Source organism: Miniopterus natalensis, chromosome X (assembly GCF_054644295.1).
Source record: "Miniopterus natalensis isolate mMinNat1 chromosome X, mMinNat1.hap1, whole genome shotgun sequence".
In the NCBI taxonomy this organism is placed as follows: domain Eukaryota; kingdom Metazoa; phylum Chordata; class Mammalia; order Chiroptera; family Miniopteridae; genus Miniopterus; species Miniopterus natalensis.
The window spans coordinates 81,540,448-81,682,173 of NC_142103.1; the positions used below are offsets into that span (position 1 = coordinate 81,540,448).

General features: G+C 51.2%; 1 protein-coding gene across 5 annotated transcripts; it reads left to right on the top strand.

The window, feature by feature from the left end:
• The first annotated feature begins 14,410 nt into the window (after positions 1-14,410).
• BCOR (BCL6 corepressor) lies at positions 14,411-98,258 on the top strand. Of its 5 annotated transcripts, none has more exons than XM_087813567.1 (15): positions 14,411-14,468; positions 73,672-73,797; positions 75,130-75,208; positions 76,164-79,007; positions 79,664-79,717; positions 80,187-80,373; positions 86,489-86,749; positions 87,067-87,411; positions 88,076-88,401; positions 88,711-88,965; positions 93,591-93,757; positions 94,868-95,013; positions 95,469-95,546; positions 95,743-95,899; positions 97,091-98,258. In XM_087813567.1, exons 2-15 carry the CDS (start codon positions 73,712-73,714, stop codon positions 97,380-97,382), a joined length of 5,277 nt encoding a protein of 1,758 aa, XP_087669693.1. In that variant the 5' UTR covers positions 14,411-14,468; positions 73,672-73,711; the 3' UTR covers positions 97,383-98,258. The 5 variants fall into 5 exon arrangements, with proteins under 5 accessions (XP_087669693.1, XP_087669692.1, XP_087669695.1 ...); XM_087813566.1 differs by lacking the exon at positions 14,411-14,468 and adding an exon at positions 54,895-55,136; XM_087813569.1 differs by lacking the exon at positions 14,411-14,468 and adding an exon at positions 54,895-55,136 and having other exon boundaries at positions 87,169-87,411.
• Positions 98,259-141,726: the final 43,468 nt, after the last annotated feature.

Sequence of the window (141,726 nt, forward strand, 5' to 3'; positions counted from 1 at the left end):
AGTTAAGGCTGGAATGCAGGCTCCTGGGCACATTTCTCCAATTCTTACCAAGTCACAGAGTAGGTTAGTGGCAGTTCTGTTCTCAGAGCAGAGGAGAAACAGATTCTCTCTCTGATCAAGAAGAAAAGAGATGGTGACACAGGGCAGGATGGGGGTCAAAAGGGCATCTTGGAAGCAGAGTAGGCCAGCCAAAGGCTGCAGCCCAAGCCAGTGTTGACCCAGCAGGTTGGTGCAATAGGCCCATTGACTCGCTCTGTTTTGTCACCTCTCATCTGCAGGGTCCAATGTTCATAAATTACTGGGTCGCTTCTAGGTTTTATTTGGCGTTAAAAAAAAAAGAAAGAAAAAAAAAAGATGGGTGTCACCCTACCTAAGTGTCTTGTTTAGCTAGCAAGGTGGGATTTGGGGGGGGGGGGGTATGTTTTCTTTGGTTTTGAATGTGAAGCCTTTAAGGGGTGTTGTTAACTCGAGGCCTTTAAGTGCTGGGTGTAAGGTGTTTGAGTGTAAGACCCGAACAGGTGGTGTAATAGAGTTTGACATCCTAACAAGTTACCTGTGAACTAAAATTCACACTGATGTGTAATGGATGGAGAGAATTTGCATTTAAAAGTGGAGGATCATCCGGAGAAAGCAATTCCTAATCAAAATTAACTCCAAAGAGGGACTTTTTCTGGTGCCGGGAATAGGCTGGTGTGGGAAGCCTTCAGAAGCCTTGTACATAAGCCCTGTAAAGCTTACTCTCGTTTACTCTATGGAGAACTGTGTTGCTTTTCAGAATTCCATTACCTTGGAAAGTTATTTTCACAGTTAAGCCCATAAATGGGAAGGGCAAATAGAAATGACTTGCTCTTCCCTGGTAACCAGGAATGTATAGGCCAGGGGCCCCAAATCCATTCACCTCACTGTCTGTTTCTTTCCATAGTTTGGGTAATTTGAGTTGGGTATGTTGAAGGAAGAAAGTTTCAAAATACATTAATTACATCATTGTGACTCGAGTTCTCAGAGTTTTAGTCATCTCTATGTGTTTAATTTTTTAAATTAATTTCTATTTTTCACAAAGGAATATTTACCCAAAGTTTATGAAGCCAAATAATATGTAAAGGCTTGGTGCAAAAAAAGCAGTCCCCTGTGGGCACCCCCATCCCTTGTTCTGCCTGTTTCTTCTGGAAAATACCATATTTCTAAGCAATATGTAGGTGTGGCCTTCTTTTAAATAATCCATGGTGACTGTCATCTGTTGACTTCCTTGTATGGTAGAGGAGGATTTTTATTCTCTGCATCATACTTCTCCTCCCCCATTCTCACAATAGAGCTATATCATAATTTGTTCTTAAATTCATTTCCAGTGTTTACTTTGTGACCACGTACATATTGTTTACTGCTGAGGCAAATGAGCTTCAGTGATTGTATTTACTTTTTTGTACGATTTTTTCCCCGTGGAGTCAATAATTGCTTCATTTTTTTTTATTTACTTAATTTTCTTTGACCTGTGACTAATTTTCCCACACTCTCCAACCTCTGTACAAATCATCTTGGGACAGTTTTCTGCATGTTCACATCTTAGAAACCATCTGTAAATAAACTGATCTTTGTGGTTATGTGTATTTCTTTTTTTAATTTCCATTTTCTTTAAGTCTGAAGCCTTTTTAGAAGTTTCTAATCTTCCCTTTAGTTTTATTTTCTAAAACTTTTCTTTTTATGGTATGGTGGGAGTTCTACTGATTTCAAACAGGGATACTGTGTGTTGATGGAAATTTGCATCTCTGCCACCCAGCTAATGTCAGAAGCTGAGAAAGGAATCCAATGTTTCTGATTCTTGGTATTTTGCTTAGTTTAAATAAACTTTCACCATTTTTCCTAAACATCAACCTTTCAGAAGTGCTGACTATTATCCCTTGGAATCCTGGAACTATCCAGTGTTAGTAAATTTTTATCTTCCCCATCCCTCCCAGAACAGATTCTACATTTTTGGAAGTAAAGGTTATTTTTTTAAATAATTAATTGGCCCTTCCCCAGGCCATTTACTGCAGGATTCATGCCTATTGTTTACATTCATTTCACGTTTCTTTTTGTTTGTGCTTCGTTAGTCATTTACAAGTCTGCCTTCCAAGCTAGACTGTAAATTACTTGAGGGCCAGGGGTGTCTTTTTAAAAAATTCACTTTCGTGCTTCTGGATTCCCCTAGAACCGAACACAGCGCCTTGCCCTTAGCATAAACGCGTTCCCAAAGTGGCCAAATAGAGTGGCAGCCTTCTCCCAGCAAGATCCCTTAAAGAGGAGTAGCTTTCTAATTCTCCCTTGCTCTGAAAGCTACCTAGAAACTCCTTGCGCGGTGGGGACAGAACTGCAGGGCTCGCGCCCCCCCCCCCCCCAGCTGCCTCCGCAGGTGGCAGTTGGGGACAGCAGTCCAAGTTCCAGGGTTCGCTGGCCGGCCCGCTGTGCGCGGGAAAGGTGATAACTTGTCAACCAGCGTAGGAGTCCAGGCGCGAGAGGTGGTTTCTCCGCATTGAAATCCGCTCTGGCGTTGCGGCGACTGCAGGCCGCGCTCTAACCAGGAGCAGCCGCCCCGCGTCCGGCCCGCGGTGAACTGCCACGCGAAGGGGGCTTCGCAGGGAGCGGCGGGGCTGCTCAGGTCCCACCGCTGGGGGCAGCGCCGCCCGCGCTGCCTGGGCCAAGATGGCTGCCGGCGTGCAGCTGCACCGGCTGCCTGCTCCGGGACAGCCAGTGCTCGCAGCTGTGTCCCCGGGGAAGGAGGAAGCTGCTCCTCCTTGGCCCACAGGGACCCCCCTCCGCCCCAGGAAGTCTGCTACTTCCTCAGACCCGCGACCTCCCTCGATAGATCCTAAAGGCATATTTATCACCCAACTCCCCCCAGACTCCTGTACTAGGAGGTAGGGACAGGCCTTGGTTGACATAAGAACCTGAGGGGGATGGCTGCGTGACTATACACGGTGGACACAGGACCAGCGAGTACCATGGGGTACAGGCTTCACCCCAAGCCATTTCTTCCTGCCTTGGCAGTCTGGCCAGTAAGCCTTAGGATACCTTTGGTACACAATTCCACAACAGCGGTGAGTGCAGGTGGGGGGGATCATGCCCATTTAAGACACAGGGCTCAGAGCCCTTGAAATCAGGAATGTGTTCGAAAATCTGGTACATCTGGTTGTGAAATCCCTAACGTTATCTAGTAGACGCTACAGAATGAGTGACGCTCATCACATTTGCTGTTACATCGGTATGTGCGCTGTGTAGGCTGCCTTTCTCCTAGGACACACCAAAACGTAAGTCCAATTTACCAGAAATGGCATTGATGAATGCGGTGCATTCTGAGTGATCTCGCCTGGGGCTCAGGTTGGGAGGTCAGAATGGACCCCCTAGGGAGCAGCTGCTGCCGGTAGAATCACAATGGTAAGGAGAGAGAGAAGTACCTGGAAAAGCTTCCCCATTTGGGTAAGCTTCCCATTGCCTTTTGGAAACTGCAGCTGACACCTCCCTCTGGTTCAAGGTCCCATCCAAAGTTTGCATGCTGCTTATCAGCTCAGCGTGAGGTTAAATGTGAACATTTCTGTTTTGTTTTGGTGAAATTAACTCATTTTGCATAAGGTTTTCACAATCTTGTTACTCTAACGGAGAACACTTCCTCCACCCTCGTGGGCTGCAGCAAAGCCAGCCAGTCTTTCCTTTCTTCTGCAGCCCCTCTTTTAATTACCTCTCTGTTGCCCCAGTTTAGGCAGCCCCCAGTGCTTTGTTCAAGTACAGCAATAAACCCAAGACTGGGCCTAATCCTCCCTGGTCCTGACCTTTCCTCCAGCGATTCTGGAGCCTAGCAGGCCCTTCTCGCCCCCAACTGATTAGGGCCAAAAATGTTGCTTGTTACGCTTCCCTCTGCACACTTGTTCGTACTTTTCAGACAGACTGGTTCACCAAAAAATACATCTTATGCAAGAAAAAGTTCAAAGAAGCCCTTTGGAGCCCCCTTTCCGATTCCTAAACGTAGCGAAGCGCCAACGGATTCCCGCTGACTTTGCGCCCACCTAATTCCTCCTGTGGTAGCACGCCAGCTCGAGTGGCCCAAGAGCACCCACCTCCAGCCTTGTTCAGCCCCATACCCCTCCCGGGAGGCGCAGTAATCATAAACGGTACGACAGGCGGCCAGCCGAGCTGGTTCGGTGACGACTCCCAGGAGACCGCCGCCTGGAGCGGCAGGCCCCATCTGCAGTGCAGCTGAACGAGTTAAGCTGCCCCGAGCATGAGCGGCCCGGGGTGCGGCCTGGAGGAGAAAGAACCAGCGGGAGCTTCGGGCAGCCTCAACTTCAGAATACCCCAGTTACAGAACTGAGTGGACCTGACTCGGAAGGGCTGCGTGGGAGGCCTGGAAGACCCCGGTCAGCGGCTGGCTGGGCGGCCTTGGAGCTGAGCCCAACGGAAGGCTGCGCCGGGGACCTTGGAGTTGCGGAGGGGGGTGCGCCCTTAAGGACCCTAGGGGGCAGGGAAGGCGCTTCCATGCCCAACTAGCAGCGAGGAGCTTCAGCACCTGACCCTCAGGCTCCTGGTACCCCATGAGTCCACCATACAGGCGGGCAAGGGAGGCGCGGCTCTCCGCGCAGGCCCAGGTACGCTTAGGTTATTTGCCTCCTTGGGACAGCCTACCCCCGCCGGGCCACCGCCCTGGGACCGCCAGGCTCAACCTCACTGGACCCTGCCTTGGCCTCACAAAGGCCGCGTGCGGCTGGGGCAGATGAGGAGCGGCCACGACTCTCAGATCTTTAATTACGCCCCTACCCTTCCTCCCACCCCGTCGTCGGCTTCCAGCCCTTTAATCAATTTCATGATATTAAATATTAATTTCCCGCCAGCCTGGCTTTCTGAAGCAGGGGGAAGGGACAGGCAGAATAGCTCCGAAGAAGGGACGGCTTTGTAGGGTGTGACCCGGGTAGGGCGCAGAGGACACCGGGCTCCTAAGTGACCTGCACCGGGAACTCGGAGCCACCGGGTCTGCGTTGCGCTGCTGGGGAACTTGGAGAGTTATGAACGCCGGAGTACAGGCCTCCGGGAGGGGCAGCAAGGTACGCCAAGAGTTCTAGTGCGCTAGGCGACCGCCTCCTGCTCCCCGGCCCCCCGCCCCCAGCCCCGAGTCAGCCTCACGCGGGCCCGCGGCGCGCAGCGATGATGGATCGCGCCTGGCGGGGGTGATTTGGTGTTGATCGCACATTATCACTGGCAGGTTGGACTGGTTGCTGATGGACGACTTCTAGCGGCAGCGGCAGCAGCGTCTTCAGACACTGCGCGGGGACTCGCATGCTCTGCCAGGGTCTCCTTTCCCCCCAGCCACTCCTCGCCACACTTCCCAGTGTCAGGAGAACCTGAGTGTCCGAGCGGGGTCTTGCCGCACCCAAGACCGCCTGGCCCTGTTCGTGTCCTATTGTGGGCTGCAGGCCGGGCGGGGAGGTGCACCAGGACGCCTCTCACACTTCCTCCCATTTCTCCTTCCCTTGCCGCCTGCTCCCCGTCTTCCTTCCTGCTTCCCCATCGAAACTGGGAGGGCCTGGGTGACTAGCCGCGTGATTTCCCCGCCGCCAAGGGTGGGGTGGCGAGCTCCCCTGCTCTGCGGCCCCCGCCCCTCTCCCGGGGCTCACAGCACCCCGGCGCTGCGGTGCGCCCCTCCTCGCCTCTTTTTCTAAAGTGCCTGCAGATACAAAAGCGGTTTCGTAATGCCTTCCGTCTGCGAGAGCCGGAGGACCTTGGCTGACCTTTCGGAAACTGATTGCAACTGCCTGTTAACAGCCCTTACTGACCGCACCGAGCGGAGCGGAGGACAATCATTTAAGTGACAGACGGCGAGGTGGCCTCGGCTCAGTCGAGCGGCCTGGTTAAGCCCGCCCCGCCCCTCCCCCCCCCCCCCCGAAACCCCCCTTCAGCTCCGGGCGCACTGCGGGCTGTGGCCGGCGCTCCGGCGGACTGGGAGGGCGCGCGCGAGAGAGAGCGCGCGCACTCGCATGTGTGCCCGCGATCACTGGCCGACGGGTTAACCCTTCCCCGAGCGGCCGTCCCCTTTGAGGCCGGACACTGCTGGCTTAATCTGCCATCTGCAAAAGAGGAATAAAGGGCTTCCTCCGCCGACTTTCCCTAATGGGCAAACTGTCCCTTTTGCGTGACCCGGGCTGCGTCCCTGTTGCTGCTGAGGACAGATCCCGACCCTCAGCTCTTCCGGCACGTCCCCAGTCCCCTCCCTCTTCCACATTGACACACTGACACAAGGGAACACCACGAGGGCTCCAGAGGCTCCCGAGAGACTCGCGGAGCAGTGGACGTGGGTGTTGTGGGTGTTTTCGTGGGGGAGGGGAGGCTGGTGACAGGGCACCTCGGGCTGCGCTCGCTCCCTCTCTCGGGAGAGATCGCCAGCTGCTCTCCAACAGGCAGCGCCCTGAAATCTATTTAAAGAGAGGGAAAGGGGAGGAGAACAAAGGGGGAGGAGGGGGGGTGGCGAGTGGAGCCTGGGCGAGAGCGAGCGAGCAGGGAGGATCCGCGGCTCCGCGGGCACATCAAGCGCTCACATCTGTACACTCCGCGATCGATGGGGAGAATGGATAATATTTGTCAGCTGCAGACCTTTCTCTTCCCGGTTCTTGGGGAGGGGAGGGGGCGAGAGAGGGGGAGGGGCGGGCAGACCAGGCGAGAGAGTCCGCCTCAAGGACAGTTCGCTTCCCGCTGCAGCCACACAGAAACCCAGAGCCATGAAAGCCCGGGGATTTTTCTCTTATTATCATTATTAATTATTTTTTATTATTCCACGGCAGCCAGCGAACGCTCGGCGGTGCCCCTCCCCCGCTCGCCCGCTGCCTCCCTTTGTTGATTCTCAGCTTGCGAGCGCGGCGGGCCCGAGCCGCCACCACCGCCGCCGAGCACGATCTGCTCTTGCGCCCTCGGTGGCAGCTGCGGCCCAGGAAGCCCAGGCTGCGTCCCCGCCCCCCACCCCCCACGGCGTGGCAACCCCCGCACCTCCTCCCCAGCCCCCAACCCCGCCCTGCCGCCCGCCACAAGGCCAGCCCAGCCGCTTAGCCGCTTCTTGCTGCGGCTCCGCGTCCCCAACGCCGAGCAAAGGCGCTGGCTGCTGCCGCCCCGAGCCTTGGGCCGTGCGGGGGCCTTCGCCACCCCCCTCCCATCCCCAGCGGCTGCACTCTGATGCCGCCGTCCCCACACATGGTCTTCATTTCGCACACTAGCGGCGTGCTTCCTCTCGGCTCCTCTCCTCGGGGCTTTTCGGAGCGAGGAGGGAGGTTTAGAGGAAGTTAGAAACACAGCGAGCCCAAGGGAAAGGGGAAAAACCCTTGCTTTCGGTCACAGCTTTGAGGCCGAGGGGAGCGCCCCGCAGGGGTGGGGCAGAACCTGGGTGCCCTCCCCTTCCTTAGGTGCGGGAAGGGCGAGTGAGGGTGGCGGTCGGGGGGAGGACAGGGACCTGGAGAGGGAGCAAGCTCCAGGTTTGCTTTCGCTCACCCCCTTGTCCGATCCTACCGGCCAGTATAGAACTGACTCGCCCCCCTCGGAACTGCATAGCCGGCCTGGGAGCCGATCGGATTAGCTGTCATCAAATGAGACCAAAGACACAAGACTGCCCCCCACCTTCCGCGCGGGGGGCCTGGGCCCTTGCCCTCTCCCCCCCAAGGTTGAAAGCCCAGAACCGACGACCCACAGGCCTGGGGTCTGGGTCCACTCTCGGGGTCGGTGGGGGTGAGGTGCAGAAAGTTCTAGTTGGGGTTTACTTGTGGCTTCGCACCCCCACCCCACCCTCGCTGTCCTGAGATTCCAGGCCAGCCTGCGGCGGCGTCCCCGACTGCTCCGCGGTCCTGGGCAGGGCAGGAAACTGGCACGGCCGCTTGGTTGGGCCGGCGCCACTTGGCCGGACCGGCTGCTCGCTGGAACTCGCGCGGCACCTTCGCGCCGAGTCGGGTTCCCGGGTCTGCCTCTCGGTCACCCTGAGCGGCTTACCCCCCTCCACACTCTGTCCGTCGTCCCCTCTCCGGAGTCTCCCTGTCTCCGCCCGCCCTCTCAGCTTTTCCCCTCCTCGGTCTGTCTCTGGAGCCCCGTAGCGCAATCAACCGCCCTTCCCGAGATTCAAAAAGAAGTTTTGTGTTTCCCCGGGGGCAGCAGCCTAATGCTTCCCTTGTTTTCCGGAACAAAGCAGACATTCAGTGGGGAGGGGGCAGGCGCTGGCTCCTTCCCCTCCCCACAGCACCCCGCACTCCTGCAGGTTCAGAACGCTGGCTCCCAGGCCCCGGTGGCCTGGGGGTGGAGGGGCTCTTTCCCTAGACTCGGCTACAAAAGTCTAGCCCCACCCCCACCCCCAGCTTCGGCCGGGAGCCTGAGAGAAGGCGACATGGTGTTTGGGTGAGGTTCTCAGCCCGGGCAGGGAGGGCGTGCACGCAGCTGTTTACAATGTGCCTGTGCGGCTGGGAGCTCCCCCGCCAACGCCTGACGGCGTGAGGCACCCGCGGGCTATCAGCTCCGCCGAGGCGCGCAGTGGGGAGCCATCCAGCACTCGACCTGCGGCCTCCGCAGCCCTGGGGCCAGGGCGCGGAGGGAAACTGGAGGTCTCGGACTGCGCGTCCCTCCTCCGTCCCACAGACCATCTTCCCCTCCCCAACAATGGCCTGGAACGGGTAGTATATCAAAGGCACTGGGGGGAGGGTGGCAGAGTTTACAAGGGCGCTCTGAGCGGTCCTTCCTCTCCCAGGGGTAAGTTCTCTGGCCGGAGTGAGCAAAAGCACTCTATTCTTGAGACTCGGAAATGCTTTCGCCCCCCGGATTGCGCCCCGCAGCCCCGCCTGACCCCGTTCACCCTGCCTAGTGGGCTTCCCTTTGCCCCACCCCTGGGGAACCCTCTGCACTAGCTGTGCCCACGCGCGCCGGGCCTTCGTGTCCGCGCTACGCAGCCTTAGATCCCGCTCCAGCTCTTCCCCTCTCCCGGGCCTGTGGCTGGCCCCGGCGCCTCCGGCGCGGCCTGAAACTTGATCCCGTGTCGGAAGGACAGTGTGTAAACACCAGGCGCGCTCCGAGAGCCCGCGGGAGGGGCCGGGCGAGGGCCGCCCTTGCAGCTCCGAGGCCCCGCGCCTACGCCTGCCTGCTCGCCCCGGGCAGGATCGGCGGGGCCGCCGCCTCACTCTCTGCCTTCCCAGTTGGCTCAGCTAATTGGAGCCCTGGCGGCAGCCTCTTGTTGAATTTTCTAGATCGCAACCGTTCAGTCGTGGCTGCCTGTGGCTCCCCTCCCCACCCCACCCCACAGCTGTTATCTGGGGTGGCAACTTGTTGGTGGTAGGGACAGTCCCTCCGCTGACCCTGGCCTCAGGCTCCGTGTTCACCCCAGCAGTTCGGGGGGGGGGGGGGCATGGGACGGGAGGTAGTGTCTTATCTGAACTGTGAGGTTTTGCACCAGAATCTGAGGCTCGTTGTTTGGTGAATGCTATCCAGTGTGAATACTATCTAGGGGATCCTCTCGGCAGAAAGCCATCTTCCTCGCTGTCCTGCATCAGGAGGTAGTGGCAGTCCCAGAGAGGCTTCGGGAATAACTCCACTAGCAACTACACTTCGTTCCAGGAATATGTTATAGAAGGGTAGGTTGGTGGGAGGCACAAAGATACCTCTTGTCCTTCTCTGCTCCCAGTTCCAATTGGCATTTGGGACAATGTGTATGTCCTTCATGCAAAAGCAATCACCTATAACTTGGGCCTAGCTCACCCAAATAGGATAAGATGACTTTCCCTCTAGGTTTGAAGTACCAGGTGGGTCTGGGGGGAATGTGTCAGCCTTAGTGGATTTTGGAGGTGCACCTCCCTAAGCTGGGTCAGCTTTAAGCTAGTACCAGGAAGCCCTCCTGGGTCTTGGGTCCACGCAGCTGAGCTTCCCTTCTCTCTTAGTCAGCTGTCTCATACCCTGGCCACATGTCCCTGCTAGGACCTAACTGTGGGTCTGCCTGGCCCCGTGGCCAAGGTGGGAAGAAGTAAGGTAGTTTGGTAGTGCTGAAGGACTCGAGAAGTTGCTAATGGCTGGTGCAGTTGCTCTGTATCCAACATCTACCTTAGAATGTCTTTTCCTTTGAGGAGAACTTTTGCTGATGGGTTTCACAGGCCCAGAGCCTGATGTTGGAAAAGTGGCTGCAATACACACAGGCGTACTCCCAGAGGGCTGGAGCTGTGAACCACCGAGGGGATCTGTAGCAGCCAGGGAGCGTCAGCTTTTCCTGTGATGGTTCTGAGAAGGGTGCCTGTTTCATCTCTTTGATGATTCTCTGACAACGTACTGTTAGGGAACCAAGAGGCAAGACTACTGGCTCATTAACTGTCGTTTCCCAACGCCACTTTCCTTCCCTTCTAATTTTTACCCAAATCGCCACTTTGGGGTTTTCCTGAGATGTCTTTTCAATCTATTCATAAACAGAATAAGATTTCCAACTCAATCCATATTTCAGTTAAGCTGTGATAAAAAGGGACTCTGTAAAGTTAATATACTAACTTGGTGTCTAGAATAGCACCTCCGTAGGTCAAGTTCACCTAGTTCTTTAGCATCTAAAAGCCCCCAGCCCTTTCCAATCAGATAACCTAAATGTGTCTCCCACTGTTAGTTTCTCTTCTCTTTCTGTAGTGGAAAAAAGTGAATCTTCTCAAAGATGTTTATTCTCCTTTACCACTACCCAAGCAGTCTGTGAGAACCTGGTTTCTCTGTGGAGTAAAGTATATTTCTGTGTTTTGATAAAGAGTAATATGTGTTTCCTCTTCGGGCCTGAAAAGATAATTGTGTCCAGGAGCTGGCTCTTTTACACACGATCTGGATTCTCATTCTGGAGCAGGAATGCTTCAATGTCCCAGCCTCCTTCTCGTAGTCATTGTCCCCTTCCTTCTGTCAGCACCCAGCCATCACCAGGCCCTTGGACAGGTCACATGGCCTGAAGGTTTCTGTCTTGAAGGCTGGTGGTGCCTCAGAAGACCCTGCAACTCTGAGCCTGGTATCAGGCATTCACATTTCTTTTACTGTGCAAAGAATATTCTGACCCACTGGAATTCCTTTTCCATCTCCCTGAAAGCTTATGCCAGGAACTCCTTATGGGGCCTATGGTGATGGATGTCTTAAGGCCCCGGGAAGGAGCCATCATGGTGGGAAGAGTTGAGTGCTCACTGCAGGACTCAGACCTGAACCAAAACCAAAGTGTAAACAGCAACAAAAAAGCAGCTCCATCCATCTGGTAGCTTGCTCCCAAACAAACTCTACCCTATTCCACTACCCCCCGCACACACACACAAAAAGCCTGGGGACATATTCTTTTGGCCTCCCTTTAGCTGGACGTAGGAGAATGGTGCAGTTAAGCATATCCGGAAGCTGAGAGGCATCCACTACTCCTCACTTCCCCTGGTGCTGGGCTCAGCTTGGCTGAACTTGCCGTCCTTGTCTTTTTAGAGGAGTTGGTTGTGTTCCTGAAGCAGGATCGCACTGTGCAGCCTCCCTAGGGGTCCTTAGCTATTGATTTTTAATATCCTATTCAATATTGTGTATTAAATATTGAATCCATGCACGAGAGGATGTGATGCAAATCACCAGCCGTGCCTGAGACTTTAATAGTTGTTTTATTGCCCGGAAACCACAGTTGGACGCAAGGCATCCTGCAACCGAGGCTGGGGGCAGGGATGATAGGCGAGAGGGGAGCGGAGCAGACAAGCAGGGGGGGGGGTAGGGGGGAGGGTGATACAAGACCTCCGGAATGGCCACTGCAGAAGGCACCGCCAGGCACTGATAACTCACCCCTGGGCAAGCAGCACCAGCTGCTATGGAAAGAGCAGGGGCTGTTGTGTGAGACCTGGGTAGAGGAAGAGGCGTGGGACTGTGTCCTTCCTTCCTGCACTTCCCTAACTGGACTGTTCATTCCTGTCTGGCCATCCCCTTTCCCTCCACACAGATCTTCTCACACACACACACACACGCACACACAGACACACACACAGAGCTATTGAACAGGAAAGTGAACTTGGGGACAGGAAAGCCCAGGCCTCGGGCCTCCTTCACCACTCTTAGCTCTGCCACTGTGGTACAGACGTCTCTCAACTTCTCTGGGCCCCATTTCCCTCCTCTGCCAGTGTGGGTAATGCTATCTGCCCTACCTCCCTCACAGCCTGGTTGTGAGGCTGGTGCAAATGAGATAATACTCAGGGAAAAGGCTTTTGTAAACTATCAGGCCCCAAGTAGGCAGGCTGAGGGATTAGCGTTGGCTTTCCCTTTATACTCCCCCTCTCGGGCAGTCTGTGTCTCTGGCTGGCCTCTTTCTCTGTCAGGCATGAGCTCCCTCCTTCATTATGGGCCCTCTCCTCTCCCTTGACCACCTTCGCTTGATCTCCCAGGATCCCCACTCTGCCGGGACTGTGCGCTGAGGCTAGGCAGTTTTGAGGACACCCAGCAGGGAGACAGGAAGGGCAGGCGAGGAGGGGAGAGACTGAGAGAGAGAGAGAGAGAGAGAGAGAGAGAGAGGTGGGGGTGGGTGCAGCGAAAGGAAAGCGCTCGGCTACATTCGTGGAGAGGCGCGCTCCACCACGGCTGCCAGGGACTGTGGAGCTGGGGGGTGGGCAGTGAGTGGAGCGCGCTGCTGGCTGGGGGGGGGGGAGGGTTGCTGCTGGGACTATTGTGCGGATGGTGGGAGGGAGCAGTGGAAAACCTGAGGCTTGGGGCCTCTTCCCACATTACATTGTTCTTCGTTGCGGGAAGTCCAGTCTGGATTCCCGATTGTCGTAAAGTCAGGGCGTGGACTGTGCCTTAAGGGTCTTGTGATTGTGAAGCCCAAATGTTAATTCGGTGGAGGGTGGCGGTTCTCCAGTTCCTTCAAATCAGATAAACAGTCGCCCAAAACCTCCACGTCAGAGACTCTCAGCCGTGCTCCTCTAACCCCTATTACCTTTGTTGGAGGTTCCGGGAGGGGCGGAGACCAGAGGGGTCCCTATCGGTTAAGATCACCCCGGGGACCCCGCCATCTGCTGCAAAGGCCCCAAGCTTACTCGCCAAGCCAGCCCAGGCCCAACAGAGACCAGCTGTGGCAGTAGGCCCCGCTGGGAGTCTGAGTTGTCCCTGGGCGCCCAATCCTGGGTATGCCAGGCAGGGCCTGGCTGCACACGCCTCCGCATCGGGCCCGGGCGTCTGCTGCTGCCTGTGTTTCCGGGTCTGCGGCGGAGCCTCCCTGGCTTTCTCCTCCCGCTTTGTCTCGCTGCCAGCTTCTCAAGAGTCTGCCCTCGCCAAGTCTTCTGGGTCGGCAGGTCATGCTCTACCTCTCGGAGTGCGTCTCCGCTTTTACGCTGCCGCGCTCTTTGCGCACGTGTGGCTGCATTCCCTTCACCGGGACTCCGCTCCGTCTCTTCTCTCAGGCGACTTGGCACTGCCTTAGGATTGCTGCCAGTGCCACCTCTTGAGCGCCCCTCCCCCCGCCCCTCCCCAGGCTGACGCACCCGAGGCTCGGAGATCTCTGGGGCTCAAACGTCCCCCAAGTTCTGGTTTAGCTCCACCAAAACAAACCCGGTACGGCTCGGAGCATCCCTCACCATAGTCCCCGTTGCTCCCAGCCCTAGGCAGCAACTGGAGGGGGGCTTTTAGGAGACCCGGTTTGCACAGTTGAGGGGAAACACTTATGCGGCCGACCTCGCACCAGCTGTGGCGTTCTCTGAACTCAATTCTCCGGCTGTAAGTCCCCGAGAATTTGAGTACACGGTTCTGCTGCTGACCCGAAAATTGGCCAGACGGGTGGGTCCGGGTGGGGGTGCCCAGAGTGCGTGTGCCTGTGCCCATCACAGGGACTCAGTGGCTGAGCTCCTACAAAGGGGGGGTGCAGGGAGCGCGGGTCTCGGGCGCTGGGGGCCAGCCAGGAGCCTTCAAACACCCTAGGCCGCAGGGCAGGTGAAGACACCCTTCCGACCCTGCCCCCTCGCTCTAGGTCTGCACAAGGCCGGCCTTTGAGGCGAAACCCGTCCAACTCCTTGAAAGTAAACTTGCCACCAGGGAAGCTAAAGGAGGGAGGGGGCTGGCGATGGTGTTTGTATCGGGAAGGCTTGTGTCAAGTTTCAGCCCCTAATGACACTCGGTGGCAAGGTGCCAAGGCCCTGGTAACAGCAGCAGGGGTCAGGGTGAGAGTGACCGCGCGGCGGGGCCGGACTCGCGAACCCTAAGGCACAAGGCGCACACCTCCGGCGGGTGGCGACGAGGGGGGGTGGAGGCGGAGGCGGCGGGCGGGGAGGGGGCGCTCGGGGAGCCGCGGGAGCCGAGAGGAGCGCAGGCATCTTCCGCAATCCATTCATGCACTGGAGCGCGTGCAGAGCTGCTGATCGCTGCCATTGTTACTCGCGGGCGGTGTGGGAGCCGAGCCTCCACTCTGGCGAGAGATAAATGGCCTCTGACAGCCCCTCCTCGCCAAGAGAGCTCCTCGGATTTCACCGCGCGGCGGCTCTCAGGTCTGTGCCTTGCTCGCTTCCCGGTGAGAACCTTTAAATCAGCCTCCTGGCCCTCCCTCCTCCCGGACGTTACCCGCCCCCCCATGCTCTGGCCCCGGCAGGGCCCCAGGCGAGCTGCGCGCAGTCTCCTGCCCTCTCCCCACCTGGAAGGGACTAGGTGGGGAGCTCTGGGAGGACCCAGGGCGGCGGGGGGGGGGGGGGTGGCGGCGGGGGAGGCCGCTGGCACCCCCCCTCCCCTGTTCCTCACCTCCCCGGGAGCGGAGCCCCGCGCCCCGCCTCCGCGCCCACAAGATGGATCAGGCTACCGTGCGGAGAGCGGGCTGTAAATATTTAAAAAGTCTCTCGCGCGCCGGCGGTAATGGCTTTCGCAGTCGGAATGTGTGCTAGGAGAAGAGAGGAAGGGCGATATGTGCACTGTGTTGCGAGGTGGGGGAATTGCTCCTGTGCCTCCTCCCCCTCCCCGTCCCGGGTGGGCTGCACGGTCAGTCTTCCCAATTTCCCGCCCTCCGCCTCTGCCACTCAGTCCCACCATAGCATCGCGAACGCCAGTCGATAGGGAACTTGAGCATGGCAGGGTGACGGAGACCCGGACGAGGCGACCTGGAGCCACTCTCTCCCCTTCGGGCTCTCCCAAGGTCCTAGGTTGGGACTGGCCCGAGACCTGTGGTCCACGTTCGCTTCTCGCACAGGGGAGGGAGGAGACGCACAGTTTGAAGCCCCCTGAGTTTGGGTGGTCCCTGAAACCTGGGCTAGGGTTTTTGCAGCGGGGGGGGGGGGGGGCTCGGCCCTGTTTGTGCCTTTTCTCCCGTTCCCATTGCCTCTCTTAAGCCTAGATCCACTCTGAAGGAGCGCCCTTCCCCCGCCCCCCCTTTGAATCTGAAAGTAGCTTTGTGGCTGCTGGGACGGAAACCTGGGAGGAAGCAACGCGGAGAGATGGGGGTGCGGAGGGGGGGCAGGCTAGTGCCCAGGCTTAGTGGAGGTCACACGTGGATGTGGCGGGGAATCATTTGCTTCTTTGGCCAGTGTGGGCCTGGGATATTTAAGGCCAAGACCAGCCGGATGGAAGAGGTGGGGGAGGGGGGAATCCAGCCTTCTAGGCTGCGAGAGGCTTAATGGGCCCACAACTGGGTGTGTGCCGGGTGGGGCTGTCGCCTTTGCCAGAGGCCCCTCCCTGGCGGGGTGGGGGCGCCGAGTTGCCCGGAGCTGGGGCGGGCCGTTCGCCGGGTTCGTGCAAGAGGTTGGAGGGGGTGTGGGTCCAGTCCGGGGCTGCTCCCCTGCACCCCTTTGCTCCACCCCCTCAGGGACTGGCCAAAGTGAGGGTGCCGGCGGCGTGTCAGGGCGCGCCAGGGCGGCTGTCCACGTTCGAGCGCGTGGAGCTCCAGACTCCTGGCAGCTCCGCGCACTCCGCTTCCAGGGGCTTGTGCTGCGCCCTACTCGCTTGTTTGTCTCGTGTGAGTCTCGTAAACCGCTCTGATTTATTACCCAGACTAAATGCTTAATTTGTGAATATGAAACAGATTAAAAGGGGCGGGGGGGAGGGGGCTTGAGGTCGGCATATTTTAGCAATCAGACCAAAGCAACCCGGCAGATGTTTCAAATTTGTCGACATTTTCAGGCTCATGTGGAAAGCCAGCCAGAATGGTCAAGAGGTCCTTTCTCCTTCCTTCAACCTGAGAACTTGGCAATGATCAAAAGGAGGTGATTAGTAGCTACAGAGAAAAGACACCAGCAGGCAAGGAGTTAACAGAGGCTGAGCCCTTCAGCTCCTGGAATGGGATGGGAGGTGTGTGTGTGAGAGCTGCTCACAAAGGCAAGAGGGGTCCTGGCTAAAAAGGCCCAAGTCCTAGAAGCCAACTCTGAAGAACAAAGTAGAGGATCCATTAAAAGTTAATTCAGTAAATAAACTTAATTGGTGATAAAACAAACAAGAAAGATGGAAAGGCCAACTTAAAATAGCCGAAGGATAATAAAAATAAATAGTTTTGATGTGGCCTAAACATGTGTGTGTGCCTTTGGGCAGGCAGGTCCCTACAGCGCTTGGCCTGACACAGGCCTCTGGGGAGCACCCCCTCCCTTTGAAAAGCCCCCATGTGTACAAGCAATGTTTTTTGGCATTTGTTGTTTTTTTAAGGCAACTTCACACATCAAAGGTGAGCACCGTGTTCTTTTCAGTTCCCTGGTTCCAGCCGCCCAGTGAAGCAGATACAATTTCTATAAATTGGCCTTCTCCTCTGGGTTTTGATTGATCATCACCATATGAGATTATTGAAAGTCTAATGTCTTATTTCACTTTCTCCAAGGGGTGAGGAGGGGGAACAGTTTATTGGAAGTCAGGCCACGTGAAGACTCTGGTGTTGTGCAATAGTAATTTCCATTAGCCTGGGTAGATCAGCCTCAGGGAAACTCCTATGCATCTCCTGCTGGTCCTTGTACCACCCTCCCCCTCTCCCTCCAGGTCTCAGCTTCAGTCCTTGTTAACAGGTACAGGACAAACTAGAGCTTTCTGGAGCCTTTGTAGTTGGAAGGAGAAAATGGCTGTTGACTAAAAATAAGGCAACAAAAGATTCATTTTCTAACATATTTATTATAACTTAAGAATCCCCTCTTGGGGATTGTTTCCCATTCCAAACTTTTTTGTTCCCCTTCTGCCTCGATACCGACTTTCATTTTATTAAAGTTGATTATGGTTCCTCTGTCTTGTCCTCAGCCAGACAAAGGCTTAGGGAAAGTCAAAGAACGTGTTAATTATATGTTTCTTGTAAACTGACTTTTCATTTCCCCCTAACACATTTAGTTGGCTTGGTGTTTAGTTTAATACTCAATTGCTGCAAATATGCTGCTTTAAAATGCTGTCTTTATTAAAACAAATAAATGAATGCAAAGACCTTTCTAATTTCAACTTGCGTGGGCTAGAAACAGAAGAGAAAAGCGAAAGCGAGAGCAAGAACGAGGAAAAGACAGCGGGGAGGGGAAAGAAGAGACCAGGAAGCGCACGCGCCCATACACACGCGCGCACACGCTCGCTCGCGCATACACACACACACACACACACACACACACCCCATTCCTTCTGCCAACCCTCCCCCAGCCATGTTAAACTGGTCCATACAATTGTCCCTGGCTGCGCCCTGCAGCTCGCCAGCCCGCCTGGATTTTCCATCACTTGGCGCCTAAGGCGATCATTAGCTGAGAATGGACAACCTCCTCTACCTGCTGGCAGCCCATCACTTACCAGCCAGGGGAAGCTGGCTGCAGGCTTCTGCGCTTGGGCTGGGCCCCATTTGCTCAACCCGAGAGGGGTCCTTGCTTCTTGCCCCTGGGTGCATTGGTGCCTAATTAAACTCTATCCAGGGCTACGTGCACTAAATATACGGAGGCTGAGAGGCAGCTGGGAGGAAAAGGCGGTCATTACCTGGGCAGAGAAAGTGACTCTTCTGTGAGAGAGGAAGAAGGGATCCCTCTGATGGCACTTTCTGTTTACCCTCAGCAGAGCCCCGGAGTGCACATTAACTCCCGTGCTGAAATCAAGGAGAAATGGAAATTAGGAGGGAAAAAAATCCATAGCCCACACTTAACTAAACAGGGCCTGTGTCACCACCAAGCAGGAGGGAGGTCTACCAGAGCTCCGAACAGACAATGCTGGCTGCAGAAAAATGACTCAGGTGCCCTTGTGGCATTGGAGTTATTGCTCATGTACCACAGCCCCGTCACACGCAGGAGCTGGAGCTGTATAAATGGCTGTGAGGACGGGAAGGAGTGGATGCGTCAGGAGCCCAAGGACCAGGTGCATGTTGTGAAGCTAAACAGACCGTGGAAAAGCAGGGGGAGAATACTCCGATGAAGGTCAGGGACACCCCACTAAGACCCGGGCCTGGGTGGGATCGAAATGGCCTGGCTTAAGTATAAAGCGACAGCCGGCAAACAGGAGTATGGAGCTCTCATAGAACGGCTGTCAGGGCTTTAATTGGGCCCCCCATTTCACCCAAAGGAAATTGGGTACAGAGGGTAAGAACACTAACTCAACAACTTGACACGTTGGTGGCAAAAGTAAGACCAGAGCCCTGAGCTCCCTGCTTTGGACGAATTGGAGGAGGAAAGCAAGTTCTGGTTAAAGGAAGATCCAGGGCGCTCTTGGTCACTGAAGAGGCCTAGTATTTTAGTCATTGAGCATTTATTAAGCACTCACTGTCTGCAAAGCACTGTGCTGGGCATATGAGACCACAGTGCTATGAGCCCTCAAAGGACTGAGTAAGGCAGACTTTCTGTGCCTGGTAACAAAGGTCATGAAGGACAGTGGGCAAGGGGGCTGGAGAAGGGAAGGAAGCCAACCACTTGGCGGGGTGGATTTTGCTTCTTTACGCAGCCCACTGCGAGGTTTACAGGAGGGCAGCCTGGATATAAGACTGTTCTCCTGGGGGTGGAGGTGCAAGAGAGGTCATCTGGGCCAGGGCCCTTCACACCACCTTCCTTGGAGGGCCTGTTTCCCAAGGCTGGCCAGGAAAATGAGTCTAATGCAAATTGAGGAGGCAGCTTGTCTAGCTCAGGCACTCATTGCAGTCTCTCTCTTGCCCTGGACAAATAGAAGAGTGTAGCTTATCCCCAAAGCTCCTGGACAAATGCAGGCTCCCTGGGGGAGCTGGTAAGGGAATACTGCCTCCCTCGACAAAACAAACCCGAGACTCTCCAAGGTTTAGCACTGGAATTGGAGTCTCCCAACAGAGAAGAGGGGCTGGCTTCAGTGCTTCCCGCTCTGTGCCCCCCAGATTCCACCTGCCCCTTGGGGAGCTCGCAGTGTGATCACAGGTGCCCTCCCTGCAGCCATCTGGCCTCAGCCCAGCCTCTGCTCTTGGTTTCCCTAAGCAGAGGCGAAACATGCTGGAACCTTCAAAGCACATTCCTAAACACTAAGGGAGAGCTGTGGGGAAGTGAAAACAAAGAGGCCAAGGAGTGCCGGAGCAGTTCAGCTTACAGAGTCTGTGGGCCAACAGGGCTGGCCCACGTTCAGTCAGACTTCCTGGCTGTGGGCCAGCCTGAGCTGGCAGCGTGCCCTCTCCAGCCCACCACTCAGGCCTGAGTGGCCCAACAGACCTGGGCACACCCTCGCACCCAGCCAGGCCCCAGGAAGCCCGGCTGCCCCTTAGCCACTCTCTTAGCCTGTCCTCTCCCCATTCAGGTTGCTAGTACTAGGGCCAGAATGGCTTCTGCAGTCCCTTAACCCAGCTCTTCCTAAGAGTGAGTGGGTTGCCAGTTGGCCAACTCTGCCTCAGGGTGGCCTGGTGGGTCTGGGGGTGGCCCAAGTCCCCTGGCTGATAGCTTCAGGCTTTGAGCAGCCGTGTTGGGCAGTTGTGAACACATGGTCACTGTTTATCGCTGTGTGCCATAAAGATATTATCACCTGTGTGTGTCAAGGCTGGGAAGCACTGCTAACTCATGGTAAGTGTGACATCCAGGGCCCAAGAGGTGTTCGCACATATAAGGCGGAGAGCAGCAGGCCACATGGCCCTTTAGGGCTCAGTCATTCATTGAACAAGCATCCGATCCAGCTCCCTTGTCTGTTGGGCACTGTGCTGGGGGAGCCCCTAGGCCCCTCCTTAGAGAACTTACAGTCTCATGGAAAGAGATAAGCCCCACATGGCTGAATACCTCTCTGTGTTCACATTAACTGAAGCCAGGAGAAACAGCTCCCTTGCTTTTCCTCCTCAGGCATATATTTTTCAAACCAAAGAGCGGATGGTGTTTCTGCCCATTTTCCACTTACAGCTGGATAACCAAAGACTCCCCCAAACTCTGAGCGCTGACCTGCTAAATAGGGACTTGGGAACTGGGAATTCTCTGCTTTCTTTCCTGATGTTCCACCCAGACGACGTCAGGTTAATGGCAGATGTTATATGTCGCACCTGCATGTGGCACACAGTTCTAAGGATATCAGAGGGTGTGCCAAGAAGTAAGCCTCTCCCTCTGTCCCCCAGTTTGCCTCTCTGCGGGCAATCACTGCTCCTGGGTTCTGGCTTACCCTCCCCAAGATAGTCTATTAGGCTAATCCTTAAAAAGATTTTGATTTTAGCCCTGGCCGGATGGCTCATGCGGTTGGAGCACCGTCCCATACACCAAAACGGTTGCAGGTTCGATTCCCAGTCAGGGCACATACCTAGGTTTTGGGTTCAATCCTTGGTAGGGGCGGATGGGAGGCAACTGATAGATATTTCTCTCTCACATCTCTCTCTCTCTCTCTCCCCCCCACCTCCACTTCCCTCCCTCCCTCCCTCCCTCCCTCCCTCCCTCCCTCCCTCCCTCCCTCCTTCCCTCCCTCCCTCCCTCCCTCCCTCCCTCCCTCCCTCCCTCCCTTTCTCCCTCCCTTTCTCTCTTTATAAAATCAATAAACATATCCTCGGTAAGGATTGAAAAGATATATTTTTATTTTATTTTGAAAAATCCAAAACCCCCAAAGAAAAATCTAAAGACTGGTACAGTGAGCACCCATATGTGAAGGCCGACTTTCAAAGGTGCTATATTTATTCAACACACCTACCCTTGGAAAGATTTCAATACCCCTTCAGAGATCTGAATTAATTTACCTTTATCTTAAAATGTTACTTAGGAATACTTTGCCCTCGTAGATACATTAAATGCTCATCTTCCCTCTCCGCAGCCCCAGCACCTTATCAGTGTGCCTTGTTCACAGTAGACAGTTAATGAAGCTGTGGATTCGGTAGCAGGGACTGCACAGTAGTTGGTAGGGTGGAGCCAGACTGCCCAGGTTGGAAACCTGACTATGCCACTTGACTAGCTGTGTGGCCTCAGGCATGGACTCTAGGCAGCTCACTTTACCTGTCTATAAAATGGAGGGTAATAATACAACAGATTCCAGAATGTTGGGACAATTAAATTAGTTGATGGACATGAACACTTAAAATCGTGCCTGAGCCCTAACCAGTTTGCTCAGTGATTAGAGTGTCAGCCCACGGACTGAAGGGTCCCGAGTTCGATTCTAGCCAAGGGCACATACCTCGATTGCAGGCTCAATCCCTGGCCCTGGTTGGGGCACGTGCGGGAGGCAACCAGTTGATGTGTACCTCTCACATCAGTGTTTCTCTCTCTCTCTCTCTCTCTCTCCCACTCTCTCTGAAAAGCAATGGAAAAAGTATCCTTGAGTAAGGATAAAAAAAATCGTACCTGGCATATGGAAAGTGCTTAATAGGTACCGGGGAGACTTAAATACATTTGGTATCAACTTTGTTTTGGTGATTGCACATGAATTATTTGGCCCTGAGTTCACGGCTTCCCCTTCGAGAGAGGCCTGAGAAAACCAGGAATGTTGCTTCACAATCCTTCCATGCCTGAGAGAATCGCCTGAGCTCAGCTCTGCTCCCAACTGAGGCAGAGTGGCATTTAAGTGACAGGGCATCCTGCGGACAGTTTCTACACTCATGGAGAGTTTCTGGCCATGCTTATTAAAAAGACATTTGGAGCCTGGCTGGGAGTGGCTCAGTGGTTGAGCATCAACCTAGGATCCAGGAGATCAGGGTTCGATTCCCGGTCAGGGCACATGCCCAGGTTTCGGGCTCGATCCCCGGTGGGGGCATGCAGGAGGCAGCCGATCAATGACTCTTTCATCATTGATGTTTCTATCTCTCTCCCTCTCCTTTCCTCTCTCTGAAATAAAAAAGATTTTTTTTTTTTTTAAGACATTTGGAGGGAAAGTCTTTTTTTTTTCCTTCCTATTTTCTAGCCTGGCTAGTTGCTGCCCTGCTGACAGAACCATCTTCGAAAGAAGAACTAGCTTTTTCTTTAAAGACAGAACCAGGAAGAAATGTCCTTCTCCCTCAGTGAGTTCCGGCCTCACAAATGCCTGTTTCAGGCCCGAGTCGAGGGTCACACAGCAAGTGGGTGCGATCCCAGGAGTCCCCCATCTGACAAGCCAGAGTGGGTCTTATGGACCCTCCAGACAAAGTTGCCTGGGATCCCATAGGAATGGTTGAATGGTGGATGTTTTAAGAGCCAGAGGCAAGAGAGGACATGGGAAAGATAAAGAAATTTGTTTAAAGGTATACTTTGCTGTGCTATAAAATCCTGAGCCTAATGTTAGGCTTTGACGGCTGTAATATCTGACCTTGACATTGTGATGTTTCTGCCATATAATTTAATTAACGTGTGATGCTGGCATGATGCCAGAGAGTCAAATGTTCTGACAGCTCTTGGAAGCCATATAAGTCCCTTTGAAGTTCCCCTCAGTGAACTGACACATGGAGAAACCTCCTAAGGTTGAGGACAGCCCCTGCTATGGGGTACAGAAATGTAGCTGTGTTGTGGTTACACTGGATAACACTGGTAAAGCCACCTGCTGCCTTGTCACAGTTCTGGGGGCCAGCTGTGGTTTCTAAGGGCCCTAACCACCAGGAATGGCTCCTTAAGGGACATGTGGAGGTTTCCTATTGACATATTTTTCTCCATAAAATGTGTTCTTTCCCAACTTCGCTTATCACCATGTCCTTGAGCTACACACAGGAACATAAATGAGATGAGAGAGGACATTTTAACTAAAGACAAAAAGGATTGTATACATCCATTCCACACATAAGTATTTAACACCCACTACGCACACCTACCAGAGCTTTGGAAATTCATTTATGGCAAGGAACAAAACAGTATCTTGGCCATCATAAAACTTCATTTTACTGGAGAGAGAGAAAAAGAATAAATACATGAGTGAAAAAAATATATACTATTTCAGGTTGTGATGCTATGAAGAATTAAGAAGGGTAAGGGGATCGAGAGATGGAATGCAGTATTCTTTTAGAGGGTAGATTGTGCATTATAAGTCTTGGGTTGACCGTGTATCAGTCAGTACTTTGCCACAATAAGACTGTATAACAAACCACTCCCAAACTGAGTAGCTTACATCAATAAGCATTCAATCTTTTTAAATTTTTTTTTAATTGATTTCAGAAAGAGGAAGAGAAACATCAGTGATGAGGATGAGAGAAAATCATTGATCAGCTGCCTCCTGCACACACCCTACTAGGGATCAAGCCCCCAACCTGGGCATGTGCCTTGATCAGGAATCGAACTGTGACCTCCTGGTTCATGGGTCAACAATCAACCACTGAGCCACACCAGCTAGGCAGCATTTATTTATTTTTTTTCATCAATAAGCATTTATTTCTCACATATGTGTCTGTGGATCACCTATGCTTAGCTGATGTAATCTGTGCTCAACTGGGCTTGACTCCAAGTATGGGTTGGATCCAGTCTGTTCCATGTGTCCCTCATCCTCCATGGATGAGTGGGCTACCTGGGACATGTTCTCCTCATGGGTAGTGTGGAAACAACATAACTCTTAAGTCCTAGACTTAGAATGCTCACACGGTTACTTCTGCTTACATTCCATTAGCCAAAAGACATCCTGTGGCCTGAGATCAATGGGATGGGGGAGGTGCACTCTACCTCTAGCAGGATGAATTGCAAAGTCATATGGCAAAGGGCATAGATACAGGGCAAGGTGAAGAATTGGGAACAGTAATGCAATCTGAAACAGATGGTTCAAACAAAAACTATGTATCTCTAGCTATGACATTTATATACACAAATACATATATCAAATGATATAAGTGCCTTTGCTGGAATCTTCTGTTTTAAGTTAAATTTAAATAAATCCATGCAATAATTACACATTAGCGTCCCTGAGGTGGTTTATTATGGGACCAGAGGCTTCTGGGTCATGGCCACCAACCTCAGGAAACCTGGGAAGATGGACCATAGGCCATCCAGTGCTGAGAGAGAAGACCCTGATGGGTACCTTTCTTCCTGCCTGGACTTCCTGAGCAGGGATGGTGCAGGTGGGAAAGACCACAGGAGACCCCAGACCCAGCAAGTGTCTTTGCTGGCCTCTGGGCAGGTCTTGGAGTGACACAGATGTGGAGTAAGACCCAGGAGGTATCATCACTAAGTCTCCGTCTACTACCAACTAGTCTCACTGGCTGTCTAAGACATACCTTCATGTGTTGTATAAGGGCATAGATTGAAGATTCCAACTCTTTCTTGCAGCTCCTTTTCCTCTAGTCTTGCCCTGCCTTTCTCGTGTCATCTTTGAGTAATGTGGGGGCGGGATCCATAAGTGTCTCTTCAGAAAGCAATGATGTTTCAAGTCGGGCCTCCCTTCCATGAATTCCTCCAGAGCTATGCAGTCAGCCAAGCACTGGAACCTGGCCCTACCCTTTAGGAAGGAAAGCTTGCTGTTCAATTGATTCCAATGGCTAATGGAATCTAATCACCTTTGCCCAGAGTGATTCCAATCAAAGGAATCCACTGTATAAAAATTCAAGGTGGCAGCATCAAGATTTACATCTTGTAAATGGGGAGAATGAAGCACGGGGGCAAATGTTTAATGGTGGGGCCCCATGGGGTTCAGACCATCTCTTATTTGGGGGAATTCTGGCTCCTGTCTCCAAAGGTGTTCAAGGTGATCCATCTTCTGTAACTAATCCTAGCCTAGAACTGGAAGGGGGACCAGCTGGATGTAATCGCCTCTTAGACCAGCTGCCATTATGGAGTGCGTCGGGCATTCCTGAAACTACAACTTGGTCTCTGATTTCACTGGCAACTTGGCTTGATTTCACTGGGTCTACCTTGAACTTATCCACGTCTGAACCTCCCTCAGTTTTCTTTTTCAATCTCAATGTAAATCTCTTCACAACTGTCTCCCAGAGGCCCTTCTGTGCTTTCAGCCTTCATTCCCCATTAGATGATGATGAATATGATGATGATTTACTTTTTTTTTAATATAAAAGCTGTACAGAACAGTATGCATATCATAAGTGCAGGGCTCAACGAACACACTCATATAACCTGTACCCAGATCAGGAAACAGCATCACCAGCACTCCAGAAATCAACTCACCCTTCCTTCCTGGTACTATGGCCCCAAAGATAACTGCTGTCCTAACTTCTGATAGCATTGATTAGCATTGCTTGATTTGGTACTTTATAGAAATGGAATCTACAGAATGAACTATTTGTGTGTCTGGCTTCTTTTGTTCCACGTTGTGCTTATAAGATCCATTTATACTGTGTGCCATGTGGTTCATTCATTCTCTGCTGTGTAGTATTCAGCTGTGTGAATACACCACATTTTATTTCTCTGCTATTCTATTGTTGATGGGCATTTGGGCAGATTGGCTTTCGGTCAATTACTAATCTTGCCACTATGAACACTTCTGGTGAAGAGATGGACACATTCCTGCCGGGTGTATGTATACACATGAGTTGAATTGCTGGGCTATAAGTCAGGCCTGTGTTCAGCTTTAATAGATAGTGCCAAAGTAGTCGTGCCAATTTATATTCCCACGAGCATGAGAGTGCTCCTTGTCAGCACTTGGAATTTTCTTTTCTCACTTTTAGGCATTCTGGTGGACCCTATTAGATTTCAAGCTCAGAAACAAGGGCAGAAACAAAATATTTTCCTTCCTTGAAAATCCTCCCAAGTATCTCCTACAAAATCATCATGGGAAAAATGCTAACTGATGCCCTGGGAAATGAAAACCTGTGGTTTTCTTTACATTTCAGGAATATCTGAGATTTTGTCCTTGATCTTTAATGACAGTAGGTTTTGGAAACTGAGAAAATAGAAGTTTGGATCAAGCTTCAAGGCTCCCCTTTCCCCCTCCCCCACCTGGTCTTACTCTGGTTTCCGGTGGCCCAATGCTTCCCCGAAGCCCACGGGTGACCTTCTGCTGGCTCTGTCTCCCAAGGGAGTCTCAGCTCCTAGGCCCCCACCTAGAGTGACCTTCTTGCTCACCACGACACCCAGCTCCAGGCACACTCATTTTCTCTGTACTTATTGTCACGGCCACAAAACGTATCATTTGGTTCCTCTGAAATGAGTGATATCTCCTCTGTTCAGTTGTAAGTTCTTAGAGGGCAGGGACCACAGAGCCTCTTAAGGTGTTAACACATCTTGCCCACAGTGTTGCCCACGATGTACTTGCTGATTAGATACACTACCATTGGTTTCTGTCTCTTAGTTGAGTGGAGCTGGGAAAGACTTCTCAGATGCTAGGGTCAAGAAAGTCTAAATTTAATCAGATGAGCACATATCATGAGTGATTTCTTAACACTGGGTGTATTTTGAAGAAAAGCTTGCTGGTCTCATTTCATTGTCTGTACTAACCTAGCTGAGCAGCAGAGTCCTCTGGCTGGTTCACTCACTGACTATCTCAGTGTCGCTTGGGGTGTCAGTGTAGAATACCTTGGCCCCACGCCTGAAAAGTCTGACTCAATAGGTCTGGGGTAGGGCCTGGCAATCTCTATCTTTAACACTCACCACAGTTGACTCTGACGCACAGCCAGGTTTGGAAACTAGTTGAGTCTGAAAAGAATGTTCTCTTCTAGGAAGTGAGAAAATATCAGGGGGTGCCGTGAGAAGGGACTGTAATATAATGTTTTGGATTTAGAGAAACTGTTTGAGTCTCAGCTCTTCCACTTACCAGGCGTGTGATCATGGGCAAGTTACTCAACCCCTCTGGGCCTCAGTTTTCTCTTCTGTGACGTGAAATCACCATGGATCTGCTTTGGTGCAACAAATTACCCCAGATTTGTTGATTATTTACCAGCCAATTACTTCACCACTTAAAAAAAATTGCTTTATTTTATTCACAATTCTGTGGGTTAGGATTTCTAAGAAGGGCTTAGCTGGGTGGTTCCCTCCTGGGGTTGCAGTTAAATATCAGTGAGGGCTGAAAGATGTTTAAGATGGCACACTCATGTGGCTATCAGTTGATGTTGGCTGTTGTCTGGGAGCTTGGCCGGACTGCCAGCTGGGACATTTACCTGTGAGTCCCCAGCACGGCAGTTGACTTCTTTTTGAATTCTTCCAGAATGGGTGTCCCAAGAAAACCAGAAGGAAGCTGCATGAAGTCTTTCTGACTTAGCCTTAGAAGTCGGAAAGTATCATTTTTGTTGTGTTCAAAGCTGTCACAAGACCACCCAGATTTCTAGGAGTGGGGGCATCAACCCTACCTCTTGGCAGGAAGATTTTCAAATAACCTGCAGACATGTTTAAAACCACCACAGTATCTAGGGTTTTTGAGGATTAAGTGAGATGATCACTGAAGTGTTGAACAAATGTGAATTTCCCTGGGGTAGAGGGACAGTCTTTCTCAGTTCCTAGTCATTTTTAGTCCCTGTGGATAGTTTGTACAGTGAAGCAGTGGGGCAACTTCTCATTCCCGGATGGTGGTTGTTGGGTACACAAGGAGTTGGGTCCACAAGGTATCCCATGATTTTCTGCCACCCATGTCAACCCTGCCACATGCCTGGTTTCAACTGGAAACTCTTTGGGCTCCAAATAGGAACACCAGGCTGAGGACACAGTGTCATCAGGACAAGACACACACTCTGGTGTGAGGCCTTTGGGAGGCCCAACTGTGTTAGAATGGTGAACTGAGTGGCACCCGGAGAGGAGGCAGCCGGAGAGTGGCTTTTGTGGGCATTGTTGTTCCACCTCATGTTCAGGAGTGGATCCCTTCTCTGACCTTGTTTTTTTTCACCCCATGTCTGGAGAGAGCCGAGTAGCTGAGGAAAAGTCAAAGGGAGACCATTCTGGCCAGCTTCCAGGCTCCCAAAGGAAGGTGGAGAATGGGGTGCTTCTGGATGAGGCAGCATTAAAAGGAAGGCTGGGCTCCAGTTGGTGCCAGAGTGCATATGATTTGCCCTGTAGGCTACCCTGAGAAGGCCGGACAGCACAAGGAGGAGCCAATATGTCATCTGCTACAATTTCCTGCCATTTGGGAAGGAGGTGGTTGAGAGTTCTCTCTGAGAAAGGGGTCCATTTACCTCTCTCGTTCAGTCTTATTCTGGAAAAACGTAGTAGGGCCTGTGTTTGGCAGTTTGAAGAAGCTCCTCTCTCTCTGGTCCTCCTGCTTTCCTTCTGGGGTTCCTTTCCCCTTGTCCCCCATCACCACCATTAGTAGTCTCACATTGGGCAACTGTATCATTCAAAGTAGAGTGGGATGAGGCGCGGAGCTGCACAGCAATGCAACAGTTTAGCAGCCAGAGTTCACATTATTAGGTTCCCTCTATGTGTGCCTGACACCGTGCTGAGGGTGAGGAATGGTCCACGGGCCCCCACGGTGCCGGTGGAGGAGCACACACCACATGCCTAGTGAGTGATACACGCGCGTGAGCACCTTCGGAATCCATGGCAGGACAGGTCTCAGAGGACTGTGGAAGCCAAGAGAGGACTCCTGCATGGAGTAGCTAAGCAAGGCCATACTGCAGACTGTCCATTCTCTCACAGCTCTGTGCCTCAGTTTCCCCATTTGGAAAATGGGGGTAATGAGGTGCCCTTCTCAAAGTGTCTCCAAGAGAATGAAATGAAGGGGTGCTGATAAGCACTCAGCAGGGGCCTGGCGCTGTCAGCCCTTAATCAGGTTGGTCTTCACAGGTCAGGGATTGGCATGAGGAGGAGGGACAGAAGCCTAGGGGCCCTGGGGTGTTGCCGGGAGGGTGGATTCATGGAGAAGCCAGGAGGTCAGAGGGGGTGTTGTGGAGGGAGAGCTTACTCCAGGGATGGGTTCTATATGACTGGCTGGTTCTGTACAGTGTTGAAGCTCCTCAAGCCTCCCAGCCCCTCCCACCCTCCAGATTGGTTTCATCTTCTCCCTGAGGCATTTCCTGGCAGCTCCACCCATGGTTCTGCCTTCTCACAGGCCTGGCTTGGCCCTGGCACCACCACTGAAGCCTGGCCCTACTTTTTAAATTTTTTTTTAATCCTCACCTGAGGGTATTTTTCCATGGCTTTTCAGAGAGAGTGGAAGGGAGAGAGAGAAACATCGATGTGAGAGAAACACATTGATTGGTGGCCTCCTGCACACACTCTGCACGCACTCTGACTGGGGCCAGGGATTGAGCCTGCAACTGAGGTACGTGCCCTTGGACAGAATCGAACCTGGGACCGTTCAGTCCGTGGGCCGACACTCTAACCACTGAGCCAAACTGGCTAAGGCTTGGCCCTACTTTTATATGACCAGCTCTTTGCATTTCTCCTCACTGGGGCAAAAATCTCCATCCTCCTTATGTGACCACCCCCCTAATTGTCCAACCTTGGTGGAGAGGAAAGACCATCGGTTTAGGAGCCCAACCCACTAGCTTTGTGACCTTGGGAGAGCTCCTTAACCTCTCTGAGTCTCAGTTTCTTCATCTACAAAACAGGGTAATAATCATGACTAGTGACTTGTTTGACCATACTTCCATGAGGATTAAATAAGGGAATGCATTAAATATAGGCCTTGTACTTAGTAGGTGCTTTGTAAATGGTGGCTATTTCCATAGTGATTCTATGCTGTGTATCCAGGTGTTTGATTCAACAACATCTGGGGATGTGCTTCCCTGCCCCCTTTCCCTCCTCAGAGGTACCCCATGCTGTGCCTCAGAATAGGAAAGAGCAGGCTCAGTGAGGGGGCAACTTCTGCCATGTTCTGTTGGTCAGAGCAAGTCACCAGGGCAACACGGATTCCAGGGGCGGGGACACAGATTCCACCCTGTATTAGTTTGCTTGGGCTGTTATAACAAAGACCACAGATGGGGTGGTTAAACAACAGAAATGTACGGGCTCACAGTTCCAGAGGCTGGAAGCCTGAGATCAAGGTGTCAGCAGGGTTGGTTTCTTCTGAGGCTTCTCTCCTTGGCTTATAGATGGCCACTTTCTCCCTGTGTCCTCACATGGTCTTCCCTCTGTGTGTCTCTGTGACCATATTTCCTCCTGTTATAAGGACACTAGTCATATTGGATTAGGGTCCACTCTAATTATCCCACTTTAACTTAATTACCTCTTTAAAGACCCTATCTTCAAATACAGTCACATTCTGAGGTAGGACTCCAATCTAGGGGTTAAGACTTCGACGTATGGATTTGAGGGAGACACAGTTCAGCCCATAACATACCCCCTTGGTGTGTGAGGAGCTGCAAGGAAGTTGTGGCCAAGTTTAATCTACGAAAGGTTATACGGTGCCTGATCATAGTATGTGCTCAAACGTGCCGTCTGCTGGTATTACTATTTCTGCTAGTTTATTACCAGCTCGTTGTGAGGTTAGTGAAAAAAAAACCCACAATAACAACACTCCAATTCTAGGCCCTAAACCTTCCAGACTCACTCTCTCCAGCAAACACCCACCTTCCCCAGGGCTGCTGCCCTTAACACATCATTGCCAGGTACCCAGCAGGCTGCAGGGACTTCACCTGCCTTGGCTACCAATCTTCGCACTCCCTCAGCTGGCCTTGAGTGTACTGTGGGCTGCCTCCCAGAACAGGCCAGGCCAGGCTGGCCTCACCTGCCTTTACTCCCCCCCCCGCCCCGCCTCCCCCCCCCCCATGCAACCCCTCCATCTTCCGTCGGACCCGACACTGCCCCCAAGATGAGGGAGCACGCATACCAATTCTCATAGTACCTGACTTATATACATAAGGGCTCTCTAATAAACATTTGTAGAGTTTTATCGATGTCAGAGTCTTCGTGGTCCCCTTAAGCCCCTAGCTCAACAATTCCCCCGAGGTCTCAAATCCCAAAGTCACAAGAAAGCCCAGCGGGGATTCGACGGTTTCTCCTAGCACAGCTTCTCTGGTGCTTATTCCCCACTCCCCTCCTTCCAGTCCATTCCGCAGCAGCCCTTCCTTACCACGTGGCACCCTCAAAGACTTGGAGTTTTGACGTTGAACCTGCCTTTTATCTCTGTGGATGGGTGGAAGGGGTGGCGTTGGGAGAGAGGCAGCATTTTTGCTCCCCCTTAAACCCCTTACAAGGTGGGACAGCTCTGCACTTCCAGAATCAGAGAAGTAAAGGAAAGAAAGACATAGCTGCGGGGACAGCCACCCCAGGAGAAATGAGAAAGCGACAGAGAAAACAAGAAGAAATGGTGTGGAGTTGGGAGAGGTCAAGCGCTATGCTGTTGGCAGCTCTGACGGGCACACAGAACAGCTCAGGGATGTGGTGGGGGTGGCAGCCCGGCAGAACAGGCCGACAAGGCCAACCCTCATTGCCAGAGCCGGCGCTCAGCTGGGCAGCCCCGCGAGGTCTGTCTCTGGACACCGTTATGAACTGACGGTGAGCATGCAGAAGCCTTCCCCCCAAAACGCGCTTAACTGACTGCAGCGTCCCTACCGACTCTGCACAGCTCTCCCCACCCATGATGCGTTGGCGGAGGGTCCCTTCTCACAGTCCCCGTCCCCACCCTCACCACTGCACACACAGCTGGCCCGCAGGCCAAATATGACATCCCCTCAAGGGCGGGAGAAGCAGGTTCATCAAAGGAGGATTTACACAAGGATTGATTTAAGGAAAGGACCGAAATGAGGATTTCTGATCCCCACGACCCTTTTTTTAAAGTTGCCGTTTGGACGTCTTGAATGTTCTATAAAGGAAGGTCAGCAAGTGGCCCAGACTCCCAGGCCTCAGACTTGCCCCAGGGCTGAGGAAAGAGGTCAGACATGCTAACTGCCATGCTGTGGCCAAAAGCTCCTGCCGTGCTGAGCAGTTCTGCTAAGCCAGACCATGTTTTCCAAACAGTCTGGCTGGCCAGTCAGGCTCGGGCAGCAGCGGGCAGCAACAGGCTAAGTGTGACACTGGGCTGTGGGCCTTTTAAACAAACACACTCCGCTTCCCTCTGTACTCTGAATTGCCTGCTTGGAAAGAGAGAACATCTCGGCCCCGGTGGTGAGGGATCTAAGCCCTGGTGACAGGGGAGTTGAAATTCTCAGGATGGGCGGCCAAAGGCTGCTAAGAATATGCAGCCACAGGCCAGACCACAAGCCAGTTAACGCCCCACGTGGCGGCCTCCGTGGTCCTTCGGGCATGGGAGGAAGGAGCTTAGTGAGCAGCCAGTGCTCCTGGAGTCCCTCAGTTGGAATTGTGTAGACACAGAAGTAAAGAATCAGGTAAAGTAACATTTTAAAAACCCCAACAAGCCCAGCCTGCTCTCAAGGAATATGTGGTCTGAAGAGGGAGGACATTCCTGCCATGAGGGACTTGCTGTACATTACAGATAAAAGCAAGAACAGCCATAGAGAAGAGGCCAGGGGCACGCCACCTCACATGGGGTTGTGAGGCTGTAAGTGCCAACGACAGAGCCCACGCTGGCTTCTCACTATCAGCTTGGTTGGGTCTTGTGGCCTAGCAGTTGGTGGCCTGACGGGCAGTCCGGAATATGCAGTCCCTCCTCCAGACCTTGATTTCTACATCTGGGAAGTGAAGGGTTTGGATCACCGTTTCATAACTGTTCTTGAGGGTCAGGTCTCAGATCCTCTGGGACTCTGGTGTGTGCATTCCCAGCAACATGGACACAGGCATCCAGGCCGCCATTTTCATACCATTTCAAGGGTGGCCCGGCCCCAAGCAGACCATTCGAGGATCTCAGATAAAGGTTCTGAGGTTTTGGTTTAGGGGAGGAAGTGATCTTGGAGACCTGGAGTGGGCTGGGAATAGTTCGAAGAGAAAGTGGGATTGAAGGAGGGGCAGCACTGAAATATCTACTCTATCCAACAGATGCAGTGAGCATCACCTGTGAGCCAGCACAGTGGATGCAGCTGCAAAGAAATCGCAAGGGGTCTTGCATGTTCTGGGATTGTCATTACATCTGGACAGACAACCCATTCGGCTCCAGCCATGCAGGCTGTCCTTCTCTTCCTCACATAGTTCAAGGTCAGTCCAACTTCAGGGCCTGTGCACTTGCTCCTTGGTTGCTTAGAGCTCTCTTTCCTTCATACTCTTACAGATGGTGCCTTCTCAGCTCTGGTCATCCTGGCTAAAGATGCCCCTCACAGCTGCTTGGAGCCATAGTGCCCTGTTTCATCTTCTTTGTAACGCATAGTATCATCTGAAGTTGTCTGTTTGCTTTCTGTTTATGGTCTGTCTCCCATAGGATAGGGACCTTGTGGGCCCTGTTCTCCGGGGTGCCAGGACAGTGCTTGGCACAGAGTAAACACCTGTCACAGATGCGATGAACCAAATGAACTAATTATAGACTTAATGACAGATTGCTGGGAACTGGTGAGGCCTGCAGTGTAGGGGGTGGGCAGGAAGGTTTGAGAGGGTGAAGCTGGGGGACTAACCTGGTTTGGAAAAGGTGTCTTGGAGGAAGTGCTGTTTGAATAGAGCTCTGAATGAGTAGGCAAAGGGGGAGGCCTCTGGGGGGAGATGGATCTGGGCCAGCTCCTGGCAAGGCCCAGATGTGGGAAGGGGCTGGAAACAGAATCCAAGAGCAGAGCTACAAAGGGCCTGCCTGTGGAACTGGCTCAGGGTTTTCCTCTCAGCGCTCTCGGGAGTGACAGCCGTGGGAGCGCCATGGCTCTGGCTGGAGGAACTGCCCTCCATTACCTCTCTGATTCATCCTCCTACTCTTTAACACCCTGGAATCCTGGTCGTTCCTTACTCAGAACAGGCACTCTCCCGCCACAGAGCCCTGGCACTGGCTATGCCTCTGCCTGCAATTCTCTTCTTCCAGAAATCCTTTTACTCACTCCCTCACCTCCTTAGAGTCTTTGCTCATGTCTCACCTTCTCAAAGAGGCCTCCCCCTCAATCCTGCAAACTTCTCCCCACCCCGTGCCTTCCTGACACCCCTTACCTGCTTCCTTTTTTCTCTCCATGGCGCACATCACTGCCTACTATCCAAGGTAACTTTATGACCTGTTACCTTTATTATTTATCATCCGTCGCGTTCCTGCTGGAATACAAGCGCCTCAGGGGCAGGCATCGATCTGTTCCCCAGGGTGTGCCTGGAAGAGCACCTGGCACCCAGGAGCAGTCGATCTTTGCAGGGATGGATGCTGCTGTTGGCTGCTGTGTTGGAAATGGGCTGCAGAAGGGCAAGAGTGGATGAGGAAACCAGTTAGGAGGTCATGGCCATGGCTTAGGTGAGAGGTTGTGCTAGGCAGGCCCTGGAGGCAGACGGAATGCATGACTCCTGGAGCTGCATAGAAGAAAGAAAACAGAATTTGGGGATGGGTCAAGTTGGAGAGGTGAGGCGGTCAGAGAGGTCAAAGGTGACTCCCAGGCTCTTGGATGACATTTTATGCATAACTGCATGTGATGACCAGGTGGTTGGTGGGGACCAGAGAGAAGAAGTAAGGTTAGGGGAAGGAAGGGAGAAGAGGGTGGCTGGAGGGGACCGTGCATGTGCAACAGTGGGGAAAGGCTGTGCCTGCTTAGGGGGCAGTGAAAAGTCCAGTTTGACTGGAGTGGAAGGGAGTTCCTGCAGAGGAGAGAAGGTAAGAGGAAAAGCAGGATGGGAGGCCTGGCCATCCGCTAAGGTGCCTACCTTTCCCTCACTCTGGAGTCCAGGGCTGTGGGCGGGGCTGCTGCACTGTGAAGCAGCCTCAGCCTGAACATCTCTGCCTGGAGCATCATTCTCAACAGCTCACCTCTGTTACGGAGCAGAACATTTGCTTCTGTTGCCATGATTTTAACCTGTGCTTCCTGGCTGTCGCTAAAACAACCTCCCCTCACAGCCCCCCTCCACCCAGAGCATCCCCGCTCTCTTGCAGCCAGGTCTCCTGCCCAGAGCTCACATGCAGTGATAAACCTTATTCTTCCCCGGTGTGTTTATGTATTTTTTTATTTATTGTATTTTTTATTTTGTTAACATTTTATTGAAGTGCAGCAAACGAACAGAAGTGTGTAAATCCTAAATGTACAGCTTGATGAATTTTTACAAGCTGAACATACCCATGCAGCCAGCAGCCAGCTCAAGATGCAGACCATTCCCAGCCTCCCAGAAGTCCCTGGTGCACCCCTCCCTCCACTGTAGCCCCTATGCTGACTTCTGACATCTCACATTGGCTTTGCTCACTTTAAAATTTGATGTAAATGGGATCTTCTTGTGCATTTTTTTCACTTACTAGTTCAATGGTTTATTATAAAAAGATATAATCCAGGAACAGCCAGATGGGAGAGATGCATAGGACAAGGTATGGGGCAAGGATATGGACAAATTCTGTGCCCTCTCCAGGCTTGCCATTCTCCCCAAATCTCCATGTGTTCACTAACCTGGAAGCTCCTCTTGTGCATATTTATTTGTTTTTTAATCCTCACCCTAGGATATTTTTTCCATTGCTTTTCAGAGAGATCGGAAGGGAGAGAGAGAGAGGGAGAGAGAAAGAAACATCGGTGTGAGAAAGACGCATCAATTGGTTGCCTCCTACAAGAGCTCCGACCAAGGCTGGGATCAAGCCTGCAACTAGGTACGTGCCCTTGGCCGGAATCGAACCCAGGACCCTTCGATCCGAGGGCCGACGCTCTAACCACTGAGCCAAACCGGCGAGGGCTATGCATGTTTTTTGAAGTGGCCTTCCTTTGTGTAATTTCATTCCTGGGATGTGCCCATGTTGTTGCATGTGGTTGCATTTTAAAAACGGTCTCTCCAGCAGCCTCCCACTTGAGACAGGTGAAGAGGGCTGAGCCTCCAGAGCCCCTCTGGCCAGTGGAATCCCTCAAGAAAAACTTGGAGCAGCCCTAGTGGAAGGCAGTAGAGGGTCGATGGAGCCTTTGGCTGGGGGAAGGGGAACATGGGTGTTGAAGCAAATGATATGCTAAGCATTGTGGTGGGTGCTGCAAAGGATAAAAAAAATGATGTGGTTAGATGAGGAGAAGGGGAGATGAGACCGGATCAAGAGAGTTGGGCCAGGTTATAAGAGTAGAGAAAGTAGCTCACACCCGAAGGAGGGAGAAAGAGAAGATCTGGAGGGGCAAGACTCTCTGCCTCTCAAAGGATATCCTCCAGGCTACCCTGCTCTGTTCTCCTGGAAGATTGGAAGGGGGGGTCCTTGCCTTGGGGGAAGAGGCAATGTAGGTTTCATTGTCCCAGTGTCTGGGAAGATTTTTCTGTGTGTGTGTATGTGTGTGTGTTGGGGGGGGGGGCAGTGCAGGAGAGAGCGTGTGCTTCTTGGAAACCCATTTCCTAGGGGGCTTCATGCCAGATGGGCAGTGCTGGATTCCGCCTGTGTGATGGTGAGAGTGAGAGGGAGGGAGGAGGAAGAGGGCTTAGAGATGGGCAGAGACATCTGAGAATTTCAGAATCCAAAGTCCAGAGAGGGTGAGTGACTTACCCAAGGTCACACACCAAAGGAGCCAGCATTAGAAACTGGATTGCTGGTCCCCTCCAAGGTTTTTTCCATTACTGCATACTGCCCCCTCACTTTACAAAGAGCCTTGTGTTGCCACCAAAAGAGCTGAATTACCTCATTTTTAAAAGGTGTTATGAATTCAGTTCTATTATGTGGACTGGGGCAAAGATGTTGTGAGCAGGCATGACATTGTAATTCATGTCCCACTTCCATTTCTCTTTGCTGGGGTTTTTGTATCATTGGAGGCAGCCTTAAATCATGATTGGAACAAAGTAGGGAGAAAAATAATAATATATGATTGCAAACAAGGACCAGACCGTGTGATCCTATTAATTGCCTTCTGTGCAATCCTTATTTTTGGTATTTGCAGAATAATTAAAAGATTAAGCTCCCATTGATGGAGGTGGAACCCTAAACAGTCACATCACCTCCTGCAGAAATGGCCCAGTGCCACCTGCCACTGTGACGCTTTCTGAGTAACACCAAAGGCTGTGCTCCAGTCTCTGAGTATTTACTCTCTTCTGAGGAGAAACTCTGGCAACGGCTGTAAAATAAACCCCAGAGCAAGGAAGAAGCTGAAGAGAGGAAATACTCGGCTGCACATTAATCATAGTCGTCAGGCCTAGAGCAGAGGACAGAGGCTGGTTCGAGGAAAGACAGACCTAAATTATCTTGAAGATTGATCTTCCCTCCTCCGCACTCCCTGTGCCAGCAAGCAGGTCAGAAAGGTCCTGGCGCAGCCAGTGGCATTGAACGGGTGAGGGCGTCCACCGACTGACCAGCATGCTTTGTCAAAGAGAGCAGGGCAGGGATGTCCACACTCTGTTGTGGGGATCATACCAGAGCTTCCAGTCGCCTGGAACGGGCCACATTTTGGAAAGCTACCAAACAGAAGAGGCATCTCAGAGGGACTTGCGGGACAAATTCACTGCCATCATGTCCTCAGGTGACATCGCTTGCATGCCAGGATGCAGTGAAGGCCATTTCCTTCAGATGCGAATAAAGCACCCAGTTATGATGAGCTTGTGGAGTTGGCGGAGTCATAAAGCTGACCACAGGTGTCTGAAGAGTCTGAAAGACTCTGGATAAAAGTTTGGGCTCTAGGAATGGGGCAGTGAGTGTCCAAGCAGGAAAGCAAGGTAATTATCCTCCAAGCCTCAGTTTCCTCACCTGTGAGATGGAGATAAGAAGAGTGCCTTTATTATAGGGTTGTTTTCTATATGAAATGAAATTATTAATGCATATAAAGTGTTTAGAACTGTTCTTGGCAGATATTAAGCCCTTATTAATCCTAGCTGCTGTTCTTCTGAGAGCTGAGAAAAGTTAGTAACCCTCCTCTTCCCACATCTCAAGAGCTGTCCAGCTTCAGAAGGGCTGTGTGGTGGGTTCTTCCTATGTCGTCTCTTCCCTGCTCTAGCTCTCCCCATGGTAAGAGCAGAGTAATCCTTATTGAAGCTTAAAGCTGGGAGAAAAGTTGCCCAGAAAAAGCAAAGGGCAGCTGGTTTATAATCTCGCCAAAGGCTGAGCCATAATTTAGTATTGGTGGAGGTGCAGAACTTTATAAACAGAGCTACAGATCTACTTGTTCTGGGGAGGAAGTCCTTCCCTTGAACTTGGGCCCCACACTTTTCAAAGCTTACCTGGGAGGAAGGCAACTCTTCATTCAGATGATAAATTCTTAGGTTCCCATGGTGAACACAACAAATCAGCTGAGACCTGCTGATCCCAGAAAGAAACAAACTCCTTTTGCGATATTTACTGCAGTTGGTGAGTTGCCAGGACGACCCCAGAGGGTTAAGATTGGAGAAGCTCTGTAGGATCTGATCCTAGAAATAGTTTAAGGTTTTGGGGGAAACAGTGCATGTGTGTGAGAAGCAAACAATATACTGGACCGGAAAGAGCCTAGGGCTGGAGTCAGATTCTCTGTAGCTAAACTCGGCTAGATTACATATGTATTTTGGGATGGTAATTGTAAGAGTTCAAATTTCCTCAGATAGAAAATGTGAATTGTAATACCTCACCCATAGGGTGATTTGGGGGCTTATGTGAGGTAACTTGGAAATGGACCTCATAAAGCAACTGAAAAGAGTGAAGGCCTTCAATAAACAGTAGCTGTTTTTATCAAGTAAGAATTATTCATTGTTTAAAATGACTTACTCTGCTATCAAATGCTTTATAGCAACACAGTTACTGTTAGAAGTCAAATGTCATGAAATTGAGAGAACTCCAACTGCCCAAGGTCAACTGTGACCAGAACCCACTCTTCTGGTCTCTGAGAGTCTCCAGAAGAGACTTTTGCCACCAAGTAAGAACCAAATGGTTGGCAATAGGCAAAGTACTTTAAGGAGGTTCTGGTTTTGGCTCTGTCTTGGTGTTGGCTGGGATGTCCTTCTCTCATCTCCTGGGAATAATATTCTGTGGCACTTATTAGCAGGGATAGGATGTCCAGGGCCTTCCCAGAACGTGCATACCCAGGAACCTTGGCTCTTCTGACAAAGCCCTGTATGCATGCATCCCAAACTCCCATGGACCTCCCCAGGTGATCCTGGCATTTCCAGCTTCATGCTTCACTTTCCTAATTTCTTCTGCCTCAGTCCTCACTAGAACTGCAGAGCCACTCCCCGCAAGCCCAGGCATTCCCTGTTTCATTTGGCACCCACCCACGATTGTCTTGCTCTCTTGAACTTGTTTTTTTTCCTCTGGCCATGGTATAGAATATTGATTCAGTTAGCAACAATGTATTAAGCATCCCGTCATTCATTTATTGTTTATCAAGTATTTTTTTTAACATCTACAATGTGCTACGCACTGCTAGGCACCATGGGCTATATTGTGCTTATGCAAGTTTGTTGCTGGACATTGATGTAAACGTAGTTCACGGTGATGATGTGACCTGTCCTTACAGAGCATACAGTCTCGTTGGGGAGATGAGAGCACAGGAAGACTCAGAGCCTGTTAAGGAGCGGACAGCAGGCCTGTGTGCTGGCCCTCAGAGGGTGAGATAGTAGCAAGCCACGATGTGGCAGGGACCGTAGACCTCGTTAAGGAGTTTGGGTTTTGTTCCAAGCGCTGTGGGAGCTAGTAGGGTAGCGACATGTGACGTTTCAAAAGACCTTTCGAGCTGCGCTGTGGAGGATCTAGGAGGGGAGCGAGTGAGGTAGCACAGAGACCAGCTGGAATAATAATCCTGTATGCTAATCCAGTCAAGAGAAGATGGTGGCCTGGCCTCAGGGGGATGTGGGAGCATGGGAAAGAGTAGGTTTATGGCATAGAACATTTGGAAGTAGGATCAGTTAGCCTTGCCAGTGAACTGGAGGAAGGTGAGATACCAGATGGAGACAGATCAAGAATGACCCCCCCCCCCCCCCCCCCCCGCCCCAATTCTGCTTTAAGCACTTGAGTGGCTGAGACATTTTCTCTGAAAGGGAAGGGAGATGAGATAAAGGGCAGGTTCCAAGGGAAGAGCTGGGCAATTTGTCCCTCTTACCACTGTTTCTTCAATACCCACCACAGGGCCTGGCATTTAGGAAATACCCCAAATATGTATAGACCGATTCATGTTTTTAAGAATTCAGTTTTAGGGATGCTCTGAGGCAGTGAGGCAGCGTGGCTAAGAAAGTGGACTCCGGAGCTAGGACAGCCTGGGTTTGAATCCTAGTGCTACCATTTTCTGAGTGACCTTGGAATGTTCTGTAATGTCTCAGTTTTCTCACCCGTACAATGTGGATAATAATTCTACCTACCTTATAGGGTTATTGTAAGAATTAGTAATTAATTTATGTAAAGGGCTTAGAATACGGCTGCCAGCACTATGCAAACGTTAGCTATTGTTATTAAGCTGGACATAGATTGCCCAGATGAGAGGTCAGGTCCACAGTTTGATATGGGGGGCTGGAACTGGGGGGGAAAATGAGTCATCAGCAAGTAGGTGGTACATAAAGCCATGGGCCTGGATGAGATTGGGGGGAAGGGAGGATCCAGGCACAAGGGTAACTGGTAGAACTGAGAAAAGAGCCCAGAAAGAGGCTCCGAGGTAGGATGAAAACCACTCGTGAGTGGCATCTGGAAGCCAAGAGCAGCTCAACAAGGGAGTGGTCAGGGGTATTGGGTGCTTCCCAGGCCAAAGGAAAGACTGAAAAAACAGCCCCCAGGAAGTAACTGGTGTTCTTGAGTACTTTCTCTACAATGGCTAGCGAGGTTGGAGGTGTGGGTTGAAGAGTGTGATAAATGATGTATCTATACAAACAAGGCCCATCTTTATGTGCTGATAGAAAATGATCTCTAAGATGTAGTGGTATGTTTCATAGGTGAGGTACAGAACAGCTTGTGCACCATGTTCCCATTTCTGAAAATAAAATTACGGACATGCATATGTACAAAGAAAGTGGTGGTGGTGGGGTGCTACCCAGCAGTTAGGGATGTTTAATGCACATACAAATAAACATATGTCTACATTCCCCCCTACTTTTTAAAAAATATATATATTTTTATTGACTTCAGAGAGAGGAAGGGAGAGAGATAGAAACATCAATGATGAGAAAGAGTCATTGATTGGCTGCCTCCTGCACGTTGAGTCCACAACCCAGGGATGTGCCCTGACCTGAATGGAACCACGATCTCCTGGATCATAGGTCAATGCTGAGCCATGCCAGCGGGGCCCCCCTACTTTGTTTTGACACAAACTGTAACATATCCAAATTGTACCATATTATACATACCCATTCATTTCTGCACCTTATGTCCTTCCTTTAACAATGGATGTTAGGGGTCATCCCATATCGGTACACAGAGCAGATCTTTATTTTTTAAAGAGCTACATAATATTCCTTTGTGTGCATGTATCATCACTGTCATTGCTGGATATTTAGGTTGCTTCTAATCTTATGCTGTTACAAAGCAAGCTGCGTTTATACCAATATCTTAGAATAACTTCAACACTAGCTGATCTTTAGAGTGCACACCAGGTAAGGAAATGGAGATGCCACATGGATGTAGACACCTCTTTTGAGAAGTACAGCTGTGCAAGGGAGCAGATAAATAGGGAGCTGGGGAAGGAGATGTGGGGTCAAGGAAGGGCATTCTAAAGATGGGAGATGCTTCAAAGGAATGAATACACAGAGTAATTCAATAAAGAGTGTGAGTTGGGGGAGGGGACATCCAGGAAGAGCCTCTGTGTCCGTCATATTTTAGCAAGTGTAGAAGAAAGACTTAAAATGATTTGAAGCCCTGTGCTGGGTGCTGTGGGAACGCCAGGATGGATGGATGAACACAGGCCTTCAGGAAGGTTCCGCTCCAGCAGGGAAGCTATGATGTTTCACAAATCAGTGGCAATATTGTTAGAAAGTGGTTGATTCTGTTAGTGAGGTACAAAGATCTACAAACTTCTCCCTGGGGTGCCTGCTGGTGGAGTTTACTTACATTTCCAGCGGTTCCCTGGGTTCCTGATTCAACATTAGCTGGGGGAGAGGAGAATGACATTTTGCCTGAAATTTGTAGATTTTCCCAAAGGGATTAAATGACATGCATGGCCTGGAAGGCTTAAAAAAAAACCCCACAGAAATAAATAAATAAAAATCCCAAGAAGAATTTATATTCCTGATGGCTTTGCTGATGGTCTTGTAAATTGTATATTTAATCAAAGGCACTCGAATGTCTTTTTTTTAACTATTGAAGAGCCATTTAAATGTCAACATAAGTGATTCCCTCCCAAATAGTGCTGTTTATACATTACTTCCCCTAATAGACCATAATGATTCATAAGGAGGCATTTCGTGCCTCTAAATTGTAGGCCTATTGAAATATAAATTAAGATGATAAATAATTTGACCTTACCTGAGAGTACTAAGTATTTACATGTGTCAAATACGAAATTACCCTGAATATCAGGGTCCCTAAAAAGACAGCCTTTCTCCCCTGGCTGAATTCAATAAATAAAACGATTTAGAAATTTCCTTGAGTGTAGAGGAAAGAGGAACATACACAAAAGAATAGGCCCGTGGACCTGCCATCCCCACCCCCCATGACTTCCCATTGGGCTGGGGGGTCGCCGCTGACCCCCCTCGGGGGAAGTGACTGGCGGGTGCGGGCAGCCGCCGTGCGCCTCGCGCGTTCTCCTCCCCCCTCCTCCCGCAACGCGGCTGGAGTTTCTAAACATGGAGTTTCCACGGGAACTTTGCCAGGCCGAGCTCCCAGCCCTCCCGAGCCCCCGCAGCGGGATTCGCCGAGTCGGAGGCGCCGCACGGCCTCTGCGTCTCCCTCCCCTCCGGGAGCAGCTGACCAGGCGCACTCGTGCAGCTCCACAAAGCCGCTCTGCCGGGTTCATCACCCGAGAGGGCGCGGAGCCTCCCGCGCTCAGCGCCCCCACCCAGGCCCCGGTGGGTGGCAACTGGGCGCCCTCGGCGGGGGCGCGAGCCAAGCCTGCCCGCCAGGCCTGTTTGTTTGCTGCCAACGGCGCTGGGGGCCCGAGGCCCAGAGAACCTTTCTCTCCCCGGGCCGGGGTCGAGGCGGTGGAGGGGCGCTGGCGGCGACGGGCCCGGGTTGGGCGCGTTCGCTGCTAACGCTGGGTTTCTGTTTTGTTTTGAAGCCGCCGTGGGGGAGGGGCAGCACCTTGTCAATGAGAAATTTCCTGTTCGCTAGACTCCGCTTGCAGAGTTTCTGTCCTGCCCTTGAACTGACAAGTGGATCTCGGCAGTGCGGGTCCCCGAGAGCCCATCCAGGCGCGCCGAGCGCGCGCGGGGATGGGGGCGGGGGCACCCGCGCCGCGGCTTCCAATTCCCGGGAGCCCGGCGGAGCGGGGCCGACGCCTGCTCTCCCGGTTCCCGGGCGCACCCGTGAGCGCCGAGCCGAGCGGTGACTAATCTGCGGCTTAGGGCCTCTTGGCGCGCAGCCCGGGCTCGCCTCCCGCCCCTAGTCCCTCCCCCTCCCCCGCTGTCCTCCTGGCCCGGCAGCGCCAGGTTCAGCCGAGAGAATCGCGCGGGCCAGCGCCGCCACCGCGTTCCCGAGAGTGTGGGAAGCGGGTCGAGGCGGGCGGCTCCGAGCCGTCTTTCCAGTCGGCTTTTTTCGACCCAGGCCCGAGTATGCGCGTGTTTCCTTCCCTGTAAGCACTTTGATCGGCGCTTCCTCTGCGCCGCTGAGGAGCCAGGGTGAACCGGGGATTTTAACCCCATGCGTGCTGCCCCACGATGGGCTCTGTAGAGAGGGCGCCGCAGGGAGACTGGTCGACATGGGGACGATCAGTTTAGTTTGGCAAGCCAGAGTCTGGAGGAACCCGACCGGGTCCGAGGAGCTTGCCCAAGCGCGGCAGGCTCTCACGGGGAGAGCAGGCCGCGAGGCCCGGGGCGGCTTGTTAATGTTCAAGCCCTCCCCGGGGCCGCGCAGTAACCCGACCTGCCAGGCGAGGCGAGGCGAGGTGCGGGCCTAAAAGGCATGGCAGGCAGAGGCTTCTGGAGGGGATCGAGAGGCCCCGGGGGGACTCGCCTTAACGCACCTTGTCTGCTAGCGCGTGGACGGCTCCCAACCCGGAGAGGGGGGCCTGGCGCTCGCCCCACGGCTTTGCCTCTAGCCGCCACTCCCTCCCCTCGCCAGGTTTCGCTGGGGAGTTAATGATTGATTTACTGGCTCCGCGCGGCCGGCGCCCTCCAAGCTATTTGTCCAAGCTGAGGAGTTGCTGGCGAACGGTGTAAAGGCCGGGAGAGGGGGTTCGCCTGGGAAGGGGAGCCACGTTGCCCACGGGAACGAGCAGCCACTTGATTAGCCCCCACGGAGCGGGGCGAACCCGTTGGAGGCCCGGGCTGGGCGAAGGGAGCATTGGGAAGCGCCACACGTAAACGAGTTGGCAGCTGGTGATTAGGCCGCCCGGTTTTATGAGTCATAATGGGCCGCCCGCCTGGCCCTCAACCTGCTCGCTGTGGACTCGGCGCGCCTAAGTCCAGGCGGTGAACAGTTCCGCGCTGCGCAAAGGGGGATGCTCTGGGGGGCCTGGACCGCCGAAGGCGTTGCGCAGGATTTCCTCTCATTTCTCGCAGAAGGCAACACAAACACCCTAAATCAAACCGCTCCGACAACTGAGGGCTCCACACAGACACATCAATAAGGATTTCGCCTCCCGCGTTCGAACGCACTGAAACACTTGTCCTATTTTTATGCAAATGACACCACACAAATAGATCTCGAAGGCCGGGGAGTGGGGCTAGAGAAGGAGGGGCGCCGCCGCCCCAGCCTGGGGGCTGCGAGAGGAGGAGGGAGTTCCAAGCCCGCACCCTGGGGCCCGCGCCGGCTCAGGCGCAGCGGGGCTGGTACTGGCCAGGCAGCCCGCCCCGCGAGCAGTGGCTCCCTGCCAACGCCGCCAAGTCGGCCGCGTCCCCAGGCAGCCTGCAGAGGCGGATTAGGGAAGGAGCGAAGCGAGCCTGTGACTAATCGCGGGGCCTCGGACCGGAGCACCAAGGCCATGTGCGACTGACAGGATCGACACTAGCAGAGGACACGGCGACGCCTCGCTTAATTGCAGGCTTAAAAAATTGCCGCCTGAGCAGCTCCGGTGCGGAGAACCACGGGCGTGCGCGCTGGGCTGGGGAGCGCGCCAGGGGGGACCGGCGCTCCCGCTCCGGGGAGGGAGGTTTGGCGTCTCCTTGATGGAGGGACCTGGCCCCCACTCTGCAGGAGTGTGGCTGAGCCAGCCAGCAGAGTACGGTCCAGCTCCCAGGCCTAAGATTCTGACCCTTTCCTGATGGAGCCCACGGTCCCCTTTCTCGACCTAGATCTTATAAAGGAGGCTCTACAGTGGGGGTGAGAGATTCCAACAAACTGAATACAAAAACCACACACCGAACCACTTTCTTCCCTTCCTTTCCTTTTCCACTGACTGATACAAAGCCCCAAAGACCAAGGGGAGGGAGAGGCAAGCCAGGGCTGCCAGGAGCCAGGTCACCGAGTGCCCCAAACTCGGGGCTCACAGACACGCACCCTAGGCTCTTCACTCCTGGTCAGAGTCCTTCTAGCCCAGACCTCCTTCCTGGAGCGCTGAGGCCTCTTGGGGGAGAAGGGGGAAGCGTTGGCAGGCCTGCTGGCGTGTGTGTGTGTGTGTGTGTGTGTGTTGTGTGTGTGTGTGTGTGTGTGGAGGGCGGAGGGGGGAAGGCGGGGTGGCGGGGAACCCAGCGAGAGAAGTTTCCACCACGCTCTGGTCGGCTGCTGCCAAAATCCCCGGGCCCCTCCCCGCCCGCACCGCCTTACGTTGCCACCACAAGTTTGGTTTAACGAGAGCTTGGGACAAAAGCAAACGTTTTCTATAGACCCCGAAAACAAAGGGGAAAGAGACGCGCGGGGCCGCCTAGGAGCGGCTGCTAGTGTAATGGTGCCGGGCCGACAGCAGAGCATAAGAACTGCAAAAGCCGGGCGGGCGGGAGGAAGTGCGAGGCGGGAGCCCGGGGAGGGCGGGCGGGCGGGGGAGGGGCGCTGCGCCATGTTTCCGTGTCACCCGCCGAGTCGCCGGCGCTGGGCTCCGCCGCCAGCTCCCGCCTGCCTCCGTAACAGCAGAAAGCGTGCGATTAGCAGCCAGACAGGCGGGGACTCCGGGCCCGCGGGGCCGCCGCACACGCTGCCCGCGGCCCAGGCCTGCGCCCCCCCCCCCCCCCCCCGCCGGCCGGGTAATCATCCTCCTCGCTGCCGCGCTGTGTGCACTCTCATTAGAGCAGGGAGGCTTTTCTCTGCGCACTCGCTCGGCTCCCGCTGGCAAAACAACGCCTTCCCCGGCCGGGCCCTGGGCCAGGACTGCTAGGGAGGGCGGGACAGGGAAGGGGGTGGTGAGGCAAAGCCAGCGGCGCAGGTCACGTCGGCCGCCCGATGTCCGCTGAGCACGGAGATGAGGAGGGTCCATTGGCCCTCCCCACACTGGGTCCCTACCTCGTACCAGACCCTTCGTGGGCGGGGGGGGGGGAGTTGCCGGTGCCGCCGTGACCTACTCCCCCTCGCGAGGCTAGAGTGGGGGCAGAGGGCAGATGAGTTTGTCTGGTTTGGAGAGCGGAGGCGAACACCGGGAAGGCTCCCAAAACAGGTTTTGTCCCATCTGCTTTGTGGCCGACCACTTAAGGCCAGAAGCTCCATCCCAAGGGAGGCGGCCCTTTGACCCTCAGAAGACCCGAGTCCCCAAGACTCGGGCTTGATGGAAAAGAAGAGGTGGGAGATGGGGGTGGCCGAGGCACGGCTGAGTCTCGCCCCGAGCTTCGGAGCCCCATTTTCTCCGCGATCTCTGCACACAACAGTAGGCAGCCTCTCCCAGCAACACGCGCCCAGCTGCAGGGCCCGGGAGCAGGTGTTCCTGCCCCGCCGGAGTGGTGGCTCTTTGCCCCTCCCGTCCCAGCTGCGGGGCTGGTTGGTGAAAGGGGGGCGCTTATGGCGGTGTAGAGGGAAATCTCGCTGGAGTGCGAGAAGGGTCCTGCGGACTTAAATGGGGATACCCCGGGGCGAGGACGGCCGCTCGGGCCAAGAAGAACCGAGGATGACGCGCGGCCGGCCAGCCCTTGTCTGGAACAGCCTTGGGGGCCAGCGGAGGCCGCTCGGGCGGCGCAAGGGCTTCCGGTCCCGGTGACTGCGGCGGTGGGGCGACTGGGAAGTTCCCGGGGCGGCCTCGAGGAGCACCCGCCCCTGGCTGCCGCCGCCGCCGCCGCACAGCTTTCAGAGCGGTGCCCTAGGAGCCTCTCGGCGTCTGGCAGCGCAGTTCTGAGCTGGCGCGGGGCTGGGGGCGGCGGGGTGGTCCGCGCCCAGCCCCAGGCAGGGAGGGGCAGACGGGAGTCAGAGACCCCGCGGGAGCTGCGGCGCCCTCCCTGCCCCCTCCCTTCGCCCAGGCCTCTGATATGGCGGGCACGTGAAGCGCAGCTCGGCGCCTCGGCGCCAGCCAGGGAGCGGCCTGCCCCGCCGGCTCAGCTTACCCGCGGGCCCAGGAACGCGGAACCGAGCCTGGCCGGGCCCCGCAGAGCCCGCGCCCCCCGCCCCGCTCCCAGCTCGCTGCGGCCCCGCACCCCCTCCCCGCCCGGCCTTGGGGCCGCGCCAGACGGCTGGCCCGAGGGGAACTCAGGCTGACTAATGGGTCGCTTGTGGGCCTTACGTGAGGCCCGGCTGTCAGCGGATGCCCGCTCGCTCGGCGCCTACGCCGCGGTCAGGCTCTTCGGGGAAGGGCGAGAGGAGGGGTTTCCCCGCTTCGAGGTTTTGGCTCCCCGGGGACAATCCGGCCGGCCGCGGCTGGCCCGGGGCTTTAGGTCGTGCAGCCCGGCCCTGAGGGGGCAGACTCGGTGTGCCCCCGGCACCAAGGTGCGAACCCGGGATGAGGATGAGAAAGTGGGAGCTTCGGAGCTCTGACCCGGAGGTGGGTGCTGAGGCTTGTCAACTCTGCCCGGGGCGCCCACCTTGATGTTTAGGATCTGGGGCCAGCCTCTGGGCTGGGGGAAATTTACAGGCTGCCCTGGGAGCCTGGAGTTCAATACCGAAACCGCCTTGAATACAAAGTCTAACGGAAACCCCTTCGTGAGATTTTTGTGTGGAAAAAACGGATTTTTATAAAACTCCCCGTGAGTCCAGTTCGGCTGAGAGTTCGTGGGTCCTGGGACGTGTGATGCCTTCTGCTTTCTTTCCGGGGCCAGTAACAATCTGCAGTTTCTTATTATTTTGCATTAACAGCCACTTAATGTTGACATAGTTATATGACCCTCCCAAATATAACTATAGTTTCAACACACCAGCTCGATGGTGAAACACAAACACCAATCAGTAACTAAGAGGAGGAAAACCAGGCTGTGAGCTTGGGGTTGGATGCAGGATAAATCCTCATCATACATCTCTGGTTTTATTCAGCCTAATTACACTAGTAATCCTGCCCCTCATGAGAAATCCTGAAACCCTGGAGTTGAGGTACGACTTTTCCTGGGGAGCCCCGCCAATGGGGAGGGGGTTTTAAATGTCACTTCCAAATGAAAATGCTTCCCTTTAGCCTTTTTCTTTCTTTTTTTTTCTTTCTTTTTTTTTGATGCAGTTTTCGAAAGGAGCATTTTGGCGAGATAAGAAGTGACCGATCAAAATCGCTGAGGGGAGGTTGTAAGCAGCCGCTTTGCCCCAGCTTAACGTTATCTTATCTTTCACACTTGCATGGCGGAAAAAAAAATTGGCTTATCTTCATCCCCACCCCCTTCTCGCCTTAATTGCTAAAAAACACTGGTGTGTTAAACCCGGAGGAAGGAGGTCTCCCGATCGTCAGTGGAAAAGGAAGATTCAGAAATGTGGGCGCCTGGGGAAAGCAAGGTTGGCAGGATTTCTTCCCCCCCCCTCACCCCCCCCCCCCCCCCCCCCGGCCTTCATAATACAACCTAGAAGGGCCAGTAGGGGTGGAAGTTTCCATGGCCAGATTTTGGGGGGTAAATTCTGGCGATGGCCTTGGGTCACGTAGCTTCCCTCGGCCTCGATTTCTCCCGCTGCCTTTCCCTACCTCTCTTCCCCTTCATCTCACAAAACCTGGAGTGGGTCTCCGATTGAGGCCTCTCACTCTGCTTTCATTCCCCCCTCCACTACATATCCCCCTTTTGGGGAGGGGGATGCAAGGCTGGGACGCATGGCCTGCTGGAAATCATTAAAATATATGCGAGTGTCTGCAAACACACTTTTAAATCATGGCGTTTCCCCTCCACGCTGGTATATTTAAACTCCAGAGCGAGCTGGATCTCCTCCCTCTCAGTCGTTTGTCTGTGTCACCGACAGGCCGCTAATGGCCGGGCTTCCAGGCGCTGTGCATTATGCATTAGCCTCCTCCCTTTGCCGCACACAGAAGGTTCTGTCAGGCATCGAAACACAAAACACCCTGTGCCCCCCACCCCACCTCCGCAGTCGTGGCTGGGGGCTGCGCTGCTGCTAAGCGGCTGGAGACGCAGGGATGGGGGAGGTGTCATTGGGGGAGAGGGCAGAACGGAGTGGGTCCGGAGGGGGAGTGGGAGAGGGTAAAAATGCCTCGGATTAGGCTGCTTGGACTCTCCAGCTCTGTGCCAAGCCCCAGCTTTGCTCCTGGCTTTGACCTTCCCGAGGCAGCCACCCCATACCACTCACCTCTGCGCCCGAGTTGGTGGGGGCCTCAGGGGTATTTTGAGACAGATCAGTACTGCATTTCCAGGTGCTGCGCCCGTACTCTCTTCCTGCCCTCAGCGAGGGGCTGATGGGGCCTTCCAGGTCCCTCCAGTTCCCGGGGTGGTGGGTATCCTCAGGGGTCCTAAGGAAGTGAAGGAGGAAGGCTTGATCCAAAATGGCTGGGGCTGAAGGCCCGCGTGCTAGGTCCGTGGACCAGTAGTTGGTGGTTCTCCGCTCCCTATCCCTGAGTTCCCGCGCACTACCCCAGCCGGGTAAAATATTGGCTGGAGGCGCCTTGCTAAATAAGCAGCCGGGGCGGGATGTGGCAGCCGGGTTTATCTGCAGGAGCATCTGGCCCAAAGCGGGGTCTTCCAGCGCTCTTAAGCTGGGACCAGGTGGAGTGCAAGACAGGACCTCCCAGAAGCCGCCTGCATTTAGGCTTATTGGGCTGACACCCACCTATCTACCCAGGGGACCCCCCAGTGTAAATGGCAGTTCACCCACTGTCCCAGGATTTGGGGATCTCAGAGCCTGACACTAATCCAGCCCGGACGTTCCAAGAGGCAGTTGCTTGCTTCAGTTGTACTGGGCTTGCCTTTTGGACCCTCCTACCCAAATGGCCCAATAACCCTTCAAAGGCTAGGCAGAAAGAGCAGCTATCTTCAGTCTGGCCACTCCTAAGTTTAGCAGTCTCCTGTATAACAAATTCCTGGGACAGGGATGTCCTGTGCTTGGGAGGGTGGGCCAGTGGCTCTTTTAGGGCCACTGGGTAAGCCCTGAGTTCTCTTACAAAGTGACCAGGGGAGACTGTTAGTGTGGGTGTTTGTTTTTTTAAAAATAGCTAACATTAATAGGCTGGCTCACACTATGTAAAGTAAAAACACATTATCTGAAATCACCCAACTCCCATCTATTCCAATAACCAGTGTCAAAGACCTGAAAACAGCCTCTGAAGAGGGCCATCTGGGGCCTACAGAGCTTTATTATTTAGATTCTACACGTTACAAACGACCCACCCACACAATGTTGGGATCCCAGGGTCCCCCAAACACCAGGTAAGGGCCTCACCACCGGATGCATAGCCTTTTTCCCTAGGCCTGGCCCATGGTTGAAGGTGTGGAAGAGGCCCTGGCAGACCCTGCGCAGTCAGCCTGGCCTGAAAAGGGTGGCCATGCTCCAGGCCTGCTCCCCAAAGCACCAACCTGGCTGCCCAGTTGCAGAGCCTGGATAGAACATGAAGAAGGAGAATGCCTGGGAGCCTGAGGCGGATAGGAGAGGGGTGGCCCCCCACAGCTCAATTAGAAGCACCTCTCCTATTTCTCCACTGCCTGTGCAACCTCCCCTTCCTTGCACTCACTCACTTGCTCTCTCCGCCTCCTCTGCTTTCATTGAAATTCCCCCTTACTGAGTGCCCCATATAGCGGCCTGACCCCCAGGTCAGCTCCTGGGAGAACCGTGGAGGAGGGAGCAGGGCTGAAGGCTCTGGCTGCCCTCACACTAGCTACAGGCTCTGTGGTGTTCCTAGCTCCTGGAGCCTCTTCCTGAGTGGGAACCCAAGATGGGACTGCCCTTCTTGAGTTTTCTGCTTCTCCTCCCTGGAACAATTCCAACTAACCAGGCCAATGGGTATAAACTCCCTACCCACCCCTGTGCCTTGGAGCACCTCAGGAAAATCTCACATTTTAATTCTCAGTGAGTCATGAACACCTCCCCCTACACACACACACTCATACCTCTTAGGATTCCCTTAATAAGATATTTTAAAAATCCCGGAGTTGGAAAATGTGCCCCTTTGAGATGGAAGAGAAACCCTTTAGTCCCATCAGCCCAAAGAGAATACCTTGGAGGTGAAACTCCTTAAAAAAGAGTGGGGTATGAAATGCTGCAAATTACGTCAAAGGCGAATTTACTGGCCTGTTTGTCTCCAGCATCAAATTTCTCCCACAGTCAGCCCCCTTCGAGGCCCCTTCACATTTACAGCAACCCCCCCCCATTCATTTTAACCCTAGGACTTTTAAAGTTAGACAAACAGGCCCCTTTGTCAGCAGCCCCGGGAGGCCACAGGACTCCTAGAGGCAGCAGGCTCCATACTCTCGCTTGGTTCCGGGATTTTCCAAAAATTCTGGACGATTACTTGCAATTCTTAACTCCGGGAAAAGCCTGTGCCTGGGGGGAGAGTTGGAGAGGCTTGGGAAGGGGAGAGAAGGGGGTTGGGCACTTGGCCAGCGTCTCTGCGGCGGCCTAACCGAGCCGGAAGAGCCTGGCAAGGCTCCCTACTCGCCAGGCCAGCTCTCCCGAGCGGCCCACAGTGGCACAGCGGCCTCCTTGCCTGGAACAACGTTCATAGAGTTTCCCCACAAGTACCCAACTTCAACCTTCTCAGTTATTGTAGATTTGTTTTGAATAAAAGGAGTCGCTTCAAAAAGAAATGTTGCTACAACACACAACCAGAGGCCTTTTCTCCAGCTGCGTCTGTAACTCGCATGCGTTCAGTCTAATAACTTTTAATGTCTGGCCCTAAAATGTCTTTATAAAAAATAGCTTTACAGCATAATAGTCCAGGTGTCTTTCTGCTTGTTACCGGAGATTAAAAAAATGTGTGGGTTAGCTTTCAGAGACATCCACCTCCAGAAAGACGGGAAGAAAAAGGCGTGCATTCCATCATGCAGGCGCAGGTCCTGGAAGCAGTGGCGGCCCAGCAGGGCTGGGCACTGCTCGCTGGGGCACTTGCCTGCCTGTCTTTTGCATCAGTTGTTATAAGCAGCTCTGAAACATGAAGATTTAATTCTGCCCGAAGTTTCGGGTTTCAAACGGTAGAGATGTTTCACTTCTGCTTTGGAAAGGGCTGTTTTTATAACTGCTGAGAACTAAAACAGAATAAATAAAATCGCACCTAACACCAGTCCCGCAGTCAGTATTAAGTCTAAATTTTAAAAGGGATTTTCTAGCTAGAGCTGATTTTGGCCTTGACCTTGACTTAGTAATCAACTTGAGATGCTTTTGATTATTTTTGGCATGGAGACACTCCAGGATATTTTAAAACTTTCCGTGTGGATTTACAAGCCACCTCCATTTCGGATTGATGTTCTCATCGAGCTTGCACCATCTTGTCCTTAAGCAGAAAGAGACTCCCCACCTCCAGCATAGAAAGACCCTAGCGAGCAGCGGAGTGGGGTCACCTTTTGCCGCGTAGTCCCGGCCCGGCTATCTGGGTGCGGTATGGCCGGAACACCCCTCCCCCACTCCCACCCCTTTCCGCTAGCTTCAAGAACTGGGGCTTCTTGGCTCTCCCCTGAGGCTCTGCGCTCCGGGGAGGCCGGAACCTCGCCACTCCGCTTCCCCCTCCCGCTTGCCTGCCCCCGCCCTCCCCCCAGCGCCCAGCGGCGCGCCGGGTGCGCTGGAGAAGCTCAATACGTGTCAATTGAATTAACTGCTGCGGGCGCGGGCTGTACGATCAGCACAACGTTACCGAGTGGAAATTTATGGGGCGAATGGTGTAAGCCAAAAGTTGCTCCCTGCCAAGGAAAATAAAACGCGGGAGATAATCTCCCGAGGTGAGGGTGAGGGGCTGGGACAGACCCTCCAGCCTTCTGAGGTGCAGACTGTGAAATGCCCGCGAACTGGGAGACATTCCCTCCGATCTCCGCTCCCCTACCGTCTCCACCCCCTCATCCCCGCCTCCCTGTGCCCCAAGGGCTGCCTCCTCCATCACCCCCCTCCCCGCCTCTCCAAACAATTCCCACACAATTGAAATGTCCGGGGAACTCGGGCGCGGAGTTCGGGGCGGAAAGGCCACCGGTGCCCGGGGCCGTGTTTTCAGGTAGCTTTTGACAGCAAAATGGGCAAGGGCTCCTTCGGGAGGAAGGGGAGCCCCAGGCAGGGGGTGGGCGCCAACGGGCACTCGCCAGGCTCTGCTTGGTCTCGGAGGGGACGGGCGACCGGGAGAGCGCAGCGCTGGTGGCAAGAGGAGGCAGCAGTGGCTGCCGCTGGGGTTTGACAGCTTTGGCTGAGCGGAGTGTGAGGCGCTTTATGGTAATTGCGGTCCTCCACTGGCCTTCTGGGTAGCGATGGGAGTCTCGGCGGGCGGCTGGGAGAGGCACCCCCGCCGCCCCCCATCCCCTGGGCTCAAGATCTGCGGGCCGCCCTCGCCGCCGCCGCTGCCTGAGTCGGTCTGGGGCGCGCCCAGACCCGGTTTGCGCAGCCAACTCAGTCCGAGCCAGGGAGGGGAGGGCCAGGGGCGAGGGGGCGCCACCCAAGTGGCCCGGGGTTCGGACCCAGAGAGGCGAGACGCGCTCGGGGGAACCGGTGATGGCCGGGGCAACTCGGGCAAATCTTTCCTGGGGAATCACCCCTCCGAAAGCCCACCGCCGAGGCGCCGCAGCAGAGGGTGAGCAGAAGCTAGGGGAGCTCAAACTTGCGAGAGCTGGAGGCGGCGGCGGGCGGGCGGCTGTCGCCCGAACGCTGCGCCTGCGGGGGGAGGGGAGGCGGCTGCTGGGAGGAAGGGAGGGAGAAAGGGCGGGTGGAGGGAGGGGGAGGAGGAAGAGGAGGGAACCGCGGAGGGGGGACGCGTTGGGATCGCGGCGTGCGGCGGCAGACGGAGCCCGGGCTCCCAGCGGCAAGGTGAGCCTGAGCTACGCTCCTCGCTGAACGCCGGCAGAGCTCGGCGGCTGCGGGGGAGACGCGCCGGAGTCCAGACCGCGACCGAGAGCGGGAGCGAAGCGAGCGGCGGCGGCGGAGGGGGAGCCCGCGAGCCGCCAGGCGGGGAGCCCAAGCAGCGCTGTCGCCGCGCAGGGACGACTTGGCCAACACTCACACACACTCTCTCTCTCTCTTTCTCTCTCTCGCTCTCTCCTCTCTCTCTCTCTCTCTCTCTGTCTCTCTCTCTGTCTCTCTCTCTCTCTCACACACACACATACACACACACACACACACACACACACACACACACACAGCCCGAGCGGGCGCTCGCGGCGATCCGTCAACATGGCGCTGGGGCTCCTGCCGGAGCGCGGGCGGCAGCAGCGGCGGCGCGGGAGCTGCTAAGCCCTGCTGAGCCTGGTCCAGTCGCGGGAGCCCGGAGGATCGCTCAGGGCTGTCGCCACCTGCCTGGAGGCTTCGAGCCCGCCCCGCCCCCACCCGGTCCAGAGCCCACCCCTCAGCAGGGCCAACCCCGAGGGCAGCCGGCTGGCAGCAGACTGCGAGGGAGGCGAGCGAGCGCGGCGCCGCGAGCGGGTTGCGGGCAGCCAGGGACAGCAAACTTTGCTGCTTGCCACGCTTCCCCGGCCTGGCTCCATCTCAGATCGCTGCCGTTGCCACCCCACTTTCCTCCTACCCCGCACACCTCTCCACACCCACCCAGCCGCCCCTGGCTCTTCGCCGCCTGGGCTCTGCTGGGGGTGGGGGGGGGACTTCAAAGCTCCGGATCGCAAGCTCTCTGCTTACTCCCCGGCCGGGGATTTCAGGTCAGTGCCCGAAACACCTTTCCCGGGGGAGGCCGCGCGGGCGGGCAGACGGGCGCGCGGCGGGCTGCAGTTGGCCCCTTCCCTGGGGCCCCCGCCCGCTGCGGGCTGCTCCTCTGACTCTCGTGTAACCCGCGAAGCTTTCGCCTCGCGCTTCCCTTGGCTGTGATCGCTTTCGTTTTTATTTCTTAGCTCTAAGTTATTAAAAATGCAGCCAACCTAAGCAGCTCTGTGTGGGCACCTGGGAGGAGTGCGGCCGGGGTCTTGCCGCCTCCCGGAAGGCCGGGAGGAGATTGGGAGTTCGCGGAGTGGAAGTTTGCAGCCTGTGTGTCTGCGTGCGCGGGAGCGCGGTTGCCGCTGAGCGCCGCGAGTCGTGCGCGGGGGGTGTGGGGGGGGCTGGGCTGGAAGCTGGGAAGCTCGGCTCGGCGTTAGCTCGAGAGCAGGAAGGGGGGGAGGGCGGCGGGTTCCCGTCTGCTTTCTTTTTCGACTCGGGAAAGAACTGTAAAAACCCCCAGTCGCCGCCGCCTCGTCTCGCCTCTCCGGGGGCCGCTCGTTCCTCCTAGTGGAACTTGGCGTGTGCTTGCGCCAGAGTGTGTGGCAGGCGCCCCGGCCCAGCCGAGCCCGACCTGCCGCCGCACAACTCGGGAGGGGAGTCCCGGGTTTTTTCTTGGCTTGCCCCAAAGCACGAATCACGTGGATTAATAAAAAAAAAAAAACAAAAAAAAAACAACAACTAGGAAATCGACCGGAGCTAGGGGTTCCGACTCGGCCCGTCCGCCCATCCACCAGGTCAGACGCTTTGTTTTGTAAATGTTCCTGTAAAATTGCAATCCGCGACCCCCTCCCATCCCCACCCTTCTCTGGACGCTGCGGGTTCTGTTTTAAGTTCTGAGCCCCCAGGGGTGGGGGTAGAATGGTCGGGGGCGACGGGAAGGGAGGGCGGGGGTGGCAAGACCTGGGCCCTCCGCTGGGCAGCGGGGAGTCTGGTGGGAAGCCCTGTTGGGCGTGTGCGAGTCTGCGGCCGGAGGAAGTTGGTCCTGCTCGGAGGTTGTGCGGTGTTGAGGTGGAAGGTGAAGAGGAACTTGCGCACCCGGGCGGGATCCTCAGCCGCGGCGGGGAGGGCGAGGCGCCGCCGCGCCGCGGGGCCCGTGCTTGGAGTAGGCGGGGGGCTGCGCTGCAGAGCCTCCGCCAACTCGGAGGCTCCGGGCGGCGGCGACGTGCGCCCGCTGTTTACGAAGCAAGCCCTGAGGCGCCTTGTGTGGATCCGGGAGGCTCGAGGCACGCGCAGTCCCCGCGGGCTTCCCGTTGCTCGCTCTCTCGAGTGGGCACGTCCCCTGGTCTCCGAGACGGCGGAATCTGACCGCGTGTAGGCCAAAGCCGGGCGAGGCTTAATTTGCTGTTAATGAATCTTTTCCAGAAAGTCCAAGATCTCCTGCTAGAAGCTAGAGGCTGTTGAGTGCCTGAGCGCGAGGACGCGCTCCGCCGGCGTCTAGAAGGGTGGGGGTTGGGGGAATGGAAGAGCGAAAGAAGAGGGGGGTTATGTATATTTAAAAACAAACCTTAAAAAGAACCCAGCACGCTTCAAATAGGTATTCGCTGTGTCTAGACTAGACAGCTCGGGGTTTTAGCTTTCCTTTTCTTTCCTTTTTTTTTTTTTTTTTTGAGACGCTAGGGTAGAGGTAATGGTGTTATGTTCTAGAGCCAGCCTTTTGGAGAATAAGCCTTAAAATGGCCTGGGGGTTAAAAATGGGGAGGAAACGGCCCACCCCTAAAGGTGGTGGGTGGTGAACCCAGACAGACTTGGGTATTTCTAGCCATCTGACACTTCCTGTGGCACTGGAAACGGACACCGCGGGTCGAAATCAATCCTTACGAGGTGTTGGATTCGGTTTTGCCAACAGAATTGCTTGTGTGGAAGGCGTTTTAATTGTTGGCCTTGGAGACTCCTGTACGTGGACATCTGGAGAATACGTTTGCTTCTCGACCCTTCCCACTCCACCCACGACCTGTTATCTGGTCTGGGCTTTGCAGTGTTGGTTTTCGTGTTTATTTTGGGCATGCTTTCACCGCGTGGAGGAAGTAGGGGAGATGTTGATTAATATGCCGTCCAGGTTTAATCTGAGACTGGCCTTCACTGTGCCAGTATACTCCACTGGTAACCTGGTTCGCCTGGGGTAGATAGGGGGATGCGCGGGGTTCGGGCGCCTGGCGCTCGGCGGGCAGATTGGGACTGGGGCTCGGACAGCCCCAGCGCTATCCTTTGAGGCGCTGTCACCAGTAGGTGACTGAGAGTTAATTAGGAAGTGTTCTTCGGATCAATGGGCCGCACAGCTCATTAGCGATTCTCTCCAGTCCTTTGCGAGGCCAGCCTCTGCCTCCCACACAGGCCGAGCCCCGCCGCCCCGGCTGCGGAGAGCGCCGCTGGGAAGTGGGGAGGGGCGGGCATCCAGGGTCGGTGAGGAGGCGAGTATAACTTCGACGGGCGGCGTGTTGCGTGCGGCGCCCGAGGCCCGCGCAAGCCCGCTCTTTCTTCCTGACCTCGGTCGCCTCGACTGTGTCTTTAACTCACTCGCGCTCGCGTCGCTGCCTAGCTGCTCCTCCCCGCCTCCCTCGCCTATCTCTTGTTCTCTAAGCACGACGCCTGTGTGCTCTCCGCCCAGTTTGGGATTAGACAAGATAAAAATAGGACTGCCCAGCGCGCAGAGCTGTGACTGTGCCCCGGCAGCCGGGTTGGCGGGAGCTCGAGGGGCCGGGGCCGGGGCGGACCCGCGGTGCGCTCTGGGCGGCCGGCGCCGATGGGCTTCCCCCTGCATCCCACAGTCTCGGTCACACTCCCTGGGTTCTGTCCGCCGGGAACCGTGCGGGCAGGGGGACCTGGGCAGGGTCTCCGCGCTCTCGCGGGTGTTGTTGGTGTGCCTGTGATAGATCGGTCTAGACAGGCATGCAGGCTCCCTCCCGGCTGAAGGACGGGAAGGGGGGGGCGGGCCGCGGAGGCGGCTGCAGACTCCCGTGAGCAGTTAGTGAGCTAGCCAGCCTGCGGGCCCAGCGAGCAGGGTGGAGGGAAGGCTACGAGGGTTTCTCTTAACCCTTTAAAGGCTGTTGGAAGAATGTAAGGGGGGTGGGCAGGAAGCCTAACAGAAATTCCTGGAGGCAGAGTAGCCCCGGTGGGGAGGGGCAGGAGCCTGGGCCTTAGGCCTAGGGTTTTTCTTTCTCTAATGTTTGCACGCGCACATCCTGGTGCATTGGGCTCGATTCTTCAGAAACCAAACGCAGCTGCTTGATGATCTAGTTTGACCTGGTACTTCTCAGTGGGGGAGATCTGAACACAGTGAGCACCCTCACTTAAGGAACTAAGTTTGGGAGATGCAAATGTAGACCTCAATTTCCCAGAAGAGAACTCTTGTGGGCGATCCAGTGTGGGAAGGTCTGCTCAGAGCTGTAGTTGGCTTGGGCCTCTGACCAAGACTACTGCAGATGGAAGACCTGAGACCGAAATGCCAGGCCACTGTGTACAGGTATGCATTGGAGACAGCAAATAGGTCCTTGAGTTGTCTGTATAGATAGATACACTTTTAACCTGAACTTGTGGGGAGTTAGTATCGGGTATGTGTGGAAGACTGCCTCCAAACAGGAGTTGGACAGTGATGTGTACAAGATCGATCATTTGTATACACATACATGGGGTGGATATTGAATTGGTCAAAAAATTTAATACAACTCTGCAGGCATTGGTCTAGTTCTTTTCAGAGGTTGAAATTGGTGGGTGGGTTACCCTATATATAAATAAATCATTAGTAGCACCCCTGTCTCCTTTCCCCTTCTCTCCCTTTTAGAGTTTGCCGTCTAGGGGATGTTCTAGTTACATTTAAACTGCAAACCCATATTGGTCTGGCCTGAAAATGAACCACACAATAGTCAAGGCAAGAATGTTAGTAGTAGGGAGGTGTATGTGTTAGACAGGAGTGCTCAGATTAAGATGTGTGCCTCGATGACATGTGCTGAGACAAATCAAGATACTTGGGCTCTAGTGCCCACAAGGAACAAGGGATACATAAGAGATAGAGAACTGGACAAGAGAAATGTAAACAGGGATTTACAAATACAGGGATCTATAGCAACATTCTAAGAAAAATTCCAGACTGTTGAGCTGGAAACTGAGGCAGAATTTCTGTGACTTTGGTCTAGAGACAAAAACCCATTTAAAGGTGTGAAGTGAAGAGGGTCACTTGGAAACAGAAAGCATTCATATGCATACATCCATGCTCAGATACACAGACTGAATGACAAATGTAGACTTTTCTGCGGAGTGAGACTGAAGGACAGGGAAGTGTGGGGCACACCACCACTTTCCAACCCTCCTTCACAGGGAAATGTCTTTGGCTAGAAGGGAATGGAAGGCAAAGTGGCCTAGCTAAGGGTGGATGGACCTCAATTACCGAGATTACTTGTGGTTACAGTTTCTTCCCATCTAGGTGGAAGAGAAGGGTATGTGTTAAGCAGGTAGGGGGATTTCCAAGAGATTTTGAGTTCTTGCCTTTGAGTGGATGGAGGGTGGAGGAAAAAGAGTAGTAGCTTTACACTTTGGGTCAGGAGGGAGGAATGGATGTTGCAATGCTCAACTGTTTAAGGTGGTGCAGGGCCCAGTGGACTGATTAAGACAGAACCAAAAGAAGTGCGAAGTTCGGCCTCTGGGAGGAATAAAGGGGAGATATGTTTTCATTTTGGTAAGGTTTTTTGTTTTTTTTCCTGGAGGAGACCATGTGGGGACTGGCCTGCGTAGAGTGGATTAGCAGGCGTCTCTGTGACCCCAGACGCGCACGTAAGCTAGGCTAGGGTTTGGTTTGCCCGCGGCGTCGATTTGCCGCGGTCCCTCTTTGTCTGAGCGCAGCCGGGAATTCCAGCTTTTATTGGGAAGACCGCACTCGGGTGGAGCCCGCGCCGGGTCGGGCAGGGCAGAGGTGGGCCGCGCGGGCTGAGCAAGAGTCTCGAAGGCTGCAGGACAGAGCTCTAGGACAGCCTGGACGGCCCTCTGGAGTGCCGGGAGCCCTGACAATGCCACCTTGGTGGTTTCCTCGAGGGCGCCAGCCGGGCCGGGTGGGGGACCGCGCCTGTCCACTTTGGCCACCGCGCCCCACCCTCCCTGCCAGCCCGAGGCTGAAAGGAGCTCAGATGGCCCTTTGTTAGACCCCAGGGTCACACCGGTGCCCTGGGGGTCGCACAGGGGCGAGAGAGCAGTGCTCTGGGCGAGAAAGGACCCTTTTGCTTGGAGGCTTCCTCTCCGGACCACAAGGTTCGAGCCTGGCCAGACCTCACCCAGCCTTGGGAGGAGAGTACTAGGCCCACCCCGACTGCTTTGCCAATGTGCATGGCCGGCAAGATTCTGTCCGTGCAAAGCCGGCTGTGCTGCTGAGCCCTGGGTGTCAGTGGCCGGCTTGAGAAGCAGCCAGAGCAGAAGTGGATGCTCCCGCCCCCCCGCCCCCCCCCCCCCCCCCCCCCCCCCGTGTGGCCAAGCCACCTTATCGCCAGGATTCCGCCTGGGAAGTCCACCGACTTCTAGACCTACCCGAGGGTTTTCTGTTGTTGTCTCCAGTGTGTTCCTTTGGAAGGGAGATCTGACTTGATGTTGGATGGAAATTAGCGAAGGATTCTTTTCCTCGACATTTCTGTAGAAGGCCCCCCGTTCCTAGCACAAGCTCATCTCTGCCTGCCCCCAATGGAGGGTCTCAGAAACGAGGATCCTCACTCTGTTGATTTTTAGAGCCACATCTCCCCATCCAACAGCACCCCTCATCACCCATGGCGTGGCTCCCCATGGTTAGACTAGTGGGGAAGTCCGCTAGGATAAGATCCTGACAACATAAAATATAATTTGTGATCTAAGAGACAGTTTCCAGTATAATCTCATTATGCACCACAGACTCCCGGTGTTATTTTGTGGAAGGCGGACAATGATCAATTTACATTGACCCGGGGCTGGGCGAGCTTTTAGATGGTAATTGCCATATTGATTTGCATGCAAAAAGGAGACCTGCTAAAATTAAAGACCGGAAGCTAAATTAAACTAAATTTATTGTCTAGGTGCAAACTAGAGGAACTACTGGGGAAGGAGGGTGAGTCAGGTCAGGGTGCCAGGGGCAGAGCAGGTGAGAGGCCCCAGAGTTTCAGGTCACAAATTTGGGAGTGATGTTTGCTTTTGTGGTTTCATAATGTGAGGATGGGACTTGTTTAGGGTGTGGGGACCCAGCGGGGGAAAAAGTTATGAACAGGCACTATTGCATTTGAAGGTACTGGAGCCTTTTCATGCCAGTGGTAACTGCGAGGGGAGGAGAGGTTTATAGCGTTATAGGGGTCTTCCAGCACCATTTCCGGCACTCCTCCCATTTCTATTGTTCTACCCGAGCGAGCGCTCGCAATCGTGTCAGGGATACCCAGAACTCTCCGTGAGAAGAGTTAAAAAAAAATTTTTTTAAAGTAGCCCAATAACCCTTTCTGCCTCATTCCCTCCCCCTCCGCCCTCCTCGAGCATTAGCGCCTTCGGGAAGCGCGTGAGTGTGGGGCGAGTTGCGCGGGCGCCGCGGGCAGGCTTGGACCGTTGGAGGCTGCGGAGTTCCTCCCCGGACTGGACTAAGTCCCTGTCTCAGCCGGACGCGTATGGCTTGGAGAGGCTGCCAGCTCCAGCTGGCCCCAGTGGGGGAGGGGGCGTCTGTCGGGACCTCGGTCACAAGGTGCCAGGGGTGGGGGTCGCCTCCCCTGAGATTGGAAAGGCCTGCCCGGAGCTGCGGGGGGCGGGGAGGGCGGAGGTGGGGAGCTGGAAACCCCGCGCCTATTGCAGACGCTGGAAAGTTTAAAAGTGAGAGCAAGCCACTGGCGGGGAGTCAGGGGAGGCCGGGCCTCGGGGGCGTGTTCCGCTGGCTGTCCGGCTGAGGACCCGGCCCGCCAGCGTCTCCATCGATCCCTCCTTCTCGTAGCCCAAGCCCTTGCCCACCCAGTGATTCCTGGAGCCATTTCTCACACCCGGAGCCTTAGCTTACGGAGGAGCAACTGGTCCTGTGCCCCTGCCGTTGCCAAACCCCACCGAGCTGAGCTGTCTGCTGTGGGTAGTTTCAGGAGCATCTGAAAGCCTGGGGCAGACCTGGAAATTGGGGATGGGGGTAGGGAGGGAATGTTGGGATGAGAAGTTGGGGAAAGGAATGGCTTTTTGTTTTGGGATCCCCAGGAGTCCGGTAGGGCTCAGCTTCTTGCAAGCCACTTCCATCTTAATTCCCTCCCCCACCACACTTGGGTCCCTGGGGTTTTTCCAAAACCCTAGGAATGGTAGGTGTAGGCACTCTTTCCAAAGGGCTTTTGCTCTATCTAGATAACTTGATTTATTGCTTTATGTAGTAAAACTAGGGTGGCAAGCCTCGTTCTAATGCCAGGAATCAGCACTTTCTGCAGAGACCTGAGAGTAGCAACGGACCAACTATCTGCCTATTCTGGGATCCTGGATGGAAGAGAAAGTGGAGCCTTACTGGAGCCCTGGCCTCACACCAAAGTATTCCAGTGTAGGGAGATGAGGTGTGGATGTAGGGGGAATTGTGAAAAAAACTTCAAATGGACCACGGGATTACTGGGTGTAGAAGCAACTGGGTTCCAGGCTCCTTGTTTAAGTTACCTAGGTGTTAAAGGCTATCTTTTTACCCTGAACTTGAGTAACAAGGCCTATGGAAACCTTCTGAACTTTTTGGGGATTTCGAATGGCACAATTAGACCAATAATTGGCTCCTCTCCGCAACTCCAGGACTGAGTTTGACCATGGCCCATTTTTACTAGCTGTGTGACCTTGGGGGCAAGTTATTTATGGCCTCTGAGTCTTGGTAGTTTCTTCATTTGTAAGACTGGGAATAATTATCCACCTTAGGATCAAAGAATACTTTGCACATAGTAGGCCCCGAGGATCAGTGACTTCTTTGAATGACTGGTCATGTTCCTATAGGTTGCTCCTCCAGTCCCCATTCCCTCTGAGACCTGCTGAGGCCATTCTGGGGACCAACGTGCAGGTTAAGTTCCTCTCCCGGGGTTTCCCCAAGGGTATTTCTTCCCGGTTCACCTCCTTGGTTCCTCTCTCCCTTTGTTTACAGTTCTTTGCATTCTGCATTTTAAAGGGTTCCATATGAAAAGACTTGGTTCCCCCTCCTAAGTGGGATCATTATATGGTTAAGAATTGATTCCAGAACTGGTATCTGGGTGCTCTTTGGCGATGTCTTCCCTTCATTCTTTTGGGGGAAGAAACTGCAGTGGCTGGAGGGGAGAGACCTGGTTGGAAGAGGTGAGAGGGGGGTGACCTGCTGCAGAAGCCAGAGGTGCTGTGGTTTGTTTGATAGGGATTAAGTCCGGATGTTATGAGGGCTCAGTGTGGTTTTCAATAAAGTCTGCCAGGGATTGCTTCTTTTATATCGATATGTATTTAAAAAAATTACTAGCATGAGAAGAAAACCAGACCTGTATGGATCCAGGCCGGTAGTATGCTACTGTGATCAGGTTTCCTACTCGACTCCCAGAGGGGAAGTCAGCGTTTGATTGAAGCTACACTTGGTTCTTGACTCTCAGGGGATGCCTGCTCTGAAACAGGAGCCCTCCCTTTCTCTCCTCCCCCCTCCTCCTCCCTCTTTTTCCCTTCTTCCCCTAAAAGCCTTTGTGCTGAAAGAGCTTCAGTAGGCATGAATCCCTGGTCCCTCTCTAAAGAATGCCTTCCAGCCTTTGCTGACATTGTTTCGTGAACAGTAGGTTTTACCAGGCCAGCAGTTTTGCCCCCATCTTAGCTCACTATTTTAGAGGTGTAGCGTATGGCCAGGATGCACCTAACAGCAATGATTTCCACAGTGGGTAGCCAGGGCTTTGCCTGTCATCCGAAGACACCTTAACCTTTGCCCTAGGTGTACCCCCAGAGAGGGTGAAAGTGGGGAGAGCAGGGCAGGGAGTTGCTGAGGATCAGTGTGGGGCGAATCAGAGTATGCGTGTTCCAGCTCTGGATGTAAAACTTGATTTAATTGGAGAAACTCTTAGGCATTTAACAGTTCTGTACAAATGCAAACTTGAAATAGCTCTAGGCTTAGGTTATTTAGGAAAGAATAAATGAAGTATAGAAATGTCCAAACTATGTAAATCCTCTAGTTGTCTGCCCTCCTATAAACACATGACAAGTGCCAAGGCATTGCCAGTCAAAATACCCGTGGAGCAAGCAACCTCCACCCTTTGTATTTATTATTTTATTAACAGCATTTTACACAGCATTTAACAAGCACAGCCTGCCTGCTTTGCACTCCCAGCAGACGAAGGGGTGGAAAACAGCTGGGGGTGGGGAGGAGTGGTCTCTAGGAGAGACTTCTAGCTGGAGAGAAAGCTCTTCAGATGAGAAAGGAAAAGTAGCATTTGGGGTTGGTTTCTGCTGGCTCCAAAAAGAAGACAAAAGTAATGCTTTGGAGGAAGACCATCCCATCCCTTCTTCCTTCTCGGGAGGACAGTTGTGCAGATGTGTTATGTCTGGTCTCTGCTTCAATATTAGAAGGTGAAACTGAATTCGTTTTATCATACTTTGCCCATCGGTTATTGGTAATTTTCAAAGAATAAGTATTTGTCTGCTATCGTTATTCTATATCCTGGTGGAAAGTTTATAACGAAAAGTAATGCCTTTCTTAAGTCATAAAATGAGCCTTGTATGATTATTTAATTAAAATCTATTTAAGGACCGATTAGGCGTGTAATTTGCGCTAATAATGACGATTATGGAAATGTTCGACTTAACCAAAAATCATAAAGGAGACGTTTTGATCAGTGGGGCGACCAGTAAGTATTCAGGGAGTTGGACAATTTCTGAAACACAAAGAGCTGCGGAAAGCACAGAACTGCCTGGCCCCTGTAACAAGCAATAGAGCTGTAGGCCTCCTTGCCCAGATCCCAAGCATGGCCCAGGCAGGCTAGCCCAGGCTTTGCTGATCATGGAAACCAACCCTGGGAGCCTGAACAACCTTTATTCCCAACTGCGGAACTGTGGGGGAAGAATGGTTCCCCAAGCCACCAGGAGGAGAAAACTCTAGGAGCAGACTGATAAACCACACTAAAACCTTGGCGAAATGGCTGTGCTCTTTTGCTTTGACAATCTGGCAGCAACAAACGCTTGCTGCCTTGGCTAGCCTTGGCTGGAGCCCGGAGGGGTGGGGAGGAGGGGGGGGTCCCTTGTTCCGGAGAAACCTGCCAGCTGCTGGGCTTGGTGCGAAGGCCGTGAAGGCAGACACAATGCTGCTGTTGTTGGTTTGATCTCGAACTGTGGATTGTTAGTCTGGCTTTAACTATGTGGTAAGGGGGGAATGTGAAGGCTGTTTACAGCGAGTGCAAATAATGTGACAGCTGTTGGTGCACGAGCAGCGCTGTGCCTCCTCGGCACTTACACAAAGCGCACACTATGCAGCCCACAGAGGTGGCCGCCACTTTCTGGCCAGTGTCCTCAGATGAGAGAAAGCTCAGCAGCAGCACCCGCCCCTGACATACACCTCTCTGGCTCCCAGGATTGGGATGGTGGAGGTGCAGAATGTTTTGTGTGTTGTGGTTTAGGGAACTTGTTAGAAAGAGGTGGCCGGAGAAGGTCCACAGGGTCATGAGTGTCCCTCTCTGGAGGGGTTTGGCCAGGATCTGTGGATCTGGGTCCTTAGCCATTTACGACAGGATTTTTAAGATTTTGGGAAACTAACTTTCAGCCCTTAGCAAGCTTGTTGGAAAGAATGTATTATTAACTGAAGGCTTTCTGGAAACTGCAAAGCTCTGAAGGCTGCTGTTCCCTCTTCTAAAATGACTCCATTATTCAGACAAGTTAGAGAGATAGGCAGGCGCTTTGTGTGTGCTCCGCACTCCGCACGGTGTCCTGCATTGGAAATCCAAGTGTGTAGGTTCGGGACTCAAAGAGGGGAGGGTGTATCTGGGTGGAAGAGGTGCAGCTTGGGTTCTGATTACCCGCATCCCTTAACCTTCTCTCCCAAGCCTGCCCATTTTCAAGAGCGCATTTGCCTTCAGCTGCAGGACGAAGAGGTGCAGTCCTGTGGTCTTCCCACAGCGCCACCCACTCTGAATTAATCAGCTGGAGGCCCATAGCCACAGGCCTTCTGAGTTCCTGGTCCCCCCTAGGCAGGCACTTGGCAGGGGACACCAGGGTGGGAGGGACAACAGTTGGTGGCAGCAGTCACCAATTTGGCCAGTCCTGGGAATTCATGGATGGCCAGGAAAGTGGGTTTGCCTCTGGGCTGTCCTTGGGCAAGCTGGGTGTAAAAATCACCCCCCCCCACCCCCCGTATTCCAAGGTTGAAGTCTTCTCAGCCCTGGCCCCTAGGGTTTGGAGAAGGATCATTTAGAGCTGACTTTACACTCTACATCGTGCCCTTTTCTGTGTGACTTTGCTTGGTCCCTGGGTGTACGGCCTATAGGATGTCTGCAAATCGAATTCACCCCACCCCGACAGGTCTCCTCTCTCTGAGTTTTAATGTGGACTTCTACATTTAGTTGGGTTCCCTACTGGGGAGCTGGGAGATGCTTCTGGAGTGATACATGAACTTCGGTGCCAGTTCTATAAATTGGTCTCTTTTTATGACGTGTGCCATTTTCTGTAGGAATGTTGCTTGCAAAACGAGTTTCGCCTTGGAGGAAAGGCGGAAAGATAAACAAGCTTGCAACGCCAAAACACTGGCAGTCTTTCCCTCCTTCCAGCTCTCTTAAAGCAGCCGGGCTGTATTTCCAGGATTAGACTCCGTGCTTGTGAGGAGGGACTCTGGTTGGCTTTTTTTTTTCCCCCAAGCAAATGCAAATTAGAGAAAAATAATTTTCTTTCAACGATATGCAATGTATTAGTCACTTGTTATCGTGCTCCGAGGCAGGCCTCATTTGCGCGTCTGCCAGCTCGCTCACATCTGCTCGGCGCTGTTCGGGGCATTTTAACCTTGGCAGTGTCGTGTCTAGTCCCACGGATCAAGGAGGAGTAATTAAGCTCTGAACAGCTACAAAAATTCACGGGCCCCCATCTATGCCACACTTGTTCCACAGCTTTGTTTGGGATGTTCCGAGTTCCAAGACTGAGTAGCAGACATGGGGTTCCCATTGTTCCTTGTAAAGAAAGTGGGCGCCCCTCTCCTCCTCTGACCCTCATCCCTAGCCTTCCCAGGACCCCCAGGCGGCACACAATCAGCAAGGAACGCGGGTGCAGACCACAGGACCCTGTGTTTTATGCATCTTTTATTCATAAAAAGTTCCTTTGTGCTTCCTGTGTGTACTAATGATAGCTGTTGTTAATAGCCTTATGGTATAGTTTGTTCCTTTTGGGGGGAGGGAGCATTAAGTGTGCTTTATTTCTGCAAAGTCTTGGTGGAGACTACAGTGCATTGACACCCCCTGTGGAGTTGTATGAATCGTTTATTCTGGATATGCCCCTAGGTTGTATAAATGCCAAGTGGGAACCCAGCTCTGTAGAGACTAGACAGAAGGGGGTATGGGGTTTTTTGGGGGGGCGGCGGTAGGGGTGATTAATTGTGCTCAACCTAGGTTTCCTTTCCAGGCCTCCTCCTGTTGGAGAGGGACATCAGCTTCCAAATGTCCCCCCCTTCCCCTTGCATACAAACGTGGTTCTGTGGGCCACAACCATGAAAGAAAGTGAAAGGAACAAAAAGCCAAGCAGTGGCCTGGACGGCAGCAGTGGGGAAGGGGAAGTGTCCAACATTGGTCCCTTGAGCTGACCCGGGGCCTGGGTGAGGGGGATGATGCATGGCTGCCAGCCTCAGTTGGGCAGCAACTCTCCTGGTCATCCTGCTGGTCCTCACTCACCCTCTCGTCTTTACACTTGGCTACACTTGGCTTGCATCTTGGGGAGAGGGGTCTGCGGAGGCAACAGTCCCTTCTGGTCAGAAGGGAGCCTAGGATGATGGTTGGGGTCTGCAGTGACCATTCTTGGGGGGGGGGGCTCTGCTGGCAGCACGCCCTGGTTTCTCTGTGTGCCCACCTAAAGTTGTTTATTGTCAGATTCGGTGTCTGGGAAAGGACGAACATCGAGGACTTGGGAAGGGAGGGTGCGGGGTGAGGGGTTAGGTTAACCCAGGTCAGGGGATTTGGGAGTGACCAGGCAGGGTCCCATCCTGGGAGTGGGTGTGCGGGGTGAGTGGGTGTGCCGAGAAACCTCGAGGAGGGTCGGATTAACCCTGAGCCGCCGGGTGTGTGTGTGTGTGTGTGTGTGTGTGTGTGTGTGTGTGTGAGAGAGAGAGAGAGAGAGAGAGAGAGAGAGAGAGAGAGAGAGAACCCTTTTGTTGCCGACTGATCCGAGCTCTGGGCTGAGTCGGGGGAGGGTGCACCCCTCTTGCTCTGCGGGCCACCACTGCCGCTGCGGAGGGCCAAGTTCACTCCGGACCAACCCTAGTGGCTCTCTCCTGACCCACTGGCCCTAGGAGGAGGCAGGGAAGGTTCTTGGTTGCTCGAAAAGATCCCGTCCTCCTCTCCTCCCCCTACCCCTTGCTCCACAGCTCAGTCTATTACTAATGCAAAACTTGGGGCGTGGGTGGGGAGGCCCCCCCAGGCAATCGCCACGGCTTGGAGTGTGCCAGGAGTCAGCGCCTGGGCAGGCTGGATCACTCCTCTCCCCCCACCCTCATGGAGGGCAGGAGGGCCGACCTCCCTCAGCCACAGCCCTAGAAACCTGAGGCCCGACCTTGGGGGACAGCCTTGGGGTCCTCAGCTCCCTCCTGCGATGCACACCCAGGAAAGCAGCCCAGGAGGACCCGCCCCAACACTGCACATCCGGGAGAGCTTTTCCCTCTCATCTCCCACCCCCACAGAGCCCCTCCATCCTAAAATAGGAACTTCACCCCCCCTCCCCTTCTTTGACACCAGTAGAGAAGTGCCGCTGTGTGTGACTCAGCCTGCACTTGGAACTGCCCCAGGAAGGGCTCCCTCGTGGTTAGCTTCAGCTTCGGTGAAATCCTCACAACTCTGCTGAAGGTCACCCCTCCCTGGCCTGGTCCCCTCTGTGTCCCTGCCTCAGCCTTCCCAGTGCCACAAAGTAACTATGCTGAGATTTTGGGGTTGTTACACAGTACGTTTAGTGGAGTCAGATGCTGTTTAATGGGGTTAAATGTGTCCTGTACCAGCTATTGCCAGGCAAAACTCAAGTCCATAGTGCAGTTTAATCCTCTGGAAAACATGGTGCCAAATATTTACAGATGAGGGGACCAAGGTTGAAGAGGTTGAGCCACCTGCCCAGAGACACACCGTGCGTGGGAGGGTGTGGTAACCATGTTCTGACTTGTTCTCCAGAGAACCAGCCACGTATGAGGGAGACCCCTTCCCACTGCACACACTGGCTGGGATCCCTGCTCAGCCTTCTTGGTTACTAACTAGATAACTGCTTGATGGGGGCTAGTGGTGCCTAGCGAAGGAGACCCTAAGGAAAGGGGCACCATTAGTGCTTGTGTGAAGCGTGGGAGTTGAGATGGTTTGGTGGTGATGCTTTCCATTTTGTCTGTGCCACTTGACAAGCGTGATATGCAGACTTTAACTGATCGGCACCTCAAGGGCGGAGGCAGTGGAAAGTGGCCTGGTGCCAGGAGGAGCCAGGGTGGAGAGAAAGGACAGGTGCCAGCAGTGGCCTGGCGCTGCCTTCCCTCCCTTCTCTCATCCCAGCCTCTCGGGGCCACTGCTCCCTCGTTTTCAGCCTGCTCTTTGTTTTCTGTTAGGGCAACTCACCTTTAAAGAAAAAAGAAATGTTCTCTCCTTTTCCTCAGTCCATAATGGTGTCCTTATGGCAGAAATAAGTGGAATGGTTGGTGGTGGTGGGTGCTGCTTGAGGCCCATGTGCCTCCTTATGTCTTTTGACAGAGGGCAGAAGTACACCTTCTCAGGGTGATAGCTCCTAATCTTGGTCCCTCTGACCTCTTTCTGCCAATCACGCCCTTCTCCCCAGTGTCCAGGCCAAGTTCAGATACTAATCATAGCTCTTGGCTTCCAGAGCAGATGACTGCCTAAGTCTGTTGAGGGAGACCCAAGCTCTCCTGTGCTTTCAATTACGGCCAAACTGAGAGTTGGAGACCCCTCCGTGTGTGTCTGCGTTTTGCCAGCCAGGTCTCTCCCCGGAACTGTTGTTCCGGCAAGCAGCCACTGTAATTCCCGTCTGTTCTTTAGAAACCAGACACTCCTCAGTCTCCCGGTCTGACCTCTTCTTTCGACCATCTTCCCTCTTCATCCCTGTCCTGCATCCTTGCCCCCTTTTCTCCACTACTGGAAAAAAGGGTTAAACCCCAGAGCCTGGGTGTAGCTCAGCAGCTCACACTGCGAACAGGTTGGTGCTTGTAAAGTGCTTTTCATGAGTGACTTCACACATCTTGGCACTTCTAGAAGCATAGCCTGCCTGTGGAAGAACGGGGGAGTGTTGAGAAATAAGGGCAAACGAGCTTCTTATATATAGCAGCAAAGTGCCTGTCCTGTTTGTCATCCAAATCACATCATTGTCTTCTCCATCGTGTCCCACGGCCAAAGGTCAGCGAAGCCAGTTTTGAAACATTTCCCTTTAGAGGTAAAAAGTAAAATAAAATAAAAGTCCCACCTATTTCAACAGCCCCTTCTGGAGTGGAGTGGGTGAGTCGCTGGATCTCTGCCTCTCAGTCTCTTTGGGTTTCTTACCCTCACTGTCTTCTTAGTAATACATCCCAGAGAGATGGGGAAGGGAGTTTCTGTTCTTCGGTAATTGTGAAGTGTACACAGTGTGGCCTTTACCGAGGATGTTCCTGCCTGGGAGTTGGGCTGCTCTTGTTTGTCACCCTGGAGAAGGGCCTTGTGCCAGGCAAGCCCTTTCCACTGAGCTCCATCTCTGGCCAGGAACCTGAAGAGTTAAGTCTTTAGCTTGTTGCAATGAAATTATGGCTGGCAGTGGCGCCGCTGTTTGTTCAACAGACCTCCACTTTTAAACAGTTCACAAAAAGTTCATGGGGCAGCTAAAGATTATAAGTGTGTGTGTGTGTGTGTGTGTGTGTGTGTGTGTGTGTAGTCAGCAGGATCCTACAATATACTCCTCCCCACCCCCCCACCCCCGTTTTGCTTCTTCGTGTTCATCCCTGCCACCCCCACCCTCAAACACACACACAAATGACACTGAATCATGGGTACTCTGGGCCTCAACACTCCATCTGACCCTGAGCATGTGAGAACACTTCATTCTGATGCCCGGTGTCGTTTATCTGTGCAGCATTAATATTGAAAACCCCACAGGACAAACCCTGGAAAGGGGGAGAAGCTTTGAAAGCACCCAGTGCTTCCAGATATCTCTAAACTACATTCACCTTTCCACTAAGTCCAGGCTGTCCTTTGTAATGAAAAGCCCTTTCAAAAGAAGGGAACTCTGGAGGATGATTGAGGCAGCATCCTTCTTTCCTCTTCAGTCAGGTGTTGGGAGGTCCTTGTCACCAAGTGACTACTAAAGGAGGTGTGTAGGAAGTGGCTTGTTGAAGACTGGGACACTGGGAGATTGAGGTTTCGTAGACACACACTTTCTTCCCTCATTCTTTTCTTAGGGGTTGGATTCAGTGACCCTTTCGCTCCTTATGTCATTTCTGCATTTCAGCTTGGCACACAGTGAGGGGGTGGCATGGTATGGTCCCACTGCTTCAGCCAGTGACCAAGGACACTTGCACCGAGGAATGTTGCTCCACCTTCTACATTAGGCCATTCAGAATGTCTTCCTTTTGTTAAAGGAGCCACAGGGGTTAAGGAGGGAACCCTCCTGTGACTGTGTCTTGTGGTTGGCCAGCACTAGTGGTGCCCCCTCTCCCAACTCGATTTGTATATTTGGAATATGGGCGAAAAGCCCATGAGCTTCCACAGAACCTTCCTCAACACCTGAGTCCATCTTTCTTGGAGGGGTGCAAGGGGTGCCGTGGCTCACGCTTTGGAAACACCCCACCCTGTCTGAAGAAAGATGCTTCCTGGAAAAATAGCTCCTTCAGAATCCCACCAGACCTGCCCGTTCTGCAGATGTCTGCCTCTTCTTTTCTTCTCTAGCTTCATGTGGAGCTCTGACTGTTCGAGGTGTGTCTGTACCTGTGGCTCTTGATTAACAGACAGTGTTCTATGTCTAGGGGCCGATGGGGGATGCTGGTGGACAAAAGGCATAGTTAGGACAAAGAAATGCCCAAGGACAGCCTGGCTTTTGGATTCAGGTCTCCCAGGTGCTCCCCACCCCCACCTCACCCTCTGCAACTCTCTGAAAAAGATTCCCCGACCTGGCGCCTCCATCCCAGGCGACCCGGCAGGCTCCGTTTGCTAAAGTGTAAAGAAACGAGCATTTGCATATTTTTTCCTGCTAACAAAGGAAATGTGTCGTCTTAGGGAACATTTGGGCTTTCGGAAACTGTGTGGGTGGGTGTGTGAGGGAGAAGGAGAAAGAAAAGTTCCCCTGATAATCTGCACGTCAAGGATTTCACACTCAAGTTTGGGACGAGGGTAAAGATGCTGTGTCCAGTCCAGACAAGGGAGCTGGCGATGTGATTGTGATCAGGGAATTGCCCAGGGCCATCGGTCCCAGGCATTAAAGGCTCCCCTACTTATTAACCCAGCATTTAACAGCAGGATATGGGCTGAAGCGCAGTCAAAAGAAACGGCTCAACCTCCAAAGAGCAATTAAAATCCTGCACGAGGATAAATCACGAGCCGTGATAATCCTGTTAATAAAATGCAGCTTGTCCTGACCCTTCACTCATGCAGCAAACTAGAATGTGACGTGGGTGGGGGTGGTGGGCAGAGAAGGTAAGGAAGTAGGGGTGGGGAGAGGTGCTCTCCCCTCCTCTGTCTGTCAGCCTCCCCCTTCCAGTAGGTGGAAAATGGGTGGCTTTTGGCTGCTCCTAGTGTGCCAGCGGCTTGCAGCCCAGCAGCCTGGGCTGCTAAGACTTCTGCGCTCGTTAATGATTTCTGTCCCCAGTGAGCAGGCGTCATTGAATTACTCAGCTGCCTCCCTCTGCAGCTCCCAGGCCAAATCACCCGGGTTTGGTGCTTAATCTAATCTAGGGTTGGGGTGGAGTGGATCACCAGCCCACCAACTCTTTTTTAACCCTCAAATTGTAAGTTGCACACACCACAGCCCAGGAAACTCATGGTGGTGTGGGCCACAGCTGACTATTGTGCCTTCCACCTGCCCTGATCCTTTCAGCCCCAAGAAGAATCAGTGCTTGGCTACCTGGGCTCCAGCACTCTTCCTTCAGAATGTGTTCTCCAAAGGCTGGCAAGGGGGGGGGAGAGCAGCCAGGGGGCAGGGGTAGGGCCTATACGTTGGATGGTGTGGAAGTAGCGCTTTAACCCTCTCCCCTCCCCGGACCTTCGGGTCAGGTGTGTGCCTACACTCCTGCCATCTGTAGAACACCCAGCACAATCCGCCTTCTTGAGTCTGCATTATGTACGGATTGCCTAGAAAGAGGGCTTCTCTCGTTTCCTGTTTGGCTCTTTATTCAACCTCCTGGGATTTTGTTTTGTTTTGTTTTTTTTTAAACAGACTAGACGCTTGAAGAAAAGCTGCCATCCAAGAAGACGACATGCTTTCAGCAACCCCCCTGTATGGGAACGTTCACAGCTGGATGAACAGCGAAAGGGTCCGCATGTGTGGGATCAACGAAGACAGGTGAGTGTGCCTGTCTGGCGGAGGTCCCGGGGAAAGCGCGCGGGTCTCTCGTCCCCCCTGCCCCTGAGCAGAACTGAGGCCCCCCTCACTTTCTCACAGTGAGAGTGGGCCCTAAAGGGGTGGAGGAGAAAGATCTGCTTCACCGGCGGCCCTTGATTTACAGTTTTAACAGGCAACCTAGCTCAGCGAAGCATTGCCGCCCTTTAAAAGATTAGCCCCTAAAGCGGCCTTTCAGTGCACTTTCGTCCTTAATTTATTATTTCATATTTATGAAGGAGAATTAATCCCAGACTATATGCTGCTTTAACTCTAAATGTCAGGAGTGCGGACCCAGGTGGATCAGCATTCGATGTGCTTTTAAAACAAATAGTTTGCTCAGTAATAACTGGGGAGATAGCCACCCTTTGCTTCATTTAAGGCCAGGGTTTCTAGGTGTCCTGTGCCGCCCATTCTTTGAGGCCATTGGCTTCTGGTTTCAGTCACCTGACAGCTCTGTTATGCTTCCTAATCAGTAATTTTGGGGTGTGGGGTAGAGGCATCTAAGCAGTAGATGATTAAAGCTGGTTTTCAGAGTAATGATGAAACTTTCCTCTGCTGTTTGTCAGCAGTTTTATCCTGGGGATTTGGAAGTTGGCACCAGGCGCCTTCTTTATCGATGCTCTCTGATAACAAGTCCCAGGGCAGCCGCAGCAGCCTGGCACAGATGTGCGGCTTCCTCTGGAGCCTGGAGAGGCTGACATTTGTATGATATTAGTGTTTATCCCTCATCGTTTTGATAAAGGCAATCAAATATGGCTTCATTATCACCAAGGAAACCAGTTTTGGAGGACATGGTACCTAATTTTGGGGAAAAGTTTCGAAAGCCTGCCCTTGTGGTAACGCGGAAGTGGTTGACGTAGCCAGCCAGTACACTCCAACCTTTTGTCCCCTGCTTTGGTCTTTGACCATTGTATTACTCAATGGCTGTCCTCAGGTAGAGCTTATAAGGGCCGTCTAGGACAGCAGAGCCCAGATTGGCCTACTTGGCATCTCTGGAGAAAAGACTGTGCTGGAGGAATGGTTGTGCTTAATTTCAGGCTTACCCATCTCAGGGTCATGTTTGTGATCTCATGTCCCTGTTGCCCTGCCTTTGTTTTTGCCAGTCCAGTTAAATCACCATTTGGGGACAACTTTCAATATGGGCCATTGAGGAGGAATCTTTTTTTTTTTTTTTTTTTTTAGGAGCAGTTGAAAAAATTGAGTTATTAGAAACTGGTCTTTTCTGGGGGTGATCTATGAAAGATAGATTAAGTGAGGAATGCTTTCATGAAGTTGGTGTGTCCTTTTAAATAGGAAAATTCCTGTAAATGATGGTGACGCTTCAAAGGCCAGACTGGAACTAAGGGAAGAAAATCCCTTGAACCACAACGTGGTAAGAGATGAATGGCTTCTGTTGATGTGCTATCTGAGTCTCAGTGATCTGTAATCAATCGTGCATTAATTTGCATACCATTAAAGGGCTTGGGGGGTGGGGTGGAGCCGGGTGTTTCAGGGCAGGGCTAAGTAGAAAGCCTCTGTCTGCTGCAGGAATAGGCCCTCACTTAAGCTCTTCCCATCTCACGTCCTTGGCCGAGCCCTCCTCTCAGCAGGCTTGCCATTTATGTCTGCGTCCCCTAGTGACTGGTGGGAAATGTGCTGCCTTTTCTTCGCTAAGCTACATGCCACTTCAATGGTCCCAGTTGGATAAATTTCCAGCCTCCAAGTAGATCCTTAGGGTTTACCTTTCCAGTAAAATATGAAACACAGAACCTTCTTCAGACACCAGGGAGAGGAAGTCAAAAGATGCAACCACAGTTTGACCCATGACCTCTTTATTGATTTAGAAATGAGACATCTAAAGTCCTCCATTCTTCCCGTCCCACTGAAGATTGTTTCTTGTTATGTTAAATAACATCCAGGAAAAATCCAGTGAACTCGGCCCCCAACCCAACAGGCCTAGGGAGGGTTAGTGTGAGTTCTGGACCCTGTGAAGGTGGTACAGAATGTAGTGGAGTTGGTATGTCTCAGTTGCAGCAGTTTGGTGGTTTTTTTTGCTGAGAAGGTGAATTTCCCAGAGTTAATAGATGAGTAAATTAATGTATGGGCTTCAAATCTAAAGGGATCAACGTTTTCTGGGCTTTTGGGATACTAGTTGAACTGACAGCAAAGGGTTTTGGATGAAGGGAGAAGGGCGCCAGAGACCCTGTGAATCCTTTCCTTTTTAACCCTTTCTGATCAGATGTTGAGGCATCTGATGTCATTATTGAGCTCGTTTGCAGTTTCTCTTTGGGATGGGCTGGACTGCTTTGAAAGTATGTCCTAAGTAACACCCATGTTCTTCTGCAAAGGTGGACGCGACAACAGCCCATCGGATAGATGGCCTGACAGCACTGAGCATGGACCGCACTGGCCTGATTCGGGAAGGGCTGCGTGTCCCAGGCAACATCGTGTATTCTAGCTTGTGTGGACTGGGCTCAGAGAAAGGTCGTGAGGCTGCCACAAGCACTCTAGGTGGTCTTGGGTTTTCTTCCGAAAGAAACCCAGAGGTGCAGTTCAAACCGAATACACCTGAGACAGTGGAGGCCTCCGCTGTATCCGGAAAACCCCCAAATGGCTTCAGTGCTATGTATAAAACGCCACCTGGAATACAAAAAAGTGCTGTGCCTACAGCAGAAACACTGGGTTTGGACAGGCCTGCCAGTGACAAACAGAGCCCTCTCAACATCAATGGTGCTAGTTACCTGCGGCTGCCCTGGGTCAATCCTTACATGGAGGGTGCCACGCCAGCCATCTATCCTTTCCTTGACTCGCCAAATAAGTATTCTCTGAACATGTACAAGGCCTTGCTACCTCAGCAGTCCTACAGCCTGGCCCAGCCGCTGTATTCTCCAGTCTGCACCAATGGGGAGCGCTTTCTCTACCTGCCACCACCTCACTACGTCAGTCCGCACATCCCCTCATCTCTGGCTTCACCCATGAGGCTCTCGACGCCTTCAGCCTCCCCAGCCATCCCACCTCTGGTCCACTGTGCAGACAAAAGCCTGCCCTGGAAGATGGGTGTCAGTCCCGGGAACCCGGTCGATTCCCACGCCTATCCCCACATCCAGAACAGTAAACAGCCTAGAGTGCCCTCTGCCAAGCCAGTCACCAGTGGCCTGCCAGGGGACGCGGCTCTCCTGTTGCCACCCTCACCTCGGCCTTCACCCCGAGTCCACCTTCCCTCCCAGCCCACTGCGGACACCTACTCTGAATTCCACAAGCATTATGGCAGAATCTCCACCTCGCCCTCCGTCACACTGTCGAAGCCATACATGACAGTCAGCAGCGACTTCCCCGTGGCCAGGCTCTCCAGCAGCAAGTATCCTAAGGCTCCAGAAGGGGCCGAAAGTGCTCAGCCAGTTCCCGGGCACACTCGGAAAACAGCAGGTCAAGACAGGAAGGATGGCGGTTCCCCTCCTCTCTTGGAGAAGCAGACGATTACCAAAGACGTCACCGATAAGCCACTGGACTTGTCTTCTAAAGTGGTGGATGTAGATGCCTCCAAAGCGGAGCACATGAAAAAGATGGCTCCCACGGTCCTGGTTCACAGCAGAGCTGGAAGTGGCTTAGTGCTCTCCGGAAGTGAGATTCCAAAAGAAACCTTATCTCCTCCAGGAAACGGCTGTGCTATCTATAGATCTGAAATCATTAGCACAGCTCCCTCCTCCTGGGTGGTGCCAGGGCCAAGTCCTAACGAAGAGAACAATGGCAAGGGTATGCCGCTGAAAAACAAGGCTTTGGACTGGGCGATACCACAGCAGCGGAGTTCTTCATGTCCTCGCATGGGCGGCACAGACACTGTGGTCACTAATGTTTCGGGGGCAGTGTCCAGTGCGGGCCGCCCAGCCTCTGCGTCGCCAGCCCCAAATGCCAATGCAGATGGCAACAAGACTAGCAGGAGCTCCGTGGACACCACGCCGTCCGTCATTCAGCACGTGGGCCAACCTCCGACCACGCCTGCCAAGCACAGCGGTGGCACCAGCAGCAAGGGAGCCAAAGCCAGCAACCCAGAACCAAGTTTCAAAGCAAGCGAGAATGGCCTGCCGCCAAGCTCAATATTTCTCTCTCCAAATGAGGCGTTCAGGTCCCCACCAATTCCCTACCCCAGGAGTTACCTCCCTTACCCAGCACCTGAGGGCATCGCTATAAGTCCCCTCTCCTTACATGGCAAGGGACCTGTCTATCCTCATCCAGTTTTGTTGCCCAATGGCAGTCTCTTTCCTGGGCACCTGGCCCCCAAGCCTGGACTGCCCTATGGGCTGCCCACTGGCCGGCCAGAGTTTGTGACCTACCAAGACGCACTGGGATTGGGCATGGTGCATCCCATGTTGATACCTCACACACCCATAGAGATCACTAAAGAGGAAAAGCCGGAGAGAAGGTCCCGGTCCCACGAGAGAGTCCGCTATGAGGATCCAACCCTCCGGAACCGCTTTTCCGAGATGTTGGAAGCTAGCAGCACCAAGTTACATCCAGACGTTCCCACCGACAAGAACCTAAAGCCCAGCCCCAGCTGGAATCAAGGGAAAACTGTCATCAAAAGTGACAAGCTTGTCTATGTAGACCTTCTTCGGGAAGAGTCAGACACTAAAACTGACACAAATGTGTCCAAACCTGGCTTTGCAGCCGAGAGTATTGGCCAGACCGCTGAGCCCACCAAACCCCCGACTGATCCGGCCCTGCAGCCACACCGTGATTTCATCGCCCTGAGGGAGGAGTTGGGGCGTATCAGTGACTTCCACGAAGCCTATGCTTTCAAACAGGCTCCTGGCCAGTCAGTCTTCAGCTTAAGCAAGGAGAATGTTCCAGCAGGAACCAACAAGGAGAACCTGGGGATGCCGGTCTCCACTTCATTCCTGGAGCCAACACTAGGGAGCGATGGCTCTGCTGTAACTTTTGGTAAAAACCAAGAAGATCCCAAACCATTTTGTGTGGGCGGTGCCCCACCAAGTGTGGACGTCACCCCCACCTATACCAAAGATGGAGCTGATGAGGCAGAATCAAATGATGGCAAAGTGCTGAAACCGAAGCCATCTAAGCTGGCAAAGAGAATCGCCAACTCCGCTGGCTACGTGGGTGACAGATTCAAGTGTGTCACTACCGAACTGTACGCAGATTCCAGTCAGCTCAGCCGGGAGCAGCGAGCATTGCAGGTGAGCCCCATACCCAAATTTCAGTAATTTTACCAGTTGTCAGTTTTTTTTTAATGTGTAAAGAGGACTGGGGGAGTGTGGTAGGGCAGGACACTGGGCAGATTTGGTTAATGAAGCTTATGGTAATTTAAATGTATGAAATGTGGCCAGTAAGGGGACATGAGTGGTAGCACTTAGGAAGTTCATGTGTCTGGTTATTTTAAATTATTCTGTAGATTTTAAGAGAACTCCACTCAAATGCTGATAAAGGAAGTTTTTATTATTGTGAAGGCTATCTAAAAACTGCATGACGTTTACCTATCAATTGCTTTAATTTCTCTGCCGTTACTGTACGTTAACAAATATACCTAGAAGTGCTGCTTAGAATGCCTTACATGATACTTGGTGGAGGTGTGTAGCAGCCGCATGTCTGTGGGATTCGTGCAATTTTTTTTCACCAAAAAATAAAAGCTCGCTTAAAGGGATAGAGTATGTATTTAACTTGCTAGTGAATGATAGATGTTGTATAGGAATTTCCTTAAGATATTTTACTTTTAATTAAAAGATAAATAAAGCCAAATTGTTTTGCAATGTTAAGAAAAAAAATTTAGTTTATGCTTATAAAAATGGATGAAGTTATCTAAATGATCCATTGAGTGCCCATTTTAATTACATAGATGGAAGGATTACAAGAGGACAGTATTTTATGTCTACCCGCTGCTTACTGTGAGGTCAGTTCTTCAAATTTTTATTACTAGAATCTTACATAAACCTTTTGAGTTAAATTTCATTTCCAAATATACAAAGGGAAGTTTGTGGGCCATGGTCGTCTTTATTCATTGTGCACTTTGTTTTCTTTTCTGTTGTGTTTTTGTTTTGTTTTCTTTGCGTTGTGTTTTTGTTCTTTTTTATTTACCTTCAAAAGAGAATGTCTGTCTCTATGCAACAGTGTATGTATGGATATACATACACACCGCATATATATCTATATGGCTTTATGAATAAAGAATGTGTGACTACTTACATATAGATACTCTTAAATTTATATCTGTTAAATTTTAAAATATCTCAGTTGTATCATAAATTGTGGTTGGTTTTGGGCAAACTTTTCTTTGAAAATACTTTCCTTTAAGGTAAGGCAAATGAAATAGCTTTTATGGTAAGGTGTTGTTTTTTTTTCCGTCTTCATTCTCTTTCTAGCGTGCAATGATGCGCTTCTCAGAGTTGGAGATGAAAGAGAGAGAAGGTGGCCACCCAACAACCAAAGACTCCGAGGTGTGCAAATTCAGCCCTGCAGAGTGGGAAAGTTTGAAAGGAAATCAGGACAAAAAGCCAAAGTCGGTTGCCCTGGAGGAGGCCATTGCCGACCAGAATGACAATGAGAGATGTAAGTAAACCCAATGGCTTGTGTGTGGTACCATGTTGGTGAAAACAGGGTGACTGTTACCAGTGCTGAGGGAGGTGAGAGGAAGTAATTCACTTACTGTGGCCTGATATCCACTTGGCGGCTATTCGGAGGAACGGGTCACCAAAGAGACGAGACGGCAGTGGAGGGAAGGGCTGATTGTCCTTTTGAACATTACGGCATCCGGGAGTGAGGCATCTTCGAAAGATTATTTCCTGGGACACATCTCCTTTTCCAGAGAAACACTGTTCCTGTAGTTAGTAACAGTCTAATACAATATAGCAGAGGAATGGCAGTGGGAGACTAAGTGTAATGTGTAGCACATCTATGTTCTATTTTGTAGCAGGTACAGATAGGGTTTTGTTTGTTTGTTTGTTTTTTTGTAGCAGTGGAATGACACTTTCAGCCAGAGGTGGTGCCCATCCCCCACAGCCTGGTCTGGAATGGAGAGTACTTGTATTCTTCCTCCAAAGGCAGAGCTTTTGTTTAAATGGGATGAAGGATGATTGAAGGCCCTGTAAAGATGAGCATAATTATTTTCTGTGGCGGGTTTGTTTGTCATCATTGGGAGTCGACAACACAATCCAAGGACACTATAAATGAAAGGGTTCTTCCCACCAGACAGAGTGTATTACGTTTTAGAGGCAAAATGTGGAGAGAAAGTGCTTTCCTCAAGTCACTCTTCAGTCCCAATAGCTGGCCCCCTGCTGTGGTGGACTTGGGTAGACTTTGGGATTTGCTCATGAGACTTCCCTGCTTAATGTGTTGGCAGCAAGTGGAGAGGTCTTTGTGAATGCTTGAGGCCTGAAGCCCATTGCAGCCCTCAGAAATGGTGATGATGAATTAGGGCATTTGGGTGAACATTGAGAGAGTGGGTGCAAAATCCTCCTGAGGCAGGCTAGTCCAGGATGATGAGTGCAGTTGTGAGCTCTGTGCCATTGGATGTCATAGGTTTGCAGTTCCTACGCACATTTAGTTCACCGGTGGCCGATGGAATCTGGGAGAATTTGTTGTACGGGAGAGCTCGATTCTCTGCCTAGAATGAAGCCTCCTCCCCCTCCCCCAACTCATCCTTGGGGTCAGGCAGCAGCCTGGGGCCAGGGGCTGAGTAGGCCACACCAGGACCAATTTGTTCTACATTAGCCCAGGAGAAGGGAGTTTCTGTTGCTAGTCAGAGGCGGCCTTACCTGAGTGGCAGGGATTCTTGATGTACCTGAAGTAAAGGTGTCCTCATTCCTTTACCTCAAGGATTGATATGGGGAAATGGAAGGTCCAGGCTGCTCTTGAGTAAAGCAGCGAAGAAAGCTTTCCTTGCTGATGCCCACACCAGGCATGTAGCCCTTGCCGTCTGAGGCACCTGGGAATACCAGCTCTTGAGGAATTTTCTTGGGGAGATCTGGTAGAAGTAGGCAAGGCCAGTTCATGGGGTGCTTCTCTGAAGAAGGAAAACTGCCTGTGAGGGAGAACCCCTCTCTCTTCTGGGTGGATGGTGAGAGACACTGGAGGCAGGGAGTGGGAAGTTAGCCAGCCTCAAGTCTTCTTGTTCTTTCTCTGGTTTTCCAATAACATGGCCAGACCCAGATGGCCCAAGCCCTTCATATCTCAGTGGCCTCACCCCAGCCTTTCTCCCAGAAAAGTTTGTGTCCTCCCCCATCTTTTCTGCTGAACCTAGAAATGAGAACTCGGTGTGGTCAGTGGGGAGCAGGGCCCGAGCCCTAGATGATTCAGAAAGGCCTTCCCTAAGATTCTCCAAGCTCAGACCATTGGGATCTGTTCCTGGAGCACCCTCGACAGGACCCAGTGAGTCATAAATGGCTACTGAGATCAGGAAAAGGGCTGGGGAAGGTGAGAGGCTCAGTTTTAAAGAATGGGGCAATGAAGGGGAGAGGTGAGTCACCATCCCGTTTTCTGGGGACTTGTGGCTTGTGGTTGGTTAAGAGGAGTAATCTAGAGGAGCCCTTGTCCTTGCTGCCACCTCTCATCTAGGGGACAGCAGGAGCAGGATTCATTCAGCTGCAAATTAATAGGCCGTCTTATCCTTGTGTCTTGAGTCTGTGTGGGCTTGGGTCCTGCTCCACATTAGTTCCCTTCTCAAGTTCTCTTCTCATGAGTGTCATTGTGGGTGAGAGCTGAGCTCTGAGCATGTGGGAACTAGAATAGGCAGGGGTCACAAAGAGGGTACAGGACGCCTTCCGATGTAGCCCTCCACTCCTGGAAGCGCCAGGAGCTTCTAAGACAGTGGGTGCATCTTATTGGAAGGGGCTAGCTTAGGAAAGGTGAATTAACTTGAAAATAATGGCCAGGGTTTCCATTATTCTTTGTGATAATGGGGGTGGCTTAGTGAAATTTTTATTTTAGAAGTTCAACAAATGAGTCAGGAGACTCCTCAAACTTGGAAATTTATTAATAGGAACCATCAGTGGCATTTTGAGGTTGGGGAGGGACAGGGAGCATGGATCTACCATGCTCGAATGTGGAGTCACCATCTCCCTTGCCAGTCATTTGGCTGGGGCAGATACAGGACCTGCTCAGTGGCCATACCTGGGCAGGAACTGGAGAAAGCTTGAGTCGAAGGTCTTCACAAAACTTCTTAGCTCAGGAAACTTGTCGTCTGGCTGAGCACCTGCGTGTTTTGTAAACTACTTTGAGTTGGGAACAGAGATTGCCTGTGTCTCTTCCGTGGAGGGTGTAAGTTTTCACAAGGTTAGCCTTTGCTGGAGGTGCTATAGTTACTGTATAGGAGGGACTTTGAATCATGGGTAACCTTCCCACCTTGTGTAGGGCTCACCGGGCATGGCTCACCAGCGGTGAGGGTGCTTTGTTGCCACGGTGACTTGTAAATGTTGCCATGGCAATGCTTCGGTGAAATAATGCTATGGCATAACGCTATAAATTATGGGATATATATGCTGAGTCATATGACTAGGCTGCAGGGATGAAGTAAGTGTTAAACCACAAACAAGACAGCCACAGTCACATCTGCTTACCCCAGGTGACTGAGAGCACATGGTTTCCCACTTGCAGAGGGGCCAAAAGTAGTAATGATGCAGGAGCATGGTGGTTAGAACCCTGTACAGCTATCTCTCCATCTCCTTTGCCCTCAAGGGTAATCCTGTGGGTTGTGGTTGGGATAGAATCATGTAGGAGCTTCGGGTCGGTGTGCAGGAATGTGACCTGGAGTCTCTGGCCCATAGCTGATGGCCATGTGTATCTTAGTCAGTCAGGGTGTCCTGCAGCATTATTACTGGCCTGAGTAAGGTCTTGGAGTCACTGAGGGGAATTGGGATCTTTGCCTGAGAGGCTCGGAAGGGTGGATGCACCGAGCTTGGGAAAAGATCCTTGTGCAAAATAGGGAAGAAAGCAACAAAAGTATATGTGTGAGTGGGTGGGTAATTTCAGTGAACCCTGACTTTAGTAATGACGGGCTCCTGATAATAGTTCAGGATGAGGAGCCACAGACATCGCACTGCAGGGCCCCTGAGTACAAGGGCAGGAGTGGACTGGCTGGGAGTGCCATCCCGGCTGAGCCGGAATGACAGGTGTGCATGTGGCTAGCTCCCCGCTCTGAAAGGTGAAGGGGCACCCTCTGCCCTCAGGCAGCTTTACCAGATGGGGAGCCTGGAGGAGACCGGGAGGGCTCATCTTGTAGGAGTGCTCTTGTTCAGCAAAGAGCAGGGAGACAAGGTCCCCAGTCATGGTCTGCTGACACCTGGAAAGTAAGTCATCACAAGCCTTCTAGGTGGTTTTCTGTGGGCAACAAAGCTGGCCCTGTGGCAAAAGGTCAGGTCAGGGAAATAGAAACTAATTTCACTGTTAGGAAGTTGGCCATGAGGGAGAAAACTTAAGAGGGAAACCAGCTCCCTGAGAAAAATGCCTCTTTAGGCAGGGTTGGGACTGTTACAAATTCAGGTAACTATGAGACCTGGAGCTAAAACGTAAAATGTGGAAGTGGTTCTAAATCTGATTAGAGGCCATCTCAGGCGTGGGCAGAGGTGGCACAGCAGGGCGGCCCCATCTGGGCAGGGCCCCACGCAGGCCAAGCTGCTGCCTGATTGTGACCCTGGAAGGCACTTGTCGTTACCCGGTCATCCTTGCTTTCAAACCACCTGGTTTGAACCATCTTTCCTACCTAAAGGTGAGTGAGTGGGTGGGTGGGAAAGTACGCTTTGAAATTTAATTTTAAAATTGCACATGGTGGTTCTTGAGATAGCCCTTACAGTTTCACAGTGATCCCCAGGCCCTCCCATGGGGCATTCTGGGATGACTGAGTGGACCAGAGAAGTCAAATGGTGTAACTAGGAGGGCTCATATCCTTAAATTTCATACATATGGGGGCTACGATTCCAGGTGGTTTGAGAGTCTTGGTGTCCTTTTGTTAAAGCTATTTCTCCTGACTTTCCCTTTGCCGGCTGGGCCTGTTTATGAAGCCCACCCGGGAGGCGGCTTGCAGTAATATTCCCACTTTACAACTGAAGGGGGCCAAGTTGTAAAGTGGCGCTGTTACTGCCAGAGTGGTTAAGAGGGTCACAGAACAGCCAGAGTGAGTGTCGCAGCAGCTCTCTGCATGGGCCAGAGGTTTGGGCGAGCTGCGGGTTTCCTCCAGCTGCTGCTAGCTTTGTGTTGGGACACTGCCGTGACGGAAGACCCGCATGGTTGGGGCAACTCCACCAATCCTTTGCAAGAGTAGCTATGGCTACTTCTGTCCCACCTACGGTGCCCTTGGAGAGGGGTTGAATGGGCTCCTTCCAGTATTAAGTGCACAGGCTAGCCAAGGCCAGGGTGACACTAGTCCCCACAGCTGACTGCCACTCAACTCTGGGAATGACCCCAAGAGAAGTCTGACCAAAGAACCAGCAGGGCTGGTCAGATGGAGGTGATAGCGTGTGAGGAGTGTGTTTATGATTTCATCTGGAAATGTGAGCATGTTAGGAGTGTGTTTATGATTTCATCTGGAAATGGACATGGGTGGCTTACTTAGCTCAGTGTTACTGGTGATGTGCAGGGTCATTTTTGGGGAACACTTGAACATCACCGTGATAGCTTTGGATTTATTCGTGTATTAGAAAAATGCAAGCAGCAAAGCAGCCCATGAACTGTTTCTTAGGCTAGAGCAAAAGTAAGGAGAGATGTTCGGCTGAGATGATTTAAGAAAAGGCCCCCAAGTCGATGCCAGGTTGAGCAGAAAGAACAGGAATGGCACAGGCAGTGTTGGCCTAGTGTGGAAAAGACACCTGGTGGAGAAAGGGGTGGTGTCTTGCCTTTGGAATGTCCTTAGATACTTGCATGTGAAGGAAGGCATGAAGGAGTGCCAGATGGGGTGACTACATCTTTGTTGGGTGTGCGTGGTGTCACTGAGGTGCCGGGGCCTCGGAATTTCCATCTGGACAGGAAATGGGAGCAACTCCTTGGTTTCAGTGATATGCTTTTCCCCCAAGGGAGTGAGAAAGAGAACAGAGGGACGCACTGTGATCAGGTTGAGTTCCTTGACATTGCTCCTGACCCCGTGTGCGTGCCAGACTCCTCCTGCCAGTGCCTTTGGTCTCCCAGCTTCCCTGCCTCCCAACACTCTCTCCTGTCTCTCTTCCTTCATCATCTCCCCTGTTGCCCAAGTGAACATGACCTCAGCCAATGTTGCCAGAGAGGGTCAGCTGTGATTTAGTCATATCTTGCTTTGGGGTCACCCATCCTCTGTGGGAAAGGGCCCTGGAGGGGACCTGAGCACCATCAACAGTGACCAACTGGAATATAGCAGGCGGGAAGTTCTTTCATCATGTGCTTTAGAAAAAAGGTAGTGTCAATGCCTCGTCCCCTCGATTCTCTCGTGCCTTAACTCTAAAAAGGTAGAAAGAGAAAGTTGTGAGTGATGCATGCCACACTGTCTGCTTTTACTAGCTGATTGTCTCCAGCTGCCTTTCCTATGGGACATTCCGTTTCCGACAGGTTTATGCTTCTAGTGTGTGAGGCTCCCAGTCTCCACAGAAAGGTCTGTTGGTAGCACATTACCTTTGGCATGGAGGGCCTGCTTGCTCTCCAAATCCTGCCTTCTCGTGGTGACCTTTGGCTCTTCATTGCTGTGTTACTATTCCCCCTCCCGCAGGTGAATATACTGTTGGAAACAAACACGACCCCTTTGAACCCCCGGAGAACAAAGACCTGACAATGGAGAAGTATTTTGTGGACAGGCAACCCATAAGTGAGCCACCCACGGAGCAGGCAGCTGTGGATATGCCGAGCAGCCCCACCCTCCAGCTGGACAGAAAACGCAAAGTCTCAGGTGACAGTGCCCACACTGAGACCACTGTGGAAGAGCTGACAGAGGACCCTCTGCTGAAAGCCAAGCGGAGACGGGTCTCTAAAGGTGAGCTCGGTCAGCTTCGGCTGCCTGCTTAGCGGCCAAGGGTGGACAGGTGTGCGCCCACCCTCACCACAGGGCACCCCGGGGAAGTCACGGGGTGGTGCCGTGGATGTTTCCAGCCCTGGGGAACCTGCTCATGCCTCCCTCCCCCAAAGCCAGAGGCAGGAAAGATCTTTTGGCCCAAGACTTTGTGAGAAGCTCCAGCAGAGAGACAGTGACCACTCCCCTTCCCTCCCCCACCCCCCATTAGTGATGGGTAAGACAGTTTGTTCCCCCTCCCAGGGGGCTTTTTGATTAATTTGTAGTTATTTCTCCATTAGATGACTGGCCTGAGAGGGAAATGACAAACAATTCCTCTAACCACTTAGAAGACCCACATTATAATGAGCTGACCAACCTGAAGGTGTGCATTGAATTAACAGGGCTCCATCCTAAAAAACAACGCCACTTGCTGCACCTTAGAGAACGGTGGGAGCAGCAGGTGTCGGCAGCAGAGAGCAAACCTGGCCGGCAGGGCAGGAAGGAAGTGACCCAGGCCACTCAGCCTGAGGCCACTGCCCAGGGCAATAACATCTCCGAAGAGAAACCTGGCAGGAAAAGGGCAGAGACCAAAGGCAACAGAAGCTGGTCAGAAGAGTCCCTCAAGTCCAGTGACAATGAACAAGGTATGCAGAGGCCACCCTGTGACTGCCCGCCCCACTTCTGGAGGGTGGGTCACCTGCCCTCTGGGAAAGGGCCTTGAAGGGGACCTGAGCAACATAGAAGTTGAGTGACTGGGTGGTGGCAGAGGGGGAGTTCTTTCTTGATGTCCTTCCAGCCTCCATACTTCCTTCTGGAATGTACAGTGAGGAGCACAGCTGAGAGGAGGCAGCTGGACTTCCTGGGCTGCCCCTCACCCCTTACCCATTTGAGGAGCAGGAAGGGGAGTCTGGGTGACCCCAGGGCTTGCCAGTGCACTCATCTCAGCCTCAGGCTGTGTTTGGTTGCTAGGTCCTGAGTACCCAGACTTGCCATTCTTGGGAAGGTCCTAAAAGTCCCAGGCCCCGTGGGGTTGTAACGAGGGAGCACCTAGGGCTGGCTTCTGCCCTCTTGTCCTATGCCTTTGAAGAAACTTGCCACTTGGCGTTTTGTGGGTTAACCTATTTGCCGTTTGAATGTGGGGTAATTAAAATATTAGTGCTTTGGAAACATAATTGGTATATCTTTAAAAACTGAAGCCGCTCTAGTGATCAATGCTAACAATGGGCTTTTCTCTCCACACCGGCTACAACTATGTAACGCCTGCTTCTTCTCCCCCTCCCTCCCTCCCGCCACCCCCTCCGGATTTAGGTTTGCCTGTGTTCTCGGGCTCTCCGCCCATGAAGAGCCTTTCATCCACCAATGCAAGCGGCAAAAAGCAGACTCAGCCAAGCTGCACGCCAGCCTCGAGGCCGCCTGCCAAACATCAGAAAATTAAAGAAAGCCAGAAGACAGATGTGCTGTGCACAGACGAAGAAGAGGATTGCCAGGCTGCCTCCCTGCTGCAGAAATACACCGACAACGGCGAGAAACCATCCGGGAAGAGACTGTGCAAAACCAAGCATTTGATCCCCCAGGAGCCCAGGCGGGGCTTGCCGCTGACTGGGGACTACTACGTGGAGAACGCTGACGGCAAGGTACCTCTGGCCCCTCATTCTCCCCTGGGCTTGGGTGAGCACACCCCGCCTGTCTGCTGCTCTGCTTCTGGGGACAAAGCTTTCCTTTTCCAGGACTCCTTTCCCAAATAGCACTCCCCCATTATAGGGGGCATGTCTCCTGGGTGGCAGTAAAGTTTCAAACTAGTAAGAAGGAACCCCCTGTCCCCAGCCCCCCTCCCCCAAACAAAAGAGGAAAGAGTGCCGGCCTCCGCTTGGGTTTTATAACTCGAGGAAGAAGCAGCTGGGGAAGGCTGCCTTAAATGTATGCACTGCCTGGTTTTGTGATAGGTGACCGTCAGGAGGTTCCGAAAGCGGCCTGAGTCCAGTTCCGACTACGACCTGTCACCAGCTAAGCAGGACCAGAAGCCCTTTGACCGTTTGCAACAACTGCTACCAGCTTCCCAGTCCTCGCAGCTGCCGCGCTCAAGCTCCCCTCCAGAGACCACCCAGTCGCGCCCGATGCCCCCGGAGGCACGGAGACTTATTGTCAATAAGAACGCTGGCGAGACCCTCTTGCAGCGCGCCGCCCGCCTGGGCTACGAGGTGAGTGTCCTTGGGAGGTGCCCTGGATTCAGAAACCACAGGCTGCTGCCCCCTGAGGCTGGTGGGGGGTGAAGGGGGCTAGGAGAGGGGTCAGGACTTAGAGCTCAACCCCTCTACCTCACGGCACTAGGCTGGGTGTCCCCCAGGATGTTTGTGTTCGCCCCACTCCACTGCTGTCTCTTTGGTGGCCTGTTCAATCGCAGTGTGAAAAGAAAGGCCTCTCTGATGTTCGGTGCGTGTTCAGGCAGGTAGGCTGCTTGGCATCCTCCCATCTCGCTCACTTATCTCTGATATAAAATCTGACATAACCCAGGGCTTGGCGACTGGGGGAATTTTAATGAGCCCTTTTGGATTCTGATTAGCAAGGGGGAGAGAAATTGTTAGCTCTATTTTAGGTTGAGGGCAGAAAATGTCTGTGTAGGTAAGGGATCAGGGGAGACCTGAGCCCTCTTTCTGAGAGGGAAAGAGAGCCCCTGCCCCAAGGGCTGAGGATGAGGGGGAACTCAGGCTTTGCCTCAAACTCACTGCCCTTGCTGCCTGTCCCCACCGGCGTGTCCTATATTGCTGTAGCAACATAGAAAGAAATGGATCTTATATATTTCTAAGCCCATATGATCCAAAGTAACTCATTTCACCCTTTCCATGTCTTCGCATGGTAATCACTAGTGTTACCCCACTTTCAGATGAGGAAACCAAGCCCCAGAGGGGTTAAATGACAACTTGTACAGCCCCTCCCCCACCTCCCCAACTCTCCCCACCCCTCCCCCACCCCGCTCCCCTCGCTGGCTGGCTCGCATTGGAATTGCCCTTTGTACAGTTCCAAACCTCTGAGAGATAGATTACTCCCTCTGCCCCTAGCGGCTCCCCCACCATGCTTGTCAGTTGAAATTGTGATGTAATAGCCCACAGGGCAAAGGCATTTTTTTACGCTGGCATCAGCCCTCTGGGAGTTGAATGGTGAAAATAAAATGCAGCTCAGCAAGCTGAGAGTGGAGGTGTGGATAAGCTCCGGGGTAGCAGGACCCATGCTGGCCTGCGCTCCGCTGAGGGCTCATAGGATTTGTCTGGAGCCCTGGCTCCCACAGCCCTGCTCACTGTGCTGCTGTCCGTTGTGCAGTGAGCCCTCGACTCTGAGCCCACCCCCAAGGTGTGACTATGTGTAAGATGTTGGAAGCACTAGTGTGTTCTTAGTTGGGGGGATATTTTTGGTTGTTGGTTGTACGTGCTGTTGTTTGTGTCAGCGTGTCTCTTCTGGAGATCTATAGATTACCTGGAAAGAACTCTCTGGAAAAATTTGGTAGTTAACTCATGAAATCCAAGTGGCAGCCGATTGGTTTCCCTTGAGCTCAGAGTACATAGTAACAGCTTAGGAGGACAGGGTAGATATTGCACACGGCACTGAGCTAGACTCCTCATGCCAGGTGTTCGCTCTTTACTAGCTGTGGTCGAGAAAATAGACCTGTGTTTCCAGCAGACCCTGGAAATGGGGGGAGGGCAGAAGACAGCTTACTCCACCTGCACGGATTTCGAGGTTCCTGGCGTTGCCTTTGATTTTGGCATCATTTCCACCAGTGTTCCTTTGGTACCAGAGACCTCAAAAGGCCCTTGTTGGCCCTCTTCAGGAAGCTTCCATTTTGGTTTTCGTAGAACCGACGGGTGTGAGGCCTGGACCAAGGAGCACTTGATCCATATTTTTTTAGGCTACTAGGCCGCTGATGGCACATGAAGCCCTGGGGATGTTTACGTCAGGACAGCTGTTGTGTTTTTTCCTTGAATATGCAAATTGCACAGGACACTAGTTTTAATGTTGAACATTTAACTACTAGGTGAAAGATTTCAACTTTGAACCCAACTTTCTAGGATTTCTTTAGGCAGAATTTACGTCAGAATGACGGCTGGTCAGGAGATGTGGCAATTTAAACCTTTAAAGTTGAAGGACAATTTGCTTAACCTGGTGGGGGGGTAAAGGTGTAGTTTGAAGGCACAGGTCTGGGAGGGCTTTCCTGAAGTGAGTCTTTCCCATTGTTATTTTCTGCTTAGCTGAAGATACCATGTGCTGTAAAAAGGCTGTCCGAGCTTTATGTCCTGTTAATCTGGTTCTTGAGGTTTGGAAACACCCTCTGTGTTAAACAGACGACTTGCATGGTCAGAGACACTCAAACCTCTCCCTCCCAGTAAAAAGGCTTCTGGTTCTTAGGCTAAAAGGCCAATGTGCAACCACATGCTTGTGCGTTTAGTGGTGATGGTTAAATTTTCTATGAATTGAATAAATCATGTTTTTAAAAAAGTTAATGAGGCATTTAATTAATTAACAATGTCGGGTTTATGGCCTTTATGGTTACATTTTGTGGTTAATGGCATTCAGCTTATAGCCGCTTAACAGAGAACTGTCCAACAAAAACAGTTTGATTTTGTTTGGGAATGGGTAGGCTGCCCATGAAGCACTCCCATTTCTAGGATAGAAAAGAAACCAAGAAATGTATTGGGTAGGCAGACTTGGCTGCCTCTTAACCATCCTCCCCAAATGTTGGTGACAGCGGTTGCCGTCCATTTAGAGGCAATCGCCCTCCCAGCGAGGAGAAGTTAGTTAGCCCACTTGACCCAACAGAGAGGGCCTGTGCCCGGGCTGCTTGTCAGGCTGGATTGCATCCCTCTCGCCGGGGCCTTCTGAGGCCTTTTCAGTCTTCCCAGCTGCCCAGGTACCGAAAGACCTGAGTTCTAGCTCTAGTACTTCATGTTAATTTAACTTGTCTGGACCTCAGTTTCCCCAAGTGTTGAATGAGAACGGTACCACCTTCCCTTTGATATCTCATGGGTTACTGTGTGATAACAGAAGATATGCTCATTTAGGGAAATGAGAAGTGCTGTGTAAATAGCGAGAGCAACATGGCCGAGTTCAGACAGCCTGTGGCATAACAGCTGACCTGGCTGTGGGTTACTACTGTTTCTGTTGCCACCTCCCAGGAAAAGAGTTGACTTGCCCATCAGCTCTGCCGTCCTTTCATTTCTAGGCACCCTCAAATCAGCCCTAGGAGCGATGCAGATTTCCAGGTGAGGGCCATAATTGTCAGAGCAAATAAACCCCGGGTTGACAGGACACCAGACAGGCCGCCGGGACCCGGGTAAATTGATCTGTGCACAGCAGTCTGTGGCGCTCAGACCTGATCCCAGACCACGTGACGGGGCCTCTCCCTGGCTGGGGCACACAACTCATTAGCTTGCAGCCGTCCACTCAAGTCTGGCTAGTGAGGACCTGCTAAAAGAGCAGCAGCTTCATGCGGTATCCTGGATACCAGGGCTCAGGGCAGGTGGCCTGGGAGCCCAGAGGATTGTGGGCTTTCTGGCAGGTTAGGATCTGAAGGGAGAACGCATTTGTGGGCATGCCTTCCCCCTTCCTCCTCTTGTTTTGAAAGGGAGCTGCCGCACTGACCTGAAGCAACAGGGCACCTATGGCCACGTTTACCAGCATGCAGCATTAGGTTCACATGTGGAACATTCTAGTTAGCTCCCAAGTGACGGGTCACCTTTGATTGACATGTCCTCGAAAGGGTATACAAGAGTTGTCACAGAGAGGCTTGCTGTGACCCATCCAGCTCCCCCTGACCAAGTGGAGCATGTGTCGGGCCACCTGTGGGGTTTGCCTACTCGGCTCTCAGAACCGGTGGCTCTGCTGGGCATATAGGAAAAAAGAATAAAACGTGCTTTCTGGTGGGAAATGCTGTTTTATGTGTTTGAAAACTTTCTTAATCAAGGTAGTAAAACATTGAATAAATTACTGCTCTGCTTACTAGGAGTAGTTCATATTACTATTTTAACATGCCAAAGAAGTAAAAATAATGCAGTGATTCGAATGCAGGCTGTTGACACAGAACAACTTCTGAGAAAGGGCAAGGGTGGACTTATTTAGTTCCTGAAAGGTGTAGGTGCAGTGCATGGTATATCAGATCCCTGTCAATAACTGAAGTAAATATGAAGATGTTATAGTGATTCAGCCCCAAGTGGGGTGGAGGGTAAGGCAAAATACGTGGCGCGGGGGGGAGGGGGTGGATTTGAAGCTTTTTGTGTCGTTTCTTAATGGTGTATGTGATACAGAGAGAGCCTAGCCTCTCTTTTACTCTACTTAACATACAAACTGGAGCATGTGCACCTTAGGCTCTGTTTCTTGAGAGTGCCCTGTACTTGTCAATGTGTCATCTAAGATATTAGAAGCTGGACACCTCTGTACTGGCCGTGCCAAGCCCTGGCCCGAGGGCTTTCTTAGCTATCTGATTGCGTCCTCTCAGCTGCCCCGTAGAGCCTCTGCTACTCTGCTGTCTCACAAGGAAGAAACAGACACTTGGAGAAGTTCAAGGGTATTTTGCCCAGGTCCAGGCTGCTGGGACAGCAGAGCCAGGTTGCACATACAATCAGCAGTCTGCAGAGCCCAGATGACACTGTCTCCATCACCAAGCCCTTGACACATGCTCTTGCGCCCTCACCAAGACATGCACCGCCTGCTTATGCTGCAGCTGGCCCTTGGATCCAGAATGTATGCCTCTGAAAGCGGGCACTAAGCTATGGAGAGGTCACCCTTACAAGGTTCATTGTGTGGTGGTCTGATGGCATCCCCCCCTCCTTCCCCACAGGAGGTGGTCTTGTACTGCTTGGAAAATAAGATTTGTGATGTGAACCATCGAGACAACGCCGGATACTGTGCCCTGCATGAAGCCTGTGCTAGAGGGTGGCTGAACATTGTACGACACCTTCTTGAATATGGCGCTGATGTCAACTGCAGTGCCCAGGATGGAACCAGGTCAGTTGCGGGTCTTGCTGTCAGCCTGGTCCTGCAGGGACACCAGCAGCAGTTTTCAGGGTACATGGGAAACCTCAGAAAGAAAGCTGGAGAGTGACATGGAAGCACATTGATGGCAAAGTCCTCTAGAATGGAATCGACCAGACCTTTCTGGCAAATTTAGATAGGACTTTAAAAGTTTGTAACGTTCCTATGGACAAAAGTCCCTGAATAATGGGAGGTGTTGCCTTTTAATACCTTTGACTCTTCATCAGCATCTATTAAATCACAGTGTTTAAAATATACTGGAGCTGACAGTCCCAGAACCCAAACAGGGCCATGTGCCACTGGCTTGGTGTACGACCTGCCCTGTCCACCCACATTCATAGCGCGTGTGTCCTGTCCTTGACCTTGGTTCATGGATCAAAGGCTGAGTCTGAGTCAGCCCAAACATCTTCCTGGTGTGTGCATGGGGTGCTACGAGGGGGCGGGGAGCTAGGCTTCCCTGACAGTCATAACATCGGCAAAAGTGAAACGTATTTGGTGTTTTATGGTTTCCAAATAGCATTCCCTCAAGAATGGGACTTCAGGCAGTGTTTCGTGCCCTAGCGGGCACTGGCAGGAGAGCCCTGTACCTACCAGAGAACTCGCCCTGGTGACTCTGGTTCTGGGCCAGAGGGTTGATCATTAATCTCTGGGCTGCTGGGGTCCGCCTTTCGGGAGAGGCTCCACTTTGCGCCTAGTTTCTTTTAAAAACAGAGTAGGCTTTTTAAATAATGGCATAACAATTGCTTGTATTGACTTCCATAATGGTAGGGTTTTTTACTTCTGTAAGTTATCTTAACTACTTAAGTTCGCTGAAAAGGTTTTCATTTTGGCCTGTGTTCCTCTCTAGGCCCTGGATTAAGATACATTTGCATTTGAAAATTAGGCCTGAAATAGTCAAGAGATGTTGCTTGAATTTGGGCCAGCCATTGCCTCAGTTTCCCTATCTGGAACAGCAGTGACGTTACACTTCTCCTCAGTGAAATATTGTTCCTAGGACACTTGGCATGCATACGCCTAATTTTGCCTATTGTTAGAGGCAAGCGTTGTGTGCACAAGTTGAATCTTTCTGCCCATCTTTCCTAGGCCCCTCCACGATGCTGTCGAGAACGATCACTTGGAAATTGTCCGCTTGCTCCTCTCCTATGGTGCTGACCCCACTTTGGCTACGTACTCAGGTAGAACCATTATGAAAATGACACACAGCGAACTTATGGAAAAGTTTTTAACAGGTACGATACAGTTCCATTAATGGTTTTATTCAAACATCTAGATGGTGACTTCACACACTTCGGGCCAACGAATGCCACTTACTCACCGAGTCCACCCTTGTTTACCTTAAGTTTACTTACTTGGAAAAACAGTGTAAAGTTAGTTCGTGAAAGAACAGATACAGAATTCAAAAAAAGAGACGCATACTTTATTTTTGCCTATGAGGGCTGAAAAAATTCTTAGCTTGCCAGTCTAGCTTTTGTTTTGCTGGACTAAGCGCCGTAAGGGCAAGGGTGGTCCATCCCTCGGGAGGGCAGGTGAACAGGTACGTAGGTTTTGGTCAGAAACAGCAGAGGACGGTGTTGGAAAGCACGCAAAGGGCGTGCCCTGGCGTGGACTGGAGTGAGATGCCCCCTAACTCTGCCAGCGTTCGATTCTCACCAGCAGGTTTTGTCTTGTTTTTTTTTCCCTCCAGACTATTTAAAAGACCTGCAGGGTCGCAGTGATGAGGAATCCAACAGCTTTTGGGAGTTTTATGGAAGCTCCGTGTGTGGTAAGCAGCATTCCTCTTTTTAGTTCAGTGGGAAGTGAATGAGTTACAGAACGTCTCTCTCTGCTGTGGCTGAGGGGTGGTGGGTGCTACAAGCCGGCCTCGGTTGGGAAAGAATCTTTAGAGTCCTTTTTTGACAACAGCTGAAGTCTTGCTGTGACTGATTCCAGTTCTCTTTTCCTTGTTTTCCCTCCATTAGAACCAGATGATGAAAGCGGATATGATGTTTTAGCAAACCCCCCAGGGCCAGAGGACCAGAATGATGACGATGAGGCTTACAGTGATGTGTTTGAATTTGAATTTTCAGAAAGTCCCCTCTTACCATGTTACAACATCCAGGTGTCCGTCGCTCAGGGGTGAGCATGGCTCTCGTGTAGTTGAAAACTAGCTCAGATGCTCTTGGGGTGGGTGGCAAGAGTTAGAAATCCCTTGAAACAGATGAGGATGGGTGGATGAGTGAATTCCTAAGTGTCCATGAACCTCACAAAGTGCGGCCCATCGTTCCGGAAGAGGGGGGTGGGGTGGGGATGGGGCTACAGCGTGGGATAATTGCCCTCATCAGAACACATCCCCAGAGCCCAAAGGACATTGAAGTCGGTGACTGGAATCTTAAACAACTTGGGTCCTTTAGTCACTAATCTCTTTGGGGAGAGGCCCTTCTTAAGAGCCTCTCCAACAGGCCACCATAGGGGCCTTCCAAGGCACTTGAGGTCTGCTGGACTGGACTGATGCTATAACCCCTTCTCGTATAAGATGAGAAAAAGCATTATGTGGCACCGGGACCTTGTGTGCCATCAGATTTGGTTAGATCCAGTCTGGCTCCCGCGGTCAGGCCACTGTCCCTGTGACCAAGGCCTTGTGGTGGACCTGTCAGGGGACTGTGTTCTGCTGTGTTTACCATGTTGCTTAATGAGTAACATCCTCCTCAGGCTCTGCGGCAGTAAACATGCATGTCGTCACAGTGACATTTTATTAGTAATAGAAACCGTAAAGTGTGGGGAGGGCGTGTGTAAGGAATGTAAGACACCTTCTCCAAAGCACTGAGGGCTGGGGGTGGGGGGTGGGAAAGGAAGGGAGAGCCAGTCAGCCTTCCGTGTTTATAATGCCCTGTTCCGGAGGGGTGGAGGAGAGGAGAAATCAAAGAGGCATTTGTGACTGGCCTCCTCCAGTGACTATAGCCGGGCACTCACTCGGAGAGGGATGACCCGACCCGAGTTGTGGCCAGAGCCGAGTGAGCAAGTCTTTACCTGTCGGTTTCCATCAGCACCAGCAGCCTGTGATGAGGCGGTTTGTGCTCCGGCTTCTGGCTAAGTTGGTTGACCTTCCCTCGGTGGTCTCACTAAATCGAGGTGCATCCAGAGTTCCCACCACTAGAAGCAGATCATTTCTTCTAGGTATGGTGGGAAACTCTAGGGCGAGTGTTGTCAAAGCAGAAGTAAGTGGCCCTCGTTCCAGCTAGAGACTGGAGCTTGTCGGGATGGCATTTAATACTTTGAAAGCACTTTTAATTTTGCCAGAAACTCGAACTGCTTTCCTTTCTCTTGTAGGCCTCGAAACTGGCTGTTGCTTTCAGATGTGCTTAAGAAATTGAAAATGTCCTCCCGTATATTCCGCTGCAATTTCCCAAATGTGGAAATTGTCACCATTGCAGAGGCAGAGTTTTATCGGCAAGTTTCAGCAAGTCTCTTGTTCTCTTGCTCCAAAGACCTGGAAGCCTTTAACCCTGAAAGCAAGGAGCTCTTGGATCTGGTTGAATTCACTAGCGAGCTTCAGACTCTGCTGGGCTCGACCATGGAGTGGCTACACCCCAGCGACGTGGTCTCAGACGACTACTGGTGAGCTCACCAGGCCCGCCGTGTACAGTGTGTTATAGTGTTAATCCTTGTGCATATGTGTCATAATACGACTATTTCTGTAAAGAAAGGACACTATTACATATGAAAATATCTCTTCTTTATATAAGAGAAATGACTCCAGTCGGAAGGACTTAGAAACAGGTTTTGTTTTTGTTTATTTTCTTTTTAAACTTTTAAGTCAGTTTTTATGAAGTTGTTATAATGTTTCTTTACTTTTCAATGCACACATGCTTTGGGATATGTTTGTTTTTACTTGGAAGATTTGTTTCTTTTTTTTAAGGAAAAAAATGAGGAAAGGGAGCGCAACACTTTGACTTAATTTCATACAAAGCTCCGATGGATGACAGAGTCCGTAACCATTTAGAGTGTGGTCGGAACTATGTGGTTGGTTTGGGGGAGTGAATTTGGTGAAGGCACTTGGTGATGTTGTAACTTTATGTTTTGTTTACAGAGTACCTGCTCGGGTCAGGTAAATGCTATTGGATGTAATCCAGTAGCGTGTAATATAAATTCAAACCATATCCACACACAACAACTAATTGTATGAAACTTTTATATCCTAATTTAAAAGCTGTGAAATTAGTTTTCACGCATCAAACCGGATTGTTTATATGTTTAAACATTTTATGCTCTTATTTAAAGAAGACTTTGAGCTATTTTTTTCTGTACCCTGTAAAATATTGAAAACTAACATAATATGTTGAGGTTGCTTGAAAATGTACATAAAACTAAAATTTTCTGAATTGTGTGTTTATGTTTGAAATCTGTGTTTTAACTTTGTAAGTAAATTCTCTGCCTTTGTATTTATATTTTACAAAAATTTTCTTAAAAGGCAATAAACCTGTTGAAGAAAGGAAAACATTGAAGTACGTTGTGCCCTATGTATTCCTAAAACGTCACGGGTTTGGGTTTTTTTTAAAGTAATATTGATGGTCAATTCTCTATAGATGACTTCAAGGCAATTTATAGTCTCTGAACCAAAGCAGACGAGGATTTCAACAGTTATGCTTAGAATATGATTTGAGGTCCTATTCTGAATGCCCAATTTGTTGGCATATATGTTAATGTCTCAAATCTTTATCTTCCCCATCTTCTTTGAAGCCCTAGCCAGGTTTTACGTTGCCTTTGGCTTTGATGGACTACAGTGTTCCATCATGGCCAGCCCTTTATCTTTAAGAGCGCTTTTCCAGAAACTTGGCTCTCGTTGTGTCACTTTTCCCTTCACACCTCATGTTCTTCAGTCACTTTCTAGGTCAAGTGCAAACTGGCATGGCCCGATAGTCAAGGCCTGTACCTTTGACCACTCTACTCTTCCACTGCTCTTATATTTGCAGCAGTATTCATATTGGGTACTGTCAGTTGGTCCTCAGTTTCTGTCCCCCTTTCTTTTATGTCCCTCCTTAACTGCAGAGGCTAGAAAACGGAAAACTACTTGACTCCCTTGCAGCTAAGAATCTGTTCTGTTTGGAAGGCAGAGTGAGGTAGAGGCATCTTCCAGCCCTAATGGCTGCTGATAAGAAAGGTCAGGGAGGAGACATGCTGGCCAGTTGAAGTGACTAGACCAGCCTTCCGACATTGGGTCTTCAGCTTTGTAGCTGATGAGAAGCAGTAGTTGTAATGGCAAGAACATTCTGATGTTTGGGTGACAGCCTCAGCTGACTGCTCTTGAACCCAGTGGTTCCACTGTTGTACCTCACTTACATTGCTCTGGTTCTCCCAAAGATTTGATAAGCATCTGATTACTTGTATCAAATCCATTTGTGTTCAGAATGCCCCGAGTGCTTTCCAGACCTGCATTGAACCTTGAGAATGTCAAGGCAGAACAGACGAAAAGGGGGCATAAGGGTCAGGAAAGAGGCTGTGGAGATGATGTACTTGAAGGGAGTCTTCAAGTATGTGGAGGGGAAGGGTCAGCAAACCCTGTGGCCTAACAGGTGGAAAAGCCAGACATAGTTGGGAACAGGGAAATCCAACACTGTCAGATAAGCAGCATGTGGAATAAGGGGGAACCCCTTTCAGGGGAAGATTTGGAGTACCAAATGAAATTTGGCATGCACTGAACACAAAATTTGGCAGCTGACAAGTGTTTTTGATCTATTAATTTTTCTGATCATTTTTTTAATTTGTAAATAAATAAATACATAAATAAATAAATAAATATCCAAGCATTTTAGAAATAGAGGCTCTTTGCCCATCCCAAGTCAACTTTTCCTTCCACTCCCCACTCCAGAGTTAAAGCCACTGTTAATAATTCTCTGAATTTTTTAAAGGAAGTCACTTCAGGCAAGTGGGAGTGGTGGAAAGAATGAAATAAATAACAAGATCAGTAAAACAGACTTGCAGAAATGATTTGAGCAAGAAAGGACTGGTGAGGCTGAACTGCTCTAAGCAACAAGGGGCTCCCGAGAGCCTAAATTAAGGCAAAGAGTCATTCCTGGGTGTTCGGCTCTTTGTATTTGGGCAAAGGGAGGGCCCCAGACCAACTGAGGTTCCATCCTGGATGAAGGTCATTCTGTAAATGCAGCCAAAAAAATAAGCGGAAGCCCCAAGTTTAAGGGGTGCAGAGAGAGTTTAATGACCTTGATTTAGGAGACATTGAAGGTTCTGGTTCATGCAGTTGGAGGAGCTATTAGAAATTTCAACATTGAGTGTAAGAACCATCAGGGTCTTTAAAAACATGAATGAAGAATTAAAGGACTGACCTGGGGTGGGATTTAGATGAGATGACCACGGCCTAGAAAAGTTTGGATGTCAAAGAACTCCCCCAGGGTAGAAAGGAGATACTGTAGGTTTAGAAACACTCTCCCCTCATGAGAATAGAGGAAGCACAGGTATAGACCACTTGCATTGGCTGTAGCAGGATCACAGTTATAGATCCATCCGTAATGCTCACCATGACTGGAAAGCAGAGTGTGGTTCATTCAGCTAAAGGGGACCCTAAAGCCCGGGCCGGTGGACGTGGCTCAGTTGATTGGAGCGTCCTTCTAGGCACCAAAAGGTGGTGAGTTCGATTCCCAGTCAGGGCACATACTCAGGTTTCAGGTTCCATCTTGGTGGAGGCAACCACTCAGTGTTTCTCACATGGATGTTTCTCTGTCTCTGTCCATCTCTCTCCACACACACACACCTGCCTCTCTACAATGAATTATTATTATTATTATTATTATTAATATATCTTTAATGATTTTAGAAAGAGGGAGAGAGAGAGATAGAAACATCAATGATGAGAGAGTCATTGATCGGCTGCCTCCTGCACAACCCTGACTGGGGATCAATCTCTCAACCCGGGCATGTGCTCCGACCAGGAATCGAACCTCGATCTCCTGGGCCCTGGGTCGATGCTCAACCTCTGAGCCACGCCCGGCCGGGCTAGAATGAATTTTTTTTTTTTTAAGTTAAAGGACACACCTATTGTCTTCATCCTATCCTCTTTCCTGGCTAGAATGTATCTGTGACAGTTATTGCCAGAACTGCCACCCAAGTATGTAAGTTAAGCACTCAGTGTGTTTGGAGGACCCTAGTTCCCTGGCGACCTTGTAGAACAGAGCTGCCATACCAGCCCTGCCCTGCCTGCCTTTTATGTTTGAGAAAAATAAAGGATTATGTGGAAGCCACTGAGTTTTTTTACTACTCCAGCAAAATCTAATCTTAATATGTATACCATCATTGTGAACTTGGGCATGTTACTGTTTCTGCCTGTTCTTTTGTCAAATTGGCCAACAGTTGTAATAACAAAGGACTGAAAACACCCAAATCTCCATTAACCAGGCCCTGGTTGAATTAACAATGGTGCATCTACGCAGTGGGCACTATGCAGCTGTACAGGGAGTTGAGTGGCTCTCTAAATTGCTTTAGCGTGTTCTTCAGAAGTATATCATTAAATGAAAAACAAGGTGAAGAAAAGTATGCGTGGTTTCCTACTATTTAAGCAGGGAATGGGGAGTTAAGCATATACACATATCTGCTTAAAAAAGGAAAGAATAAACACCTCTTTAAAAAAATGGTTACCTCTGGGGAAGGAACAGGCTGCAAGGGACAGGGATGAAAGCACACTTCTCTGAATGTCCTTAAAGATTTGACTTCAGAGTTTATGTAATTATAAACCAAAAGCAATGCCTACAAATCAAAAGGCAAGATGAAGCAAATAAACCTAACTCTGTATTCAGTTGGTAGCATAACCACACAGAAAGGAACTGTTTCTAGTAACTTTAAAACACAATAAATTGATTATATAATCCCTTGTGGATTTACCCTAAGGACAGAAAGATGCAAAAACATTTTAAATTGTTTTCAGTAATCTCATCCTTGTTAATGCTGAGAACTGTCTTTTTTGTGTGTTGTGAGATAAAGCAAAAAATATTCGGTATTGTTGAGAACTGGGATTTTCAGCCTGGGAGAAAAGAGATGCAAATGTCACATTGCTGAGAATGGATAGAAATTATGTGGCGTTGAACTTGAATTAGAAGCGTGGGGGTTTCTGGGTTGGTGAACATGGGGAGATTCAGGGACAGTGGTATGCCTGGAGAGGGCATGGGAGCTCCTCACTTTGTCCCCATACCTTGCCCCATGCGTCTCTTCCATCTGGCTGTTCCCAAGCTATATCCTTTTATAATAAATCAGTGATCTAGTGAGTTAAAAGTATTACTGTGAACCTATGATTAATTTTATCTTTAAAAAGGTGGCCTAGCTCTGCCGGGCGTGGCTCAGAGGTTGAGCGTCGACCTAGGATCCAGGCGATCGGGGTTCGATTCCCGGTCAGGGCACATGCCCGGGTTGCGGGCTCGATCAATGACTCTCATCATTGATGTTTCCGTCTCTCTCTCTCCGTCTTCTTTCCTCTCTCTGAAATCAATAAAGACATGTTTAAAAAAATAAAAATAAATAAATAAATAAAAAGGTGGCCTAGTTTTGTCCACTGAAAAGGCTTAGAAACAATGACCAGTGGCAATGAGCACCACTAGCTCTCAGACTGTGGTTTCTAAGTACCTTTTTTACTAAAAAGAATTGAGTTTCCTTTGAGAAATCGTTGATTCCAGTATGAAGAGGGAGAGAGTTTGAAAGGCGTATGGATATACACAAGCTGGTGGGACTGTGTCAACTAGACTGGGCAGCCAACTTGAAGAAGTCCCAATTGGATAAATATGGGCTTCTTTGAACATCAGTGAGGATAACTGCAACAAACATAAATACAAATACAACAAATATAAATACAAACACAAAATGTGCTCCAATCCATGTGTTCATAAAGGTACACAAAACAAGCTACTTGATCACTTTTGGAGAGATGTTGGGGGAAACATCCTTTGAAAGCTGTCAAATAAAGGAAAAGAACCAAGCATTTTCCCTACCTTTCCTATATGAAAGGAAATGGTATGCTTTACAACAGCATTCCAGCCAGTATAGGAAGAAATAATAAAATGTTACCATTTTACAGCCCTTAATGAAGTAGTAGATCTAGGCAATGATCATGAATGCCAACATTACCAAAAATAGAAGGAAAGTTATAAAAGGAACATTCAGGCATTTGAGCCTCCTGATGGGAAAACACCTACTATGAAGCAGTCTTGCCAAAAAAAAAATTGATCTGGAAACTGATCAAGCCTCTACAACAGTGCTGCCCAATAGAAATAGAATGTGAGCCATGTATGGAATCTAGAATTTTCAAGAAGCTATACTTTAATAAGTGAAAAGAAACAGGTGAAATTAATTTTTATATTTTACTTTAACTCATTATAGCCGAAGTTATTATCATTCCAACACGCAATCTATAAAAATTATTAATGAGATATTTAACTTTTTTCTTATACTAAGACTTCTGAACAATCCAACTCTTATTTTACACTTACAACATTTTCAATCTGAACTGGCCATATTTCAAGTGCTCAATAGCCACATGTGGCAAGTGGCTACCATGCTGGACAGTGCAGGTTTAGATCTATTTAAAATTTACAGAAAATACAGGGGACAGATGAACATGTTAGGACACTATGGGTATATATTAAGCAAAAGCCAGACTGAGGTCCTATAATGCACATGACTTGGTTTCTTCAAATAAATTGTAAGTGGGAAAAAACAGATGGAGGGGGAACCTATAGATTAAAAGGGACAGAAATACCAAGAGTTGCAAAATATGGATCTTTGAGTCTGCTTTGAACAAGCTAAAAAATATTTGTGAAAACCAGAGAAATAGGAACACCACATTTTTTCCCACTATACTGTTCGCTCTACTTTTGAGAGTACATTTGAAATTTTCCACAATGAGAAGGGTTCTTCTTTTTCCTGCCTTGGCTGGTGTGCTCGTGGTTAGAGCATCGGCCCACTCACTGAAGGGTTGAGGGTTCTATTCCCGGTCAAGGGCACATACTGTTTCCTCCCTGCCCACAGTTGGGGTGCCTGTGGGAGGCAACTAGTCGATGTGTCTCTCTCACATCGATGTTTCACTCTGTCCCTCTCTCTCTCTCTGTCTCTCTCTCTCCTTCCTTCCTTCCTCCTCTCCACTTTCTCTAAAAAAACAATGGGAAAAAAAATCCTCTGTTGAGGATTTAAAAAAATGATAACTGTTAAGATTGCTTAAACTTTACTTAGCAAATCTCTTTTGTGGTATTTGTGTTGTAATTCTGAAAGCATTTTATATGCATTGTAGTACAGAGCAAAGGATAAGTATATTGGTAACGCTGGAAACCACTGAGTAAGAAGGGAGATACAAATATGGAATGGGGGAAGGTAGAAAGAACCTTGTGCTGGGTTCGAATTGCCAATTTAAGATTCAAACAAATACAAAAATAAATTCAATGTAGATTTCCAAGCTCTGCCCACTAAAAGAAACATTGACACCTCTGTGGCAATGAGCGCATCTAGCACGAAATTCTTCGTTTTTAAATACCATTCTCCACTGTCAAAAACTAGGGGCTATTTGAAGAGATGGTTGAGTCTGACAGGGAACATACATGGTGAGTAAGGGAACAGCATCACCTCTGCAATGTTCTTGTCAAAAACGTGTAACCCACCCTAGCCGGTTTGGCTCAGTGGTTAGAACTTCGGCCTAGGACTGAAGGGTCCTGGGTTGGATTCCAACCGAGGACACGTACCTCGGTTGCAGCCTTGATCCCTGGCTCCGGTCAGGGCGAGTGTGGGAGGCAATAAATCGATGTGTCTCTCTCACATTGACCTCTCTCTCTCTCTCTTTCTCTCTCTCTCTCTCCCTCTCCCTCTCCCTCTTCCACTCTCTCTGAAAAGCAATGGAAAAAATATCCTCAGGTGAGGATTAAAAAAGATGTGTAACCTAAATTCAGCCCTGAGGAGACAGGTAATCCAGAATGTGTGACATTCTGCAGGACAATTGGCCTGCCTATTTATTTATTTATTTATTTATTTATTTATTTATTTATTTATGTTAATCAATGGCATGGAAAACAAAAGCAGGAGGGAATGTTCTAGATTAGAGAAGATTGAAGAGACAAGGCAACCAAACAATGCATGAACCTTGATAGAATCCTAGATCAGGGAAAAAAATAACTATAAAACACTTTGGGGACTACTGGGGAAATTTTTAAAAATCAATTTTATTGAAGTGTAATTTATATACAATAAGAGACACCCATTTTAAGTGTACAGTTCTATGAGTTTTGACAATTTTACACCCAGGTAACCACCACCCCCAATCAATAATTTAACATTTCCATCACCCCAAAAGGTTCCCTTGTGTTTCTTTGCTTTCAACAGCCCCCTCACCCCAGGCAACCTCTGATGTGGTCTCTATCATTATAGAGTCAATGGGGAAATTGAAATAAAAACTATAAATTAGAGGGTATTATTGAATAAATGTAAATTTTCTTAGGAGTAATAATGGCATTGTGGTTATGTAGGAAAATGTTCTTATTCTTGGGAAATGTATGCTAGGGTGGTTAGGGGTGAATTATCATGATGTCTGTAATTTACTTCCAAATGGTTCAGTAAAAAGAGTATACACACAGAGATAAGAGCATGGCAAAATATTAATAATTGGTGAATCTAGGTAAAGGGTATATTAAACTGTTCTTTCAACTTTTCTATAGGTTTGAAATTTTTCAAAATAATAAGTTGAGGGGCAAAAAATGTAATTTTCATCTCAGACTTTTTTCAATGCCTCTCATAACTGCTTCCTCAGAGAAAGATGAAATAAAGACTGGTTAAAACATTTATTACCTTGTCACTCCTCTCCCTTTTCTAAATGGTATTAGGATTCTGTCGGGAACAGAAGGCCCAAGAGGTTTTGCAGGCCCTCCCCACCCGGGCCTCTCCTGAAGCCCAGGTTCAGAGTTTGGGGTTTGGATTTGGCTCTGGTCTGGGGGAAGGGGATGTCATTCCTCTTCATACTGAAGTCACCCCCTGTCTTAGTCCATTTGGACTGCTGTAACAAAGTACCACAGGCTGGGTGGCTTATAAACAATAGAAATTTATTTCTCACAGTTCTGGGGGTTGGAAGTCTGAGACCAGGGCATGTGCATGGTTGAGTTCTGGTGAGAATGCTCTTCTGACTGCTGACTTCTTGTATCTTCACACGATGGAAAAGGACCTGGCTGGCTCTCTGACCTCTGCTTCTAAGTGCACTAATCCCATTCCTGAGGGTTCCACTCTCATGACCTAACTGCCCCCCCAAAGACCTCACCTCTTAATAAATATCAGCACATCGGAGATTAAGAGCTCAGTCTATGAAATTTATGGGGAACACAAACTTTCAGTCCACAATACCCTCCTTCCCAGAGCCCCCTGTTTTGGACAAATGGAAGAATTGATCAGCCAGCCAGGTCTCAACCTGAGAATGTAGGTCCTCATTAAGCACCTGCAGGCAGGCAGGCAGACAGACAGGCAGACAGAACCAAGGTGCAGGGGACAGTTGCTGTGCCGGCCATGAGAACATGCTGTTCAGACCTGCCTTGGGGAGCATATTTCGTGGAAGGCCCCTCTGCCTTCCTCCTCCGAATCCACCGCCACGTTCAGGCTAAGGCCGCGGTCGGTGGCCTGCTCCCAGCTGATGGCTGAGCCCAGCAGCAAGTGCTGAGGTTGGCTCGTTCGGGCAAGACGTGGGGCTCCTCCAATGGGAAACTTTGGCTCAAGGCTCCTCGTGGTCTGGCTGCACCTCTCCTGGAACCACATTGCAGCCTCAGTATCTTTCTACCCACCCCTCCCTTCCTCTCTTCTTCCACAATGATCAGCCCTGCTCAAGGTCCGAGGGCTTTCCTTACCTTTCCCTGCTTCCTCCTCGAACGGCTCACCTTTTTAGTCTAATTCCATCTTGGCACCTGTTTCTGTTTGAAATATCTTTATTGATTTCAGAGAGAGGAAGGGAGAGGGAGAGAGAGAGACAGAAGCCTCCCGACCGGGGATTGAGCCTGGAACCCGGGCCGCACCTGCTTCTTGGCTGCCCCAAACACACGCGCCTTCCCTCGGTCGCAAGTGCTGTAGAGTTAGCAGAAGCCAGATTTGCTTCTGAAGGCTGGCGGTTTCCCTCAGTGTGTTTATATTAAAGGGGGGAGGGGGGAGAAGAAGGGGGGAGGGAGAAGGAAGGTGGGGGGGAAGAGAAGGAGGAGGAGAAGAAGAAAGAAAGGAAAGGTCGGCCTCTCTGGGGAGTGGTGTTTGAGCAGGCAAATGGATAAAGAAATTGGCTCATAGTCACCCCACGAGGTGCTAGATCCCAGCCACACCAACCAAGACAGATGCACGTCACAAACAATACTGACTGAAATAGAAGGCAAATTACAAAAGAATGTATGTAGTGTGGCACATTTATCACTTTTACAAATAGGCAAAATACTATGTCATATTCTAAATCGGCTTCCCATAGTAAAGGTATAAAAACAGGGACAGGAGCGCTACATATCTAATTCAGGATAGTTGGTACCTCCGAGTGGGGAGAGGGCGGAGAGAGGGAATGGTTATCAGAAGAAGGAAGGAAAGGGGGGAGGGAGAGTTGGGACATGACAGAGAGAGAGGGAGGGAGAGAGAGAGGGAGAGGGAGACCAAAGATACAACCTTTGGAAGCAGAAGATCCAAGATATAAACTTTGACCGAAACCTGTGTGATCTTAAAATTTACCAGAAGAAAACAGTTTCTGGCCTTCAGGCGCATCCTATATGTAACCCTAGGAAAATCACAAGACTTCGCATTCATTCCTTATCTGCCTGGCTTTTCTCTATAGATTAATCTTGCTAGTGGGTGGGACCATGACCCTGAGCGCCTTTTAGTGGCGACTGTGAGTCTGACTTTGGTCCAAGGCTTCATTTCTGCCTCTACCACCCCTCACCCCCAAGTGAGATTTGCAAGATGTATTCAAGTTCTAACAATGTCCCCAACCAAAGGCTTCAGGCTAAAAGGGTGGGACCGAGAAGGACAAGTCTGAAACCTTTCCAAGTTGGCCTGGTTGTTCTGTTACGCAGCTCAATTTCACTTCTGGAATGAGCAACCTTCACGGCCCCTGGGGTCAGAAGATAGCTGCTTTTACAAGGCATTTTTAAGGTATCCAAATTTAAGCCAAGAATAGGCTTAAGACTCAAAAAGGAACAAGGAAACTCTCCTTCCTTCAGCTTTTCTCCTCCATCTTCCATTTAATGCCTTGCATCTACTCGCCTTCCCTGCAGCCTTCCTGTTCCAGTTAAGGTGGCTGCTTAAAAGTCACCCCCAAACTTCATGGTTTACGCTGGCTAAGGGCAGACATAGACCAGAGGAAAAGAGGAGAATGGAGAGCCCAGAAATAAACCCTCACTTAGATGGTCAACTGACTTACAGCAAGGTTGCCGAGACTATTCAATAGGGAAAGGACGGTCTTTAACAAATGATGCTGGGAAAACTCTGGATCCACATGCACAGGATGAAATTGTACCCCTACCTCACACGATACCAAAGAAGTTAACTCAGAGTGGAGCAGTGACCTAAATGTAAGAACTAAATCTATAAAACTCTGAGGAGTAAACATAGTAGCAGATCTTGGTTAGGCAATTGTTTTTTAGATAGGACACCAAAAGCATGAGCAACCGAAGAAAAAAGAAATTGGACTTTTTCAAAATTAAAAACTTTCGTGCTGTAAATCATTACCATTAAGAAAGTGAAAAGACAATCCATAAACTAGGGGAAAAATTTGCAAATTACATATCTGATAGGGGATATATAAAGAATATATAAAGAATATATAAACAACTGAACAATAAAAATACAAATTAAATTACTAATTTAAAAAAATGGGAAAAGAATTTGAAGAAACATTTCGCAAAAAAAATATGCAAATGGCCAATAAGTACAAGAAAATATGTTCAGCCCTGGCCGGTGTGGTTCAGTGGTCAGAGTGTCAGTCTGTGCACTGAAGGATCAAAGGTTCTATTCCCGGTCAAGGCCACGCACCTCAGCTGCAAATTTGGTCCCCAGCCCTGGTCGGGGCACATGCGGGAGGCAACCAATTGATGTGTCTCTCTCACATCGACGTTTCTCTCTCCCCTCCTCCTCCCTCCCTTCCACTCTCTCTAAAAATTAATAGAAAAAATATCCTCAGGTGAGGATTCACAAACAAACAAACAAAAAAAAAAAAGAAAAGAAAATATGTTCAACATCATCAGCCATCAGGAAAATGCAAATCAAAACCACAGGAGAGGTGAGTTCAAATGATGCAGCAACTTTGGAAAACAGTTTGGCAGTGCTCTGAAATGTTAGAGAGTTTTCCAAATGCCCCAGCAACTCCACTCCTAGGTGTATACTCAAGGGATATGGAAACACATGTCCATGGAAAAACTTGTACACAAATATTCATAGCAGCATTATTCATAAAAGCTAAAAAGTGTACAGAAACCAAATGTCTATCAACTGATGAATGGATAAATGTAAAAATGTGGTGTATCCGTACAATGGAATATTGCTTAGCAATAAAAAGAAATGAAGTACTGACATGCGTTACAACCTGGATGAACCTTGAAAACTTTCTGCTGAGCGAAGAGGCCAGACACCTAGGATCACATGTTATATGATTCCACGTGTGTGAAATGTGCAAAACCGACACATCCATAGCGACAGAGAGTAGATTCGGGGTCACCAAGGGCTGGAGGGCGGGGAGAGTGAAAGAGGGAAGCAAGGAGTTTTTCGTGGTGATGGTTGTACAACTCCGAATATACTAAAGCCATTGAATTATACACTTTAAATGAGTGAATTTTACGGCAAGTGAATTATATTTCAATAAAGATGTCAAAAGAAACGTCTCACTTCAAAACAACAAGGTTTATTTTGCTCCTGAATCTATAGCTCGAGCAGGTTTCCTTCGGGACAGCTCACCTATGCCCCACTTGGCGTCCGCTGAGGTGGCTCAAAGGCTGGGGCTGGGATCCTCGGGAGGCTCCTTCCCTCACATGTCTGGCTTGGCCGCTGCTGCTGGCTGCTGGCTGGGCCTCCAGCTGGGGCTGTCAGCTGGAACACCTACTCTGCATGTGGCCTGGGATGCTTTCCTACACGGTGGCTCGGTTCCACGGGCAAGCATCCCTAAACGAGAGGGGGACCACGCGGAAGCTGTCTTTCCTTTCATGACCTACGTCGGAAAAAATCACACGCTGGCACTCTTATCTCATTCTGTGTGTTAGAAGCCAGTAAACTGAGGCCAGCCAGTGTTCAAGAAGAAGCCATCGCGCTCCCTTTGCCCCCCACATGCTCCAAACCTTTGCAGACAGGAAAGCGTTCCTGGAGTGTAAACCAAGGCACTGCAATGCCTACAGAGACCACAGGGCAATGTGAAGGAGCAGCTTGGGCCAGATGCTCACATGCACCTGTCTTGGGGTTACCCCAGAGGGCGGCTGGAGCTGTGCCAACCGGACAGTGTCTTGCCTAAAGGGGCCAGCGCTGCTTTGCAACAGGCCATTGCCGTACTGGAACTCTGGGTTGCCAGCTCTCCTGATTTCTCAGAGGAGAAGCCAGCCGCCTGGATCTGTATGTGAAGTCTCACCATCATTTATGACACTGATAAAATGTTGTGTAGGCCAAACAAAACTAGTCTGGTTAGCCCAGGCCCACCCGTTTGCAAACCCTGGTGTAAATTGGTGAGATTTTTTTCACTCACACGGAAAGATGGAATAAAAGTTTCCAGAACTGTGCTCCGTCTCAGTCCTGATGACTCACCCCCGCTGTAGGGCAAAGAGACCATATCAAGAGCCTCAGCCACAAACACTCCCCAGAGAAACAGTGCAGTGAGGCCACTGAGCCTGGAGTCCTGCTTAATTTCCTGGTAACTAAATAAGCGAAGCCAGGGTAGAGCATGAACTTAAAAAATTCTTTTAATTTAAAAATTTTTAATTTTTTATTACACAAATGAACTGCAAGCCCATGAGGGTGGGGGAGGTCAGCTGTTGGCAAATATCCTTTCAGCTTTCTTCTTCTGTGCATATATATATGTTTGGTCTTGTTTTCTCATGCCATATAGGTGTTTTATAAGTAGCTTTTTACACGAACACTGTTCCACCATAATAAGTATACGTCTCTACTATTATTTTTGATGATAAACATGGTAGTTTATTGTACTAGAATTTATTTAATTAATTCCCTGTTGTACCTATTAGGAATAGCTTTGGACTTGAGGGCCAAAAACAAAAAAGTGAACAAGCGCGCATGAATAAACCAATGGTGGCTTAAAGAAGACCGAAGCTGAAATCTCATTGACATCAAGGAAATCCAGAGTAAGAGTGCCGGTCCACACACCATCTCTTGGCTCGGCCTCTCTCAATGCGCTGTTTTCCACTCATGGCTCACTAAAGGGGGAGGGAGCTGCCCTGAGCAGACTGGATGCAGGCTCTCAGTCTCACTTCAAGGAACTCTCTGGAAACTAGAGGGGCACCATTTTCCACATACTAAGCCAAGTCTCATCCCATTTCCCCACTTCCAGTTCCAGTCTTTCCCTTGCTGAGGCCCATGTGATGTTTCTGAGTCCCCAGCTCAACCTGCCCTCTCTGCTGAGACCCCCAGTCAGACACCTCCTCACACACACAGCCCCACGCCCACCCCGCCACTTGTCAGCTCCCTTTCACAGCTCTTCCTTCTCTGAAGACCCCTAGGTTATCCCCCAAATCAACCCGTGTTTGGCTGCAATATCCCTCGCAGCTGCTCTCCTCTTATTCCCCCAGGCCAAAGACCAGAACCCAGGCCACTCAGTGCTCAGCAGCAAGGCTGGTGGCTTCAAATATGTCCCCCTTCCCCACAGCACTCTTTCCCTCCAAAGCCTCCAAAACTCCTCATTCCCAGTTCCTCCATCAGACCACCACCACATACCCTTCCTTCCACACCGACCTTTCCAAGTCTTCCCTCCTCCCAGAGGTGTGGCTTCTCTTTCACACCTGCTCCCTCCTTTAACTCAGAAACTTGCCCCAGCATCACACTTCTAAAAAGAAAGGAAACAAAATGAAGTCAAATGTAAGTCACCACCCAAAATCTATCTTTAAAATGAGACTTCTCTAGACCTAGGAGGGCCTCATTTCTTTTCTGGTGCCTGGAACAGGAGAGGCACACGATATTTCTGCCCTGGGGTATCATAAATTCTTCGAATACAGCAGCCCGCCTGAGTACGGAGTCTCCTCAGCCATCTGCCCACAATGGCCCCTTCGTCTAGGCTCTCTCTGAGGTCCCTGGCCACTACGGATTTGGGCAATCTACCTGGAGGAATCTGTATTGTCTGTCACTAAATTACAAGACCTTTGAGGTTGGAGAGAATTTTGTTTTTATTCCCTCAGCCCTAACACCAGGCCTGGGTACCACATAGCCTTATTTTCCTTCAGAAAGAGAAAGTTCCCTTAGAGTTTTTGCGTAGAAACTGTTTTATTGAAATGTAACATACAAAAAAGGACACAAATCGTAAGTACATCTTAATGAATACATGAATTTTCACAAACTGAGCACACCCATGTAACCAGCACCCAGATGAACCAGAACATGATTAGCACCAAGAAAACCCCCTTCCAGTCACCCCCCCACCAAGGCTGGTGCCTAGCTTGTCTTCTAACACTATAAATTAGTTTGACTGGGTTTTATAGTTCATATAAATGGAATCTTATTGGGCATATCCTTTTGTGTTTGGCTCCTTTGGTTCAGCATTTAATTTGTGAGCTTCACCCGTGTGGTTATGAGTGTTTGTAGTTCGTCACTTTCATTGCTATGCAGTGTTCCATTCTGTGAACAGTTCACCTCATATTGATTCATTTGACTGGTGGCAGTTGCCTTATATTATTTGAGTCCCAACAAAATCTCTTGCTTTGGAGAACACTCTCAATGACTTGATTTTGAACAACATAGTGTTTGGGGAAGACCCATTACCTGGAAATGGTCTCAATCAATGCTGGCCAGTAACGCTTAGAGAGGTCACCTAACAGAATTGGTTTACAAAAGGAAAAAAGGAAAGGGAAATAAAGAAGAAGGAAGGAAAGAAGAAGAAAAGAAAAGAAAAGAAAGGATGTTGTCTTTGTCGGTCTGGGCTGCTATCACAGAACACCATAGGCTGGGCAACTTATAAATACACATTTATTTCTCATGGTCCTGGAGACTGGGAAGTTCAAGATCAAGGCAATGACAGATTTGGTGTCTGGTTAGAGAACCCACTTCCTGTTTCATAAATAATCATCTTTTTTTTCTGTGCTCTCACAAGGCAGAAGTCACTTGAGAGCTCTCTGGGGTCTCTTTTAGGGCACTAATCCAATTCCAGAGGGTCCCACCCTCATGACCTAATCACCTCCCAAAGGCCCCACCTCCATATACCAGTAATGTAGGAGATTAAGATTTCAGCATATGAATTGACGGGAGGTGGGGGCAAACATTCTGTCCATTGCAGAGACAAAGCAAGTTAACCAAAATTTAGTCGTTCATGGTTTAGACACAAATATTGACTGTTGTCATGAGTAAGCTCTTTAGTGCTTGCTTTCAAAAACAAGTCAGTGGTACTGTTGTGGAAACGACGAATGCTCACAGAAAGGAGTGAAAGAAAGAGAGGGCCTCATGGCTGGGCAATGAGTGCTTGTAGCTTTGGATGAAATTCCCACACAGAAAGTGTAAGTTCTCAAACTACTCAGTGAGCAGAGCAGGGGACATGCTCTGGAAAGCCTTGTAGGGTGACGGATTCAGTATAGTGCTGAAGAAATCACTGGTGTCAAAGATTTGTGGGAAGCTTGAATAAAATAGCTTTGGGCTGTGACAGTGGAAAAGGCAATATAATCTCAACTAATAAGTTATTTTAATTTTATGTGCTTTTAAATACATATAAGTAGCTGTGATGGTTTTTAAAAATATGTCCCCATATCCTTTAACACTCCTTCCTCAAAGAGGTGGAGCCAAATTCTTTTTCCTTTGTCTGTGGGCTGAACCTGGTAGTTGGCTTCTAAAATTAATAGAATAAAGGGGACATGCCCTGGCTGGTTTGCTCAGTGGTTAGAGCTTTGGCCCACGAACTGAAGGGTCCCGGGTTTGATTCTGGCCAAGGGCACTTACCTTGGTTGTAGGCTGGTCCCTCACCCTAGTCAGGGCCCATGCGGGAGGCAACCAATCAATGTGTCTCTCTCACATCGATGTTTCTCTCTCTCTCTCCTCCTTCCACTCTCTGAAAAGCAATGGAAAAAATATCCTCAGGTGAGGATTAAAAAAAAAAGAATAAAGGAAACATAATGATGTGTGACTCTGGAGGGTAGGTCCTAAGGCACTGTGGACATCTGGTTGCTTGGTCTCTTGCTTTCTCTTGGATCATTTTGTCTGGGGGAAGCTGACTACCATGTTGGGAGCTGCCCTATGGAGAGGCTCATGTGGTGATTGAGTGAGGGAGGCCTCCAGTCACTGCCAGCGAGGAACTGAGACCTGCCAACAACTGTGTGATTCTCCAGCCCTTTCAACCCTGGAGCCCTGGCTCACATCTAATATTTTAGGTCTAAAAGTAAAAGGTAAACATAAAAGGTATTTTGGGGCCTTCTCATCAGAAAAACTTGGGCTCATTTTACATTTGGCCGTATAGGACATCTCATTCATTGATAGATGGATGAATGGGTGGATGGATGGGTGGATAAATGAATCTGGACTTTAGAAAGGATAGACTTTGGAAGAAGGGTTTGAGATGGAAGAGCCCATTGGCAGAAGCCAATAAGGATGTTATTGCAGTGGTCTAGCAAGAGAGGATGGGAGTCCGGGCCATGGTCAAAGCTCTGGGCAATGGACAGAGGAGGACACTTAGAATCAGAAGGATATTTCGGAGCAGAGTTTGTCATCATGAACGCTTGTGTCAGTCAGATAAAGCTTATGAACCCCTTCTCAGAATAGTGTTTTACAAGGCATATAATAAAACAATAAGATTACAAAGAAAACCAATTATATTGAAATATGTTATCGAAATACCAAACAGCCACAAATCTCTGATATAGTCATTGAGTCCACAAATTCTTGCGCACTTCCTCCATTGATAGGCAGGGTCTATGTTCCCTCCCTTTGAATCTAGACTGACCTTAGGAAGAGATTTGCTTGGTCAATAGAATGTGGCAGAGGCGACATCCTAGCACTAGGATCCTAGCACTTCTAAGGCTAGCTAGGTCAGAAGGTGGCAGCTTCTTCCTTATTATCTGAGCATTTTGGAGCTGTGAGCCACTAGATAAGAAGTCCCCCTATGCAGAGGCTGCCCTGATGGAGAGCTCATTTGAACAGGCGACATGGACAGGCCAGGAGACTACCTGGAAGAACGGAGAGACGGAGCTGCTTAAGGAGCCCCCCCTTATTTGGAGTACCCCATCTGAGTCCTCTGACATTGCCTGGAGCTGAGGTGAGGCAGCCTGCCAAACCCTGCCCAAAAGAAACAATCGTTTTTAGCCACTAAATTTTGAAGCAATTCATTAAATAGCATAGATCACCAGAACACTAATGGATGTGCCTCTAAGTTACGAATTAAATAATAAGATTTAACAGCAGACCTAACAAATATCATAATTTCAAATTAGTGATGTAATCAACGTAGTGGGAGATTGGCATCAACTGTAATATGATATGAAGATATCCGTGATTTTCATCAGTGCCCAAGTCATAAGTGCTGCTAACAGAATTGCAATTGTTGCCTACGTGCATGACTGAAGGGACACGCTAAATTTCAGTTGAAGTTTAATGAAAAGAAAAGTAAAAAGATTTCCCATCCAGTTCACAAGTCCCACAAATTCGATGCCAAGTTAAGGAGCCCTATTTTAGAGAGAAATCGGGGCATCCCTTTGATGACTGATTCTGTCCTTCTTAAGAATTCAGTGAAGCCTCTTCTATAGGCAGCTGAACGGACTGTATTTTTAAATGTGTTTTACCAGAAGCTTTAAAAATACCCCTCCTTTCATTCTTCCTCTCGCTCTCTCATGGTCTCATTTTTCTTTTACAACAGCTTTTGCTCCTCTTGGTCCCCAGAACCCAGCAGTTCAGGCCCCCTTCTCCTTAGCCCGGACAACACAGAAGGTCCCCTCAGCCTTCATTCGTGCCTGTCTCCACCCACCCAGTGCCCTGCTGCTTGAGGGAGCTTCTTAGAACACAGACATCATCTCCTTCCCTCTAGCTCCAGCTCCCAAGTCCACCCTGGTGACCAAGAGGGAGAAAGGCTTCTGGGATGAAGACATTCATTTTAGAAGCATGCCCCTCTCTCTTGGCCTCTGTGATTTTATGACACTTCCCTTAAGGTACCGGCCTCTCTGGGTTTGCTTTTACACTTCCACCCTCCCTGAATACCTTCCTGCATCCATTCCCAACTCGAAGACGGGCTTACAAGTGAAGGACGGGCCTGCATCACCTCCAGGAAGCTTTTCCTAAGCTTCCTATTCCAAGATTAACTAACCTCTCCCTTCTCGTTGGCCTACCCGCTCTATGAGAGGGTGGGTTGTATCGCTGAATGGATTTCGTAAACTGAAGGGACTTGTTGCATTTGTGTATAAGCGGCACCCAGAATAAGGAACAGAATCTTCCTGGTCTCTGAGGGGTCCCTCTGCACCTCCGCCCAGTCACTGCACCCCGCCCCACCGAGGGTAACCGTTGTCTTGACTTCTAACTGCAAACGCTAGTCTGGCCTGAAATCAGACAGTATGTGCCTTTTGATGTCTGGTTTCTTCTTCGCGAGATTCCTCCATACTGTTATATGTGATTCTACATTGTTTGTTTTCGCTGCTGTATCTTATCTCACTGGGTGAAGACACCATAGTTTTCCCACTGTGCTGTCTAGGGCTATTTGAGTAGTTTCCACTTTGGGCCCATTCCCGAAAGCACTGCCAGTGAACCCTGCCTTTTGGTGAACATAGATACACAATTCTGGTTGCCTATATACCTAGTAACCTACAAAGGCTTCTTGAGCCTGGCTGGGGTGGCTCAGCTGTAGAGCATCGACCCAGGTATGATCCAGGAGATAGTGGTTCGATTCCCAGTCGGGGCACATGTCCAGGCTGTGGGCTCAATCTCCCGCAGGGAGACATGTGGGGGGCAGCCAATCAATGACTTTCTCTCATCATTGCTATTTCTGTCTCTCTCTCCCTCTCCTTTCCTTTCTCTGAAATCAATAAAAAATATACTTTAAAAATGAAACAAAAAGCCTTCTTGAAACAACGACAACACTTTATTGCACATCACTATATAATTTGTGTCCCTATTTCCCTCTCCCAGACTGGGAGCATCTTTAACAATGGGCTGTGTCATCGCCATTTAGCTTATAGTAGCTGTTCAATAAATATTGTTCAAATGAACGAATACTAACAAATTGCTAGAAAAAAGTATTCCTTCTATGGCCTTCATATTGTCTCCTCCTTCTAGTCTTAGCTTCTCCTAGATTCTGGTTATTTCCTGTTTATATTTTTTCATCAGTTTGCTACATTTTTATTGTAAATTTACACAAATCCTTTGTAGAAGAACGTGAACTACACACACACACACACACACACACACACACACACACACAGCTTGCCCTTTCCCATCTAAGCTCACAGAAAGGAGTGGGACTAAGTAATTTGAGTATGCAATGATTTACCTATTCCTCTTAAGGAGAGTCTTAGCTACACTACCAAGTCCCTGTTCCTGGGACAGGAAACAACTTGAATCATCTAGGTCATACTCCAAAAATTTTATCATTTCGGTTGTTGAAAAATACCACGCATATAGAAAGGAAGTTATTTTATCTTTAAGTAGCACTTTGGGGCATACCTATAGGAGATTCACTCCTCCAGAACTTAATCATTTCAGTTTTGCTTTTCACACTTTTGGTGGCTTCTTGTAGGGTATGAATGTGTGTTTTGTTTCGTTTTGACGCTGTCTCCCAGAATGATCTCTCTCTGTAAGTTAAATGATAATGAATTCTTACAAAGATCTGACTTTCAACTGCAAAGTGATCAAAAGAACTACTTAAAACTGTTTTACTGCTCCTGCTACTTTATCATCACTGTTATTGCCGGAAACATTATTTTACCATATATATTTAGTTCGCTCTTTTACTCCCTGTAATATGATTTAAGTTATTCCTCATGGCTCTTAGAAAATGGTCCTCGAGGTTGAGAAAAATGAATAGGTGTCTTCCTTTGGGGGCTTGAAAGAGGCACATCCCCTCATCTAGGCAAAATAGAAATGTGTTTAGTGTTATTAGAATGGTTTAGAGCTATGTCCAAAAGCAAGACTGACTCATGTATTAGTTAGTTATGGCTGCATAACCAATCACCCCACAATTTAGTGGCTTAAAACAACAAACATTTATTATCTCAGCGTTGCTGTGGGTCAGGAATTCAGGAGCCGCGTAGCTAAATGGTTGTGGCTCAGGGACTCTCTCGAGGTTGTAGTCAAGATGTTGGCTGGGGCCTCAGTCATCTGAAGGTTCCACTGGGGCCGCAGGATCTGCTTCCAAGATGGCTCACTCACATGGCTGTTGGCAGGAGGCCTCAGTTCTTCGACACGTGGCTCATTCCATAGGGCTCCTTGAATGTCCTCATGATATGGCAGCTGGCTTCCCCCAGATAGCAACGAGAAAGCCACAGTGCCTTTTATATACTAATCACGGATGTCAGGGACAGTCACTTCTGTCACATTCTGTTCATTAAACCGAGTCACTAAGCATGGCCCACAACTAAGGCAAGGAAAATCAGGCTCCACCTTTTGAAGGGTGGAGAATCAAAGAATTTGTGGACATATTTAAAACCCACCACAGGTAGTAAATGGGCTAATTGAATCCAATCAAGGGTTGGAGCAATAAGAGTGGTAGTTACATAATTCCCTCTCCTCCGCTGTGACGACGGAGTGGAGGGAGAGAAGGGGTTAGAAAAGAATCAGGGTAGGATTTACCTTGAACTTGGAACCTGAGGTTGAGAAAAAAAAATTCCACCAGAAGAGTGTGGCCTTGGATCTTCAGTTGTCATAGCAACTGTAAACAGGATTGAAAAGGGCTCTCTGGGTCTGTCTGGGGTGTAAGCAAATTCTCCCTGGAGATTTGTAGGGCCCATACCCCGCATCCCGGCTTCCAATTTCCAGCTGGCCACAAATATGATCTATACAGTGTGGTGAACCATTGACCAATGTTAAAGGCTAATTATCAAAAGGAGGTAAAATCCTGACTCTCATACAAATATAAAATGAATGTATTATAGAGGTTTTATTTAACTCACTAATTAAGTGAAGGAATGGGTGAGATAGTATAACCAGTTTAAAGGAGAATCCCAAGAACAGAAATATTTATAGATCAGGAATATTGAAATAAATTGGCAAATGGAAGCAAAACTGGCTTTTGGGGTGAGGGTGGGGGTGGTCCCTTCCCCAGATAGAAATTATTTACTTATCTATAAGCAAGAAGTATTCACAATGCTGTTACATATCTGTCCCTTATAGAGTTGTGTAGCCTAGGCACAGACAATGGATCATATTGTTACAGGTTCAGACAATCTACCGCCCCTCAGGATCCACCATTCCATTGAAAGAGCCAGTAATCACTTTTGCTTGTTCCAAAGCCTTAAATTTTTCTTTACATCCAGCAACCTCAACTCCCTTGAGATGGCAAAACACACTCCTCAGAGGGTGTTCTTTTAACCTTGGGAAGGTTGAGAATTGAATATGGAGAAGATGAAATCAATCAAATATACTGTGGTGATATTTTGGTGTTAGTTTAGGAATAATCTATGGATGTAATTTAATTTGTAGTGTTTATGAAAACTTGATGGTAGTAAAGAATCAGACAGCTTAGCCTTATGATTCCGGCTTAAAATTGCCTAATAGACTTGAGACTTTCAGTTTTAAGGTAAAAGGAATTAAAATTTGATTTGGAAAGCAGAGTTGCAATGTAAGACAACGAGATATCCACAAATTTAATTTATTTGACTTACAAATGCTGAAGTCCTTGGGAAGGTTTTCTTATTAGGGTCATAAGTCTGTCTATTCAGGCATTTAAATGGTTAAAAAGAAAATAAAACAAATTCAATGTACATATTGCAGTCTAAAATGTTTAGGAAAATTTAGCTAAACTTATAAATGGGTGGAACAGTTTAAGAGCATTTAGTCTGGCCAGGCCGGTGTGGCTCAGTTGGTTGAGCATTGTCCCATGAGCCAAAAGGTCACTGGTTCGATTCTTGGTCAGGGCACATGTCCAGGTTTTGGGTTCGATCCCAGGTGCATATGGGAAGCATGGGAGGCAGTGGATCGATGTTTCTCACATTGATGTTTCTTTCTCTCTCTCCCTTCCTCTCCCTCTCTCTCTAAAACCAATAAAAAAGAAAAAAGAGCATTTAGTCTGTTCAATTTATCCTTTTTAAAAAATATGTCTATTGATTTCAGAGAGAGGAAGGGAGAGAGAGATAGAAACATCAATGATGAGAGAGTTGTGATTGATTGTCTGCCTCCTGCAAGCCCCTGCCTGGGCATGGAGCCCGCAACCCGGGTTTGTGCCCTGACCAGGAATCCAACCGAGATCTCCTGGATCCTCGGTGGATGCTCAACCACTGAGCCATGCCCGGCCGGGCCAAACTGTCTTGATTGAGCCTTAATCAAAGTCCTCTCTAAGAATGATTGCTTTAATTTTATATAAAAATAACAAAGTTAATAAACGAAAGTTAAAGCCTTGTGAAGGTCTAGATTTTAAGATCTGGAACTTGAACAAATTAATAGTAATTTAAAACCCCAATGTAAATGGTCTTTTCTATACACACCCACACAAATTTACTGGAACATCAAAGAATTCCCATTGATGGTTGGGAAGAAAGAAATGTGGAAAGAAGTAAAGGTGGGATTTAATATAAAACAAAAAATGAAGTCACATGTTCCGTTTTCTTTTAAAATGGATGGGTGGCAGTTTTCAAACATAGCCCCAAGATTCTTTGACATACCTCCCATTGAGAGAGAAGAGGGAGAGGTCCGTGTCCTCTGCCTTTGAATTGTGGCTCTGTGATGCTTCACCCATAGGATATGGTGGAACTGACACTGTTAGTTGCCATGCTCAGGCCTTAAGTAAATGGCAGCTTCCCTTTCCTTCTTTCTTTTGGGTGCTCACTCTTGGCACTCAGCCACCATGCTGTGAGGAAGTTCAAGCGATCCTGTGGAGAGGCCCACATGGAGAAGAACCAGAGCCAGCACCTACTTGCCAACCATGTGTGAGCCATCTTGAAAATGGATCCTGGAGTCCCAGTTGAGCTGTCCCAGCTGACACAGCGTGGAGTGGAGGCAAGTTGTCTTTGCCAAGCCCTGCCCAGATTGCAGATTCTTGAGCAAAATAAACGATTATTGTTGTTTACACCACTAAGCTTCGAGGTGGTTTTACACAGTAATAGATAACCGAAAACATGATGTAAGTTACACATAGTAAAGTGTGCAAACCTTAAGTGTATAGCCTAATGAGTTTTTACATTTTGTATATAACTATGAAGCCATTGCTCAGGTTAGATATAGAATATTTGCATCTCCCCAGAAGTTTCCGTAGTGGAACAGCTTCTTGAGATACTCAGACATCTGAACTATTAGCTCACAGCTCTGGACAGCTCAGCATTTATTTTTTTTCTCAGACCTTTCCAAACTTAACTGGATTAGAAACATTCTCTCCAGCATCCATCGATGAAATAAAAACAGGCTGTGATGTGTGGGCCAGAAATAAGCGAAGGCTCAAGTGGAAGACAACCAGATTTCAGTCTGTAACCTCTGGGAAGTAGGTCCGCAGGAAAATGAGCTGATCTGCTCTTAAACCTTCCATCAGCAGAGTCACCTCGTAAAATGCAAGTGCATAGGGTGCTGTCTTAATACCTGTGGTCAGGCCTCTGAGGCCTGATTTGGTACTTACACTCCTAACTGCCCCAAACAATTGAGGCCAAAAGGGCTTTTGGGAATCTTTAAACTGGGCGGGGCAGATCCCACCGCCCCCAAATCTGCTTCACCAACTGCTTACTTTAAACTGTGGGCTGATTTCCATTTATCACACTTGGCCCTAATTACCCTGGAGCAGCCTTTCTTCCTGCGGCCTGGAGCAAGAATTTTAAGGGGCTCCTGACAAAGCAAGTCCCTGAGACCAAACAATAGTGGAGATTCCAGAAAAAGACTGGGTGAGGAAATGTCCATTTCAACTCCTCTCCTTCCTGGAGACCCAGGTTCCAGGCTGGCTTGGGATCTCCCCAGGTAGGAACCCGAGTTCCTCCACTAAATAGATTTTCCTTTTGTTGTCACATTAATTTGCAACTCATTAATAGTGACAGAAGTGAGGTACTGCACTGAGGTCATTTGCATATTCATGAGTGACTTATTATTAAACAAATAAGATTTTCCTATCTTCGTGAGCACCCAAAGTAAGGCTGAACAGTACATTACACCGGCCTCGATGCTTTATTCTCTCTTTAATATGTTAATAGATGCAGTTGATTTCTTTAAGTAAATACGCATCTATAAAACAACACGTACTTTATAAAAAAGAAATCATTTAAATAATAATCCATTAGCAAAGTTGGCAACAATTTAAGAGGAACAATCCATTAATATCAATGCGTGAGAATCAATTTGCGAATTTTAACTCGGTTGGGTGGTGGGTTGCGGACGACCGAGGAGGAGGACTTGGAAGAGTATGTGCACGCTTAAAAATATTTTTTAATGAGTTTCTGGAGACGAGCACTGGAAGCCTTCGCGTCTTTCGGAGGCCGGCTCCCAGCAGGTCGCGTCCGGCGCCGGATCGGCGTTTTTCTGGCGTCTGCGGGGCACTAGGATCGCGAGCTGAAAGCAGGCCCAAGAACCAGGTCTACCCGGCCACTTTCACTGTGCCCAGCGGCCCCCTATGAACACCAGGTTAATGGGGTGGGGGCGGGGCGGGGCATGGTCTCCGGGAGAGGCTCCCACATCGGGCTGGAACTAGTGGCCTCCCCTCCGATCCACCCACTCCAGCAAGGCTTTAGTCACAGCCGGTTCTGTCCTGCTGAGGTCAAGGCAGACTCCCCCCGCCGCGGCGGGGAGCGCGGGGCCAACGGCGCACCCTTATCTCGGCCGAGTCAGACACTCGCCGCGCGGAATCTGTTGACATTTACTATTGTTCGCAGGAGTCCGGAGCAAGGGGCGGGGGCAGGGGCGCGGGAGGGCCAGGGCGAGGAAAGGGAGGGCGGCGAGTGTGGGGCCTGCGGTCCGCCCGAGTGTGTTTGTGTGAGCTCGAGGGGGGGTTGGGGGGGGTGCGTCGTCTCCACGGAAAATAAAAGTGGCCTGCGGGCCCGGAAGCTTCCTAACCCGCTCACTGGCTTAGGCAGGGAATCAAGGGGGTGCTGGGGTGCGCAGTAAAGAAACTGGGGAGGCTGGTGATGGGGTCCGTGGGTGTAGGGGGTCGGCTCCAGCCGCCCGGCCCCTGGTGACCCGCAGGACACAAGTGCATTTGTGTCGAGCCGTGGCGGGGATTAAAGTGCCATACGGCCGGAGCGAGGGGGGCTAAGCGGGTGGAAAACAACTCCCCGCGCGCACAAAGCGCGCATTGTTCCAGCCACCTCCATTATGCCGCGCTGCAGCCAAGAGCCCGTTTCGCAACTGCCCGCCCGGCGCGCGCGCGCGCGCACGCACACACACACACACACACACACACACACACACACACACACGCACACACCACACACACACACACACACACACAAGAATTCGCCCTGACCGAGGCCGGGGGTGGGTGCTCTCCGCCGGGACTGGGAGAGGCCGCTGGGGCGGGGGAGGGGTGTGGGGGGGCTCGCAGGCGTCTTTAAACACGGCTGTTTGTCTATTCAGGGCTGGGCTTTTTCATGTCTTCTCTCCCTAATCTCCAACTCGGCTCTTTCCTTTTCTCCGGTTCCTCGGGCCTGCCCCGAGCGCACCCCGGAGCCTGGAGCTCCCCAGGAAAGGCGGCGACAGTGGGGGTTGGAGCCGGAGCGCTGTCACCCGCGGATCGCAGCTCCAGACGCGCAGTTCTTGCCTGCTCTGCTAAGGACACGTGCTGGGGAAGAACGGGGAAGCATCCCGCCTTCCAAGGAGAGGCATCCCGGGCTCTCCAGGACTTCCCTGGGTTCGGAGAGGGAGGTGCGGAATCCCGGGCCGCACTGCAGCCCTGCCTGCCGGTGCGTGCCAAGTGGGACGGCTCGGCCGCCCCACCCTCACAGCGCCGGTACCTCGGCCCTCCGGCCCTGTCCTCCACCCTTTCCCGCTTTCACGGCACCGGATAGGAATTTAAGGCTTGCCAGACACTTAGGACCCTACTCTGTTCATTACCGGGAGCGGAGCGGGGATGGGGCGGGGAGGAGGGAAAGACCGAGGCGGCCTCTCGCCTCCCGCCGCGCCCTCCCTGGTGGGCAGGTGGGGAGCGTAGGAGCCGGAGCGCGGCGAGCCAGCGCGGTCTGGTTTCCTTTACGTTTACAAGCTATAAATAAACTTCCCCTTGGGCGGATGCGCGCTGCGTCCAAAGGCGGCTTCCCGCCGAATAGGGCGGGTGGTTTACGATCCGGGCCCGAGCCGGTCCTAGGGAGGCCGGAGCCCAGGGTGGGGCGCTGGCTCCGGGAGAGCTCAGAGGTCGGCCAGGAGTGGCCGAGTGACCCTCTATCGCCCGCCGGGCTGGGGCGCCTCTGCGGTGAGGCCCGAGGGTGGGGCTGGGTGATTTATGAGCCGTCACCCTACCCCGCCCCTGCCGTTTCACTTGTTTTCCTCGCCTTCTCCAGCTCAAACCCGGTTCCCAAGGCCTCGCCCCCAACCCTGCCCAGCGACGAGTTGGCAATTTCAGGCTGCTGGAGCGCCAACACCAGCCCCGGCGGGGCGCGTGTCCTCAGGGTGTGGCTGAAGCCCTCCGAGCTTTCACCTCCGCGCCCCCACCCCGAGAACGACTTGTCTAAGGCGGCCGGGGGTGGCCTTGGCTGGAGACGTGGAGAGGAGGGGCTGGCTGGTCGAGCGACTCCGGAAACCACGGGCCTGCGGGGTGGATCACTGACCTTCAAGGTCACCGAGCGCGGGGAAACCACCGGCCCACGCCAAAGCCGAGGCCACCGCTCCAGTTGGAACCCTACTGGGGGTGCATAGCTCCTCAAGGAAGCCCAGAAGACAAGATAGAAGACGTAGCACCGGGGCCACCACAAGTACCAACACTGACCTCCATCAAAGGAGCGCCGTCTCATTCGGCCTTGGCGCCCACACAGCGAGCGCTGGGGCCCGGCCTCCTTGAGTCTCCAGCACACGTGTATGTGTGTGTGTGTGTGGGGGGAGGCTAGTGGGGTGACTGTGGCAGCAGCTACGTTGGTTTCCGCTGAGACTAGGGAGGCCGCGGAGGAGAAGCGGCCAGCCGAGTGGGCGAGAGCCTGGCTTGGGAACGGGAAGGAGGCGTCTTCTCTCCAGGAGGCTCTGTAGCAAGCTCCCCCAAGCGTCCCCTTCCCTCCTGCCCTGGCCGCAGCCCCACAGCGTCCCAGGGTCGCTCCTTTGCCCCATGTTTGTTTAACCCTCAACCCCTCCGCGGCAGCCACGGGTAAGAGGGATTCCTGGCCAAGCTAATCCTGCGTCAGGACCCCAATCACCGGCCGGCCAGAGCGCCCCTACCCCTTCGAACCTGGAGGCTGAAGGTCCCGATTGGCAGGCGCCTCCACCATTTAAATGGGCCTGAGGGCCGTCCGGGGTCGACTGAAGGGGACCCTTGGCAAGGTCCCCATTGTTCCCCAGGAGCTGGGAAGCTGACTCACGCTCTGAGCGCCGAGCACTGCTGAGTGTTTTCTCGGCAGCCTTTACCCGAGTGCTTTATTTAGACAGGCTTTATTTACAGTACACATGTTTTCAGCTCGTTATTCTGGAGGCGGGAATGGAAACTGGGCAGAGCAGGAGTTCTCCCTGTGAGCCTCACGTTTGGTAGGGGCTGAGGCGCAGCGCAGTCGAAGGATCCCACTCCCGCTTGCTGTTCCCTAGTGAGATGATGTGGAAGAAAACATTGAACTGGTGGACGTGGAGGGTGCTGGGGGGCAGTACACAGGGGTCATCCACTCCCGAAGTGTGTGCTCTTCAAAATGCATGGCACCCCAAGAAAGGGAAGACTTCTGCATGCCCATTTTACAGACTTCAGGGAGAACAAGAGCTGTAGGTCATACAGGCAACACCAGCTTTGTGAGAAAAGCATCTTGAATCCCTTTTCCTTGGCTTCTTCCTACCAGTTTGGAGCTTCCTACCAGTTTGGGTGACCCAGGTCCTGGTCTCTGGATTCTGGGAAGGGCCTTGTCCTGACTCCTGAGTGTGGGGTACAGGCCGGCCAGGCGGCTGGAAGGCCTCTGGTGGCCAGCCTGCAGTCAAGCCTGCTTTTTGGCAGCGGCTCAGTAAGTGGGGTGGTCCGGTTAGGGACTGCAGGAAATTGTCTGAGCTAGATTAAATATTTTACAAAACCTTCGGGGGGCCTACGGTTGACTTGAAGCTGGCAATGTTAAACCAAACACAAGTTAACGAGTTCTCTCTCCTGACTTTTTAGGTACAGTTCAGAGAAAACTCAGGGTAGCGCTCGCTCTTTAGAGGAAGCAAGTTTAATGGCCTTTCCTCTCATTTTTCTCCACCTCGAGAAATTGCAGTTGTCCCCAGTGCTGCTTGCAGAGCTCAGTAGCCTCTCTTAGGTTGGGGTGGCAGAAAGGCCTCTCCAGGGTTCCTCTTTCGAGGGTGGCAGCTGACTTGAGCTCTGATGGCCACTGAATTCTAAGTCTTACCCCATTTGCTTGCTTCTGATTCCTGTTTGGAGTGAAGTGCAGCCTCACCTGTGAGTTGCTCCAGCCCTAGGAACTGCTCAGGACACAGTGCAGACACTAGGGCCCTTTCTGGACTTTCCCTTCGGCAGGCAGCCCCTGGGGGGAAAGGTTTTCTCTGCAGGAAGGCCTGATAGCCATTGCCTGGTTTTCTCTCCCTCCCTTGAGGGAGAATTCTGGCTGCAAATTCTGAACTGCTTTTTGGGGTTTGTCTGCAGTGTTTCCTTTCCTGAATCCCACACCCTTTGGTCCCTGCCCCCTGGCCTGGGGGTGACTTGACTTCTCCCCTGCACGGATGCCCAGAACGGAACTGTGGCCAGTTTGAGAGAGGGAGCTGGCTTGACCTTTGAAGGAAGGGAAGAGAAGGCCGATTCACAGTTCAGCGCTGCAGGGAGACCCAGGGCTGCACAGGGAGCCACAGGCATTGCCACAGCCCCAGCAGCACTGACGGGAGCCTATAAAGAGGAAACCAGCTCCGGGAGGCAGAGAGCTTCTGTGTAGTATGTGTATGTGTCCGGGTGAGATGCACAAGCACCTCCGCTCAAGAGGAACTGCCTGTGGGGGCTGCAGTTGCCGCCAGAGTAGTGCAGTCCTGGGGGTGGGGGGCTCACAGAGGCTGGGGGCCAAGGTTGGAGCTGTTGTAAAGGATAGGGCCTCCTGAGAAGACAATCGCTAAAGGACTCGCTGCTTTTAAGAGGCCCAGCCACCTGGAGACTGGCTCATCAGATGGGGGTGGGGGTAGGAGTGCTCGGAGCAGCTTAGGAAAGTACAGCCTAGGAAGGCAGCAAGGGTAGAATTGTTAAAGGATGGAGACGTTAGAGCTCAGGTCGGGTTTTAAATAATACTTGGGGTGGCATCTTTGAGACAGCATCTTCCCAGGGAAAAATAGGCCCTTTACTACTGTTAAGTCCTCAAAGACCTCAGGCACAATGATCTTCTCTGAGCCAGCAGTCCAGGCTCACCTAGGAGTGTGTCTCCGGAGGAGGCTGTGGAAAGTGCAGTCCACGCTGGTCGCTTACCAGGCTCTGGGGGAGAGATGGGCAGCAATGGAGTGTGCCGTCTTTTGGGGGTGAGGTGGGGAAGGTGCTGCCTGAGCTTCGCTGCTGGAAACCATTGTTTGAGTCTGCACCCAGCGCTTCTCCAGCCGGGCTAATTCTCCACGTGTTCAATTTTCGTGTCTGAAAAAAAGCAGCAGCAGCACAGAAACAAAACCATATGACAGGACTGGGCTGCAAACCTGGAAGAATAGAGGGGATGGGGGAGGTGGCGGCTGGGAAGGGGGAGGGGAAATTATGTGTGTAGGGGTGCGCCGGCGCACCACTCCAAGCTTCGGCTATTTCCTAACCGATCTCACCTCCCGGTGTGCTCATCTGATGCCGTTCCAACTCCCTCAAACGGTTCCGCAGCCCCAGCGCCCGCGGGAGGGTGGAATTACAGTTGGGAGGCGAGATGCTGCGGCGAGAGGCGACGCGCAGAGCTGGGGAGCGCGGAAGCACAGGCCAGCAGCAGCAAGACACGGGTTTAGCTCCCGCTAACAGTCGGCCCCCTGCGGCTCTGTCCCCCTCCCAGTCCGAAGCGGGAAGATCGTCACCGAACACGCCGGGCGTGGAGGGTGGGGGAGAAAAGGGGACAGAGCTTCTGCCTACCTCTCGGGGGCGCGATCCCCCCCCCCCCCCCCCCCCCCCCGCTTCCTGAGAGTCAGTTCCTTAAAAAATAGCCTAAGGACCAAACACTGAGCTACAGGTTCAGCATTTCCCCACCCCCTGTGCCTTTTCTGCATTCTGTAAAGAGGCGAAGGCGCTTTAGGTCCGCCTCCCCCCCCCCCCCCCCCGCGCTTCCCCCTGTGCACAAGCGGGTGGCAGTCACTTCTGCGTCTCTGGAGGTCGAGGGCCTGGAGCTTTGTTTTCCCGGGGCTTACCCCTCCCACCTCTAAGTCATCCCTGTCCCCACACGTTATCTGCCCCCCTTCCGGTCCTCACACACAAACAACCCAGGTTCATAATCTCATTAGCATAGGCCTGGGTCTGGGTGACCGCCAGGCTCCCCGAGCGCCTCGCTCGGCTTCGCAGCTAGCCTGAGGTTCCACAGGGGGGAGGGAGGCCGGTGGTGGTGGGGGAGGACGACACACTGTTGGCTTTGGGCAAGATTGGGACTGGCCGAGAAGAGGAGGCCGCCAGGGGCAGCGGGAGTCGCGGGAGGAAGGCCCCTCCCAGCGCCCAGTTGCCGTGGTCCCCGGAGCAGATGGCAACTTTGTCTCCTGGTGTGCGCGCAGCGACTTTCAACACATTCAAAAGGCTGCGCTCAGCCTGTCGGGGAAGCCTCGCTGACATTCAGAACCGATTAAAGACCCGAGACGGTGCCAGGCGCAGTGGAGAGTTATGAATTAATCATGGGGGTTACCGATATCTGAGGCTCCCCAGGGCAGCCCCTCTATTATTAAGCAGCCCCCACTGCCCACTCCTGACCCCCCCGCCACAAAGGGGTAGGCTTGGCCTCTTTTGCACTACCCCAATTAACAGCCACCGGGTAATGTGAAAAGTGCTTGCCCTGCCACCCTCGGTGCGGGCTCAGGCCGCGCCGCTGGGCCTGCCAGACTCGCGTCGGGCGGAAAGCTCAGCCTCTGGAACAGGCCCCGGGTGAGCGCCGCGCTCCGGCGCGGGGGTGGGTGGAGTGAGGCGCGTTCTCAGGCTCTGTGCCCCAGGCGGGCCTCCTTTCACCTCCGCATCAAGGGAGACCCTCGCCCAAAGGCGACGCCGGGGGCCACGAACCGCGGATACGCGTCCTGGGACCCCGAAGCAGCGGCAGACTCGAGGTTTGGCGTGGTGGCTCTGGCTGTGCTCCAGGCATGGAAAAGTGAGGCTCCTGTGTGTTGTGAAATCCCTCAGAGTCCCTAGGAGGCCCAGTGGCTGGAACCTTCGGGCTCCAAGCAGCCCAGAGCCAGCCTAAATAACCCGAATCCCTAGGAACCCAAGCCTACATCTCGACCATCGAACCCCCTGTCGGCATATTGTTAAATCACGCACACCCTTCTAATCTTCCCTATTTATTTCCTGGGCCTGCCTGGCCACAGATTTCTGCAAGACAGAGCAGTCTTCGGGTTCCTCCTGCTTCCAGAGGGGCCATAAAAAACAGATGGTCTCATTAGGAACAATTTATGCATATATATTTCGAAGAGTTCAGCAGAGCCGGGGTAGGTTTGCAGCCCCTGCGTCAGGCAGGAGCAAAATATCACCACTTGCAAATGTTTCCAGTTTGCAAAATAATGGCCTATCCAAAGTAGCTAAGCAACGAATTACTCAAACACTAGAAGGTTAGATGCCAATATTATCACATTCCTCGTGTTCCTTAAACCGTCCTCCTCCGCGGTCACTGGATTTCGGAGGGAGGCTCTCGGGCTTCGCACCCCTACGCCTGCGGCTTCCTTTCAACGACTATTTCCAATCTCCAAGTCAAATCACTTATTAATTATAGAGGCAACTCGAGCAAACCCAATTACCCGTAGGCAGCCCTTCCCAGATGGGAAGTCTGTCTCGCCGCTCCCACCGTGGCCCAATTTCTGGGGAGCCTTTTTTTGCGTCCGATTTCTTTTTGTCAGCGGTCCGCAAGCAGCCCTGAATGTTTCCTCTCCCCGATTCCTCTTCCATTTTCTTACCCAGTTCCCTTTCCTCCTTCCAAGGAGACATTCCCGCCCCTTAGGAGGCGCTGCCTTCAGGCTAAATTTACCACCGCGCCAGGTTTCAGCCTTAGGCGTTGCAGACCTGGCGCAGGAATGGCGGAAGCCGGAGACAGAGCCCTATTCATTTGCAAAGACGGAAGGCTGAGCGAGCGATTCGCCTGCTTGGCTGTCCCTCGACTCCTCCGTCCTCCCTTCAGGCCTAGCGGGTGGCTTGGGCTCACCTCGATTAGTGAGATGTGGCCCTGGACTCCGCGGGAGCGGCTCGGAAAAAGGCCACCTCACTTTCAGTGTCGCCAGTTCTGGCCATATGGTAATAGTGATGCTAACCGCCAGGACTTGGTGCCAAGCAGTTTACATATACACGTGTCTTCTTTAAACTTCGCAGCCGTGCTTTAAATGGGCCTCATTTCTCCCATTTTGCAGATAAGGAAACTGAGGTTAGGAAACTTGGCTCAAATCACGCAGTGAGTTGAAAATGAAGCCCTTAACCCCAAACCTGAGTTTTCATCCACAGCTTCAAAAACACCTTCAGGGGTAGGCATAAACCGTAGGGGGCTGGAGGGGAGCGGTTTGCATGCAGCAGAGAACGCCTGGCAGCTCAAAGGCCTCGGAGGTTTCAGGGAAGTGATCTAGGCGTCGAGTTGGGAACTGGAGAGCACACCAGCGGGACGCGAGAGAGACCTTGGAAACAGGCGCTCCTGGAATTTGGGGTGCTAGGCTGGTTGCATTGTCTGGGGGCAGGGTTGAGGGGTAAAGCGCAGCTGCGGGGATCTTGCAGCACGTTGAGGAGGGTCCTGTCTTTAAACCTTCGGGACCACAACAGCTTCTTCCAGGGCTGTGGCGGGCTCGCCCCGACGACCGGGGGTGGGGGAGTGGGGCGCAGAGTGCGAGAAACCTGAGGAGGTCCCCAGAGGCAGTTGGCCGGGGCCACGATTCTTGGGCGCGCTCGCTAAGATGGGCTCAGCAGTTCCGCGGAGGAGAGAGGAGAGCGGGGAAGGGGAGGGGGAAGAGGAGGGAAGGGGGAGGGGAGGGGAAGGGGGAGAGGAGGGGGAAGGGGGAGGGGAGGGGGAAGGGGGAAACGGGGAGAGAGATGCGCGGGCGAGCTGGTAACCGACTGCAGCGAGGAGTGTAATTGCCCCTGTGACCGCGGGCGGCGAGGGCGGGGCGCGCGCCGGGCCTCCTCCCTCCCACTCCGCCGGCGGCGCGGAGCTGGTTTTGGCTGGGGAAGGTACTCAGCACCTCGAAGGCCTGGCGGGCTCAGCTTAGGGCGAGGCCACTCCAAGCCCTCGCCGCCTGGGGCCTTCTCCCCGAGTGCAGACCACTTCCTTTGGCTCCCATGCGCTTTCAGACACCAGCTTCCCCTCTTCCTCGGGGTGCGCCCGGGCTGTGGCCTGGGGCGGTCAGCTGCGCTCGGGTGGCATCCTTCCCTGGAGAGCGGCCAGCCTCGGGTGGCGGGTGGCCTGTGACACCCTGCACTCCACCCTAGGCCAGGGCGGGCCCTGAAGCCCGCGCGCTTCCGGTTGTCCTGGGCCACCCCAGCTCCCGCAGGGTCCCCGGCTCAGAAGGGAAATAGAACTTCGTGCGATCCCCGAGCCCCCCTGATCTCCCCGGGTGTGTTTTGCCCTTTGGTGGGTTCCTGGCCCCATGCCGAGCAGAGGGGGCCGGATCTGAGGTGGGGAACGGGGCCCGGGCCGGCCAGAGATTCCGGAGTTTGTAACCCGTGTAGTTTCTGGCTTTCACGGCTCGTTTGAAATCCTCCCACAGGAAGGTGTCTGCCAAGGAGGCCTGAGCGGCTCGGAGCCCCGCGCGGCCACCCGCGTGTGTGAGCGTGCGGGTTGTGCGTGGGCGCGCGACCCGAGAGAGGAAGGAGGGAACGGCTCGGGCTCGGCACTTCCTCCCCGGCGGCGCTGCTAGCTCCGCAGGCAGCACAAGCCTGGCCCCCGGGGCTCGCCCGAGCCCCAGCCTCGGCCGCGCGGGCGGCCCGGCGCCCCTCTCGCGCCTTCCTCCCTGCCCCTGCGGCGGGAACTGTTAACCCAGGCAGGTGACGGCGCCCCGGCGCCCGTCGTGCGTTGGTCTTTATACCTCGTGAGTTCAACACTAATGAGTTATGGGTTGGCCCACGAAAACATAATGTGTAAATTAGGAATTTAATGATGTGTAAGATTAAAAGCTGCGCAGGGTTGCATTTATTTAAGGCTGCCATCTTGTGTTCGCAGAGAAATTACTTGAACGACATTGACCCCCCCTTGCCCGGATGACTGGAAATGGCGCGGGGGCGGGAGTGGGTCTTGGGGGCTTTGGGCGGTGGGACTTGAGGCCGGACGCAGTCGGTGGCGCCTGAAAGACAACTTTGGGTGGGTGCGTTCACAGGAAGCATGCAGAGGGGCTGATTAAGCCCCCTCCCCCTTTCTGGGGCCAGGATTTGCAAAGGTTTGACAATTTCGGGAAAACTTACTGCTCCCTCCTGGCCTGGTGTACTCCTGAGTTGTAGGGTCTGTTTCCAGAATTCAATGGGACCCATTTCTTTTTAAAAAGTAATCTATATTACCCATTTCCCTTCATTTGCCCAAGCTTTAAGTGTTGCCTCCGTCCTCATTGACATGATATCCAACCCTTGGAGAAGCCAGGGCCCCCTAAACCCAGGCAGGCCTGGACTCTGCATCCTGAACCCTGGGGTTTACACAGGTACGGCTCACTTTCTGTGGGTTTTTCCTTTTCCTTTTTGCAAATTCTAGGGGAAATTGAAAGCAGAGACTCCCTGCCTTTATGCTCTGACATTGGGGCTCCCGGCTCTGTGTGAGAATGCCTGGGTACAGGCCAGCAGCCACCTCAGTACTGCTGGTCCCTGCTGATGTCTGCAGAGCAGGCAAATTTGTCTCCTGCAGTTTTCTTTTTCCAGCAAAAGCCCTGATGAAGTATGTTGCTTGAGGCTCCCTCTCAGGTGCTCCTCAGACCCAGGCAGGGCATATGATGTCATCTTGGGAGGCTGTGCAGAACAACCACCAGGCCTTGCCTTCCATCTGGTTTTGCTGCCAGGGTGTCTGGCAGGTGGGAGGCCTCTCATGGCCACTAGATGTGAGGCCTCTTGGACAGTCTCTGCCCAGCCCTGCGGCAGCTGAGAAAGGAATAAGGCAAGGCTGGATGCTCCTGGGACCCAGTACAGAGCTCCCTGCTAACCCTTCAGGAAACGGGGGCTTTCTTCCCTAAGGGGTTGCTTTCTACCTGGAAGAATGAGATGACCTGGTGCTGCCTGAGCTGTAGTGCTTCAGGGGATGTGGGAGGAGTAAAAGCAGATGAAGAAAGGATTGGTTCATGAACTTCTCTTTAAGGAATGAGGGCTTGTCTTGATAAATTATAGGGTACCAGCGCCCTGGGGGACATCAGGAGGCCTCCAGTGTGTGTTACTTAGGCCTTGAAAGAGTTAATGGGAGAAATGCTGTTCTTGGTTTGTCTGTTTGCTCAGGCCCCACACTTATCTAACCAGTCCCTGAAAGGGTATAACTTTAGAAGTTTCTGTCTCCCGCTTGGCTGGGAGTTTCAGAAAACCCTTGCGTAAGTAATCATGATAATCCTTTCGAATTCCTTAGGGTCTGAGGCCATTTGGTGTTCCCACTTGAGTCCTGTAAAAAAAGATAAGGAGAGAAAAAGGCAGCCTATCATAAAGAGCATTGCAACATAGCCCTCTGAAAACTTTCCTCCCTGACCTGGCTATATGGCCCAGATAAACTTACTAAGTGCGTCTCCAAGTTTCTGAGAAATGGTACTGCCAGACCTGGGTGTTGACAGGGAAGAGAAAGATCAAAGGGAAGCCAGGTGAGGGGACCATATTTCCCCTTTTGGTAAAACATGAAGGGGACACCTGCCCTCCTTGGGAAGCCAGGGGGAAGCGTATCTCACTGTGGGGAGCAGGTCAAGGTGGTAGGCCTTTGAGGTTGTGCTGATAAGATACCTGGCTATTGGAATCAGAAAGAAGGTGTGGTTTCTTGTAACTTCTTCAGACAATTTTTTTATTGGTGTCTGTTGCATGATTTCCATAAGGGGTCCTTCAGCCCTGGACCGGACCTCCTCTCTGCTGCTCAAACCAGCCTGTTACGGAAAAGTGCCCTGCTGCCACCTCTGTCTCTAGCCACATTGTCCCTGATCCGGGCCTGGGGGCCGCAGACATCCTAGCCCTTTATGCAGCCTGGCCTCCTTCAGTCCAAGAGGATTTTCCCCCAAAGAAATTCTTCATTGAGCTATCACAGTAAGCTGGCCAGACCTGTTTGAATTTCTAGTGACATTCTCCAGGGTTCATTTAGTCCTTTACACACCAGTCCCAGAGAGGCTGCAGAAGTGAAAGAATGCTGGACTGAATTTTTGTAGGTGTTTTCTCATTCTGTTCTGTAGCTGATCTAGCCCTACATGCTTAGGCCGGCCTCCTCCCCTCCCAGGGCCCTGGTGTGTGTGTGTGTGGGGGGGGGAGGTTCAAAGGGCCTCTTCAGCTCAGACATTCTGACAATTTTTTTAACAAAGCTGGAAGAAGCTAGGGTTCTAATCCTCAAGACTGGATATAGGAAAAAAGTAGTTTTTGATGGATTGGGATGGTTTTGGTGTTTATGGGTTTTTTTGGCAGCTCCTCAGAACACTATGGTAAACAATTTTTGCTTTGCTTATCCAACATTTGCTCCCCCTTCTAGATTCAGAACCCACACTTTGGGAGAACCACCCCTCTCTGACGCTCAGTCTGGGTGCTTCGTGGGAGGACACTGACTTTATCTCCTGGCTGCAGAAGTGGGATGAATGGAGAGTTTGAACTTTCCCCTCACCCTATTTTGGCCACGGGGATTGGTTCAGAGATGGGTATGTGGCCAAAGTGGGTCCCAGAGAGACAATTTCAGAACTTGCTGTTTCTAGTGGAAAAGAGAATCGTGCTTTCTACTGGGGTTACCAAAAAGATAAGCTACAAGCCTGGGCTGGCTGGCAGCCTAAGAATGGAGCCAACAAAGACAGAGCAGAGCCAGGTGACAGAGTCTTCATTGTTTGAGCTCCTGGATCCCATTGAACCTGAAGCTATTCTCTGACCCAGGATATTTCAGTTATATGTGCCAGTAAGTTCTCTTTCTTTGCTTAAATCCCTTTGACCTGGATTTTCTGTCACTTGCAGTTGAGAGAGTCTTGATTTACCAATATAGTGGTCACTACCCCGGACAGGTTGGGAGAAGTTAAATCCAGGAGGTATGGAACCAGGATGGGAACCCAGATCTGTCTTACCATGGTGCTTGGCCCAAGGAGCTTTGTCATCATTTTAGTTTTCTTTCTCTGGCCTTTTTACGTCTTTCCAAAAGACCCACCCAGAAGTAAACCCGGTGTGTGGAGGCATCTTCATCCTGGCTGGTGCCAGGGGAACATGTTTGCTTTTATTCCTGGCAGAGCCTGTCCAGGATTTCAGGCTTTGCCCTCAAACCCTCTCCTAAGCTGCCTTCCCAAGACTAACTTCTTTTCTTTTGGTTTTCTGTTTTATTTTCTTGCCCGCATTCCAAGGACATTTTCTTGACTCCCATCCATTCCCTTAATCTGATTTTCTAATATTCTACTTTAATGATACTTCCCAGGCCTGGGTCTGGAAACAGTGCTTAGCAGACAGTGCTAAGTACCTGGTAATCGTTCATTTGTTGTTGCGCCGAAGTACATTGCTGCCTTCCCCTTGTCTACCAGACATTGATACTTTGTCTTCCTTCTTTTGAGCTGTTCTTAGCCCCAAGTCTTTCACAAGCCTTATCAATATTTGAGAAAGAAGTGGACCTCTTCCCTGGCTCTGGCCTAGATAAATGAATGTGGCCCTCTCTCCTCCCTGCCTCTGAAGCAGCCAGCCCTGTCACAGTGTTCAATACCAAGAGCCCTGGACCAGGAGATAAGAGACCTGGTGTCAGGCAAATACTCTAGTTAGTCTTATACCCATTCTAACTCCCTTCCACTTTCTCAGTCTCTATCATAGAGGCTAGAGAGTGAAATTCCCTAATTGCCAGGCTCCTTTAGAACTAGCAATGGACACATGACTCCCAAATAGGCAAAATCGTGACTGGAGAAGACTTTTAATTCTTCTGTCTTCTTCTTGCCTGGAACACGGATGCTGTGCCTGGAGGTGCAGCAGCCATCTTGTTACCATGAGGATGAAACCCACATGCACTGAACAACAGAGCAGGAAGATAGAAAGGGTCTGGGTTCTTGATAACTTGAGCAGATGCACAAGCCCTGGATTCTGTATGTTGCTCTGGACTTCTGGTTACAAGAGAAAAACAACCCCCTTGCTCAAGCCACTGTTCTGGGAGGATTTCTGTGTAGTCCTGGGAAAGTGACTTCACCTCTCTGGGCCTCTGTTTCCTCCTTCATAGGATGAATATTTGTGAATACATGCTTTAGAAGATTTTTATAACTGATACCCTGATTTTATACATGCACCTTTGTATTTTTCTCTGTTGTCTCTACCCCTGTGTAGGCTTGTCCTTTCAGACTGCCACCCAGTCTCCTGACTTCCAGGTCTGTTCCACCTTCTAAATTTCATACATCGGGGGGTGGGGTAAAGGGCTTCTTAATATATGGTGATTGGAGAAGATATGACTTTGTGTGGTGGGCACACAGAGCAATATACAGGTCTTGTAACATAGAAACCCACACCTGAAACCTGTATGTTCATATTAACCATTGTCACCCCAACGAATTTAAGAAAATGTTAAAAGAAATTTCATACATTACCCCTGGGTTAACCCAAAGTATAGGAAGGCTGCTTTGTTACACTTGAGAATTCTAATGGTTCTTACCCACAAAGTAGAATCCTGACTCTTTTTTTTATTTTTCCCTACAAATGTCAAGAGGTGAATATACTGCTCTGATAGCCAATATCCCATGTAATTGTCTCTGAAACAAAGAACTGATCAACTCAATAGAAGAGAGTCTAGAAAGAGATTTAAAACACTATGAGAACTTATTCTATGACAAACCAAAGTAACCAGATAATAGCTAAAGGAATAATTATTTAATAAATGCCATTAGTACTATTTATTGGCGTAGAGTAGAACTCCTTTGGATTTGTATCTCACACCAGACCCTGCCAAAAAAGAAATTCTGGATGGGTTAGAGTTAAATATAGAAACAAAGCAAAAATATAAACAACAACAACAAACTAGAAGTAAGTAGAAGCATGTTTATAACATCTACATGAGGGTAAGGTGGACTTCATAGAAAACGACCAGGACAAAATGCTATGTTTCGATAACTTGCGCACAGTGAAAGTGTGGGTGTCTCTTTGGGTTCTGTATTCGTTCCATCTTGTCAGTATGTGTCTGTCTTTCCGTCTGGACCACACTGTCTTGATTATTGTTACTATGTAATAAGCCTTCACATCAGGTCGAGTGACAATCCTGTCTCGACCTTGAAAGCATCTGTGAGCTGACTCAGTGTACTGTCCCCTCTGACTGGTCTGTTCTGGACACTGTTCCTCACAGCTCCAGTGAGCATGCCTAGATTCAGGCTTGCCTGCCAGGACAGTTGAGTCCCAGCCTGCAAGGCAGAGCAACTTTTCCATTAAGATTGATCCCACTTTCTTCCTTTTTTGTGAAACCTGTGTTGGTTCCCACTGCTCCTCACTGCAGTCCTCAAAGTGATTGTTCTTTTCCTCCTGAATTCCCTGCCCTCCTTCTGTGTCATTCACTGGGGATTTAAAATGTTAACCTTTTTATGTTTGGCCTTCCCAAGTGTCACTGTGCCTTCTCGATTACACGTTCCAGGTACCGGACACACAGTGTCTGTTATACAGTAGGTAGTTTGCAAAAGAGTCATCACTGGGGAAAAAAGAGTAAAGCAAACTCCATTCCTAATTCAGAATCGTATGTGTGTGGAATCACGGGTGGCCAAGAGTACACCTGCGTCCTTTAGGTACCAGAATACTTGGAAGTTGACTTGCGAGAAGGTCTCTGACACGGTGTTGGTGGGAAGCCAAGTCTTCTGTAGACACAAGTTGACAAAGGCTGTCTATTGAAATATCACCTGGAGTGGATATAATAACCATCACCGTAACCCAGCTGCATAACAAACGACCCCAAATCCCAGTGGCTTACCACAAACACTTATTTCTCACCCACGGCTGCTTGTGGCTTCTCTGCTCCAGGCTAGGGGTTTTGAATTTAGGTCAGCTCCACGCATCTCTCATTCCAAGGTCCCAGGTTGAAGCAGCAGCAGCTGCCTGGCGGCGTGTTCTCAGGGCGGGAGTGCGGGAGGCCAGGCCAAACCAAGCGACCGCATTTAAAACCTCTGTATCGTGTTTGCTTATATTCCGAAGCCAACATCAGTGGGGCCGGGATGTACTTCTCCATGGAGGGGCTGGAGTAAGGAGAGGGGAGTGACTATTTGCTGAGCAATGATGCCGTCTACCGCAGTGCATACAGTGAATACAGTGCTTAAGCAGAGACTGAGGGCCCAACTACAAAGGCCTGAAGCCAGTGGGGTGGAACGGACCCGCTTGGGGCCACCCCAGGAGGTCTAGAAGGAAGAAGTACTAGGTAGGGACTGTTCTCCAGGGTCCCCGGTGAGGAGGAGCTGGAAAAGCATCACAACCTGCCCTGCATCCTTTATGGGTTGCATAGTAAAACTTCGCAGTGCTCTGAAAAAAATCCAATCTCTGGCAGAAGTGGAGGACGCATCCAGGTGCAGGTAAGGACACTGACTCTGCTGTGGATATTGCAAATCAATTTTTCCCCTTCGGCGATTTCTTCATCTCTCATTCCACTGTTCATCCTTAGTGGGGAAGACGTTTGAGTCCCGTTTCCTTACTATGAAATATTGGGCTATGGGAAGGCGTAACCTTCGAAAAGAAATCACAATTGAACTCTGGAGTGTGGAATCTTCTCTCTCACGTGTCTATGGTTTGAGTCCTTGGCAAAGCCAGAGGAGAGAGAAGCCAGGAAGCTTCTCTAGGTTAGGGGGGAATAGCTGAGGTTTTACTGGAGTGTTTCCAGGTTTTCCTTGCTGCTTCTCATGGGAACAGATTCTAAGGGGGAGCAAGGTGGCCCGCTCAGTGTGTTCCCATATCTCAGAGTCAGTATGTTGCCAGGGAAAGGAGACAGGTCCCTCTGGCAGCTGATGAAGACACTTTGCTTTTGCCCATGCCTTCGTTTCAGGCTTGCTTCTGAAGGAGGCTGCAGGAGCCGGTGCTTATCAGCCGATGAGAACCAACGACACATTTCTTCCCACCTCTGCAGTCGGTAATGTCAAGTTAGTAGCTTAAAATCGGCCACGGTGAGAGGATTTACACCACAGAAATCAGCAAACGCTGCAAACAGGTATTCCCCCCCCCCGAGAGTCAGTTGTTAAACAGTTACCAGCCCATCATTGCTGCTGAGGGACAAGTTCATGCCATTGAAACCATGGAAGAGTCTTTCTCAAGGTTTCTCAGAAGTCTACTGTCATCCTTTCGAATGCAAAATGAGAGTTTGTGAGACGGGGGGTGGGGGTGGCAGTGACATATAGGAGAGTTTTTGAGATATAGGAGAACCAAGTGTGTGTGTGTATGTGTGTGCGTGTAGGAATTGTACTATCCCATGTTTGTGCAGCTCTTACTATACAAAAGAAGCCCTCAAACATTTTATTTTATTCTCTCTCTCTCTATATATATATTATTCTCTCTCTCTCTCTATATATGTAATCCTCACCTTAGGATATTTTTTCCATTGCTTTTCAGAGAGTGGAAGGGAGAGAGAGAGAGAAACATCGACTTGAAAGAGACACATCGATTAGTTGCCTCTGGCACGCACTCCCGACCAGGCCTGGGGATCAAGCCTGCAACCAAGGTAGGTGCCCTTGGCCAGAATCGAACCCGAGACCTTTCAGTCCATGGGCCGACACATTAACCACTGAGCCAAACCGGCCAGAGCTGAAATATTTTATTTTTGAATTCAAGTCCTGCGTGAGGCTGATCGGCTGCCGCTCCGATAGAGGAAGGCCTGTGACGGAAAGGATGGAAGGAAGTGGCCGAATCTACAAGAGCCGCCCATATCTATCCTTTTCTATTGAGCACACGTTTGTCATCCATCACCTGAAAAGGTTATAAATCTACCCAGTGTTGAAAAGCCCCAGAATGAATCGAATGGAATTAAATGTGCACCACATGAGAAAGCTCTGCTGGCTGACTCCTCTGCATCTCTCCTCAGATGTTTAGGGCTTGGCCAACACACCATGGGACCTCAAGGAACATTTGCTGAATGAATGAATGATGTATGAATGAATGCATGAATGAGTCAGTGAGTCAGTGAAGGTGGAAGTCATTTTGGGTGCCTCTGCTCTTTTCCCTCTGTATTTTCATTCAGCAAATGTTTTTTGAGCACCCACATTGTTCAGGGCACCAAGCCCCCGTGACTCCTTGGGCCCCGGCGGGGGCAGCCCTGCCCAGCTTTGGCTTGTGGCCTCGGCTGTGAGATCTGTGATCCAGGATCCGAGGGCAGGGTCTGGCTTGTCTGCCCACACAAAGCCCATCATTAATTCCTGCTGGTGCTGCTGCCACCCCCGTCGAGCCTTTGGCACGGTGTTGGCAATCTCGTAAGGAGAAAGGAATAATTTTGTCTCCTGTCACGTAGCAAAATAAAAGCTTTTGGCAAGCATGAAGCCTGGGAGGCCTTTACTGCCACATGTATAATTAGAACTTTGGGCTAAACCCATCCCCGAGGAGCAAAACATTACATTTTAAGGCACATGCTTTTTGATTTATTTAATTTTTTTTTTTTTTTTTTTTCAGAAAAGCAGTTCCCTTCATTTCCTCTGATGACATCACGGCTGAACACAGCACACAGCTCTTTGCCACTTTAAAGGGGAACATTCTGTGTGCCGTATTCTACTTCAAACCCTTATGAACCATGACTAGAGCATTCCAGACCTGCACTTGGAGCCCGCGGTGGACATTTCTCTTCAGGTGCAAGGATCATTACAAGGAATGCATTCTTAAACCAGGCCTGCTCCCAGCACACCATTTCCACATATGGATATTAATTTATGTGATCACTTGAATACAAACGCTCAGCTGTCTCCATAAGTTATAGAAGCAATCATCCCAGGGAGCATCGGCGACACCGAGAGTCAATTCTTGTGTAATAATTTCATATTCGAGCCAGGGATGCCAAATCACCGCCCCTTTGGATAAAATGTGAGCCTGTGGAAACACTCCCCTCCCCCTTTTTATTATTGTGCATTTTATTTCTCCATAAAATACGTTTATGCCCTGGAAAAACAAACCAACCCAGGGGGCTAGGCTGACAGTGTGATGCAGGGAGTGCCTTCTCGACGTTGCCCGAAGCTTCTGACTCAGCCAAGAGCAGGCACCAAGATGGGGGAACATGTCTGGGAGCTGCTGAAAAAGCCCTTGGGCTGAACCTTGAGGGGTGAGGTGTCAGAAGGTTTCCAAGCCTTGGACGTTGGAATCGAAAGAGGTCATCTGGCCCCAGCTTCCATCTTGGTGGGAAGCCTCT

Coding starts and splice junctions, on each gene's coding strand:
- BCOR (XM_087813567.1), top strand. CDS start 73,712: ATGCTTTCAGCAACCCCCCTGTATGGGAACGTTCACAGCTGGATGAAC. Junction 73,798..75,129: donor TGTGGGATCAACGAAGACAG/GTGAGTGTGCCT, acceptor CCTTTTAAATAG/GAAAATTCCTGTAAATGATG. Junction 79,718..80,186: donor TACCCGCTGCTTACTGTGAG/GTCAGTTCTTCA, acceptor TTCTCTTTCTAG/CGTGCAATGATGCGCTTCTC.